Source organism: Oncorhynchus kisutch, linkage group LG23 (genome assembly GCF_002021735.2).
Source record: "Oncorhynchus kisutch isolate 150728-3 linkage group LG23, Okis_V2, whole genome shotgun sequence".
Taxonomy (NCBI): Eukaryota; Metazoa; Chordata; class Actinopteri; order Salmoniformes; family Salmonidae; genus Oncorhynchus; species Oncorhynchus kisutch.
In genome coordinates, this window is record NC_034196.2 from 30,570,271 (window position 1) to 30,714,449 (window position 144,179).

At 41.7% G+C, this 144,179-nt stretch overlaps 4 protein-coding genes and 1 long non-coding RNA gene across 12 annotated transcripts; 4 read left to right on the plus strand and 1 right to left on the minus strand.

Moving 5' to 3' along the window:
• Positions 1-506: 506 nt before the first annotated feature.
• On the plus strand, positions 507-7,340 carry LOC109868812 (uncharacterized). Of its 5 annotated transcripts, none has more exons than XR_004205019.1 (4): positions 507-624; positions 3,129-3,228; positions 3,661-3,815; positions 3,955-7,340. It is a non-coding gene; the product is annotated as an uncharacterized LOC109868812 (long non-coding RNA). The 5 variants fall into 5 exon arrangements; XR_004205020.1 differs by lacking the exon at positions 507-624 and adding an exon at positions 2,874-3,049; XR_004205018.1 differs by lacking the exon at positions 507-624 and adding an exon at positions 2,877-3,053.
• Positions 7,341-7,760: 420 nt separating this feature from the next.
• Positions 7,761-37,198, plus strand: LOC109868636 (allograft inflammatory factor 1-like). Its single transcript, XM_020458335.2, has 6 exons — positions 7,761-7,915; positions 8,143-8,204; positions 20,127-20,193; positions 23,124-23,165; positions 26,453-26,615; positions 36,599-37,198. Exons 1-6 carry the CDS (start codon positions 7,891-7,893, stop codon positions 36,684-36,686), a joined length of 447 nt encoding a protein of 148 aa, XP_020313924.1. The 5' UTR covers positions 7,761-7,890; the 3' UTR covers positions 36,687-37,198.
• Positions 37,199-48,287: 11,089 nt separating this feature from the next.
• LOC109868081 (5'-AMP-activated protein kinase catalytic subunit alpha-1-like) lies at positions 48,288-68,056 on the plus strand. The gene is made up of 9 exons (XM_020457500.2): positions 48,288-48,709; positions 51,914-52,055; positions 58,380-58,473; positions 60,325-60,469; positions 60,704-60,791; positions 61,779-62,003; positions 62,366-62,885; positions 65,215-65,341; positions 65,592-68,056. The coding sequence occupies exons 1-9, from the start codon at positions 48,613-48,615 to the stop codon at positions 65,918-65,920; spliced, it is 1,767 nt and encodes a 588-aa protein (XP_020313089.2). The 5' UTR covers positions 48,288-48,612; the 3' UTR covers positions 65,921-68,056.
• Positions 68,057-68,690: 634 nt separating this feature from the next.
• On the plus strand, positions 68,691-112,297 carry LOC109868711 (tetratricopeptide repeat protein 33). Of its 4 annotated transcripts, XM_020458433.2 has the most exons (5): positions 68,691-68,798; positions 69,197-69,415; positions 101,900-101,981; positions 105,351-105,482; positions 110,051-112,297. In XM_020458433.2, exons 2-5 carry the CDS (start codon positions 69,198-69,200, stop codon positions 110,423-110,425), a joined length of 807 nt encoding a protein of 268 aa, XP_020314022.1. In that variant the 5' UTR covers positions 68,691-68,798; position 69,197; the 3' UTR covers positions 110,426-112,297. The 4 variants fall into 4 exon arrangements, with proteins under 4 accessions (XP_020314022.1, XP_031658354.1, XP_020314023.1 ...); XM_031802494.1 differs by lacking the exon at positions 105,351-105,482; XM_020458432.2 differs by lacking the exon at positions 68,691-68,798 and having other exon boundaries at positions 68,824-69,415.
• A 1,055-nt stretch (positions 112,298-113,352) lies between these two features.
• Positions 113,353-120,596, minus strand: LOC109868710 (prostaglandin E2 receptor EP4 subtype-like). The gene is made up of 2 exons (XM_020458431.2): positions 119,237-120,596; positions 113,353-116,205 (listed from the first exon to the last, which is right to left on the minus strand). Exons 1-2 carry the CDS (start codon positions 120,017-120,019, stop codon positions 115,573-115,575), a joined length of 1,416 nt encoding a protein of 471 aa, XP_020314020.1. The 5' UTR covers positions 120,020-120,596; the 3' UTR covers positions 113,353-115,572.
• Positions 120,597-144,179: the final 23,583 nt, after the last annotated feature.

Sequence of the window (144,179 nt, forward strand, 5' to 3'; positions counted from 1 at the left end):
AGAATTGAATGGAACTTGAACTCATATTTTCTCATTACTTTGTTACTAGTACATGGATTGTGAAATAGAATAGGATAGAATAAAAAACTTTTTGTCAGTTGCTATCACACTTCTTTAACCATGTCAGTGGCCAACCTGCCTTGCCCCTGTCCATCCCCCACCCTAGACATGCAGAGAGAGTGGCCTCGAAGGCTGGTCCAGACCAAGGCTGCTCTGAAGAAGGAGACGCTGCTGAGGGAGAAGGTTTTAGAAGACATCAATAAGAAGGTGAACCAGACAGAGAGAGTCCTGAGGCCTGCCCTGGATAATGCTACCCTCTCCAACGCTACTGCAGGACAGGCAGAACACACTGCACACTCCCTGTCTAAAGTGTGGGTATGGCGGGGGGGGGGGGGGTTAAATTCCATTCACATAAGTCACATCACACCCCTATGAATCCTGTATCCTTCATATTCATTTGTCTGTGTTTTTCTCTGAACACAGGAGGCCAAGGCCACCCTGACCAAGGCCAAGCATGCAAGGACAGCGTCTGCCCAGCTCAGCTCCTCTGTGGACACAGCCATGCAGCAGCTGGCTGAGCTGGAGAACCACACTGCCCAGGCACAAGCTCAACTCAACGTAGAGGTAACCACAACACAACCAATAATTTACCAAACTGTCCAGGTACAAGCCCAACTCAACTCATATGTAACCACTACACAACCAATAATCAACCACACTGCCCAGGCACAAACCCAACTCAACTCATATGTAACCACTACACAACCAATAATCAACCACACTGCCCAGGCACAAACCCAACTCAACTCATAGGTAACACAACACAACCAATAATCTGGGACCTGAAAGAGTATTTAATACAATACTATATCCAATCACTTAGGGTTGAATCCTAGCTTGAGATTTGCATGGGCAAATTTTCACACAAATATACAACTGACATTGCTCCATGAATCCTTGAAAGTAAGCATTTCATGGTACCGTTACACCCTCTGTATTCTGTGCAAGTGACAAATACACTTTGATCTATAAGTTACGAAGAGTTACACATGCGGATCTGAAGGGGGATTCAGCCCCCACATTGTGTGCTATAATGTTGCCGTCTATCTATCTCTCTGTATGCAGTACCCTCCAAATATTTGGACACACCTACTCATTCTAGGGTTTTTCTTTATTTGTACTGTTTTCTACATTGTACAATAATAGTGAAAGACATCAAAACAATGAAATAACACATATGGAATCATATAGTGACCCCAAAATATTTCAGATTCTTCAAAGTAGCCACCCTTTGCCTTGATGACAGTTTTGCATACTCTTGGCATTCTCTCAACCAGTTTCACCTGGAATGCTTTTCCAACAGTCTTGGAGTTCCCACATATGCTGGGCACTTGTTGGCTGCTTTTCCTTCACCCTGGGGGTTCAACTCATCCTAAACTACCTCAATTGGATTGAGGTCGGGTGATTGTAGAGGCCAGGTCATCTTATGCAGCACTCCATCACTCTCCTTATTGGTCAAATAGCCCTTACACAGCCTGGAGGTGTGTTGGGTCATTGTCCTGTTGAAAAACTAATGATAGTCCCACTAAGCGCAAACCAGATGGGATGGCGTATCACTGCAGAATGCTGTGGTAGCCATGCTGGTTAAATGTGAATTCTAAACAAATCACTGACAGTGTCACCAGCAAAGCACCATCACACCTCCTCCTCCTCCATGCTTCATAGTGGGAACCACACATGCAGAGATCATCCGTTCACCTACTCTGCGTCTCACAAAGACACGGTGGTTGGAACCAAAAATCTCAAATTTGGACTCATCAGACCAAATGACAGATTTCCACCAGTCTAATGTCCATTGCTCGTGTTTCTTGGCCCAAGCAAGTCTCTTATTCTTATTTGTGTCCTTTAACAGTGGTTTATTTGCAGCAATTCGACCATGAAGGCCTGATTCACGCAGTCTCCTCTGAACAGTTGATGTTGAGATGTGTCTGTTACTTGAACACTGTAAAACATTTATTTGGCCTGCAATCTGAGGTGCAGTTAACTCTAATGAACTTATCCTCTGCAGCAGAGGAAACTCTGGGTTTTCCTTTACTGTGGCGGTCCTCATGAGAGCCAGTTTCATCATGGAGCTTGATGGTTTTTGCAACTGAACTTGAAGAAGTTCTTATAATCTTCCATATTGACTGACCTTCATGTCTTAAAGTAATGATAGACTGTCGTTTCTCTTTGCTTATTTGAGCTGTTCTTGCCATAATATGGACTTGGTCTTTTACCAAATAGGGCTGTCTTCTATATACCAACCATACCTTGTCAAAACACAACATATTGGCTCAAACGCATTAAGAAGGAAAGAAATTCCACAAATGAACTTTTAACAAGGCACACCTGTTAATTGAAATGCATTCCAGGTGACTACCTCATGAAACTGGTTGAGAGAATGCCAAGAGTGTGCAAAGCTGTCATCAAGGCAACGGGTGGCTACTTTGAAGAATCTCAAATACAAAATATATTTTGATTTGTTAAACACTTTTTTGGTTACTACATGATTCCATATGTGTTATTTCATAGTTTTGATGTCTTCTCTATTTTTATACAATGTAGAAATATTAAAAATAAAGAAAAACCCTGAAATGAGTAGGTGTATCCAAACTTTTAACTGCTCTGTATATGTACAGTACATATGTGTAAGGTTCTGTATTTATTTTCTTAGTCAACCTTGTGTTCTGTTTCGTTGTGTTCTTGAACGTAGCCCTGTTTCTTTGTGTTCTTGAACGTAGCCCTGTCTTTCATTTTTGTTCACTGATTTCACCTGTGTTAGTTACTCACCTGGTCTCGCCAGCTCCTTATTTAGCTCAGTTCATTCTGTTTGTGACTTTGTGAGGTATTGTTTGTTTTGACTCTACTAAGCCTTTTCCTCGCTCTTTTGTGAGAACCAGTTATAGCCTTCAGTTCTAGTTTTGATTCACCTGCCTGTTTGCCTACCTGTGTATTGCCTGCCTGTGACCACGATTCCTGCCTTCTACAAAATAAACACCTGCTGCGCTCTGTGCGTGAGTCTACACCTTTTTCTTCCTGAGCATTCATTACAATATGTCCCTGTATATTTGTCCCTATGTGATCTCCAGCCTGTACAGTCTCTGACCAGTGTGAAGGGGGACATCCAGGCAGCTAAGTTTCAACTGGAGGCCTATTCACTCACACTCACCCAGCTCATCCATAACATGGGTAAGTTCAAATCTGACGTTTACTGGGCTGTCCCAAATGACACCCTACCTCCTATATAGTGCACTACTTTTAGCTGGGGCACATGGGGAATAGGGTACAAATTTGGACACACACTAAATTTCATGCAGTAACAAATCCAACATGTCAGCTCAACCAGAAGCATCTAAGCCTACATGTTACTGCCCTCCTCACCACTGATCGCTCACACCTGACTTCCATCAGATCAGTGATGCTATGTCAGAATGGTCATAAGTAAAGGGGTCCAGATGGATTTCTCAGATGAAGGAAGAATGTTGTTGACGCACCTCTCTAGGAATTCAGATATCCTGTTTTACTAGTAGAATTAGAAAAACAGATACTGTTACAAATGTTTTATTGAAACAGTTGTTTTGATTAAATGCATAAACCAGGTGACTAAATGGTTTCCCACAGTTCCTGTGTCCCTGTTAATGAGTCAGTGGTGATGTGGGCACCATCCTGATGGAGAAACGTCCACTCATAACGCTGGCCAACCCCCATCGTTGGGTGGGCACAACAGGGTGGCACATAGACCTCAGTGACCACACAAGACAAGAACCTTGCTGATGGTAAGAGTTAAATACTAGACCTGTTCAACACTCCTAGCTCTAAAGTACAAATTCATCCCTCTGTCTACTTTTTCACAATAACTGTAATCCTGATAGACTGTACAATGTAGTATCTCAAATACTGTTTTCTGTCTTTCAGATGGGAGCATGGTGCTGGAGCAGTTTGACCATATCTTGAGTGAGACGGTGGTGCGGTTGGGTGTTCTGCGTGGCTGCGTGGAGAGCCTTGCCCTGAACGTGAAGATCCAGACCCTATGGTCAGCTGCCCAGGACCAGAAGAGCCAACTGACCCACCTGGAACAGGACCTGCAGGAGATAAGACAGGAGCGAGACAGTTTGAAGGACATCGCCCTGCACCTGCCCCAGACTTGCCCCCAGGCCTCGGGGATAGAAGGACACTAGGACTGTGCTCCAGGAGGACATTCATTTTACTCCCTCCCTGAAGTGCGCACACTCGTTCACTCAACCTCAATGATTTAATAGAGGGTCTACCATGTTTCTTACAGCAAGAAAATTGGAATTAGACATAACAATGCTGGGAGGACTCGAAGTTCAGATGGTGGGTAGGTCTCAGATATTTGAATGCTTTAGGGGAGATGTAGTCTGTCCCAAATGGCACCCTATAGTGCATTACTTTTGACTAGTGCCTGTAGAGCTTTGGTCAAAAGTAGTGCACTATGTAGGGAATGTGGTTCCATTTGGGACACATGCATAGAAGTGTAGGTGGCATCCTCAGTTTATTGGTGTTAGTGGACAATCCTGTGGTTGTGCATCCCCATCTACTGCAGTGCAGTCACACAGTTCTACCACTTTGTCTCTATACTTTTCAAACTCGCCACTATACTTTTCTGACCTGGCTGATACCACTTCAATACTACTGTCCAGTCATAGGTAGTTTTCCTTGCCCTCTTTGAACTTCTACCATCATCATGCTCTTTCTGTTAGTCCTACCCCCTCACTCCTTTTGGCTTTACTTATCTTTCCGGAGCTCATCCTGCTCGCGACTCCATATTACCCCTGTCGCCATAGCAGTGATCATTCTCATTTCATTTCCCCCTGTAATATTTCCAACCTCTGCAGTGTAATTAATCAGTGAATAATAAGTCCACTATAGCTGCCTGTTCAACAGCCCAGTGTGTCCTGTCAAGTTTAAAATAATGCTGATTGTCCACTTTGGGGGTAGGTGTGTCTGAACTGCAGTGCTTCTCCAATGTGACACCTTCAGTTACACTTGAGCAATTTTCATCAGCCTTCCATAATTAACAATTAGTCATTTTTCCCTCCATAGGGTTCAACTGCACGCACACAGTCATTCATTTTGGGATTCTACATGTGCCTCTTGCTTTCCCTCCGTCTCCTTTCTCTTTCTCTCTGAGCAAATGATCTGTCAAATGGAAAAGGACAAAAACAATCAACCTGTTGGCTTTCTCCATGTGGGTAACAATGGCTGGAATACCTACAGAATTATAGAAGGTATAGAAATCTGTCGCTAGAAATGGGACCTTTCTATTTCCGAGAATTTTGTTAGACCAGAAATAGGATATGATTGGTTTTAGATGATAGCCCGGGTAAACAAAGTAGAAAACAAGGCCTGAAAATGTAATGATATATTCCCCCTCTGCATGTGTGCTCGCACCCAAAATCATGTTATTTTGTTGATGGTGCTGTTGATTATTATTGGAGAAACTAGCACAGCTATTGATGGCAGCCATCAGACTATAAAGCACACTAAATATATACTGGATCAAATACTGATGATGAAAAGCAATGATAAAGTGTCTAATATCAATAAATTGTATTACGTTCATAACTTCAGTCTTATGGACTATATTTCTGTTAAATGTTGGATCCTTTGATATCAAACTGACAAACATCCCTGCAGTTCTTTAAATTACCACACGGTGGTAATCAAGAGTCACTAGCGTTCCTTACAAACCAGAGAACATCACTTGCTGTGAGTTAGTTGACCCACTATGGTGGAATCATAGGACTCTGGGACCTCTGCACTACTTTATATATCTGTACTGCACAAAGCACAACCCCCCCTGAAACGCACACAAATTGACACAAGCAGCCTAATTCTGATATTTTTCCACTAATTGGTCTTCTGACCAATCAGATCAACTCTTTTGCCAATAATTGGGCAATGATCAGAATTGGGCTGCCTGTATAACACAGCCTAAATTCTTGTTGAATAATCATGTTTGTTTAGGTAAGATACCTAAATGGCTGGGGGTGAGACTATGGCCTACTAATGCTGACTTTACTGTAAGCTACTTTATTGAGGGAATATGTACTTGCTAAGACTGTCATATGTGGTTGTCTCACCCAGCTATCTAAATTGAAAGGATGTAAGAGCATCTGCTAAATGACTCAAATGTAATGTGTATATATGTCACAAACCTAGATATAATAATGTACACTGATCAGATGGTCACAGGAGTCAGATTAATTAACCGTTTTTTTCCTTCTCCAGATTGTCACAGAGTTCCTGCATGCCTACACAAAACAACACATTCATGTCTGTCAGAGTCACTGCTTGAGGGTCGCCAGTGTAGTCACTCTACCACACCAAACATATAATTAATATGCTAGAGTCTAATGCTCTGAGAGCCCCTGGCACATATCTAGGGAGGCACAGGGGGTTTTAGATCATGCTGATCTTAATGACCTCCACACAGTTGATGGACACTATATAATGTGGGTACTGAGTCCTGAAAACCATCTATGCAGGAAATTCGCTTCCCAAATTAAATCAAATAACATTTTTGAAAAACGTATTAAAATGATGACCTGCCTTTTACAATTCAAGCTACAATATGGAATAGTTTTTTCAGCAGTACCACCACTTCAGTTAGATATGTGTTTCAGTATCACTAGGGAAATGTAGCCTTACTAATTTCATAGACAGAGCTCTAGATGCAAGGACTGACAATCTCTGATATGGACCTTTTCTTTTAACTAGGCAAGTCCGTTAAGAAAACATTCTTATTTGCAATGAGAGCCTAGGAACAGTGGGTTAACTGCCTGTAGAATGACAGATTTATACCTTGTCAGCTCAGGGAATTGATCTTGCAACTTTTAAATTACTAATCCAATGCTCTAACCACTAGGCTACCTGGCACCCCAAAGTTAAGCCAGGATTCAAGCTGATCAATGGTAGATCCACATTACAACACGTTTGACATTGAAATGTATTTTGGTATACAGCTGTGAAAGTGAAATGTAACTCTTCATAAAGTGAAATGTAACTCTTCATAAAGTGAAATGTAACTCTTCATAAAGTGAAATGTAACTCTTCATAAAGTGAAATGTAACTCTTCATAAAGTGAAATGTAACTCTTCATAAAGTGAAATGTAACTCTTCATAAATTCATAGACCGCGCTCTAGATGCAAGGACTGACAGTCCATGACATCTTGTCATGATAGTTATACTTGAAGCGATACTGTAGGCTACATTGTTTACATTCCTATTTGTAAACAATAATCAAATGTATTCATTAAAGCAAACGTAAGAACATGAAGTATTTATTTGTTATATTCTTCAAGAATCAAGGAATAACTATCAAGAATGGAAATGACCATTGAACAGACCGATTTCTTAGAAATTGTTCAAATGCAGTACTAACTTGAAGGGGTGTCCACATACCTTTATACATAGTGTATATAAAAGCACACCAGTAAATGTATACAGAGTCAAATAAAGACAATAAAGAGCAATATCATTTGTTTGAGAAAAACTGACTTGAAAACTTACACGTCCACAATGAGGCCTAGGTCTACCTTTTAAGAGATTTTGTTTCAAATCTTTTTTAAATATATTTTTTAAGAGATTGTGTACCTTGCACTTGCAGTTATTTAATGTACCACGCGAGGGTGACCAAGTGTCACTAGCATTCCTGGCGAACCAGAGTGCATCGCTTGCTGTGAAATGACCAATAGCTGTATGGAATTGACAGACCCACTGTGCTGGCAGCGTGCGTGCCACTGCCCGCGAAGGGAAGAAGACGAGCGAGGTGCTGTGTGCTGATTTCTCCTTCTCTATCTATCTCACCATATCAAACTCATCTCACAATGCCTGTAAATCATACATTTCAAGGTAATTACAAATATCCGAGTGGGATATTTCGGGGGGGCAGTCTAGATAAAGGGCTAACGCTCATAGTCGACTAGTTTTGTATTTTATTAGAATGGTAAACTAGTAGCCACTCTTTTCAATTGAGCTTGCAAGAGGGCTAGTTAGCTAGTAGTAGCTAGCTACTGTAGTAACGTTACTGATTACTAGCCACATTATGAAATTAGGCTAACGAGCTATTTTTCTTGCAGGAGGGAAAGCCTTTGGATTATTAAAAGCTCAACAAAGGGAGAGATGCGAGGAAATAAACAAGGTAAGTCGTGATCTTTCTAATGAAGACGTTTTGTGTATTTTGTCAATGTATTGTAAAGGTATTTAACAGAATTAAAATACATTTGGCTTTGAACCTGCTTTGAATTAGACGAGCTTGTTAGTGCATATGTTATAATTAAGGAATAAGGCCGAGGGGATGGGTGTGTTATGGCCAATTTACCAAGGCAAAGGGCTGTACTTTTGTACGACGCAACGCGGAGTGCCTGGATCCGATGCAGCCATTAGCCTTGGCCATGGTATATAGGCCATATACCACAAACCCCCGACCTGCCTTATTGCTATTATAAACTGGTTACCAACGTAATTAGGGTAGTAAAATAAATGTTTTGTCATACCATAGTATATGGTTTGCTATACCACGGCTGTCAGCCAATCAGCATTCAGGACAGTTTGTAATGTGGTTTTAGCCAGGTAGCTAACGTTAGTAGCTAGCAGCAGTCTTACTAGCCACGTTATGTGAACACTAGTTCCAACCACATGATGATCTGCCTGTACTGACATTTGCATGTGATAAAATCTGTCATTAATTTCGCACATCGTTATCGACCAAGCGACCTGTTATCTTGCTGGCGGTCATAAACCATGCTTGTGGCCACCCCTGTGTTGTGAGAGCGACAGACACTTGTTGCATGGCATGCCGGTCAGTCAGGGAGTATCCCTCTTGCTAGACCAGATCGATCGATCCTTGTCACCTTAAGTATTGCTTACTATTTATCCAATTCCCTATTCCCAACGTGATTCCTGACTCTGATCATAAAAGGGCAGGCCCTTTGATGCCCTGTGGCCCATCTCCCTTGGCATTTAGACGGGAAACAGGTGTCTGGGCAGTGGGCTGAATGAGCCCTTTGTGTGAGGTGCAACCGTCTGAAAGGGCTTGAACAGGCACATGACATTGAGTATCAGCCTCAACGGCTGTTCCCATATCTTTTCATCCAGCATACACTACATGGCCAAAAGTATGTGGACACCCATTAAAATTAGTGGTTTCGGCTATTTCAGCCACAGCCATTACTGATAGGTGTATACAATCAAGCACACATACAAGCAATCTCCGTAGACAAACAGGCTGTAGAATGACCCATACTGAACAGCTCAGTGACTTTCAACGTGGCACCGTCATATGATTCCACCTTTCCAGCAAGTCAGTTAGTCAAATTTCTACCATGCTAGAGCTTTCCCGGTCAGCAGTTGTAAATGAGAACTTGTTCTCAACTAGCTTACCTGTTATTTTAAAGTGGAAACGTCTATGTGGAACAACGACTCAGACGCGAAGTGCTAGGCGGCACAAGCTCACAGAACGGGACCACCGAGTGCTGAAGCGCATAGCGTGTAAAAATCGTCTGTCCTCGGTTGCAACACCCACTACCGAGTTCCAAACTGCCTCTGGAAGCAAGGTCAGCACAAGAACTGCTCGCTAGGAGCTTCATGAAATGGGTTTCCACACACAAGCCTAAGCTCACCATGCACGATGCCAAGCGTTGTCTGGAGTGGTGTAAAGCTCGCCGCCATTGGACTCTGGAGCAGTGGAAACACGCTCTCTGGCGTGATGAATCAGGCTTCACCATCTGTCGTCCGTCAGACTGTATCTGGGTTTGGCGGATGCCAGGAGAACCCTACCTGCCCCAATGCATAGTGCCAACTGTAACGTTTGGTGGAGGAGGAGGAATAATGGTCTGTGGCTGTTTTTCATGGTTTGGGCTAGGCCCCTTAGTACCAGTGAAGGGAGAGCTTAACGCTACAGCATACAATGACATTCTAGATGATTCTGTGCTTCCAACTTTGTGGCAACAGTTTGGGAAAGGCCTTTTCCTAATTTAGCATGACAATGCCTAATCGCCCAACATCAAATCAAATGTATTTATATAGCCCTTCGTACATCAGCTGATATCTCAAAGTGCTGTATAGAAACCCAGCCTAAAACCCCAAACAGCAAGCAATGCAGGTGTTGAAGCACGTTGAATAGGAAAAACTCCCTAGAAAGGCCAAAACCTAGGAAGAAACCTAGAGAGAAACCAGGCTATGAGGGGTGGCCAGTACTCTTCTGGCTGTGCCGGGTGGAGATTATAACAGAACATGGCCAAGATGTTCAAATGTTCATAAATGACCAGCATGGTCAAATAATAAGTCTGGGACAGGTAGCACGTCCGGTGAACAGGTCAGTATTCCATAGCCGCAGGCAGAAGCACGGCCGTGCAGCAGCATGGCCAGGTGGACTGGGGACAGCAAGGAGTCATCATGCCAAGTAGTCCTGAGGCATGGTCCTCCGAGAGAATTAGAGCGAGCATACTTAAATTCACACAGGACACCGGATAAGAAAGGAGAAGTACTCCAGATATAACAAACTGACCCTAGCCCCCCGACATATAAACTACTGCAGCATAAATACTGGAGGCTGAGACAGGAGGGGTCAGGAGACACTGTGGCCCCATCCGATGATACCCCCGGACAGGGCCAAACAGGAAGGATATAACCCCACACACTTTGCCAAAGCACAGCCCCCACACCACTAGAGGGATATCTTCAACCACCAACTTATCATCCTGAGACAAGGCCGAGTATAGCCCACAAAGATCTCCGCCACGGCACAACCCAAGGGGGGAGCCAACCCAACAACTCAACATCAGTGCCTGACCTCACTAATGCTCTTGTGGCTGAATGGTCCCAGCAGCAATGTTCCAACATCTAGTGGAAAGCCTTCCCAGAAGAGTTATAGCAGCAAAGGGTGACCAACTCCATATTAATGCCCGTGATTTTTTGGAATGGGATGTTCGACGAGCAGGTGTCTACATACTTTTAGCCATGTAGTGGATCTCTTTCTCAACTCTCTCTAAATATCTTGCTCTCTCTCTCTCAGGCTGGCAGCCTGTCGAGCGCTCTGGTCACATGTAAGCAAACCTAGACGTGAGGAGAGGGAATCAGGTCACAAAGAGAGGCCATCACTGATATTGTGGGCCATTTGACAAAATAATAATCCCCATTTCTGCAATATCATCAGTAAAAATGTAGACCCATATGGGCAAACTGATGACATTGGCCATACACACACAAGGATAAATGTTAACTATTGTAAACCGGGCATAAAATTGACTTTTTGGTCCACCAGCCACTAGCAGGTAGATTTAAAAATCTACCAGCCACTCAGTTTTTTTTACCAGATTAAATGTTGTTTTGATGCTAAAATTACCAGAACAAAACACAAACAGTTTCTAAAACAAATCTATTACTAGTACGAAGTAACTAATGTCGTATATTTTTTTATTTACATTTTTGTGACCCGAGTCTTTAAAATATCACAGGAGACAAACGTTCACCTGCCCCTTTAAGGACGAGAGGTTACCGTGGTAGCGTGACTCAAATCATGTTTATACCTGTGAATCTGACTAGTAGAAGCGTTGTCTTCTCTTCCCAAGCAGTTGAAAGGCATAGAAAACAACCTAGCTTGTGAACAAATCAATGTTAATAGCCAAGAAACACAAGAACAAAGTATCACTTTAGTAGACCTTCGTTTCAAGGCAATTGTGCATGTGCGTAGCGTTTCTAAAAATGTAAACTCAGCAAAAGAAGAAACGTCCTCACTGTCAACTGCGTTTATTTTCAGGCAACTTAACATGTATAAATATTTGTATGAACATAGCAAGATTCAACAACTGAGACATAAACTGAACAAGTTCCACAGACATGTGACTAACAGAAATGGAATAATGTGTCCCTGAACAAAGGGATGGTAAAAATCAAAAGTAACAGTCAGTATCTGGTGTGGCCACTAGCTGCATTAAGTACTGCAGTGCATCTCCTCCTCGCGGACTGCACCAGATTTGCCAGTTATTGCTGTGAGATGTTACCCCACTTTTCCACCAAGGCACCTGCAAGTTCCTGGACATTTCTGGGGGGAATGGCTCTAGCCCTCACCCTCCGAGCCAACAGGTCCCAGACGTGCTCAATGGGATTGAGATCCAGGCTCTTCGCTGGCCATGGCAGAACACTGACATTCCTGTCTTGCAGGAAATCACGCACAGAGCGAGCCTCCAAATCGATCCCACTCCAGAGAACAGGCCTCGGTGTAACCCTCGGTGAGATACTACCGCAACTCGTCAGTGAATAGCACTTTTTTCCAGTCCTGTCTGGTCCAGCGATGGTGGGTTTGTGCCCATAGGCGACATTGTTGACGGTGATGTCTGGTGAGGACCTGCCTTACAACAGGCCTATAAGCCCTCAGTCAAGCCTCTCTCAGCCTATTGCGGACAGTTTGAGCACTGATGGAGGGATTGTACGTTCCTGGTGTAACTCTGGCAGTTGTTGTTGCCATTCTGTACATGTCCTGCAGGTGTGATGTTCTGATGTAAGAATCCTGTGAAGGTGTTACACGTGTTCTGCCACTGCAAGGACGATCAGCTGTCCGTCCTGTCTCCCTGTAGTGCCGTCTTAGGCGTCTCACAATACGGACATCGCAATTTATTGCCCTGGCCACATCTGCAGCCCTCATGCCTCCTTGCAGCATGCCTAAGGCACGTTCACGCAGATGAGCAGGGACCCTGGGCATCTTTCTTTTGGTGTTTTTCAGTCAGTAGAAATGCCTCTTTAGTGTCCTACGTTTTCATAACTGACCTTAATTGCCTACCTTCTGTAAGCTGTTTGAGTCGTAACAACCTTTCCACAGGTGCATGTTCATTAATTGTTTATGGTTCATTGAACAAGCATGGGAAACAGTGTTTAAACCCTTTACAATGAAGATCTGTGAACTTATTTGGATTTTTACAAATTATCTTTGAAAGACAGGGTCCTGAAAAAGGGCTGTTTCTTTTTTTGCTGAGTTTATATTTCACACAGCCCTTCAGGTGCGCACAGCCTCCAGCCAGGCAGTGTTGCAGCGCGAAGTGTAATAGGTTTTCTAGGATTCGTAGTTCTCTTGACTTTGTGCTATTAATTTACCAGCATTGAAACATAACGGCGGAAATACATTGAAAACAGCTACTGCATATTTTTACCTATAAATGTTATCATTCTTGACTATTGGTATTCACAAATGTGATTGAATTGTTCTCACTGTGGCGTGCAGACCACCTGCCAATGTGGCTGGTGAAATATACGTGTTTACCCGCATTTGGCAGGTAGCGGGTGTTAATTTTAGGCTTTGATTGTGAATGAAAGTTGTGTTCGAATACTCCTACTAACCATACTTTTTGTGACGTGTGTGTGTGTATATAGTATGCTTATTGGTCATAGTATGGATATAGTATGTCAAAAGTTCCCCAATGATGTACTAAATTTGTCAAATTACGAAGTATACAAGCAGTGGCCACTTATTTCTGTGCTTTTAGGGCCCATAATGCAATGCTTTAGAGAATGGGTGTGACATCACAATGTTTTCAGATTTGAAGGAAATGGCGGAAAATATGCAGTCCAAGTCCGACGAGAGCGGATACAAATGAATTGCTTTAAAACCTGTTATGGCTGCGATCCCCGTACAGGGACCAACATCAGGGGAAATTTCAGAGTGACAACTAAAAATACAACATCATAACATTAAACATTCTTGAAAATGCAAGTGTCTTACACCCTTCAAAAGATTAGAATCTTGGTAATCAAACTACGTTTTCCAATTTAAAATAGCTATTACAGAGAACAAATCCCATGCTTTTGTTTGAGAAGAGCAATCAAGAACAGACAGTTTTTACACATTCACATCTGAAGGTAAAATTATGACTTACATTCTGATATCTTGCTCTTATTTCTCTTCCTGAGTGACCCATTGATCAAATGAAGTGCCGTTTTCTTTGATAAAATCCATTTTTATAGCCTAAATCAAAACATTTTGTAAACTGTTTGTGCCGTGAATTCCATCTCTATCAATTTTTTACAGAGCATTCGGCGTGATTCGCCCCTGTAAACAATCGTTTATCTAGTCGTGGTGGGTTTCAGTGCATTCCTCTGGATGTTTGCAACACAGCCAAATAACATTGGGTTTTATGCAGGTAGTATGAAGACAACGATAAATGACTACCTTACGCACCAATAATTTTAGCGAAGCTTCATTGATTGACTATTTCTGCCCAATGACCACTGATCTTGAAATCTAGCTGGGTAGATGGCCAATGAGCTGAGGTAAATGCCAGTATGTAATGGTTTGGGGTTGGACCACAATTCCTTGGTTGTAATCGCACGCGCAGGGAACTCCATTCTCACCTTGACGATCAGAGGCTTTTTACACGCTTTTTACGCGCAGCTGTATTTTGGAAAGTTGTAGTTTCAAGGATTTCATTGAAGATATCATGGCGGATAAATTATATAAAGCAAAGTCAAACTCTAAAGTGAAAGTGAAAGTGAGAGATTTTTTTGTTTGAGGAATCTTGGAGTGTTATGATTCAAATGAACTGAGGAGCTGTTTTTGCAAGGACAGGACGTACTTCTGGACGGGTAAGTGCTAATGCCGTTTTATGAAATATAAAAATAGATATTATATATAAAAAATATTTTGCTGTGAAATGTGTAGTTTGTTTGGGTGTGTGTGTGTGTGTGTGTGTGTGTATACACACACACATACACACACACACACCACACACAACAATGGTCGGAGTTGAATGGAACACCTTAGTGACTGTTCCATCTGCTCTATACAATCAATCTGTTTATTTTATGTGATGATAAAAGGCTCATACAATACAAATATTATTTTGCCACAGAAAGAGACTGCTATTGGACATGGCACAGGCAGCAAAATATTATGACGGGGACTTCCAAGGGGTGTACTGTTTAAAAAATATATATATATATTTATTTTCTCATATTTTTAAAAACATTTTTTTGTGTGTGTTAGAATTGCTTTTTGATATGTTGTGTATATAGTTATTTGCACTGCTGTATATAGTTATAGGTCATTTCACCAATTCGGCAACTTGTGTGGGACACCTGGGTGACTTCATGCTAAATGTCATGTAGCTCACCCATTCCTGAAGTTATCAGTCTGAAACTTTGCACACCTACAGTTGCCCTCTTGTGTTATCCATCAAAATGATCTCCATCCTATCTGACTGTGTAGCTATTCTAGTACATGTGAAAGATGATACTACAACAATAAAAATCAGAAAACGTATTCTTTCTTTCTCTTTTCTGCAAATCTGTGGATGCAACCAATACACTGATGTTTTCAGTGATACAGTATTTCAACTTAACCTCCATTTCCCCTGAAAAACAGAAGTGGGGACCCTGCTCAAGCGTCTGGTAAGTTAGGTTAGAGTGAGTGTGTGTCTAACGGAGGGAGGGAGGGAGAGAGAGAGTGTCTGAGTGGGAGAGAGACAGAGACAGATTGAGCAGGAGTGAAAGTTTGTGAGGAGTGGAATTTAAATTGCAGATGAATATGAGAATCAGCATTACAGCCAATCTCAACGACAGCGGCACGATTCAGTGGGTCTGACTCATCACTGCAACACGTACCACCCCCCAGGAGGGTATTACTAGCAATCAACGGTATTAACAGCCTATAAAAAGCAGGTCTCATCGTGGAGGTCAGACAAGGATTTATTATTATTATGGAAATGAAGTGGCTAAATCAAAGCGTTATTGTAATCTGCTGAACATCACTGCATTCATTGACGAGCAACACTGTGTTCGAAAACCAATACACTATACTACCCACTTAATACTACATACTATTAGTTCATTTTAGTACTGTAAACAAATGGTATCCTTTCAGTTGAGCATACTAATGCTTCGTCTGTCTACCGAAAGTTGTTGTTGCTATGCAACCTCTTGCTTGCTTGTTAGCATAACAAAAGACTAGCTAAACATTAAGATTTTGGGTTTGTTCGTAAATTTAATCTGGAGTGCCAGAGTGCGTACTGGGCGTTGGTAAAGCCAGAGAATTGTCAGATTGAATTTATGAACGGACAGAGCGGTTCGCTCTCAGTGTGCGTCACTGGACACTCTGTCCGTGGAGTAGGGTTGATCCGAGCATTCTGACCTCACAAAGGGTGTCAAGCAACCAAGCTAACTCGCTAGCTATTTCCAGACACAAATGAGAGAACACCTCACTTTGACCATTTTACTAGCCCTAGCAGAGCTGGTTAGGCCGTTTGGAGTGTGACTGTTTGAGGTTGTGGGCAGGTGTCTTTTTTATACTGATAACAAGTTCAAACAGGTGCCATTAATACAGGTGACGAGTGGAGGACAGAGGAGCCTCTTGGAGAAGAAGTTACAGGTCTGTGAGAGCCAGAAATCTTGCTTGTTTGTAGGTGACCAAATACTTATTTTCCACCATAATTTGCAAATAAATTCATAAAAAATCCTACAATGTGATTTTCTGGATTTTTTTCTTCTCATTTTGTCTGTCATAGTTGAAGTGTACCTATGATGAAAAATTGGTGGCTGAATACTTTTTTGCCCCACTGTACCTCTTGGGTCTGAGCCGTTGAATTGCGACTCTACTTTGTCTCAATACTGACTCTTAGCTTGTTTGATTTCCTTGCGGAGGGAATAGCTACACTGTTTGTTTGTATTCGATCATGTTTCCAGTCACCTTGCCCTGGTTAAAAGCAGTGGTTCGTGCTTTCAGTTTCGCGCGAATGCTGCCATCAAACCACTGTTTCTGGTTTGGGAATGTTTTAATAGTTGCTTAATAGGTAAGACATCGCTGATGCACTTGCTAATAAACTTGCTCACCGAATCAGCGTATTCGTCAATGTTGTTTGATGCAATGCGGAACATATCCCAATCCACGTGATCGAAGCAATCTTGAAGCGTGGAATCAGATTGGTCGGACCAGCGTTGAACAGACCTGAGCGCGGGAGCTTCCTGTTTTAGTCTCTGGGAGCAACAAAATGGAGTCTTGGTCAGCTTTTCCAAAAGGAGGGCGGGGGAGGGCCTTATATGTGTCGCTGAAGTTAGAATAACAATGATCCAACGTTTTACCAGCCCTGGTAGCACAATCAATATGCTGCTAGAATTTAGGGAGTCTTGTTTTCAGATTAGCCTTATTAAAATCCCCAGCTACAATGAATGCAGCCTCAGGATCTGTGGTTTCCAGTTTACATAGTCAAATAAAGTTAGTTCAGGGCCGTCTGTGTCTGTCTGGGGAGGAATTTATGCGGCTGTGATTTATAATCAAAGATAATTCTCTTGGTAGACAATGCGGTCAGGTGAACAGAGGGACTTGAGTTCCTGTATGTTGTTATTATCACACCACGTCTCGTTAATCATAAGTCATACCCCCCCGCCCCTCTTCTTGTTTCTGTCGGCGCGATGCGTGAAGAAACCAGCTGGCTCTACCGACTCCGATGGCGTGTCTCGAGTGAGCCATGTTTCCGTGAAGCAAAGAACGTTAGTCTCTTATGTCTCTCTGGAATGCTACCCTTGCTCGGATTTCATCAACCTTGTTGTCAAGAGACTGGTCATTGGCGAGTAGTATGCTCGGGAGCGGTGCGCGATGTGCCCGTCTCTGGAGGCTGACCAGAAGACCGCTTCGTCTGCCCCTTTTACAGCAACGTTGTTTTGGTTCACCGGCTGGGATCCGATCCATTGTCCTGGGTGGTGGGCAAAAAAAAGGATCCGCTTCAGGAAAGTCGTATTCCTGGTCGTAATGATGATGAGTTTACGTTTCTCTTATATACAGTAGTTCCTCCCGACTGTATGTAATACAACCTAAGATTACCTGGGGTACCAATGTAAGTAATAACACGTAAAAAAAACTAAATACTGAATAGTTTCCTAGGAACGCGAAGCGAGGCGACCATCTCTGTCTGCGCCTCGCTGTGAGTTAGGTTCACGTTAACCACTTTTATTTTACACACAGCGACTGTGTGTAAATCATGTAGATCATATTCTTTGTTTAATTCGTTAAAACCTGCATTTCCCCCTAGCAGGGATTTTTTGCATGTTTGTGCAAAACAAAGTCACCTTTTTGGACCCTCACTGGTTTGCATCCCTGATCCTTGATGTTTCTACAACTTGGAGTCCACCTGTGGTAAATTCAGTTGATTGGACATTATTTGGATAGGCACACACCAGTCTATATAAGGTCCCACAGTTGACAGTGCATGTCAGAGCAAAAACCAAGCCGTGACGTCGAGGGAATTATCCATAGAGCTCCGAGACAGGATTGTGTCAAGGCACAGATCTGGGGAAGGGTACCAAAAAATGTCTGCAGCATTGAAGATCCTCAAGAACAGAGTAGCCTCCATCATTCTTACATGGAAGACGTTTGAAACCCCAAAGACTCTTCCTAGAGCTGGCCGCCCAGCCAAACTGAGCAATCGGGGGAGAAGGGCCTTGGCCAGGGAGTTGATCAAGAACCCAATTGTCACTCTGACAGAGTTCCTCAGTGGAGATGGGAGAACCTTCCAGAAGGACAATCATCTCTGCAGCACTCTACCAAGCAGGCCTTTATGGTAGTGGCCACACAGAAGCCACTCCTCAGTAAAAAGGCACATGACAGCCTGCTTGGAGTTTGCCAAAAGGTACCTAAAGACTCTCAGACCATGTGAAACAAGATTCTCTGGTCTGATGAAACCATCCCTACTGTGAAGCATCTGTAGAGATGATTTTCAGCAGCAGGGACTGGGAGACTAGTCAGGATTGAGGCAAGATGAACGGAGCAAAGTACAGAGATCCTTGATGAAACCTGCTCCAGAGTAGAGGTCGACCGATTATGATTTTTCAAAGCCGATACCGATTATTGGAGGACCAAAAAGGCCGATACCGATTATTGGAGGACCAAAAAGGCCGATACCGGTTAATCGGGCGTTTTTGTTTTATTTTTTATTTGTTTAAAAAAAAAATGTAATAATGACAATTACAATAATACTGACTTAACACTTATTTTAACTTAATATAAAATCAATGTAGCCTCAAATAATGAAACATGTTCAATTTGGTTTAAATAATGCAAAAACAAAGTGTTGGAGAAGAAAGTAATGTGTGCCATGTAAAAAAGCTAACGTTTAGCAAGTTCCTTGCTCAGAACATGAGAACATATGAAAGTTGGTGGTTCCTTTTAACATGAGACTTCAATATTCCAAGGTAAGAGGTTTTAGGTTGTAGTTAATATAGTATTTATAGGACTATTTCGCTCTATACCATTTGTATTTCCTATACCTTTGACTATTGGATGTTCTTATAGGCACTATAGTATTGCCAGTGTAACAGTATAGCTTCCATCCCCCTCCTCCTCGTACATGTACTGTACTAACACACCTTCAGACATTAAAGGTATCTAAATCCCCTGACATCACCTGAACAGTCAGTCAGTCAGTCACAATAGTGGTCTACCTTTCTTTACTGACTCCGGTATCAGTCATTCATCCAACTTGTTTAATGAGCCCTATAGGAACACACTCTATGGGTGGCTGCTCCCTATTCCCTTTATAGTGCACTAAATTGGGAATATGGTTCCATTTGGGAAGCAGCCTGTGTCTTTACAGACCCTTTAGACTTGGCATGGGAAATCTGTCTTACACTACAGATTGCTCCATTAGTTTTTCATTAGCTGCCAGAAATGTCCAGAGATGTTCTCTCTTTCCTTCACCCTTGTGGGGTGTTCCATTTTACCAAGACAAAAGATTTCTGAGGAGGACATCTTTGAGGTCGAGATGTCGTTGTCCTGTGCTGTACTTAAACTAATTAGCTCACGTTTCTGACACATTGAAACCTCTTTCAGATACATTGAAACCTGAAGTGTACACCCGTTCACTTCTTCCCACCAATCGAAAAAGCATTTGATTGGTGGCGGCATGGAATATTTGGAGTTTCCACCATATTTCTTATCCCAGTCTTTTCCTTATAAGCCAGTGAAAGAAAGTGCACTTTGGGCAGAAGAGATAATTGGGAGGTAACATTTTGTGAATCTGATGCCATGTTAGACCTGATACTCAGCAAGGATATAAGATTTATTTCCTTCTTCTTCTCTCCTTAGGAATACATGGAAGACCAGAAATACCGGGATGAGGAGGACCTCCTGGAAAAACTGGATTCTTTTAAAAGTAAGGAATTCTACCAGGAAAGACCTACCCGACCTGGAATATCTGGTGTATCACTGTCCTATTTTAGCTCTTAATCAAAGAGGAGTGGGAGTGAGTTGCCTGTGGGGGTGTGTACCATATGTCAATGTGTTTGTTTGTGCTGCCATCTCATTACTGTTTAAGTGTCATTACGTGTGTTATTGCATGGTGCCAGGTCTACTTGGACAGGCAAACTAACAGCATGATAATGTAGTCGGTTATTGCTGATCTTTGTCTTTTGTGTCTGTTTTTTAGTGTGTGTGTGTTCTGTACTGATTTCTAAGTGGGTTGTGAAGCCCGACCTGTCCCCAGCAGTCCAGGCAGCAGGAATGTGGCTGCTCCACTCCTCTGGTTGTTGTTGTTGTTTTATCCAGGGCTCTGGGGAACATGTGGTTATAGGGAGTAGAATAACAGGACCAGATTAACTATCATACCACAGCTTTGAGACCGGGGCTTACCTCAAAGACTCCCAGGTTCCTGCCATATTACGGTCTACATTAACTCTGTGTCATCGTTCAAGGGACAGGTATGAGAGTTGCTAGTCAGTGTAGTATGTGTGTGGGGTAAGTCCTAAGATTATAAACATGGGAGACCAGACCTAGATAGAGCCCCAATGCTGTATGTCTTTCTCATACTCCACCGTGCAGTGCAGGAAATGGTCTATAAACATGCAGGGTCCCAGGGAGATCCTGAGAGGATGGCTCTCTCCATGCTACAATCTCGTTCTAGTTTCTATGGTATCTGACTGACCCCTGACTTCCTTACCTTTGCCCCCTCGGTTCCTCCTCCCTGCTGATTGCCGCTGTGCTTCAAAGCTTGTTTCCTGTCTCAGTTTAGATCTTATGCTTCTAGATCAGAGCTCTCTCTCAGCCTCTGAGATGTGATTAATAACACAGGAATAATATAGAGCTATCAAAAGCTGTTACAGCAATTGTTTGGAGGTATTGTTATTTTTTGATAGAATGAACAAAGAGCAAGGCAGCAGTCAAGAGCACAATACATCATTTAAAAAATAAAAATGACAGGAGGCTTTCCATGTAGCATCCTTCTGTCTCAGCTGAGCCTTCAAACCAACCGCTACCCACGCTCCAGGGTTTGATGTCTCTTTCACACAAATATATCTGTCAGAACAAACTCCTGACCATGGAGAGAAGAAAGGGAGGGAAAGAGGTGAGAAAGGGTTGGGGAAGAAAGCGAGACAATGTGTGATTGTCAGTTCTTGCCCTTAAGCACACAGCCAAGCCCGAAAAGGTGAATAGGTTGGAGCGGGAAGTCCTCAGAGAGGATAAGCTACTTCACTCACCTTTTGGAACATGAGAACATTGAGGAATGTAGGATTCCTCAATGTTCTCATGTTCCAAAAGGTGAGTGAAGTAGCTTATCCTCTCTGAGGACTTCCCGCTCCCCCTAAGAAGAATATACTTGTTTAGTTGAGACTATCCGTGTGTGGATGGATGATTTACAGAGGGCTTTAGGACGAGGCCCACTCGCAGCAGTGTTTAGGTGGGAGGCTGGAACTGGAGGGGCCCTCTCCTCAGAAGTTACGTACAGGGTCAGCATTGTCCCCCTACTACTTACTGATAAATTATCAGGCTACATTATGAAGGATCTGACCTACACTCACCAGACAGTTTATTAGGTACACCACCCCGTTCCCAAAAATGGATCGCTCCTACAGACAGTAAGTCACTTGGTTGTTGCTTGCTTTATAAAGCAGGCAGACGGGCATCAAGGTATTCAGTTACTGTTCGATTGAACGTTAGAATGGACAAAATCGACTGAACGTGGTAGGATTGTCGGTGCCAGGCGCACCAGATCCAGTATCTCAGAAACAGCCGCCCTCCAGGGCTTTTCACCTAGAGGCCTTCACAGCCCCAAAATTTGGACCCGTTCCAAAATGGACTTGGGGCTTTCCCATCTGGACCTGATTATTTATGTACTGTGTGTGTGTGTGTATGAATGATCAGTTCCGAACAGACCCGAGGACAACTCGACCCATTCTGTGTAGGCCTGGTCAGATGCAAACCCCTTCCGATCTGGGTGAGAAGCAGCAGAGAAGTCAATTTTTAAGCTACTTTATTAACCAGAGCTGATAAAGCGCGAGGGAAAGGAGGTAGAGCGGTGACCCTCTCTAGCAGGGGTCGTGCTGTCTGTAGGGAGGGAGAGACGGCAACCAACCAAGCTGACTCCCGCTATAGTAGACTAATCGCTGCCATACCTCGGGTTATTTATCATCCAATATGATTGTGTAGTACCTGTCTTGACTGCATTAAACCGGGATACTTCAGATTTTTGGCAATGAGGACCTTTGTCTACTTCCCCAGAGTCAGATTAACTATTGGATACCATTTGTATATCTCTGTCCAGTATGAATGAAGTTAGAGGTTGTTTTGCGAGCCAATGCTAACTAGTGTCAGAGCAATGACTGGAAGTCAATGGGTATCAGCTAGCATGTACCCATGGACTTCCAGTCATTGCGCTAATGCTAGTTAGCAATTACGCTAGCGCTATTTAGCAACTTCCTTCAAACTGCACGCAGAGACATAAAAATGGTATCTACAAGTTCATCTTACTCTGGGGAACTAGATAAAGGGCCTCATTGCCAATCCCCTTAGCATCCCTTTAAGCTAGCTAGCTAATTGAGGCTGCATGCACTTTCTCATCATTTTTAAATGTATTATATGTTTGTGCTTTGTCATGTGGGGTATTGTGTGAAAATACTATATTTAATACATTTTCTAGAATAAGGTGATAATGTGAAAAAGTGAAGGGGTCTGAATACTTTATGAATGCTGTGTGTGTTACTGTATATATGGTGTGTTTGAGAATGTTGTGGTGTGTGTCTCTGGAGGGTATGAGGGGGGTTGGTTCACCACACTCCTTATTTAGTCTGCTGTGTGTTTGTTTTGCAGACAAATATGCAGAGTTTGACCTGAATGACCAGGGAGAGATTGGTAAGTAGTGGAACCAGCAAGCAGCTCAGCAGTGATACACAACTTCAGTCATAATAAGGATAATTGACCTGTGTGAGATATTACTGAGCAGTAGTTAAGACAAATGTTCCCTCTAAGCTGTGCGCAGTAGCCCAGAGACTGCCCGCTTCTCCTGGACTGCAGTACAGAAATATCAACCCACAGAGAGAATTTATTTATATATTGTACCTTTATGTAACTAGGCAAGTCAGTTAAGAACAAATTCTTATTTTCAATGATGGCCTAGGACAGATTTGTACCTTGTCAGCTGGGGGATTTGAACTTGCAACCTTTCGGTTACTAGTCCAATGCTCTAACCACTAGGCTACCCTGACGCCCCATGAGATTGAACTTCACTCAACTTTCTAGAGTAGTGGTCACCGAGGCAGTCAGACTGTTAAACAGCCATCAATAACATAGAGAGACTGCTGCCAACATACAGACTACAATCACTGGCTACTTTTAATGAATTGATTTAATAAAGGTATCACTAGTCACTTTAAATTATGCCACTTTAATAATGTTTACATATCCTATATTACTCATCTCATATGTATATACGAGTATTTTATACCATCTACTGCATCTTGCCTATGCCGCATGGCCATCGTGCATCCATATGTTTATATGTACATATTCTGATTCCATCCCTTTACATTGTGTGTATAAGGCAGTCGTTGTGAATTTGTTAGATATTACTGCAATGTCGGAACTAGAAGCATAATAATTTCACTACACTCGCATTAACATCTGCTAACCATGTGTATGTGACCAATAAATTTTGATTTGATCGACCGTTCTTAGCCGGCGTTCTTAGTCAATCGCCAAATATTTCAGTAAAAAACCCAATGATAAAGCCTTGTTCTTATTTTGTATTTATTAGTTTCGGGCTGTTGGCAGTAGATGCACCTGATTTGATCCCAGGCTGTGTCACAACCAGACGTGACCGTGAGTCCCATAGGGCGGCGCATAATTGACCCAGCGTCGTCCGGGTTAGGGGAGAGTTTGACCGGGGGGGGGGGGCTTTACTAGGCTCATCGCACTCGAGCGACTCCTTGTGGCGTGTTAAGCAGACAGGTGTTAAGGATCATGTTTTGGAGGACACATGGCTCAACCTTCGCCTCTCCCGAGCCCGTTGGGTTGCTGCAGCGATGAGACAAGATTCACAATTGGATATCACGAAAAAGGTTAAAAAATAAATAAATAAAGCTACAGCAAAGTTGATACTTTGAGATTTCAAAAATGTTTAAAACCATTACTAGAGAGACTGTCAACAGATACAGTGAAGGGCAGCTGTTTTTATGAGTGCGTTAGTCTTTAAGTTCTTACTCCGCACTGTGAACTTTGTATTCAACACTTTTATAAGCCATAAAATGTGCCTTCTTCCTATTTCCACACAGTGCTACAACATGCAGTGCAGCAGTAAGGAATGAGTAGGAAAGTATATTTATAGGCCTGTGTTAGCAGCATGGGTCTTTTTTAATATCGTGATATATTTCACTTTCTCTGTTCATAGGAGTAACAACATGAATTTGTGCATGAGGCAGAAATAATGCGGTGCGACTCTATTTTTCCTATCAGCTGGAAGACGGTGTCCCTCTTTGGTCAGTGTCAGTGGATGAAAGGGAGAGCGGAGGGATGTTGAGGCTGACCCTTAGTCTAGATGCAGGCACCATCTGCCTAGTAAAATAAAAAGCAAATTATTTAAATGTATGCTCACTCAGCTGTGCCTCACAAATTATTCAACAACATATCTATTACCAGTGTGATCATATAGCCTTCCTCAAATTTTGAAATATAATTTAAGAAAATGTCCCGAACAGCAATGCATCGGCAGGGCAATTCAAGCAAAGCCAATATGCAGTGATAATGTATTGGGTTTACTGCACAAACCTCATTGCTACAGTACTGTTTTTAATTAATTAATGTTACATAATTTTACAGGGTTTTTTGTCATGTATCTGAGCGGTAAGTCTCTGCTTGCGTTTTGACTCCGTGATCTTGACAGCGACCACTTCTATAGTTTTCCCTGTTAACACTATCAACGTTTCCCTTTACTGTGGCAATTGTAATCAAATCAACGCAATATTAGCCACTTTCAATGCAACTTACCAAAACAAACTATGTAAGAGATTTTGTTGTAGGGAGAACGCATTGGAGTAGGATTCTATTGCATTGACACGTAATACTCAGCCCCTACTCTACACAGACTGGTGGGGCATAAACAATGAGCTACAGTAGACCTATATGTAAGTAGACCATTGCCATATATGTATCCAGGCCATTTACTTTGAACTGGACGGTTTACAGCATGAGCGGTAGTAAATAAATGTGCTTGTTTTGAGATCAAAGCGAGAGCTGCATGTACATGTACATGCACATGTTGTTCATATCCTTTGCTAGGTAGTGAGTTATTAGCCAGTTAAATCATTTATAGTCAGCAATAGGAGAGTGATTTCTTCCTACAAGAGCACTAAACGTGTGCATTTCTAGGCGTCTTTGAAAAGCGAGTCCGGTAAAGAGCTTTTTTTTGTCTTAAAGGGAGGTTTTGTATTTTGAGACTAGCTTTAATAAGTAGCCAATAGACAGAGGGTAGCATAATTTGTCTGATTTTCTAATAATGGGGAATAACAATGCTTTTTATTTTGTAAAGTGGTTTCAAACAACACATTTTCAGTCACCTCCTTGTCTGAAGGACAAGTGGATGAATGTATTAATGTCAAGTTTTTTTTATTTTTAAGTCTCATGGAATGTTGGCCTACATTGAACACCACACATTGGCTGCTACTGTAGGCTGAATGCTAGAACAGCTATTTCTATGTTAAAATATTATTGGATGCATTTTGATGGTAGGCCACTCTGGTAGGCCTACATTACGATAAAGTAGTCTACTTGGCCACTGTTAAAACTGTAACTTAAAGTGGTACAACCTCAGTGTTCACAGTATACGTGCACTGGAAGTTGCACAGAATTTCTACGACGTTCAAGTTTGCGCTCAACAGACCTGAAGTTTGCTCAGTGCAGGGAAAAAATATGAGGGAACATTGGTTAATACCTCAGTGTGTTGTCTGTATTGGATGAACTAGATGTCTGTAAGGGGTTTATTAGTCATGATTGTATCCCACTAGAAAGGTGATACTGTAGTTGACCTACTGGCCTTGAAAACAGGTGTCGGGCAAGCACATTTGGCTGCTTGCGTATGTGTGTTTGCCAGGTGTTGTGTGTGTCATTCTCGTTTGTGTTAACCATTCTCCTGTGTTTTCCTCCAGATATGATGGGTCTGAAGAGGATGATGGAGAAGCTGGGTGTTCCTAAGACCCACCTGGAGATGAAGAAGATGATCTCTGAGGTGACCGAAGGCATCAGCGACAGCATCAACTACAGAGACTTCGTCAAGATGATGCTGGGCAAGCGCTCGGCCGTTCTCAAACTGTGAGTGTTTGTGGTGTGTGTCTGTTGTGGTGTATTGGGTTGGTGTGTGTGCGGCACCTGTCGCCGACATATGTGCTTTGTATTGCGTCATGTTTCGTTGGCATCTGTTTTTCTTCCGTGTGGGTGTGTGAGTGACCACATGCATTGTTGCCTACAATATGTCTCGGTTGATGTTCTTTGTATTTCGGCGTGTGTGTTGTCACGATACCAGAACTTTGACTTCAATACCGAAACCATGTTTAGTATCACAATACTCGATACCATCACGATACTCGATACCAAAACGATACCACCAAATAAAAGAAGGCATATTAGCCCAAGTCACACAATGGCACTCGATCCAAAGAGAGAAACTCAGCTACTGCTCTGTTCAATCGTTGGGCATCGAGAGTTCAATATCATTACATTTAAACATTATGTGCTTTTAGAGACAGCCGTGTATGCATTAATGAATCAATCACAGTCAATTTGACTTTTTACCAATCTAACTACAAAAACGACAATGGCAATCATTTATTTGAACTGTAAATCTCTATTGATAAACTGGGTAAATCAAAATGTTGCCTAGGTCTATTCACAATACACGTGAATGTGTATTATTCAAAAGGAGTGTGTGCATGCATTTGAGTTATTGAGCTTGTTTTAGCTGATTTCATTGGTCAACAGATTACAAACAATCCCTTCTATTTAGGACTTATTTTATTGGCAGCTGCTAGGAGAACAGTTTACTGTACTGATCAACAACCTTTGCATAGAAGTGTGCTCTGTCTCTTTTAGCTCCTTAGACTCGTGTGAATTGGCTTTTATGGATAGGGCTAAATTGATATGTTTCTTACGGAATAAATATACCTTGAGCAAGGCACTTAAACCTAATTGCTCCTCTAAGTCGGTCTGGATAAGAGTGTCTGCTAAATGACTCAAATGTGAAATGAAAGCATATGCATAACCATGGTAGGAATTTAAAGGGAACAGTTTGGATATTATGGAAAAGTATTTGACTAAAGGTGAGGACGCAACAGTTCACCTAACACAAGACTGAATCCAAACATTACACTGTTGATTTTATGTGCATTATCATTTACTGTACTTTTCGCCACATTTGCTGACAACGTAATCTGAAAATATCTGAATGCATTCAGTAACATGATAAGATTGTTGGAAATGTGGGGTAGATGCAACATAAGACAAACTTACACGTGTTTGAGTGCGAGGTCTAACTGGTGTTTCCAAGTGACATATCTCTCCAAAGTGTACACAGTTCCTAAGTCATTTCAGTGCACTATTTATTTATTTATTTATTTAACCTTTTATTTAACCAGGAAGTTTGACTCAAAGTTTTCAACTATATGTGGCTTTTTTTTCTTTCTTTTTTTTTTCTTTCCTAGCTGTGCTGTTGAAGAACTAGAGCAAGCACATGTAGTTTTGTTTGGAACACAGCCCTCCATGTCTGCCTTTACACAATTACTTCTGTTTACACATTCCAAAAACGGGCCATTATATATCACAATCTGGGTCAGGTGGGCATAATTTGAAACCTTGTTCTATTGCCAACATGACTAGCTAAATTATTGAATACAATCTTAGTGTTAGGCTTTCACAAGGCATTTCAGAGAGACAGATTGTAATTTTGGTGTTCATAGAATAGAGTCATGAGTGCATTCAGATGCGTGGTCTGTGTCAAATTTTCTTCACAATACAACAAATTCAGTCAGTCAGGGTTTTTCTGCCATTGTAATCGATTAATATATTATGATAACATGTTTTCTACATTTTTGGGATGGAAAAACGCATGAAGTATAAACTTAAATGACTAAAACAGATATAAAGTAAGTAAAAAAAGAGTGGATCTATATTTGTTTATAATATAATCTTAGAGAACTAACAATCACCAAAATAAAAGCTAGACAGTCAGGGAGAATTTAACATTTAAAAAAAACAATGGATTTAGCAGATATCATTTTGTTATGTTTGAGCAAACGAACACAGCATTATCCATAACAGAATATGTAGAATTGCAGGATATTAGCTTTAAAACTGCAAAATGTTCTCTCTGCTCCTTGGAGAAATTTGTAGAATTGTAGGAAATTGCTTTAAAATGTAAAACTTTCTCTACAGTGCCAAGATGGGGGGCCTCCTAAAATGTAGTTGCGCCGACAGCCAACCGCACTCATTGCCATGCCATCTGCCACGTCCACCACCTACATTTACATAACTATTCAGAGCCTTTACTCAGTACTTTGTTGAAGCAGCTTTGGCAGGAATTACAGCCTACAAGCTTGGCACACCTGTATTTGGGAGTTTCTCCCATTCTTCTCTGCAGATCCTCTCAAGCACTGTTAGGTTGGATGGGGAGCTTCGATGCCCAGTTTTTTTCAGGTCTCTCCAGAGATGTTCGATCGGGTTGAAGTCCGGAATCTGGCTGGGCCACTCAAGGACATTCAGAGACTTGTCCCGAAGCCACCCCTGCATTGTCTTGGCTGTGTGCTTAGTGTCGTTGCCCTGTTGGAAGGTGAACCTTCGCCCCAGGTCCTGAGCGCTCTGGAGCAGGTTTTCATTAAGGATCTCTGTACTTTGCTCCGTTCATCTTTCCCTCGACTAGTCTCCCAGTCCTTACTGCTGAAAAACATTCCCACAGCATGATGCTGCCATCCATGCTTCACCGTAGGGATGGTATTGGCCAGGTGATAGGAGGTGCCTACTTTCCTCCAGACGTGCCGCTTGGCATTCAGGCCAAAGAGTTGAATCTTGGTTTCATCAGACCAGAGAATCTTGTTTCACATGGTCTGAGAGTCTTAGGTGCCTTTTGGCAAACTCCAAGCAGGCTGTAATGTGCCTTTTACTGAGAAGTGGCTTCTGTCTGGCCACTCTACCATAAAGGCCTGATTTGGTGGAGTGTTACAGAGATGGTTGTTCTTCTAGAAGGTGCTCCCATCTCCACAGAGGAACTCTGTTAGAGTGACCATTGGGTTCTTGGTCACCTCCCTGACCAAGACCCTTCTTCCCCGACTGCTCAGTGGCTGGGCAGCCAGTTCTAGGAAGAGGCTTTCAAACTTCTTCCATAGACAGGTGTGTGCCTTTTCCAAATCATGTCCAATCAATTGAATTTACCACAGGTGGAGGAGAGGGTGATGAAGAAGTTGATTTGTTTTTGGTAGCCTACAGTCAAAGCTGGAAGCTACTGTTATCGTCTTGTATTGTAAATGTGGTCTAGAATGTATGAATATTGTTTTGAAAATAGTCATGCATGCTGTGTTGCATTATTCAAGTGTGTTAACGTTTGTGCAGCATGAGTGGGGAGCTAACAATGCAGTCCAGACAGCTCTAGCAATGAATGAGGAAGTAGAGCAGGCACTTTGCGTTATAAAGGGTCTGCTCTGATAGGCAGACTTGATCTTCTCAATCACTTGAGACACATTTTGACAGAAGTGTAGAACTTAACAAAACTTCTAGTACCGAACCAGCGTTAAATCGCCATGGTGGGAGGAGCATGAAACAAACAATGTTGACTACATTCCAAAACATCGACCCTGTAAAAGTTACTTTTCCGTTTTGTCACCAAATCCCCATACACTACCCACCATTGCGACCTGTACGCTCTGGTTGGCCCTCGCTTCATACTCGTCGCCAAACCCACTGGCTACAGGTTATCTACAAGTCTCTACTAGGTAAAGCCCCGCCTTATCTCAGCTCACTGATCACCATAGCAGCACACACTCGTAGCACGCACTCCAGCAGGTATATCTCACTTGTCACCCCCAAAGCCAATTCCTCCTTTGGTCGTCTTTCCTTCCAGTTCTCTGCTGCCCATGACTGGAACGAATTGCAAAAATCTCTGAAGCTGGAGACTCACATCTCCCTCACTAGCTTTAAGCACCAGCTGTCAGAGCAGCTTACAGATCACTGCACCTGTACATAGCCCATCTGTAAACAGCCCATCTATGTACCTACCTCATCCCCATACTGGTATCTATTTATTTATTTATTTTGCTCCTTTGCACCCCAGTATCTCTACCTGCACATTCATCTTCTGCCGATCTACTGTTCCAGTGTTTAATTGCTATATTGTAATTATTTCCTTAACTTACCTCATTTGCACTCACTGTATATCGACTTTTTGTTTTGTTTTGTTCTACTGTATTATTGACTGTATGTTTTGTTTATTCCTTGTGTAACTCAGTTGTATGTGTCGAATTGCTACGCTTTATCTTGGCCAGGTCGCAGTTGCAAATGAGAACTTGTTCTCAACTAGCCTACCTGGTTAAATAAAGGTAAAATAAATACAAATAAATACATTTGTAGGGGTCCAGATTTTGCAGCTCTTTCAGAACATCAGCTGACTGGATTTGGGAGAAGGAGAAATGGGGAAGGCTTGGGCGAGTTGCTGTGGGGGGTGCAGTGCTGTTGACCGGGGTAGGGGTAGCCAGGTGGAAAGCATGGCCAGCCGTAGAAAAATGCTTATTGAAATTCTCAATTATAGTGGACTTATCGGTAGTGACAGTGTTTCCTATCCTCAGTGCAGTGGGCAGCTGGGAGGAGGTGTTCTTATTCTCCAAGGAATAAGTGTCCCAGAACTTTTGATTTTGTGTTGCAGGAAGCACATTTCTGCTTGAAAAAGCTAGCCTTGGCTTTTCTAACTGCCTGTGTTATTGGTTTCTAGCTTCCCTGAAAAGTTGCATATCACGGGGGCTGTTCGATGCTAATGCAGAACGCCATAGGATGCTTTTTGTTGGTTAAGGGCAGTCAGGTCTGGAGAGAACCAGGGGCTATACCTGTTCCTGGTTCTAAATTTCTTGAATGGGTCATGCTTATTTAAGATGGTGAGGAAGGCAATTAAAAAAAATAACCAGGCATCCTCTACTGACGGGATGAGGTCAATATCCTTCCAGGATACCCGGGCCAGGTCGATTAGAAAGGCCTGCTCGCTGAAGTGTTTCAGGGAGCGTTTGACAGTGATGAGTGGAGGTCGTTTGACCGCTGATCCATTACGGATGCAGGCAATGTGGCAGTGATCGCTGAGATCTTGGTTGAAAACAGCAGAGGTGTATTTAGAGGGCAAGTTGGTTATGATGATATCTATGAGGGTGCCCATGTTTATGGCTTTGGGGTGGTACCTGGTAGGTTCATTGATAATTTGTGCGAGATTGGGGGCATCAAGCTTAGATTGTAGGATGGCTGGGGTGTTAAGCATGTTCCAGTTTAGGTCGCCTATCAGCACGAGCTCTGAAGATAGATGGGGGGCAATCAGTTCACATATGGTGTCCAGAGCACAGCTGGGGGCAGAGGGTGGTCTATAGCAGGTGGCAACAGTGAGAGACTTGTTTTTAGAGAGGTGGATTTTTTAAAGTAGAAGTTCAAATTGTTTGGGTACAGACCTGGATAGTAGGACAGAACTCTGCAGTAGATTGCAACACTGCCACCTTTGGCCGATTTCAGAATTTTTGTTGGTCTTCCTAAGCCATATATTCAGACACGGCTAGAACATCCGGGTTGGCAGATTGTGCTAAAGCAGTGAATAAAACAAGCTTAGGGACGAGGCTTCTAATGTTAACATGCATGAAACCAAGGCTATTACGGTTACAGAAGTCATAAAAAGAGAGCGCCTTGGGAATAGGAGTGGAGCTAGGCACTGCAGGGCCTGGATTCAGCTCTATATCACCAGAGGAACAGAGGAGGAGTAGGATAAGGGTACAGCTAAAAGCTATGAGAATTGGTCGTTTAGAACATCCGGAACAGAGAGTAAAAGGAGGTTTCTGGGGGAGATAAAATAGCTTCCAGGTATAATGTACAGACAAAGGTATGGTAGGATGTGAATACAGTGGAGGTAAACCTAGGTATTGAGTGATGAGAGAGATATTGTCTCTAGAAACATCATTGAAACCTGGTGATGTCATCGTATGTGTGGGTGGTGGAACTGAAAGGTTGGATAAGGTATAATGAGCAGGGCTAGAGGCTCGACAGTGAAATAAGCCAATAAACACTAACCAGAACAGCAATGGACAAGGCATATTGACATTAAGGAGAGTGATCATAAGGGTCCAGTTAGTAGTGAGGTTGGTTGGGGTAACGGCGATTCAGGCAGCTAGCCGGGCCATCGGTAGCAAGCTAGTGTTGGACGGTGTTCTGTTTTTAGCCACTTCGTGCGTTTCCGTTAGTAGATTAGTGGGGTTCCGTGTGGTAGAGGGGATCAATCCAATTGGCAAAATAGATATAGTTATAGTGACCCAAGAAAAATGGTCAGAGAGACCTATTCAAATAGCAGCCGATAAGACAGCTAACGATTAGCGGGCCGCAGATGGCCGTTCAGGTAACGTCGCGACGGAGGAGCCAGTTGGATAACTCCCTCGTGCAGATAACGTCGGTAGTACAGTCGTGAAGGCCCTGTGGTGCTCCGCATAGGCAGTAAAACGGGTCCGGATAGGTGATTGTAGCCCAGGAGTGGTTGATGGAACTCTTCAGCTGGCTAGCTCAAGAATAATTTAAGTTTGCTCCGGGACCGACGTAAGCCAATCCTTCCGCAGTAGGAGTGAGGTCCCTGTCCTAATTGAACTAGATGGTGTAATTATCCATGTTCACCTCCTGATGAACATCTTGCCGGAAGGGAGGGGCGAGGACGGTTCAGAAAGTTATAGCCTAATAAGTTGGCCTATTTATTCTGACTGATATATTAGACATGTTTGAGTGTTTATTATATAGCGGGGAAGTCACTGAATTCCATACTATTGCGTTATTCAAGGGGACTAAACAGATGTTGACCTTGAATCTCGCTCTCTCTCATGTGATGTGCAGTTGTCCGCCTTCCTCTCCATTAAGAGTGAATTAGATAGGGCCTCATTCACTGCCCTAAGAGAGAAAGACAAATGTTGCTAAACTCTATTCTCCGAGTGATTTGAGAAAAGCACCCCACCCTTCTCAAAAACCTTTATCCCGCTCCAGCCTTTAATGCATGCATCTGATTGGACATTGTCCAAGTTAGCCACAGCGATCTACAACATCTCTTGTTTTATTATATTATGTAGTTTCTCCTGGGACTGAGAGAGAGATCAGAAAGCTGAGAGAGTGAGTGAGGGATCTGCAGGCAGAAAACAGGAGTTATTATATGGTTAGTAAATTGTTATTCACAGATTGTTTGTTTGTTTTTTTCCCCCAGGCCTATTTTCCAAGTCCAGTCCTATTGTTTCTTGGGTTGGCCGTTTGAGTGCCAGAGTAAACTAACCACACATTTGGCCGCACACGTACGGACACAGACACACAGCATATTATTTATATCCTGTAGTTAGTTACACAGACATTAACATAAATGTTTCTCACATTTTGGTTTACATTCCAAGTGTATTTCGACACCCAGGTGAGAAATAGCACAAGCGGTGAACTCCCTGTCCGGCCAAACCCTCCCCTAACCCGGACGACGCTGGGCCAATTGTGCACTGCCCCATGGGTCTCCCGGTCGCGGCCGGCTGCGACAGAGCCTGGAATCGAACCAGGATCTCTAGTGGCACAGCGATGGAACACTGCATCACTCGGCATGTAAAAAGTGTCATGCTTTGTAAGAAGAATGATTTCCTTAATAATCCTGTTTACATGGACACATCTGAAATCAAGCTACTGATGGGACTTTTGATAAATGCAGAAAATCACCAATTAGAATGAACGTTCTACCACCGTGACCATGGTATTTTTGCGAATACTATTTAATTCGGAGTTCGGACTTATAACATTTATGTGAACTATAAGATGTATATTTTCAGTTTTTCCAAACACACTTCACTGGCACTAAAGAGGGAGGCTCGCTGGGCTGGTGCTGACACATGCTCAGATCAAATACACTGCTGGAAACGCTGTTTAAGGTACACACGTGTCCTAATGATTGCTCAGAAAACCAGGTGTTTTAATTGACGTATGCTTACTTTGATTTTTAACTACACACCAATTAAGATAAGCAGAGTAAGGTGTTTACGAGACTTGCATAATCTGCCTATTGCCATAATCAGTTTAATATCGAATTTTTACTGCGCATGTAACATACTCATTGGTAGAGGAAGATACAGACAAGACTGGTGAAACATTCCTCTTCACAGCACCAGAGGACGGAATGATGTATCTATTCTGTTTACTTCTAACTTGAAGATCAAGGGATTATCTGAAGAATATTGATAGCGAGGTATTTGTCCATATCAGTTAACTAGTGATTATTACCATAGCATTGTGTAGTTATCCTAGTTATTATGGATAAAAGGTTAGATCTATAGAGTTTGATCATGGAGTAAGTAGTTGATCGGTAACTGTGTATGGTTCTGTGTTGTCCTCAGAGTGAATCTTAGTTCAGGTCAGTGTGATAGGCTTTCCAGGGTTATCGTGTGAACCACCACACAGTGAGATGAGGAATCCCTCTTTCCTCATGGAGCCCAGCCAGCCAATTAGATAATCCCGGCTATATTAGTGGAACCGGTGTGGCTGTGCCTGACAACTGAGGCTGCTTTGTCAGAAGGGAATTTAGAGGCATAGTGGGTGTTCGCGAGAGGGTCGGCCTGAGCAAGGCTTTGCAGAATGACTTATCTACAATACAAATCTTACATCCCAAATCACTACTCATTACATAATTTAAGATGAGCAATCCCCTCAAACACACTGATCCAGTAGCCACTGTCAGGCAGATACAGCTGGAGGTAGCTGATTGAGCCATCCACTGAAACCCTGGGTAACATAGTCAGGAAAAGAATGGGCTGTGGTTGCCAGGGAGCCGTGAACCAGCATTCAGGTTGCCGTGGCAGCGGTTTGGTCTCCATAGGGATCAGCGCACATTATGAGCTTATAGGAGCTTTGCTGAGGTTAACCAAAAAAGGAATGTAAAGATGCCTGCTCGCCCTGAATAGAACCTGTCAGCTCTCTCTCTCTCGTTTTCTGTGTGCATCTCTCCCTTGCTCTCTCCCTTCGTCCCTGGTTCCCTCCTTCATTCTCTCAATGCCTTTCATGGTCTCAATCTTTTTTGGGATTTGGACTCCTGCCTCTCATATTCCCCTATTATTTCTCTTTCTGTTTTGTGCCTCTTCCCTCTCTCTCTACTCTATTTAGATCAGTGTGTCAGGTTGGTGACATAAGCCCCTTGTTAAACTCAGCAGGGTGTCCTGTTCTGATCGCCTTCTCTGACCTGGCCGCTCGTTAGGGACTGTGTCGTTAGTGACTGGGGGTGTCCAAATACCCATACTACAGTGTACTACATACTTAAACTGAATACTAATTTCTGCGTTTGAGCTACCACTCATCTTTTCCGACTCAGGTGTTTGACAACAGCTGATAATCAGATAAATTGAAGCGCTGTACCAAAATGAACGAATGACGGGAGTCAACGCAATCGTGCATTAGATTACCTATTTGGAGTACAGATTTATAAATTTCACATACTATAAAACATATGCCACTAGTATGGGTATTCGGCCATGGCCACTGTCTTCGTTAGTGTGGGACACTGAGTGGACACTGCAAGGCAACCATCTTAAATCCTGCCCAGCTCTCAGCTCCCATGCACCGTGAAGAATAGAGGCAGTCTAGGCAGGGTTGCCAACCATGTTCCCCAAACCCCATCCCTCGGTGCATGGCCCAAATCCTGCTATAGCCTATATGCATACACAGGCATATGTTCATTTGCTCTCTCTCTCTTTCTCTCACTCACTCGTGCGTGCACACATGCACACTTTCCCAACGCCACATATCCAGTAACCCTTCAAGCTAACTGTAAACATGGATCTAAAAGTGCTTAGTGTGTTTGTCTGGGAATGTATGTTTCATGCTTGTGTGAGTGCTGCTTAAAAACACCCTCTACTCTCTGTTCTACAGCTGGACACCCCCATTGACAATGTTGTGCAATGTACTTTTAGAAAAGCACCTACCCTTAGCTCTGGGAGACTGAGTTTGTTTTGCAGTCTGCCACTGACCTCTCTCTCTCTCTCTCTCACCCTCTCTCTCACTCTCTCTCTTTTTTTCTGCAGGGTGATGATTTTCGAGGACAAGGCTAACGGGGCCATCTGTAAGCCTGATGGTCCTCCACCCAAACGGGACATAGCCAGCCTGCCATAGACCCAGGACATCCTGAGCCACTAGACTATATCACCATTCTAGGACCCTACCAAGGCCCCTGCCCTCAGCCAGGGACGTGTACATAGCCTTATCAACTCCCCACCTCAGGATGTGCACACGTCCCAGAAGGGGTGGGGGGTTCTTCTCCTCTGTTCAAAACATGTGGGGAGATAAAAGAGAAGGAAAATATATATATATATATATATATTTGCTGTGAAGACGAGGCAGATTAGCTTTTTTAAGACCAGTACATACATGTATATATCTTTATTGATGATGAGAAAATAAGTATTTTTAATTAGTGTGAGCACTTGAAACCCCTTGGCGATAACCGTGTAATTTGAGTCGTTTTGTGAATATGAGCAATGTGTTGTTTGCTGGGATCAAACTAACAGAGGTGACAATTTTGTGATATCCTCAGTATGTACAGTGGGACAAAAAAGTATTTAGTCAGCCACCAATTGTGCAAGTTCTCCCACTTAAAAGGATGAGGCCTGTAATTTTCATCGTAGGTACACTTCAACTATGACAGACAAAATGAGAAAAAAAATCCAGAAAATCACATTGTAGGATTTTTAATGAATTTATTTGCACATTATGGTGGAAAATAAGTATTTGGTCAATAACAAAAGTTGATGTCAATACTTTGTCATTGCCAACAAAGGGTATATAACAGAGGTCAAACGTTTTCTCTAAGTCTTCACAAGGTTTTCACAAACTGTTACTGGTATTTTGGCCCATTCCTCCATGCAGATCTCCTTTAGAGCAGTGATGTTTTGGGGCTGTTGCTGGGCAACACGGACTTTCAACTCCCTCCAAAGATTTTCTATTGGGTTGAGATCTGGAGACTGGCTAGGCCACTCCAGGACCTTCAAATGCTTCTTACGAAGCCACTCCTTCATTGCCCGGGCGGTGTGTTTGGGATCATTGTCATGCTGAAAGACCCAGCCACGTTTAATCTTCAATGCCCTTGCTGATGAAAGGAGGTTTTCACTCAAAATCTCACGATACATGGCCCCATTCATACTTTCCTTTACATGGATCAGTGGTCCTGGTCCCTTTGCAGAAAAACAGCCCCAAAGCACAATGTTTCCACCTCCATGCTTCACAGTAGGTATGGTGTTCTTTGGATGCAACTCAGCATTCTTTGTCCTCCAAACACGACGAGTTGAGTTTTTACCAAAAAGTTATATTTTGGTTTCATCTGACCATATGACATTCTCCCAATCTTCTTCAGGATCATCCAAATGCTCGCTAGCAAACTTCAAACGGGCCTGGACATGTACTGGCTTAAGCAGGGGGACACGTCTGGCACTGCAGGATTTGAGTCCCTGACGGCGTAGTGTGTTACTGATGGTAGGCTTTGTTACTTTGGTCCCAGCTCTCTGCAGGTCATTCACTAGGTCCCCCCGTGTGGTTCTGGGATTTTTGCTCACCGTTCTTGTGATCATTTTGACCCCACGGGGTGAGATCTTGCGTGGAGCCCCAGATCGAGGGAGATTATCAGGAGTCTTGTATGTCTTCCATTTCCTAATAATTGCTCCCACAGTTGATTTCTTCAAACCAAGCTCTTTACCTATTGCAGATTCAGTCTTCCCAGCCTGGTGCAAGTCTACAATTTTGTTTCTGGTGTCCTTTGACAGCTCTTTGGTCTTGGCCATAGTGGAGTTTGGAGTGTGACTGTTTGAGGTTGTGGACAGGTGTCTTTTATACTAATAACAAGTTCAAACAGGTGCCATTAATACAGGTAACGAGTGGAGAACAGAGGAGCTTCTTAAAGAAGAAGTTAGAGGTCTTTGAGAGCCAGAAATCTTGCTTGTTTGTAGGTGACCAAATACTTATTTTCCACCATAATTTGCAAATAAATTCATTAAAAATCCTACAATGTGATTATCTGGAATTTTTTTCTCTCATTTTGTCTGTCATAGTTGAAGTGTACCTATGATGAAAATTACAGGCCTCTCTCATATTTTTAATTGGGAGAACTTGCACAATTGGTGGCTGACTAAATACTTTTTTGCCCCACTGTATGTGCAAGTGTAATGTGTTGATGCAAAGATTGTGTGTCAACAACTCATCCGTTATGAAGAGGTCTGCGTGTCTGGATACTAGTGAATTTATCAGTGGTCCTGTTATATCATGATTTCAATATAGTATTAATTGTTTTACAGATGTAATCAATTCGGTATAGTTGTAGTCAGTGATGCAGTGTAGGGTAAACGCCATTTACACAACTTTTGAAAAAAAATTAAATAAAGGAATAGGAAGCGTTACTTTTTTCACTGTGACCGGCAATAAGTTTACACACCTATTTTTTTACTGGTTGTGTTTAGAGGGTTTGTAAGGGAAAATTGCTTGAACAGTTATTAGGGAAACTAACCCAAGTCATTCAGATATTATTTTACCTCTCCCTCATTTTACTCCCCCCACCAAATGATCTAGTTCCTCTTTTAGATTTGATATTTTTAATCGTGTGAAAGTACCATGCTGGTTATGAAGCACAAGGAATAAAAAGAGCACTGTTTTTGGAAAACCTTTTATATACAGTTGTCAAGATCATCCCACATGATGGGTTGTTGCCATGCTGCAGACTCTGCTTGGTCATTGTCTCACTATATGTCAGGGGTGACAGATTATGGCCCTACCCCATTCTTCCAGACTAGAGGTGGGTTACTGTAGTTGGGATTAGGATGGGGTCGGTGGGGCGATTAGTTTAAGAGTCAGAGTATGACTAGATCCGGTGTTGTAGATTGACACTGGCTTCCTCAACCTAAAGGAGCAGGATGGATGGGGTCGGTGGAGTCAAGTTTAGTAGCACTTCACGTGGATTTATGGAGGATTTGGTTTAAGGCACAGGCACACACTGAAGATTCTCAGCATGTTAGTATAAATGATGATGAAAACACATTCTTTCCAAGTGCCTAAAGTAATGTTGAGAGAAGAGTAAAGGAAGTTAGTTACGCTCTATTCTCCCTCCTGAGCTGTATTTGGGAAAATAGTTTTGAAGGTGTTTATTCATGTGTATGTTAGGGTTAGGTGTTCCTTTTTTGGTAATGTTCCCCTAGGTCTACGCTGTCTCAGGTACTGCTTTGAATGACTGGATCTCCGAATACATATACAGTACATCTATGAAGTGATGTTAGATATGCAGTTCAATCATTCCAGTTTCCCAAATGTCCCCGTTTGACTATCCTAGTCTTCATAGTGGTACTCTTCTCATTTCTATCTCGTCTGTAAAATGTTATGAACCTGTCCCATTTCAAATAGTGTTATCCCCGTCTTGCCATGTTTTACTATAATCTTATTTTCTCGTCTTTCATCTCATTCTGTTCTTCGTCATTCCCCCTATCAGTTTGGGTTAATTTGTTTGTCCCATAAATTCTCCAGTTTCTGTGCCTCACTGTTGCTCTTCAATTCTTAATTTTTTTCTCACGCTTAACATGGAATCTAATAGTAAGAGTAGTTTAATGTGTTAGCTTTACATGTTTTTGAATATGTCAGTTATGTACTTTTATTCCCAGTGTGTTGGGTGGTGGTCTTTTTAATGTTCTTTTCTTATGACCACCATTATGATGCACTTTTTTCTTATATTTTTGCCAAAACCAAAGCAATTAAAGTTATTTGTTACACTGGCATATTTGTTCTTGGGTAGTTTGTTGTATGAATAATTCCACTATTGTAGGAAATATTCTCATCAAACACTGAAACCAGCTTACCAGTTTTTCCTGTACTGTTTTTAGATTATACCCTTCAGAGGTTTGATGCTGTAACTTTGAGGAATAGACAGTGTCATGACGTTGGCCTCTGGGTATAGCAAGCCCCATCCCCGTCTCCCTGCCTCCCCCTTTCCTCCTTCAACTAGGTTGCTGTGGTCAGAGACGTCGTAAATTCCTGAGGATCTCCTCATGGACACAGTATAGAGAGAGTACATTTTCATAGAGGACAAAGGAAATCCTTCCACCTCACAGAACTTGAGGTACGAACAAATTTCATGTTCCGGAGAAAGTATAAAAGATCGGTGAAGAATCCAGCTACGAACTGGTCTGTTTGTCACAACTTGGGGAAGCTCATGGGAGACGGTGTGGCCACATTACAATAATGCTGTTTATATAATAGCCTCAGATATGAGGTTTACATCTAATTTGTTGTATAAGATGAATGAGTGAGTATGATACCGTTTGTATAATTGTGTAATATGATTTTGGACTGTTTAATGAATAAAAATACAATTCCCTTTTGATTTGAACTAAATCAGAGGACCGCCTCCTGGGACAGCCCTTTTTCGGCCCTTCCGAATAAAACCCCCACTCGGGTTTTCGATCAGCAGACCAAGCTTACCTCAATTATGAGATGGTTAAAGGTTGCAGACCATGATTCTCTCAATCAAGGGAGGACAAAAGGTTGCAGACCGTTGCTGAATCTTTTAACCATACCACGTGGTTAAACTCTTAGACTATCGATACCGACAGAATAAGAACAAGTCTTTGATATTAATTACTAGTCTGCAGCTAGGAATTCCGTATCATTGAACGGGAAGAACGACAACCCCCGAAACATCCACTCTATAACGAAATGAATGAATGTCGCTGAACTATCCACTATAACCACCAGAGAGGGAGAGAGACGGACAATTCTACAAAAGAAACAAACTTTTCACCAGCGATCAAGACGACACACTGAGCGTAAATATATATATTGATTGCAATTGTTCCTGAATGAGTGAGCGTTCATGTGCAAGGGATTAGCATTTCAATTGTTATAATTATCACTGTAGTGATATCTTAGTCGACCCCCACTTCCCCTTTTGTCTAACAAGCCGCCATACCGGTTTAGCCCACTGGGGCACATTCCCCTATCATTTCTTGAAACCACATTTACCTTGTTTGTTTATGCATTTCTGTGAATTACTTAGTTAGTAATAAATAAATGATTTAAGACAATTGATGTATGGATGACTCATAGTAAAGACTCGGTTTGTGCAGATAACCAACAATTTACGATGTTTGGAATGAGACTAACGTGAGGTAAAGTAAATAATTCAATAATTCGAAGACTAATTGATCAGATAAAATATCTGAAAAGTTATTTTAGGAAATGATAACTTTGTAATCTGAATATTTTTCCTTGGTGCTCTAACTTCCTAGTTAATTACATTTACATGATTCATCTGTTGATCGCGTAATACTAATTACAGAGAATCTTTGATGAAAACTATGTCTTCAGTTTAATGATAGTAAAGACACGACAACAGGATTCCCTTATGTTACAATGTGTTTAATTAACATAAACATAATGGACATGGATTTGGTTATTTTAAGATAAAAACATGTTTTAATGCATTTTTATTTAGTTGCTTCATTGACTATAAACCATAGCCTTAGTTTTAATCCTATTTATAGTTACTGTAGCCCCAGAGTATGACTCTAATGATCAGTTAGCCTTTTAAAATTATCATCTTGGATTAGCTGACACAACATGAGTGATGGTTGCTCATAATGAGCCTCTGTACGCCTATGTAGATATTCCATAACAAATCTGCAGTTTCCAGATACAATAGTCATTTACAACATTTACAATGTCTGCATTATATTTCTGATCAATTTGATGTTATTTTAATGGACAAAAAAATGTGCTTTCAAAAACAAGGACATTTCTAAGAGACCCCAAACTTTTGAAAGGTAGTCTATCATATATACATTTTTTTTTAGAATATACCTTTTATTATTCCCTGGAAACCCTACTACCCCTCCCCCAATTGGAGTAAACTAATAAACAATAACACTTAGGCTTCTACTTCCAGCTTCTAAACTTATACATACAATACACATTTTAGACACAATCTACTTTACAATAGTTATATTTTGTTTGTTTTTAGTCCTGGCCTTCCTCTATTTCTAATGTCAGAAATGATTTTTGTTAATGTAATTCATGAAGGCACGCTTAAGTATTATCAATCACTTAATCGACATATCAGCCATTATGCGAATGACCCTTCAGTGTGTGTCTGCCTGCCAGTGCGAGTGGGCCATTGTCCAAGGAAAGAGTGCAAAACATTTCAGCAGCAGGTATATATTAATGACAGACAACACTAACTAGGCAGCCAATTCAAAACGTGTAGCAGTTATCTCGAAAGTTAACCGTAGTTAACCAAGCATTAATGTCATTGTCCCCTTTCCATCGGCACTATAGCCTAAATAAATCTGCACTGTTGGAAAGCTGGGATTCCCCTCTAAACCGTAGAAATGTAATTGGGACAACAAACATATTCTAAGAATATCTTAATTGACAACTTGATGTGCATAGATCTCCCCTTTTAGGCTTATAAATAAACAGTTAGATACCTTGCTTTGAAGTTGTCCACCTTTTAACCATTTCTTCCCTGATTCATTGAATGAGGGAATCATTTTATGAAGACAATGATTTGGTTGTCCTCCAGGATAGTTACTGGGTATGCAGGCTTTTGTTCAAGCCCTGGTCTAACCCCATTGTAACCTTAACATCAGCTTGACCTTGAAAAGCAGACTTGGGTATTCCAGGGCTGGATCAAAAGACAAATCTGTACACCCTGGAGCTCTCCGGATGGCGGGTTGACAACGTGACTAACAGTGCAGTTCTACTTTGTGGGAGGTTTAGTGCCTTGATCAAGGGCACAGCGGCAGGAGCTGGAGGGCCTACATGCGATCAGACACTGCAGCCTTCCAGTGTCAATGATGGTTACTTTTTCATGTAGGCTATAATAGTCAGGGAAAATGTGTTTGAACCCTTACCAGTGAATATTCAGAGGTCTCTGAATCAAATTGTATTGGTCACATACACATTTAGCAGATGTTATTGCGGGTGTAGCGAAATGCTTGTGTTTCTAGATCCAACAGTGCAGTAATATCTAACAATTCACAACGATACACACAAACCTAAAAGTATAAGAATATATAAATATTAGGATGAGCAATGTTGGAGTGGCACAGACTAAAATACAGTAGAATATAATACAGTATAGACATATGAGATGAGTAAAGCAAAAATAAGTAAACATTATTAAAGTGGCCAGTGATTTCAAGTCTATGTATATAGGGCATCAGCCTCTAAGGTTCAGGGTTACGTAATTGGGGGGAAGCCGCCTAGTGATGGCTATTTAACAGTGGAAGCTGTTTTTCAGTCTCTCTGTGCCAACTTTGATGCACCTGTACTGACCTCGGCTTTTGAATGATAGCGGGGTGGACAGGCAGTGGCTCGGGTGGTTGTTGTTCTTGATTATCTATTTGTCCTTCCTGTGACATCAGGTGCTGGAGGGCAGGTAGCTGGCCCCCGGTGATGCGTTGGGCAGACTGCACCACCCTCTGGAGAGCCCTGCGGTTACGGGAGGTGCAGTTGCCATACCAGGCTGTGATAGAGCCCGTCAGGATGCTCTCAATTGTGCATCTGTAAAAGTTTGAGGGTTTTAGGTGCCAAGCCAAATGTTTTCATTCTCCTGAGGTTGAAGAGGCGCTATTGCGCCTTCTTTACTACACTGTCTGTGTGGGTGGACCCTTTCAGATTGTCAGTGATGTATACACAGAGGAACTTGAAGCTTTCCACCTTCTCGACTGCGGTCTCGTCTACTGTTTCCTTAAGTCCACGATCAGCTCCTTTGTTTTGTCGACATTGAGTGAGAGGTTACTTTCCTGGCACCACACATCCAGGGCCCTCACCACCTCCCTGTAGGCTGTCTCGTCATTGTTGCCAATCAGGCCTATAACTGTTGTGTCGTCATGGGTGAACAGGGAGTACAAGAGGGGGCTGAGCACCCACCCTTGTGGGGCTCCTATAGAGTAATGTAATTTGTGAATTTCGGTGAACAAAGTCTAATGGACCGACATGGAAAAAGATAGCTCCTGCACTTCTTTCTTTCCGAGTCAAGCGGTTCCACACACATGTATTTCTGAAAACACACAAAAACAGCTAAAAGTTGTCATTATAGTAGGCCTAGTAGTGCAGCCACTTAGTCAAATGAACAAGCACATCTCATCTTGACACGGGGATCTCACTTTCCTGTTCACTTTCCACATATGTTCACAAATGCATGGCTATTGACTTCTACTGTTCACTGGTTTGTAAACACACGGCACCCAGAAGCCATACTGCTTGCTTCTGGGGAATTATGTTAATCTTTCGGAGCAATTTGGATACAGAGGGAATACACTAACAAGCCCAGCACACTAACGAGGGAATCTGATGGGACGAAAAGCACCGTAAGCACTTGTGTAATTAAAATAATAATCAGTGCTCCATGTAAACACCTGCCAATGCTGCTCCACTACGCCATAGGCTGCCTTTAGCCCTGGTGCTCCACTACACCATAGGCTGCCTTTAGCCCTGGTGCTCCACTACACCATAGGCTGCCTTTAGCCCTGGTGCTCCACTACACCATAGGCTGCCTTTAGCCCTGGTGCTCCACTACACCATAGGCTGCCTTTAGCCCTGGTGCTCCACTACACCATAGGCTGCCTTTAGCCCTGGTGCTCCACTACGCCATAGGCTGCCTTTAGCCCTGCTGCTCTACTACGTCATAGGCTGCCTTTAGCCCTGGTGCTCTACTACGCCATGGGCTGCCTTTAGCCCTGGTGCTCCACTACGCCATAGGCTGCCTTTAGCCCTGGTGCTCTACTACGCCATAGGCTGCCTTTAGCCCTGGTGCTCTACTATGCCATAGGCTGCCTTTAGCCCTGTGCTCTACTACGCCATAGGCTGCCTTTAGCCCTGGTGCTCTACTATGCCATAGGCTACCTTTAGCCCTGGTGCTCTACTACGCCATAGGCTGCCTTTAGCCCTGGTGCTCTACTACGCCATAGGCTGCCTTTAGCCCTGGTGCTCTACTACGCCATAGGCTGCCTTTAGCCCAGGTGCTCTACTACGCCATAGGCTGCCTTTAGCCCTGGTGCTCTACTACGCCATAGGCTGCCTTTAGCCCTGGTGCTCTACTACGCCATAGGCTGCCTTTAGCCCTGGTGCTCTTGTTAAGTGCTTTGCTTTGTCACTGTTCCCTGTCTGATATTAAATTGGGAAAGTCAATAAAGTAGTATCTGTATCTATACTCCAATAGGCACATCTCCAACAGCTACATCTTATAGCTGCATCCTATAGGCCTGTGTGATAGTATCCTGATAAACATAGTACACATCTGTAAGTCTGTCTATTGCTACTGCTGCACTTTTCTCAGAGCTTGCGTCCGTCTAAAGCAGTGTTTCATCACAGGTTTTCCCCGACTGACAGTCTAGACCGACTAGAGAAACACTTCAAACACTTTAAAACATCAATGCTGTCTGTCTGGTTGCAGCCTGGTCTGGTCTGATTCCCTGTGGCAGGTACCCTGCTGTGTGGTGGAAATGCAATATCCAGGGCTCCCAACAACCTCCCCTCCCTCATCCTCAACCTCTATCTTTGCTCTCTTTCTATTAATTATTTCTATCGTTCCAGGCTTTCAAGAACACCCCTCCCTCAACCCCTCTTTCTCTTGTCTTGCTTTCTTTCTATGATCAATCTAGGCTTTCACCATTCCTTCCTCATCAACCTCTCTCTCTTTTTTCTTTCTCCTTTCTTTTCTCTCCCTGTCTCTCTCTAATCCAGGGTCAGTCCTACTGAGCTTCAAAGCACAACATTATTAGGCATGATTGAGAGAGCAAGGGATTAAAGGTCTTCCTCTCCTCCTCCGTACAGTGAAAAGCCTGTCAATCATACATTTCTGGCTTTAATTTCTCACTGTTGCACACTCCTTTGCTCTCGCATTTTATCTTTATCCATCCATCATTCAACTATTTATAATGTGACACCACCGGGTGGCACCCTACTCCCTAAGGGTTCTGGTCAAAAGTAGTGCACTATGTAGGGAATAGAGTGCCATTTGGGATGAAGTCCCTGTTTGGAAAGGAAATTATGCATGAAGCAATCACTATTAGTAGTCCTGCCTGAGGCTTATCTGTGTCTGGCTGTGACCTTTATTCTATGCTAAATAGTTCCACTCTCAGGCCTCCCTCTCCTCCCTGGAAATACACTGACATCTACTGGAGACACACAGCAATGGTTGAACAAATGCTGTTTCACGTTTCTAATCAACTCACTGTTTGAGTTTGACTGTCATCTTGTGGCTACAAAGTAGACATGTGCATGAGTCGGACTCATACCATATACAGTCATTGGTCAGACTGATTATTGATCAGTGATCATCACTTAGATGATAAGAGGGGGAATATGTTTTAAGGTTTTATTCAACAACATTTGTACAATAGTCTACATTGCAGGGGCCAGGGCACTTTAGCCCAGATTACTTGTTTATGCACAAACACCCACGTACATACACAGATACCTCAATAGAAAAGGATCAGAGGCATTTGGGATGACCAGGGATGTTCTCTTGATAAGTGTGTGAATTTGGCAATTTCCTCTCCTGCTAAAAATGTTAAAATGTAAGGAATACTTTGGGTGTCAGGGAAATGTATGGATTAAAAAGTAAAATATTTTCTTTAGGAATGTAGTGAAGTATAAGTAAAAGTTGTGAAAAATATAAATAGTAAATGATAGATACCCCATAAAACGACTCAAGTAGTACTTTAAAGTATTTTTACTTACAGTGCATTTGGAAAGTTTTCAGACCCCTTCCCTTTTCCACATTTTGTTACGTTACAGCCTTCATTCTAAAATTGATTCAATGATTTGTTTTACTCATCAAACTACACACAATACCCCATAATGACAATGCGAAAACAGGTTTGTATTTTTGCAAATGTATTACAAATCAAAAACAGATAGCTTATTTACATAAGTATTCAGACCCATTGCTATGAGACTGGAAATTCAGCTCAGGTACATCCTGGAAACAGATCTGGGGAAGGGTATCAAAACAATTCTGCAGCATTGAAAGTCCCCAAGAACACAGTGGCCTCCATCATTCTTAAATGGAAGAAGTTTGGTACCACAAAGACTCTTCCTAGAGCTGGCCGCCAGGCCAAACTGAGCAATCAAGGGAGAAGGGCCTTGGTCAGGGGGATGACCAAGAACCTGATGGTTACTCGGACAGATTTCTTCGGTGGAGATGGGAGAACCTTCCAAAAGGACAACCATCTCTGCAGCACTCCACCAATCAGGCCTTTATCGTAGAGTGGCCAGATGGAAGCCACTCCTTTCTGTAAAAGGCACATGACAGCCCTCTTGGAGTTTGCTAAAAAGGCACCTAAATGACTCTGACCATGAGAAACAATATTCTCTGGTCTGATGAAACGAAGATTGAACTCTTTGGCCTGAATGCCAAGCGTCACGTTTGGAGGAAACCTGGCACCATCCCTACGGGCATATTTCAGTTTATATTTTCTATACATTTGCAAAAATTTGTAAAAACCTGTTTTTGCTTTGTCATTATTGGGTATTGTGTGTAGATCCATGAAAAACTATTTCAATTTTAGAATAAGGCTGTAACAAAACAAAATGTGGAGAAAGTCTAGGAGTCTGAATACTTTCTGAATGCACTGTAAGGACTTTACACCACTGCAAACACACAGTTTGACAGTAATTTGCCTAGACTTTTATTTTGAAAATCCCACTTCAACTCGTCCCAATGATGACACGGAAGAGTTTTTTTTTCCACGACCCTTCGCAATCGCAGAGTTGTCTAGTTACCGCAGTCACAAAGTCACTTTAGCTATATCGCAAAAAGGTATGAAAACAGAAATGTGCTTTTTGGTCTTAATTTCAATTTAGGGTTTGGCATAGTAGTGTGGTTAAGGTTAAGTTTATAGGTTTTAAATCAGATATTTAGAAGATACATTGTAGAAATAGGCGGGGTTTATCCCTTTGTGGCTGTGGTATCTAGTGTCGATCCAGTCGCAGTTGCTTGCTCGCTTCTGCTCACAGCAGCATAAGCACAGAACAGCATCAAGGCTTGGTCACTGCGGGAAAGATGGCGACGGATAAACAGAAACATGAAGGCAGAGTAAAAATTGGACACTATATTCTCGGAGACACACTTGGGGTGGGGACGTTCGGGAAAGTTAAAGGTAAGGGTCTTGACTTTTCAAGTTTCGACCAGATACCTGCGAGACGATGGGATTTCTCGCACTTGTTGGCCGCTAAACTTAGCGAGCTAGGCTAAGGTTAGCTATTTGACTTTAGAGCCTGGCTGAGTTAGCCAGCCGGTGTACATTTTAATCTATAAAAAGATAGTGCTTTGTCATGTTCTAACTAGTAAGCTTGCTAGCCAGCTAGTTATGTAGTCGAATGACAGAACTTAAACTAACCAAGTTTACTTGATAGTTGGCCAACTAGCATAGTCTGCGCTCAAATTGCTAACCTATGCTAAGTTAAATTAGTGGTTTCTCAGTCAGGAAGCCTGCTTCAGCTAACTAGTTCAATCAAATCAAACTGACCAGCTAACGTTAGTCGTGATTTCCCCCCCCCCCCCCCGCCTCAAAATTCATGGAAGTGTCTTTGATGGAAGCCATACATACGTAACTATATTGGACCTGGCTGAATTATTAATGTGGACATATACCCTTCCACCCCTCAACACCACATCCCAGTACTATAGTAGTGTTGACATTAGCCATTGTTTATCCTCAACAGGGTGGAACATTGTCCCTGGGTTTTAAAAAAAACATTGTCTATGGGTTGCACACAATCTACACCATGTCAAAATAATTTCTAATGTCATATCACCTAAAATGATTAACGTTGACTAACATGTCTAAACTTTTAGAGGACCAAACTGACTTGTATAGCCTAGCTGCAAGGCAATCATCTGTTAGGCCCGTTTCAAACTAGAAAAAGGTAAATTTCCTTGGTATTTGAAAACAACTTTTATTATCAAGCCACTACCAACTAGGCTTATAGATAGACTGTTAATATCTTTACTACTTTCTCCCAGTGGTCAGAATTGAACACACTGCACATTGGGCTATTTACTCCGTGGTTATATTCTAGGTGACTAGGTTAATGCATCACCAGCATAACAGTTTAATCAATAGCAGCTATTTGTACACGCCCCCTTCCCTCACTCACTCATTTCCCTCTGTTCAGTCCTGTCTAATACATTTTCACTTGTTCTTCTGACCAGTTTTTAGGTCGGCCTATATTTGCTTACATTTGGCATTGAACCATTGTGTAGGCTACACAGTAATTTACATCCGTAAACTGATATAAACACAGGCCTATAAACCATGCGGAATAAGACGTTTCCTTCTGCTGTTAACCACAGTAGTTGCATTGCAAGTGTCATTCTGCTGTTAACCACAGTGTTGCATTGCATGTGTCATTGTGTAGCAGTTTGGTGCTGATAAGAAACCAGACATAAAAACAATCTTATTACAGTATTTCCTAACTCTTCCTCTCTCAATTCAATTCAAGGGGCTTTATTGGCATGGGAAACATGTTAACATTGCCAAAGCAAGTGAGGTAGATAATATACAAAAGTTAAATAAACAATAAAAGTTAACTGTAAACATTACACATACAGAAGTTTCAAAACAATAAAGACATTAAAAATGTCATATATATATATATATATATATACACACACTGTGTTGTAACAATGTACAATGTTAAAGTACACAAGGGAAAATAAATAAGCATAAATATGGGTTGTATTTACAATGGTGTTTGTTCTTCACTGGTTGCCCTTTTCTTGTGGCAACAGGTCACAAATCTTGCTGCTGTGATGGCACACTGTGGAATTTCACCCAGTAGATATGGGAGTTTATCAAAATTGGATTTGTTTTCGAATTCTTTGTGGATCTGTGTAATCTGAGGGAAATATGTATCTCTGATATGGTCATACGTTGGACAGGAGGTTAGGAAGTGCAGCTCAGTTTCCACCTCATTTTGTGGGCAGTGTGCACATAGCCTGTCTTCTCTTGAGAGCCAGGTCTGTCTACAGCGGCCTTTCTCAATAGCAAGGCTATGCTCACTAAGTCTGTACAGAGTCAAAGCTTTCCTTAAGTTTGGGTCAGTCACAGTGGACAGGTATTCTGCCACTTTGTACTCTCTGTTTAGGGCCAAATAGCATTCTAGTTTTTTTGTTAATTACTTGACACATTGGAAATAATTATCTTTTTGTTTTCTCATGATTTGGTTGGGTCTAATTGTGCTGCTGACCTGGGGCTCTGTGGGGTGTGTTTGTGTTTGTGAACAGAGCCCCAGAACCAGCTTGCTTAGGGGACTCTTCTCCAGGTTCATCTCTCTGTAGGTGATGGCTTTGTTATGCATGGTTTGGGAATCGCTTCCTTTTAGGTGGTTGTAGAATTTAACAGCTCTTTTCTGGATTTTGATAATAAGTGTGTATTAGTCTAATTCTGCTCTGCATGCATTATTTGGGGTTCTACGTTGTACACAGAGGATATTTTTGCAGAATTCTGCATGCAGAGTCTCAATTTGGTGTTTGTCCCATTTTGTGAAGTCTTGGTTGGTGAGCAGACCCCAGACCTCACAACCGTAAAGGGAAATGGGCTCTATGACTGATTCAAGTATTTGTAGCCAGATCCTAATTGGTATGTTGAATTTTATGTTCCTTTTGATGGCATAGAATGCCCTTCTTGCCTTGTCTCTCAGATCGTTCACAGCTTTGTGGAAGTTACCTGTGGCGCTGATGTTTAGGCCAAGGTATGTATAGTTTTTTGTGTGCTCTAGGGCAATGGTGTCTAGATGGAATTTTATTTGTGGTCCTGGCGACTGGACCTTTTTGGAACACCATTACTTTGGTCTTACTGAGATTTACTGTCAGGGCCCAGGTCTGACATATTCTGTGCAGAAGATCTAGGTGCTGCTGTAGGCCCTCCTTGGTTGGTGACAGAAGCACCAGATCATCAGCAAACAGTAGACATTTGACTTCGGATTCTAGTAGGGTGAGGCCGGGTGCTGCAGACTTTTCTAGTGCCCGCGCCAATTCGTTGATATATATATGTTGAAGAGGGTGGGGCTTAAGCTGCATCCCTGTCTCACCCCACGACCCTGTGTGAAATGTGTATTTTTTGCCAATTTTAACCGCACACTTGTGTGTACATGGATTTTATAATATCGTATGTTTTACCCCCAACACCACTTTCCATCAATTTGTATAACAGACCCTCATGCCAAATTTTTTGAAATCAACAAAGCATGAGAAGACTCTCTCCCTCTCTCCCATGCCCCCCCTCTCTCTCTCCCATGCCCTCCCTCTCTCTCTCCCATGCCCTCTGTCTCTCTCTCTTACCCGGTCCCCCCCTCTATAGTGGGGCAGCACGAGCTGACCAAACACCAGGTGGCTGTGAAGATCCTGAACAGACAGAAGATCCGCAGTTTGGATGTGGTGGGGAAGATCCGTAGAGAGATCCAGAACCTCAAGCTCTTCAGGCATCCACACATCATCAAGCTGTAAGTCTAGAATACATAGGGTTGAAAGGTGGGAACCTGGTTACCAGGATTTGTTGCCCAAAACCACTCCCTTTTCCCTGGATAACTAACTGTGCGAAACTGGTAAATTATAATAATTTATATTAACCTCTTGATTCTAGCCATCCGGGATCGTGAATACAGCCTCAAGCTCATTACCATAACGCAACGTTAACTATTCATGAAAATTGTAAATGAAATGAAATTAATATGCTAGCTCTCAAGCTTAGCCTTTTGTTAACAACACTGTCATCTCAGATTTTCAAAATATGCTTCTCAACCATAGCAAAACAAGCATTTGTGTAACAGCTAGCGTAGCATTTAGCGTTAGCATCAGCAGGCAACATTTTCACAAAAACCAGAAAAGCATTCAAATAAATCATTTACCTTTGAAGAACTTCGGATGTTTTCATTAAGGAGACTCCGTTAGATAGCAAATGCTCAGTTTTTCCTGAAAGATTATTTGTTTAGGAGAAATCGCTCCGTTTGGTGCGTCACGTTTGGCTACCAAAAAAAACAAAAATACTTTTTTCCAAATTAACTCCATAATATCGACTGAAACATGGTAAACGTTGTTTAGAATCAATCCTCAAGGTGTTTTTCACATATCTCTTCATGATATATCGTTCGTGGAAGTCTCCTCTCAATCACTGGATGACTGCGTGCAGCTTGTAGATTACGCACCAATTTAGACAAAGGACACCGGGTGGACCCCTGGTAAATGTAGTCTTATGGCCAATCTTCCAATGATATGCCTACAAATACGTCACAATGCTGCAGACACCTTGGAGAAACGACAGAAAGGGCAGGCTCAGTCCTGGCGCATTCACAGCCATATAAGGAGACAATGGAAAACAGAGTGTCAAAAATTCTGCTCATTTCCTGTTTGAAGTTTCATCTTGGTTTCGCCTGTAGCATGAGTTCTGTGGCACTCACAGATAATATCTTTGCAGTTTTGGAAACGTCAGTGTTTTCTTTCCAAAGCTGTCAATTATATGCATAGTCGAGCATCTTTTCGTGACAAAATATTGCGCTTAAAACGGGCACAATTTATGGATAAAAAAACAAGAGCGCCCCCTATATCCAAGTTAACAGCATGGCATGAAATGGAACTATATTAAATTATATTTGTGAAATGGAGCTTTTTAAAGTTATATGCTTCTCTATGGCCTCTGCATGATGAATCAACGCTCAGGGTGTCAACTTTTTTTGTGACAGCTAGGCCAACATTTACTGCAACATCCTATAATACAGTAATATAAAGACAGCATGTGCGTCTAATTTACCCATCTATATCTGGCTTTCGGGTCACTTTTTTGTCCTTTTTTCCCCAATTTATTTTGCAGCTAGAGTTTTAAAACGGCCTCAAATATTGTTGCTTTAAATCAGTACACACGTGAGCTCTCTCTCTTTCTCTCTCTCTCTCTCTCTCTCTCTCTCTCTCTCTCTCTCATTAACTCCATTCAAATTGCATACAAAATAGATCATACGTTTTAGATTGATTATATAGATGTCCTAGCCTACCTCTTTCAGGTCATAAATTCAATGCAGCATTATCCTTATATTTAGCCAATAATGATGGGTTATGCATAATACGCTTCTAACTTGTAGCCGGTATCTAGCTCTTGGAAGGCCCTGCAGGAAAAGCTAGACTAGAATAGCTTGTTGGACATTATTTTGAATTTGTTATACCTATAGTATAGGTATAGTCTTTCTTGATTAATGTTAAATCCAGCAGCCAATAGAACTCACGGGTGTTTTGAAAGAGTGAACGCGTGATGGCGGTAGGCTATGGCAGTTATTTATTCAGACCAATAACCATTCAATGTTCGTGAAGAGAAGCGAAAGCCTTCTGCATCTATTTCTAGTCCTATATTATTCAAGGATGTCATTAGAATGATGGACAACTAAACTTATTTAAACTGTTGAAAGCGAGGAAGGAATGAAGCAACAATAGAGCAGTAGGTAGGAAAATAACATTAAGGGAAATATTATAGAAGGTATAAAGCATCATGGATTGTCGTTTCTCTTTGCTTATTTCAGCTGTTCTGGCCATAATATGGACTGGGTCTTTTACCAATAGGGCTGTAATTCTGTTTACCAGCCCTACCTTTTCACAACTGATTGGCTGAAACGCATTAACCTTTCTGGCGCAGGCATTCCGCAAGCGACCCACCTCGACAACATCCAGTGAAATTGCAGAGCGCTGTGCATGACAGAAATATAAATATTTAACATTCATGAAAATACAAGTGTCATACATCAAAATAAAGCTTAAGAAGTTTTAGGTTGTAGTTATTGTAGGAATTATGAAGCGTTGACTATTTCTCTCTAAACCATTTGTATTTCATATACCTTTGACTATTGGATGTTCTAATAGGTACTTTGGTATTGCCAACCTGATCTCGGGAGTTGATAGGCTTGAAGTCATTAACAGCGCTGTGATTCAAGCATTGCTAAGAGCTGCTCGCAAACACAGTAAAGTGCTCTTTGAATGAATGCTTACGAGCCTGCTGCTGCCTAACACCACTCAGTCAGACTGCTCTATCAAATATCAAATCATAGACTTAATTATAATAAACACACAGAAATACAAGCCTTTGGTCATTAATATGGTCAAATCCTGAAACTATAATTTTGAAAACAAAACGTTTATTCTTTCAGTGAAATACACAGTTCGCAACGAGCCAGGTGGCTCAAACTGTTGCATATACCCTGACTCTGCTTACACAATTTCCCTTGTTAATATTGCCTGCTAACATGCATTTATTTTAACTAAATATGCAGGTTTTAAAAATATATACTTCTGTGTATTGATTTAAAAAAAGGCATTTGATGTGTATGGTAAGGTACATTTGTGCAACGAATGTGCTTTTTTCACGAATGTGCTTTTGCTAAATCATCACCCGTTTGGCAAAGTTGAAGTAGGCTGTGATTCGATGATAAATTAACAGGCACAGCATTGATTATATGCAACGCAGGACAAGCTAGTTAACCTAGTAATATCATCAACCATGTGTAGTTAACTAGCGATTATGAATATTTTTTTATGAGTTTAATGCTAGCTAGCAATTTACCTAAAACCTTACCTAAAAGGTCCTTTTGACACTGGACCTGCGTAATAGGTGGTCAGCCTGCCACGCAGTTTCCTCATGGATTGTAATGTAATCGTCCAAAAAGGCCGAATACCGATTTGTTATGAAACTTGAAATCGGCCACACTCTTTCTCACTTTTGATGGCACATTGTAGAACAGATGGCAGAAAGTGTACAATGTAATAATGTGCAGTGTAGCCCAAATACAGTGGGGCAAAAAAGTATTTAGTCAGCCACCAATCGTGCAAGTTCTCCCACTTAAAAAGATGAGGCCTGTAATTTTCATCATAGGTACACTTCAACTATGACAGACAAAATGAGAAGAAAAAAATCCAGAAAATCACGTTGTAGGATTTTAAATAATTGATCTGCAAATTATGGTGGAAAATAAGTATTTGGTCACCTACAAACAAGCAAGATTTCTGGCTCTCACAGACCTGTAACTTCTTTAAAAGACTCCTCTGTCCTCCACTCGTTACCTGTATTTAATGGCAACTGTTTGAACTTGTTATCAGTATAAAAGACACCTGTCTACAACCTCAAACAGTCACACTCCAAACTCCACTATGGCCAAGACCAAAGAGCTGTCAAAGGACACCAGAAACAAAATTGTAGACCTGCACCAGGCTGGGAAGACTGAATCTGCAATAGGTAAGCAGCTTGGTTTGAAGAAATCAACTGTGGGAGCAATTATTAGGAAATGGAAGACATACAAGACCACTGATAATCTCCCTCGATCTGGGGCTCCACGCAAGATCTCACCCCATGGGGTCAAAATGATCACAAGAACCACACGGGGGGACCTAGTGAATGACCTGCAGAGAGCTGGGACCAAAGTAACAAAGCCCACCATCAGTAACACACCACGCCGCCAGGGACTCAAATCCTGCAGTGCTAGACGTGTCCCCCTGCTTAAACCAGTACAGGCCCGTGTGAAGTTTGCTAGAGAGCATTTGGATGAATCAGTAGATTATTGGGAGAATGTCATATGTCAGATGAAACCAAAATATAACTTTTTGTTAACTCAACTCGTTGTGTTTGGAGGACAAAGAATACTGAGTTGCATCCAAAGAACACCATACCTACTGTGAAGCATGGGGGTGGAAACATCATGCTTTGGGGCTGTTTTTCTGCAAAGGGACTAGGACGACTGATCCATGTAAAGGAAAGAATGAATGGGGCCATGTATCATGAGATTTTGAGTGAAAACACCCTTCCATCAGCAAGGGCATTGAAGATGAAATGTGGCTGGATCTTTCAGCATGACAATGATCCCAAACACACCGCCCGGGCAACGAAGGAGTGGCTTGGTAAGAGCATTTCAAGGTCCTGGAGTGGCCTAGCCAGTCTCCAGATCTCAACCCCATAGAAAATCTTTGGAGGGAGTTGAAAGTCTGTGTTGCCCAGCAACAGCCCCAAAACATCACTGCTCTAGAGGAGATCTGCATGGAGGAATGGGCCAAAATACCAGCAACAGTGTGTGAAAACCTTGTGAAGACTTACAGAAAACGTTTGACCTCTGTCATTGCCAACAAAGGGTATATAACAAAGTATTGAGAAACTTTTGTTATTGACCAAATACTTATTTTCCACCATAATTTGCAAATAAATTCATTAAAAATCCTACAATGTGATTTTTCTGGATTTTTTTTCTCTAATTTTGTCTGTCATAGTTGAAGTGTACCTATGATGAAAATTACAGGCCTCTCATCTTGTTAAGTGGGAGAACTTGCACAATTGGTGGCTGACTAAATACTTTTTTGCCCCACTCTATATAACCTTTGTGTTGAACTTGACAGTAACACGTGTGAGGGGGATTATATAATTTTTTACTCGATAAACGTTATTTTTGCACACATGTAGCCTTGTGCTCTTGATCAATGTCTGCTATAGTGGCCACTATAATAGAGCAAAAATATAATGCCTGTTTGTTTCATTCTATTTCTACTTTAAGATGTTTTCGCCCCAAGTGCAATATTTCGATGTGTGTGGTCACAAGCGTTCTATTATAAAGGCTGTCATGGCAAACTGCAATATTAGAGTATTTTTTCTTGTGTGTCATTTGCAGTAAGTCTAGGCAACAAATAACATATTTCTTTCTTTAAATTTTTTGCTGTGATTTAAGGTTCACATTAACCACTTATTTTACACAGAGACTGATTCATATAGATCATATTCTTTGTTTAATCAGTCAAAATCTGCATTTTAGTGCAAAAAAAAGTGTCACCTTTTTTGGGTCCTCACCAGTTTGCATCCCTGAACATTACATTCTCTGGCAACGGCTCTGGTGGAATTCCTGCAGTCAGCATGCCAATTGCACGCTCCTTCAACTTGAGACGTGTGGCATTGTGTTGTGACTTAAGTGGTGGGTTTTATAGAGTAAGTCACACTTTCTCTTTCTCTGCATCTATGCTACTCTCCCTACCTCTTCAAAAAGCATCTTGATTAAATGCAGTGTTTCCATGATTTATCTCATTGGTTATGAAGGGTCAGCTTTCCCCTATGTTTCTGGCAGTTTTTTTAATGATATATAACTAGTCCTATTACTATTCACTAAATGAAAAATCCCCTTACATGAGTTGTCTTCATGACCTGGCAGTGAGCTCATTGTGTAGGCCTAGTTGGGGCATTTCTGGGGGCCTGCTCCCTTGTGACTAGACCAGAATTTTTCCACTTTAAAAGGTCACTCCCTGGAGTCAGGTTTTATACAACACTTGTGTTGATAACGTTACCAATATGTGGCACATGAGTGAAGAAATGTAGCGGTTTGCTCTAGTGAAGTAGGCCTATGTTTAACATGTTGAAGTGTTCCATGGCATGTGGCCAGTCTCCCTCACACCATCTAGTCATTGAATCCAATGGCCCACAAAGGAGTTTTACTGCCTCTAGGTTAAGAATCATTTATTGGCTTTTGAGAGGATTAATCTGTCCTTAAACACCTGCCTCTTATTCTCAGATGTTATATTGCAATTTCCTTCCATTTTATTGCTGTGGTAAAGCTGAAATATAGCTGTTTAAAAAATAGGGTTGTCAAAGTTAGGCGATCCTTAACTGTTTTTGTCTGGTGTTTGAGTAGGGCCCAGAGTACATTTTTTATTTTTTTATTTTTTATAAATCCTGATCAGATGGGCCGATTGGTCAGGGAAATCTCTTGGTACAATCATGACAAGCCTATTTTGTGTGTGTGACTGTTTTTCCTGTGGGGCTGTAGGTACCAGGTGATCAGCACCCCAACAGACATCTTTATGGTGATGGAGTATGTGTCTGGAGGAGAGCTCTTTGACTACATCTGCAAAAATGGAAAGGTAAGCCCCCCTCCCCCAAGGAAAACACACTCATGTATGCAGGCTTTGTGACAATTATGGACCCGTTTTTAGTTCAACAACAAAACAGACATTAGGGGTTATTCTACATTAAGCCTCATTAAACTTCTTACAGCTGAAAGTGCAGGGCGCCAAATTCAAACAGAAATCTCGTAATTAAAAGTCCTCAAACATATAAGTATTACACATAATTTTAAAGATAAACTTGTTAATCCCACCACAGTGTCCGATTTTCAAAAAGGCTTTACAGCGAAAGCACACCATATGATTGTTAGGTCAGCACCTAGTCACAGAAAAACAGCCATTTTTCTAGCCAAAGAGAGGCGTCACAAAAAGCAGAAATAGAGAGAAAATTAATCACTTACCTTTGCTGATCTTCATCAGATGACACTCATAGGACTTCATGTTACACAATACATGTATGTTTTGTTCGATAAAGTTGATATTTATATCCAAAAATCTGTTTATATTGGCGCGTTATGTTCAGTAATGTTTTGCTTCCAAAACATCCGGTGATTTTGCAAAGAGCCACATCAATTTACAGAAATACTCATCATACATGTTGATGAAAATACAAGTGTTATACATGGAATTCAAGATATACTTCTTCTTAATGCAACCGCTGTGTCAGATTTCAAAAAAGCTTTACGGAAAAAGCACACCATGCAATAATCTGAGTACAGCGCTCAGAGACCAAAACAAGCCATACAGATACCCGCCATGTTGTGGAGTCAACAGAAGTCAGAAATAGCATTATAAATATTCACTTACCTTTGATCTTCATCAGAATGCACTCCCAGGAATCCCAGTTCCACAATAAATGTTTGTTTTGTTGGATAAAGTCCATTTATGTCCAAATACCTCCTTTTTGTTCGCACGTTTAGTTCACAAATCCAAATTCATGAGGCGCAGACACTTAGTCCAGATGACAGTTCCATTACAGTTCGTAGAAACATGTCAAACGATCTATAGAATCAATCTTTAGGAAGTTTTTATCATAAATCTTCAATATTCCAACCGGACAATTCCTTTGTCTTTAGAAAGGAAAGGGAACGCAGCTAACTCTCACGGTGCGCGTGAGACTGAGCTCATGGCATTCTGCCAGACACTTGACTCAAACTGCTCTTATTCTCTCCCCCTTCACAGTAGAAGCCTGAAACAGGTTCTAAAGACTGTTGACATCTAGTGGAAGCCTTAGGAAGTGCAATCGGACCCAATTTTACACTGTGTGGATAGGCAAAGACTTGAAAACCTACAAACCACAGATTTCCCACTTCCTGGTTGGATTTTTTCTCTGGTTTTTGCCTGCCATATGAGTTTTGTTATACTCACAGACCTCATTCAAACAGTTTTAGAAACTTCAGTGTTTTCTGTCCAAATCTACTAATAATATATATCTTAGCTTCTGGGCCTGAGTAGCAGGCAGTTTACTCTGGGCACCTTATTCATCCAAGCTACTCAATACTGCCCCAACGCCATAATAAGTTAAACCTATCTGTTACAATTAACTGTTGTTTTGGATTGTGGGTAGTCTTTTGCTCACCTGAATATTAATGGCTTAGGTAATTAGCTATCTATTGTCAGGCTAGTATAATGGTCATGTTATAACCTGCCTCTTGTATGGACTACCCCCATCCTTCTGTATACAAACATATATCACAACTTTATCTCTACACTGCATTCTTTCTAAGCGGTTTTTGAGGACTACTAAATCATTCAAGCAAAGTCGCTGACCAAATATCCAGAGTGGTTACTTACAACACTGATATAGACACTGAATGGACATATCTCACCTCGTGTGTGTCTGCGTTTCGTGTGTGTGTGTGTCTCCAGTTGGATGAGAAGGAGAGCCGTCGTCTGTTCCAGCAGATCATCTCCGCAGTAGACTACTGCCACAGACACATGGTGGTGCACCGAGACCTGAAGCCTGAGAATGTCCTGCTGGACGCACAGATGAACGCCAAGATCGCTGACTTTGGTAAGTCACTGCCACCCTCAACCCTAACCCCACACGAACTAAGCAGCAGCTTTCTACACCTATACCTGATTTACACTTCAAAATCGAGCCACATCTAACTGTACTGGGTTGGCTTGGTTACACATCTGCCATAGTTACTGGAAAGGGTCTGAAATGACACCCCATTTCCTATATAGTGCTCTACCTTTGGACACAAACACATAATTATGTGAGGTTGTCTGGTGTTTTCTGTAGGTTTGTCAAACATGATGTCCGATGGAGAGTTCCTGAGGACAAGTTGCGGTTCTCCGAACTACGCTGCCCCTGAAGTCATCTCTGGAAGGTAGTCTTGTCCTCTCCTTTTCACACTAAAACTATGGTAGACATGATGGGGAATGTGCTAATGTATACAAAGACCGCTGTTACATTTCAATAAGGAACACCGTTCATGTTAAAAGGACTGATCAATTTCACGGTTCTGCTTTGGTGAAAGACCCTCCCGTTCTTGATAAGTCTCACTGAATATTCACCATTTGAAACGACTCTTGGTTCATGTCCATGTTTTATGCAGGTAGTTTTGTTCTCTATTCTTCTGTGTGCTCTTTGGAGTCTAGACTGTTACTCTAAACTACTTTGTGGCAACTGGTATCCCCTGGGCCACATGTTTTGTAGGCCCGTGGACCAATTTCACACACAACGTTTAATTTAAAATGATTTATATAAATTTTTTTAGGAACTGTCTGGGTCTCAACTTACTGTCGAGTTAGAATAATAGAATACACAAGGTGCAATAAAGACATTTTGTTGGTCATTCAATTAGCCCATGTCAGCTAAAATCTTTTAGATTGGTAAGTTAGACTAGCGGCCATCTAACTAAACTTGTAGTAAGCATGGTCGAATTACCGACCGGGTTGGAGCCCATTGATCATCAGTTTATCATAAAAAACTACAAACATGGGCCACCGAATGGCGCAGCATCGTGGTGCTAGAGGCTTCACTACAGACCCAGGTTCGATATCAGGCTGGCTGTCACTGGGAGACTCAAGAGGCGGTGCACAATTGGTCAGTGTCGTCCGGGTTAGGGGGGGGGGGGGGGGTGCGGCTGGCTTCCAGGTTAAGCGAGCAGTGCGGCTTGGCAGGGTCATCTTTCAGAGGATGCGTGGCTCTCGACCTTCGCCTCTCCCAAGTCCGTTGGGGAGTGGTGTTGGTACATAGATCCACTGCGGCCCCTCATGAGTTCAGTTTTTTTGTGGCTCCCCACCCCCATCAAAGTTGCCCGTACCTGATCTAAAGGGATTCATCAATGTTTGATTGACCTGTTTCCTCCCAGGTTATATGCAGGTCCTGAGGTGGACATCTGGAGCAGTGGGGTGATCCTGTATGCCCTGCTGTGTGGGACGCTGCCCTTCGATGACGACCATGTGCCAACGCTCTTCAAGAAGATCTGTGACGGGATCTTCTTCACTCCCCAGTACTTGAACCCTTCTGTCGCCGCCCTGCTCAAACACATGCTGCAGGTGGATCCCATGAAGAGAGCCACCATCAAAGAAATCCGGTAAGAAGTGTTCAACTTCGCCTAAATGCATTCCATTCAAATACAAAGTGTATTTAAACACCTGAATACACTCTGCAGTAGAATAATGTAAGGTAAAATACATTAACTCAAATTCAACTTGCTCCACATTAAACTGTAACTGAGGTTTCATGCTGTACTACCTATCATGGGTGGAAAACTCCTGTCCTGGGGAAGCTCCTGCCTTCTCTTTGCAGGCTTTAGTTCCAGCACTAACAAAGTGAACCCACCCCTTCTGGTCAACACATTATCTAGCTGCCCTGTTAAGAATTTTTTTTTTTCCTATGGGATAAAAGACTAGTTTGACCCTGACTTTAACCATGCGCTATCTTCCCTCGCCACAGAGAGGATGAATGGTTCAAAGTGGAGCTCCCCAAGTACTTGTTCCCAGAGGACCCGTCCTACAGCAACAACATGATTGATGACGAGGCCCTGAAGGAGGTGTGTGAGAAGTTTGAGTGCACTGAGGAAGAAATCCTGACTTGCTTGTACAGCCGCAACCACCATGACCCCCTGGCTGTGGCCTACCACCTCATCATCGACAACCGCCGTATCATGTCCGAGGCCAAAGACTTCTATCTGGCCTCCAGTCCCCCAGACTCCTTCTTGGACGATCAGCACCTGACCGCCTCTGCCGTGGCTGCCGCAGGCCTTAAGCCCCACCCCGAGCGCATGCAGCCATTCCTGGCAGTGGAGACCCTTCCCAGGCCGAGGCACACGCTGGATGAGCTGAACCCACAGAAATCGAAGCACCAGGGGGTGAGGCGGGCTAAGTGGCACCTGGGGATCAGGAGCCAGAGCAGGCCAAATGATATTATGTCTGAGGTGTGCCGGGCCATGAAGCAGCTGGACTATGAGTGGAAGGTGAGTGGAAAGGGAGGGAGAATCATAGAGAGTGGGGATGAGGATGGTGGGAAGGAAGAGTCTGAAGGAGTTGGTAAAGACGTCAGGTAGAAGTACACAGAAAACCATCAAGGGTTCCTCATGTCAAGGGGTAGTGGGGAAATAAGGTATATTGAAGAAAAATGTACGAAATCTGTTATGTTGGTTTCATGAGCTGAAGTAAAAGATCACAAATGTTCCATACGCACAAGAAACGTATTTCTCTAATTTTGTGCACAAATGTGTTTACATCCCTGTTAGTAAGCATTTCTCCTTTTCCAACATAATCCATCCAGGTGACAGGTGTGGCATATCAAGAAGTTGATTAAACAGCATTATCATTAAACAGGTGCACCATGTGCTGGGGACAATAAAAGGCCACTCTAAAATGTGCAGATTTGTCACACAACACAATGTAACAGATTTATCAAGTTTTGAGGGAGTGTGCAATGTCATGCTGACTGCAGGAATGTCCACCAAAGCTGTTACAAGATAATTTGTTAATTTCTCTACCGTAAGCTGTATCCAACATTGTTATAGAGTATTTGGCAGTACGTCCAACTGGCCTCCCAACCACAGACCATGTGTAACCACGCCAGCCCAGGACCTCCACATCTGGCTTCTTCACCTGCAGGATCGTCTGAGACCAGCCACCCGAACAGCTGATGAAACTGTGGGTTTGCACAACTGAAGAATTTCTGCAGTCAGAAACTGTCTCAGGAAAGCTCATCTGCGTGCATTCGTCCTCACCAGTGTCTTCACCTGACTACAGTTTGACGTCGTAACTGACTTCAGTGGGCAAATGCTCACCTTTTGATGACCACTGGCACGCTGGACAAGTGTGCCAATCCCGGTTTTAGCTGTACCATGCAGATAGCAGACAGCGTTTATGGAGTCGTGTGGGCGAGTGGTTTGCTCATGTCAATGTGCGTTGGGGTCATGGTTTGGGCAGGCATAAGCTACAGACGATGAATAAAATTGCATTTCATCAATAGCAATTTTAATTCACAGCGCTACCGTGACGAGATCCTGAGCCCATTGTTATGCCACTTATCCGCCACCATCACCTCATGTTTCATCATGATAATGCAAGACCCCATGTCACAGGGATCTGTAAAAAAAATCCTAGAAGCTGAAAATGTCCCAGTTCTTCCATGGCCTGCATACTCACCAGACCTGTCACCTAATTGAGCATTGGGATGCTCCGTTCGTGTACAACGGTGTGTTCCAGTTCCCGCCATTATCCAGCAACTTTCTAACAGCCATTGAAGAGGAATGGGACAGCATTCCATAGGCCACAATCAATAGCCTGATCAACTGTATGCAAAGGAGATGTCGCACTGCTTGAGGCAAATGGGGGTCACACCAGATACTGGCTGACTGGTTTTCTGATCCACACCCCTACCTTTTTTGTAACGGTATCTGTGACCAACAGATGAATATCTGTATTCCCAGTCATGTGAAATCATAGATTGGGACATAATGAACTGATTTCCTTTGTTTTTTTGTTAAAGTACTTGCCGTTATTAGTATTTTTCTGCTTGGTGTGCATTACTGGTTTTGTCAGGTTTAGTTCTACCTGACCTGGAATGGAATGCGGCTATTTCCTTCTTGGGTTCTATTTTAGTATGGCACAACTTTTACACTATCAGCTGACTGACTCAATTTAAAAGTGTATCTTGAGGAAAAATGAGAGCAATTTATGAAGGAAATGCTCAGTTTCCTGTTTATCCTTATCTTGCCCTGATAGATCGAAAGCAGCTATTTATGGTTTTATGTGTTTGGGTACACCGTAATAAAACATACTGAGCTTCATATACAGTCCCACAAGGTTAACCACTGTTCTGTCTAGACTCTAAAAGTTCTGATATGGTCATAGTGCTCTTGCAACATTGTTGCTTCCGTCCCTCTCATTGCCCCAACCTGGGACCCTCTGAACAAATGGACAATGTTCATCGTTACCTGTCGCACCCCAAAAGCCATGGACCTTGCAGAGCAAGGGAAAAAACGACTTCTAATAACCGATTTGAAACATACTTGTGCACACCGCTAACTAGCTAGCCCTTTCACAGCGGCTACACACTTCGTAATCATTTTTGCTGTTATACAAAAGTTAGCATTTTGATGACAAGATACAACATGTTCTAAACGGTCACTGAAGTCACTTAAATACAGATCACCACTGAAGCAGCTACAGGAGCCATATTTAAAAATGTAATGTTCTGTGCTGTATGTTATATCAAAAACATGTTATACCCAGCTTCTGACATCCAGTTGAATGCATCACTAATCTCCATATTCTCTTCCCCAGGTGGTGAATCCGTACTACCTGCGTGTAAAGAGGAAGAACCCAGTGACGGGCATGCAGACCAAGATGAGCCTTCAGCTCTACCAGGTGGACAGCAGGACCTACCTCCTGGACTTCCGTAGCATAGACAGTACGTCAATCTGGATTTAATGAGAACATGTTTAGAACTTGGAAGTGGTTTTCTACTCTGCTGACTATGCCATCACAGAAAATTGCCTATAAAATATGAGGCTGAGTGGAATGCAAATCGACTCGCCAGACTTCAAAATCAATCATATTTTTTGATCACCTTAGACATGTCACAGGTCTGTCTAGTGGCTTTTGGGTGTTTGGTTGTAACCACCTGTATGTTTTAACATTCTCTTCCCTTCTCTCTGTAGATGACATGTTGGAGGCTAAATCTGGGACTGCCACTCCTCACCGGTCTGGGTCAGTGGGAAACTACCGCACGGCCCTTAAGAACGACACTGCTGAAGAGGGGGGGTCCCAAACCGAGGAGGCTAAGGACGACGCTACCCTGACCCCTGCCACCTCCATCCCTCCCACCCCCACCAAGGCCTCGGAGAGCTCCCTGGCCTCCTCGCTCACCTCCTCTGTTGACTCAACAGGAGGTGACCTCGCTCCGACGATAGTCTACCCGCGGCCCGGCAGCCACACCATTGAGTTTTTTGAGATGTGCGCCAATCTCATCAAGCTACTTGCACGATAGCTCACAATCAAGTCAAAACATTCGCCTTTTTTTCTCTCCGAGTGTCCTTATAAGCAATAAGCATACAACCGATTCATGGCTCAATTCATCCCCACCTCGGGCGGTTGAGCTGGCTAGGGTTGTTCCATGGCACTGATGATGCAGATTTGGTTTGCACCTACCCTGACTCACGGGGGGGGGGGGGGGGGGTTGTTGTTGTCAGAGCAGAGGTGCAGGCGGGGTTTAGAGAATGTTGAATGACAATGACCAAGCCACTTTATTATATTCATGATGACAGAATACTATTTTAGAGATGGTTTTACATTTTCACGATCATTTTAGTTGGCAGACGATGATTTCTTCCTCCTTTTAGATCACATTCCACCCTTACATATATAGGCTAAGTCTGAATGATACACTGAATTTGCTTTACTGTACTCAGTGGGCTTTGCTGTCCTTTTTCCAGTAGAGAAAACAAAACCCCAAGTTCTTGTGTGCAGAAAAGAGAGCTATAGGGGGGGTAGGGTGGCTGAGGGGAAGGAGGCACTTTTGCTAAGTAGTTTTCTTATTTCTGTCCTGCTCTGTTTCTCTACAGTAGATGTCTGAGAACCTGTGCAGAAAGACAGGAAGCTGAACTGCAGGCCTTTCAGGGTTAGCTGCACTGACCATAACAAGGGTTGTCGTGCCAACGATGCCTGTTGACTCACTGAGGAAGTGCAATGACCCTGTATATTTCTTACTCGATCGCGTCAGGTGGAGGAGTTAGCACTTAATCCACATTTTTGTTTAATGTTTTTTGTTAATTGAATTAAGACGTCCATGTTTTTTCTCATTATTGTAAAAAAATTAATGTTTGGATTTGTTTGTCCTCTACATTTTATATATAAATAAAAAATACATTTGGATATATTTATCAGTGCTTTAAGTAGGAATTGTAGATTATATTGAGAAATGATTATGGAGTGAAATCTTTCTTGAATTTTTGCATTACGACTATTGCTGGGTGACATTTTATTCCTTTTACTGCTTTCTTAAAATCAATTTCACCGTTTTTAATCAGTTATTCTATACACAGTTTTTCCTCACTATCTCCAAGAGTTCTTTGCTGTTGGTCAAAATGAGACGTACACTATCCTATACTTAATTCAAAAGTACTTTACCAATTTATCTTTGAGGTTGAGGGCTATATACATTTATACATCTGAATGTCTCTTGACTGAGTGACATGCCTTTTAGCAGGATTTGATCAACATTCAGTTTGTACACATGCCTATTCATCGAGTTACACATTGAGAAATTGGGACCATTGAGTGGTTATTTGACGCAAGTACATGTGCATGGACGATGTAAATTGATAAAGGAAACAATCACAACAATCATTTCACTTTTCTTGGCCCACAATAGATAACTTTGGATGTAAGTTTACATATTTGCCCAAACCTTACATTTATTTAATGTGCTCCTGGAGAATGTGTTTTTTTTTATTTTTAGATTTTATCTTGAGTGTCAAGACGGAGATTGAATGGGAGTTATTGTCACTTCGATTGCATCGTTCTGTTGGCTGCCTTATCATTATCAGTACTGTTGATCAGTTTTATATCATTGAGTATAAAAACATCTATCTACTTCTATCCTCTTATGTGGGGCTAGTTTTGGTCTGAATGACGCGATTGGATTGTGACTGCAAGGTCTAATTTGTAGACCAAATTATCATTAAAACATTTGTAGGACTAAAAACAATTTTTTTTTTTAAATTTTCAAAGACCGTTGCAAGTTGTATTCCAAATAATGCATACGGTGAATTGTGGGGTTGTTTGAAATAAGTTAGTGTGAGACCATGCTCTTCTAACAGCTTACTGAGGAAGTGCAATTGCCCTGTGTCTTTCTCTTTCAACCATGTTCTAACGGCTTATGATCTAAGTTGCACATTTGGTGAGTAGTTTTTCTCCTTTTGAGTGGGAGTGTTAAGAGCTGACTATTTGCAGGAGAAATATCTTTCATTGTATTTGTATTAACTGCTTTAATTAAGAAATCTTGTTTTAATTTAATTTGGTGTGTAAAGGGACCTTACTACTATAATGACCGTGTATCAAATGGACAGTCTGTTTAAATCATTTGTACACACACCTGCCCAATAAACAGCAAAATTGCACAGGTTTTCATGTCTTCCCTTGTTTCTGTTGGCATTGGAAAATGTGTCAAATAAAAAGTTAACAATACTATGTTACATGGCTGCAAATATAAAACTGTTCCAGATTTAAAGAGTAGCAAAAGACCTGGATGCATGTAAAGAATGTAGCTATGTAAAAATAAAAAATTAATGTATTGGTCACATACACATTTAGCTAGTTATTGCAGGTGTAGCGAAATGTGTTTATAGCTCCAACAATGTAGTAGTATCTAACAATTCATCTAACAAAAATAAATAAAAGCTGAACTAAATCATTCTCTCTACTATTATTCTGACATTTAATTCTTAAAATAGTGGTGATCGTAACTGACCTAAAACAGGGAATTTTTACTAGGATTAAATGTCAGGAAATGTGAAAAACTGGGTATAAATGTATTTGGCTAAGGTATATGTAAACGTCCGACTTCAACTGTACATATGGGATGAGTATAGCAGTATGTAAACAAAGTGCCTAGTGTTCCATTATTAAAAAGTGGCCAGTGATTCCATGTCTACAACTGCAGATGTATATTTGAGAAGCAGAGCTGAGGAAGATTGCCAAAAATATATCTAGACCAGACTTTTCGAAATAGCTGTGCTGTTGCTATCATACACCTTACAAATGACTTCAAAATATCCGTACTGTCCCTTTACATTTGTGTTTACAATCACAAGAGCTTCCGGGTTAATTAGAAAGTTGAACGCGTAGCAATAGCCACAGCAGCATAGGTAATTGCGTTTTAACCAAATATATCCAGCCACGTGTTAAATCAAATGCATTTGGTCAACAATTAGTTAGTTATCCATGTTAACAAACGTTAGCGCTTGTACCTATTTGCTAGCCAGCGTATAGCTAGCTAACGTTAGCATGCTAGCTATGACACTCCTGACGTGCAAACCGATATTTAAAGTTATTTTCAGGATTTGTTCAAATTATTTAGGTCAGGGTTAATGGTTTTGGCTAGTTGGTTTGCACGTAAGAGTATCCGTATAGTCCTTCCCTTTCAACGTACATGCTTGCTAGCTACCTAATTCAACGTCAAGAAACCTGACTGTCATCCCAAACTTCAGGTTACATGCTGAGGTTTTCACAAGCCTACAGCTAATTTACTGTCATTTATGTACAGGATGGCTTCGTTCGGCTGGAAGAGGAAAGTGGGCGAGCGGGTGTGCAAGGCAGCGGTGCAGCAGTTTGAAGCCGCGGCGGAGAAGCCAGAGGAGGATGGAGTGGACGAGGTGGACTGGCTACATGCTATCAAGCGGCGCCGTGAAGCCCTCCTGGAGGACTGCGCTGCGAAGGGAAACAGGCTGAAGGAGGAGGGGACGGTGCTGGCACAAGAGGGCAGGTGAGGGTGACGGCTTTGTCCATGGTCCTGATGGTCTTGTTTCATTTTTGGCAAGAGTACCAACTCAAGATAGGTATAATGGCACATTTTGTGGACGTGTATTTTAATGTAAGCCATGGACTGCATCTCAACCTAACTGCAACTAAACCTAGAGAGGGACATCATAGGACACAGAAAGGGATGGACAAAAACTGTGTGTGTGTGAGGGATATTAATCGGTTAGCTACTGAAAATACATTTGTGACCAACCGGATCAAATCGGTCTTATGTAGCAAAATTGTATTTTTTACATTGGATAAAAGTAGAGACTTAGAGCTAGAAAATAGTATATCATACACTACAGCTGATGATTAATGGGAAAGTAATTCTGCTTTTCATTCACACCCTCTTAAGCCTGAGCCCCACCCATTTCTTTAAGGATTCACATGTGTGCCAAACAACCAAAGACTTCAAGACTATACATGTCAATAGACAGTTGTCGCAGTGACATCATGAACATTCTATTCTCGTCCGACATCAAACTTTTTATCGTTATGATAAAGTAATAACAGAAAAACTACAGGCTGCAAAACATCAGCAGCCTGGTGGTCAAAAATAGTAACACCAATAAACCCATCCATTTTAAAAATGAATTTAGCGTTTAACAATTTTTTTAAACTAGGCAAGTCAGTTTAGAAAATATTCTTATTTACATTGACGGCCAAACCCGGACAACGCTGGGCCAATTGTGCACCGACTCCAAATCACCGTCGGATGTGATACAGCCTGGATTCGAACCAGGGACTGTAGTGACGTGTCTTGCACAGAGATGCAGTGCCTTAGACCGCTGCATCGCTCTGGAGCATATGTCAATCTAGCAAACCCGGCAACTTTTTTGGTTCGTTTCTAGCTTGTTAGTTAGCTAGCTAGCTAACGTTAAGTTAGCGGGCTAGTCAGTTCAAATAACTTAAGCTAATTTGTGTTTATTATTCTAGGAAATAAACTCACAACAAGATCGTTATTTACAAGTTAATGGTGAGCTAATTACAGAAAATAACTTACGGTTGTGAGTGTGACGAAATAAAAGCAGGGCATTCTACCTGAGAATTTTAGAACTTGGACACTCTCGTTGGCCTAGTTTGAAGAGACAGGTGTTTTGTACAATGCCAGAATTATCTCCTTAGCTCTCATACTCGGCTTTCACAGGGCATTCCACTGATTTCAAAACACTGACCTCCAGAAAGAGGAGAGCAACACTTGTGCAGTTCTTTGTGATATATATATTTTTTTTAAGCTGCGTTAGAAAGAATTACCTACAAATACTGAGCAGCTCATGTTATAGACAGAAGCGGGCTACGTGGCAGACCAATCCGAACTCATCTCTCCATCCATTATCTCAGCCAATCATGGCTAGCGGGAAGGTTGCTCTCTTTTCGGGGCTAAACCAACTGCTCATAATTTTAAAATTGTATTCATATGTACAGATGGCATACAAGTTTGTTATTAAGGCACATGAAAGTTCACATGTTCCAGAAGGCATTTCTGCATGTTTACATTCAAATGCCTCGCCCGTGAAGTAGTGACGCGTGACATGCGCCTAGTTTCCTGTAACAAGTCACATTTGACCGGTCATGCTTATCAGTATATAGGTTAATTTGCATATTGTAGTGGAATTAAATTGGTGTGTGTATTTTCGCTGGTCATCATGTATCTTGCACTTGTGGATCAGAAAATCAGTCGGTATCTGGTGTGACCACCATTTGGCTCATGCAGCGTGACACATCTCCGTTGATCAGGCTGTTGGTTGTGGCTTGTGGAATTGTGTCCCACTCTTCAATGGGAAGTTGCTGGGTATGGGCTGGAACTGAAACACACTGTCATACATGTTGATCCAGGGCATCCCATACATGCTCAATAGGTGACATACATGTCTGCTGAGTATGCAGGCCATGGAAGAACTGGGACCTTTTCAGCTTCCAGGAATTGTGTACTGATCCTTGCAACATGGGGCTGTGCATTGTCATGCTGAAAAATGAGGGGATGGCGGTGGATGAATGGCATGACATGGGCCTCAGGATCTCATCACTGTATCTCTGTGCATTCATATTGCCATCGATAAAATGCAATTGTATTCGTTGTCCGTAGCTTATTCCTGCCCATACCATAATCCCACCAATACCATGTGGCACTCTGTTCACAACGATGACATCAGCAAATCACTCGCCCACATGATGGCATCTGCCCAGTACAGTTGAAACCTGGATTTATTCGGGTGAATCTGAACACTTCTCCAGCGTGCCAGTAGCCATCAAAGGTGAGCATTTGCCCACTGAAGTCGGTTACGACGCCGAACTGCCGTCAGGCCAAGTCCCTTGTGAGGACAATGAGCACACAGATGAACTTCCCGGAGACCGTTTCTGACCATTTGTGCAGAAATTCTTTGGTTCTACAAACCCACAGTTTCATCAGCTGTCAGACGATCCCGCAGGTGAAGAAGCAGCATGTGGAGGTGCTAGGCTGACGTGGTTACATGTGGTGTGCGATTGTGAGGCCAGTTGGACATCCTGCCAAATTCTCTAAAATGACGTTGGAAGAGATAGAGAAATGGTAGAGAAATTAACATTAAATTCTCTGGCAACCGCTCTGGTGGACATTCCTGCAGTCAGCATGCCATTTGCACGCTCCCTCAAAACTTGAGACATATGTGGCATTGTGTTGTGTGACAACTGCCCATTTTAGAGTTGCCTTTTATTGTTCCCAGCACAAGGTGCACCTGTGTAATGATCATGCTGTTTAATCAGCTTTTTGATATGCCACCTGTCGGATGGATGGATTATCTTGGCAAAGGAGAAATGCTCACTTACAAGGATGTAAACAAATTTGTGCACATATTTTGAGAGAAATAAGCTTTTTGTGCGTATGGCAATTATTTTATAAAGACCAGCATTTCTCTCCTATTATATTGATTTTCATATCAACTTTCTTTTTTTGCCCAGAAGCCAAAGTCCCAATCCTAGTCATTAACAACCCATCCTAGATGCTATTAGATTCACCTTCTTTCTAAGTTTCTAAAGGAGATTTTTTATCTCTGTCATATATATAGTGGGGCAAAAGAGTATTTAGTCAGCCACCAATTGTGCAAGTTCTCCCACTTAAAAAGATGAGAGGCCTGTAATTTTCATCATAGGTACACTTCAACTATAACAGACAAAATGACAAAAAAAATCCAGAAAATCACATTGTAGGATTTTTAATGAATTTATTTGCACATTATGGTGGAAAATAAGTATTTGGTCAATAACAAAAGTTTATCTCAATACTTTGTTATATACCCTTTGTTGGCAATGACAGAGGTCAAACGTTTTCTGTAAGTCCTCACAAGGTTTCCACACACTGTTGCTGGTATTTTGGCCCATTCCTCCATGCAGATCTCCTCTAGAGCAGTGATGTTTTGGGGCTGTTGCTGGGCAACACGGACTTTCAACTCCCTCCAAAGATTTTCTATGGGGTTGAGATCTGGAGACTGGCTAGGCCACTCCAGGACCTTGAAATGCTTCTTACCAAGCCACTCCTTCGTTGCCCGGGCGGTGTGTTTGGGATCATTGTCATGCTGAAAGACCCAGCCATGTTTCATCTTCAATGCCCTTGCTGATGGAAGGGTGTTTTCACTCAAAATCTCACGATACATGGCCCCATTCATTCTTTCCTTTACATGGATCAGTCGTCCTGGTCCCTTTGAAGAAAAACAGCCCCAAAGCATGATGTTTCCACCCCCATGCTTCACAGTAAGTATGGTGTTCTTTGGGTGCAACTCAGTATTCTTTGTCCTCCAAACACGACGAGTTGAGTTAACAAAAAGTTATATTTTGGTTTCATCTGACCATATGACATTCTCCCAATCTTCTACTGGATCATCCAAATGCTCTCTAGCAAACTTCACACGGGCCTGTACTGGCTTAAGCAGGGGGACACGTCTGGCACTGCAGGATTTGAGTCCTTGGCGGCGTAGTGTGTTACTGATGGTGGGCTTTGTTACTTTGGTCCCAGCTCTCTGCAGGTCATTCACTAGGTCCCCCCGTGTGGTTCTGGGATTTTTGCTCACCGTTCTTGTGATCATTTTGACCCCATGGGGTGAGATCTTGCGTGGAGCCCCAGATCGAGGGAGATTATCAGTGGTCTTGTATGTCTTCCATTTCCTAATAATTGCTCCCACAGTTGATTTCTTCAAACCAAGCTGCTTACCTATTGCAGACTCAGTCTTTCCAGCCTGGTGCAGGTCTACAATTTTGTTTCTGGTGTCCTTTGACAGCTCTTTGGTCTTGGCCATAGTGGAGTTTGGAGTGTGACTGTTTGAGGTTGTGGACAGGTGTCTTTTATACTGATAACAAATTCAAACAGGTGCCATTAATACAGGTAACGATTGGAGGACAGAGGAGCCTCTTAAAGAATAAGTTACAGGTCTGTGAGAGCCAGAAATCTTGCTTGTTTGTAGGTGACCAAATACTTATTTTCCACCATAATTTGCAAATAAATTCATTAAAAATCCTACAATGTGATTTTCTGGATTTTTTTCTTCTAATTTTGTCTGTCATAGTTGAAGTGTACCTATGATGATAATTACAGGCCTCTCATCTTTTTAAGTGGGAGAACTTGCACAATTGGTGGCTGACTAAAGGCTTTTTTGCCCCACTCTATATGGAACCGCTCGGAATAGGTAGTCTCATTAGAACTGTGTTTTCCCACATGGATTTTTGACTAATGTTTGAAAATGATGTTTAAGTAGCTGCTTCATTACTGGAGTTGCATGTTCAATAATAGGTTATAATGCTTTGACTGTAAGACGAAAGGCTTGCTATTGTTGCATGCTTTCATTAAAAGGTAGGAAAAATGATTATTTATTTTTTTACTACCAAACAACACTGTATGGTCAAAGACTCAGTAACTTAGTTGTAGTCACGATCTGGTTATCTTTAACCACAAACACAGTTGTGTTTTTACATATTTATTAACTTATTTCCCGGATATCTTTGGAACTACCCACAATGCACTATGTCTCGACTTCATATGGCGAATCGGTGCTATCTAGCTAGTTCCAGCTGGCTAACGTTGCCAACTACTTTAATGATTTTTTTAATTGGCGAGATTAGCACATTTCTGCATGACATGCCCACAACAAATTCTGAAACTACATATCCATGCATAACTGACAAAATTATGAAAGACAAGCATTGTCATGTTTTATTCCGTAAAGTGAGTGTGGAAGAGATGATAGACTATTTATTTATTTTTATAAAAAATGACAAGCCACCTGGGTCTGACAACTTGGATGGAAAATTACTGAGGATTATAGCTGAAGATATTGCCACTCCTATTTGCCATCTTTTCAATCTAAGCCTACAGGAAAGTGTGCCTGCTCTAGTGCTGAGGGATGAATAGTTTTTTAAACAACTAATTGACCGACATTGGTTCAATTATTTCAGTTCCATTTTGTTCAGTTATTTGAATTCAATTATTAAAATAAATAATAATAATTCTGCGGGCTTAATGCACACATTTTACTGCAGTTTCTCTAGATATAAATCAGATCCAGCTTGAACTGTGCAATGTACTAGGGAGTTGTCGTTTCCAGCAGGCCAATGTTCTACATAGTTTAGTGCAGAAACGGTGGTAATTAACAACAATGAGCATAATCCACTGCACAGTTACGAGTCCGGTATGTGTTTCTTTTATGCCTACTACATAAGAGACCAGAAGAATGCGCTGTCAACAAGGTATTTTACCAGAAAATACATGATCTTGGTGATTCAGAGACAGTTGGTATTCAGCAGTCATAAAAGTATGCCTTATTTACTTTGAAGAACTAGGCCTATTAAAATAGTGATTTTGTCGGACAGCATAAGCAGCAGCTCTATAGAGATGAGATGATGACTTGGAATGAAATAATAAAGTCATCAAATAAAACAAAACAAATTTAAAATAGACAACTGAAATATTTTATTAAAGTAATGTTAATAAGTGATAAGCATAATGGGCAGTAACTACCATCATGGGGACTTTAATTAAAACATTTATTCTGTGTTGTTACAGCATCCAACCCACATAATGTAGAGTGCATTTAATGTTTAAAATAATCAAAACTGAAATCAACAGACTTTCACCCACAAACAAACAGTGCAACCCAGGCTACCTAAGTATGATTCTCAATCAGAGACAACTAATGACACCTGCCTCTGATTGAGAACCATAATAGGCCGAAACATAGAAATCCCCAAATCATAGAAAATCAAACACAGACTGCCCACCCCAACTCACGCCCTGACCATACTAAATAATGAATACAAAACAAAGGAAATAAAGGTCAGAACGTGACATGTTGATAGTAACTGGCTGAATCTCGCTCTGCATACGTAAGGTTAGCAGGCTTGTAGAGCTAACATTAGCAGGCTGGTTGGCTAGCAACCTTGCAAGCTGATTTGTAAAATTTTCTTTATAAAGTAATTTTCTTGTAAGTTGGCAGAAAATGTTATTGTCATAAGTTCAAACGATTTGGTTAAATTTGAAGTCTTTCATTTGAAGTTATTACTGCTGATGTTTACTTTATAGGAAATAGGCTGGTTTGACGGGCCCTCCATATTACGTAACACCCTGCAAATGTTTTTTAGCATTCTTTGGATTTCTGAATAGTTTTATGGAATAACTGGAATAACACAAAAGTGAGGTAACTTTGCATTGGGAGTTTTGATGCGTGTTCTATTTGGTTAAGTTTATGCTTCCTACCCTTTAAGCTCTGAATGAGATATGTCCGTTACTTGTATGCATAGTATTTTCTGGTGGTCATGTATTTGACTGTTTGGGCATTTTTTTACCGTTTGTTGAGGTCGGTTAGTCAGTAGCAAAATTGACCAATATGTTCATCGCAAGTGTGTGTCCATGTCAAGGCAATGTTCCATGAGATCGGACATTCACTAATCAGATTGTTTGACAAGCTCAAGCCCAGATGCTGCAGAGTAATCCTCCATCAACATGCTGGCCAGACACACACACACACACACACACACAGTCACTCTGACTGCTCTGACATTCCCTTTGGCTGGGACCCATTTTGCATCTACCATTTTGGAACCGCTGCAGGAGTGCCTGTAAGTGACGCAGGCAGGGATTCGGGCTCCCAGCAGACTGGTGCCAGGGCCTGTGAGTGACGCAGACAGGGGTCTAGACTCTCAGCAGACTGGTGCTAGTGGTCGATGTTCCCAGCAGACTGGTGCCAGCGGTCGAGGCTCCCAGCAGACTGGTGCCAGGGCCTGTGAAGAATGGCTCTATAAAGGAAGAGCTCTCTGCCATGGATGGATCTCTCATTTAGTTAGACTGGATCTGCGCAAACATCTAAACCTGAGACCAATCCAGGAAATTTACTGTGATCCTCATCAATGCTCTTGTCCCTGTTCCCTGAAATGTCAGCGAGCAGCAGCTTCTGGAAGTAATCAATTCTGGCCTTATGAGTGTGGCCTTTTTTTTATTATCCTCTATTAGAATGTTATTTTCTTTTAACAGGGGTTACACAGACAACCAAACAAAGTGCACCACACAGACCAAGTACAATCAAATGAATAAGGATAGAGCAAAACATTATACAAAAAGGCAGTCATAAAAACAATATGCGAACTTCACAATTATAACATGGGGCATTTATGGGAGGTTTTCTACATAGGACCACAATGGAGACCAGCTTTTCCAAAATGTGTCAAACTTCTGGTGTAAATCAAAGGTATGTTTCTTTAGAGGTAGGATATCAGTAGCTTGAGAAAGCCACATTCTCGCAGATGGTACTTCAGGTTTGGAACATAATAACAATATGCATTTTTTGGCTAAGAAAACAAGGGTATCAAACAGATGTTCAGAGTCAAGATCTAACACAATGTTACAATCAAAGTAGAACAAATATACATTTGGTGAAAAAGCTAATTGTCTACTCAAGATCTTCTAGATGTGTAAATGAATATCATTCCAATAAGACTGGATTCTGCTACAATACCAAAAAACATGCATGAATCAAATCAAATAATTTTATTGGTCACATACACATGGTAAGCAGATGTTAATGCGAGTTTAGTGAAATGCTGGTGTAACACAGGTCCACTAATGTTGAATACTTATCATTACTAGTGAGATTCCAGTAACAATCATATTATACTATATTGCTATTGATATGTTTAAGTTCACAGCTATTACATATCAGCTGTCAGAATCTGCATGATGAGCAGCTTATTTTGAGCCAATCAAAACTCAATATTCTCTTAGTCCCTCTCCTAACCTCACGTTATACACCAGTCGGCGCCAATGTGCTGAAAAAGAGCTACCGCCATTCCATGAAAGAAAAACTTTGTTTCGAATTGTTGAAGTAGTATAAAACTGAACTAAAAAAAGAACTGGATATTAACACTCACTTATCTATATGAACGTGCTGTGAAGGGATTGAGGGAAAGATTGACGCCAGGATTTGGTTACGTTTTTTTAGTATGGATTCAGTTCCACCAAGGATGGTGAGCCACCCGAACCCAGGACATTGATAGGAAGATTTGCATGCAAGATTTATTTTCCTGAGATAACACTGAATTTGTACTACCATACTACGGTGTGGTAGGATTTCTTGCAAGACATCATTGCATCATACTTTGCAGTGGGATTGTTATAAGCACATGCTACACTTAAACACCTTACAGTGTTTGATAGGCAGTCACTCACATTTGATTCTAATTTAGAGTGGTTTATAAGTCAATATTTGTGAATTGTGTTGTTTTTCTGTGGATTCATGTTTATTGTATTGCTATTGAACTTTGAACATTGAAATCTTAGAGACCCTCAGATTAAGATAGAGTTGGGTGCACCCTAGTAAACTATAGGCAGGATATATGGCCCATATCTAAGTCTATTTTGCTATTGATGTATTTCATTCATATTGAGCTCATTGTACAAATATCACATATCAATATTTACTCAAGGTGATTCATTTTTTGTAAGTATTTTTATTTACAAAATACAAGCCTGCATTATTTTCCTAAATTATTCAGTTGTGTGGTTTTCATTTACCTAACTGGTCCAATAGAGTTTAAGCTTAAGCATACAATAGCCTATAGCATACAGTAGCCTAAAGATATTGTTACTTGTTACACTTGTGCTTCTAGTTCCGACAGTGCCGTAATATTTAACAAGTAATCTAACAATTCCCCAACAACTACCTAATACACACAAATCTAAAGGGGTGAATGAGAATATGTACATTTAAGTATATAAATGAGCAATGGCCGAGTGGCATAGGCAAGGTGCGATAGATGGTATAAAATACAGTATATGCAGTCGTGGCCAAAAGTTTTGAGAATGACATAAATATTAATTTCCACAAAGTCTGCTGTTCAGTGTATTTAGATTTTTTTGTCAGATGTTACTATGGAATACTGAAGTATAATTACAAGCATTTCATAAGTGTCAAAGGCTTTTATTGACAATTACATGAAGTTGATGCAAAGAGTCAATACTTGCAGTGTTGACCCTTCTTTTTCAAGACCTCTGCAATTCACCCTGGCATGCAGTCAATTAACTTCTGGGCCACATCCTGACTGATGGCAGCCCATTCTTGCATAATCCATGCTTGGAGTTTGTCAGAATTTGTGGGTTTTGTTTGTCCACCCACCTCTTGAGAATTGACCACAAGTTCTCAATGGGATTAAGGTCTGGGGAGTTTCCAAAATATTGATGTTTTGTTCTCCGAGCCACTTAGTTATCACTTTTCCGTTATGGCAAGGTGCTGGAAAAGGCATTGTTCATCACCAAACTGTTCCTTAATGGTTGGGAGAAGTTGCTCTCGGAGGATGTATTGGTACCATTCTTTATTCATGGCTGCGTTCTTAGGCAAAATTGTGAGTGAGCCCACTCCCTTGACTGAGAAGCAACCCCACACATGAATGGTCTCAGGATGCTTTACTGTTGGCATGACACAGGACTGATGGTAGCGCTCACCTTGTCTTTTCCGGACAAGATTTTTTCCGGATGCCCCAACAATCGGAAAGGGGATTCATCAGAGAAAATGACTTTATCCCAGTCCTAAGCAGTCCAATCCCTGTACCTTTTGCAGAATATCAGTCTGTCCCTGATGTTTTTCCTGAAGAGAATTGGCTTCTTTGCTGCCCTTCTTGACACCAGGCCATCCTCCAAAAGTCTTCGCCTCACTGTGTTTGCATATGCACTTGCCTGCTGCCATGCCTGAGCAAGCTCATTACTGGTGGTGCCCCGATCCCGCAGCTGAATCAACTTTAGGAGATGGTCCTGGCGCTTGCTGGACTTTCTTGGGCGCCCTGAAGCATTCTTCACAACAATTGAACCGCTCTCCTTGAAGTTCTTGATGATCCGATAAATGGTTGATTTAGGTGCAATCTTACTGGCAGCAATATCCTTGCCTGTGAAGCCCTTTTTGTGCAAAGCAATGATGATGGCACGTGCTTCCTTGCAGGTAACCATGTTGACAGAGGAAGAACAATGATTCCAAGCACCACCCTCCTTTTGAAGCTTCCAGTCTGTTATTCGAACTCAATCAGCATGACAGAGTGATCTCCAGCCTTGTCCTCATCAACACTCACACCTGTGTTAACGAGAGAATCACTGAAATTATGTCAGCTGGTCCTTTTGTGGCAGGGCTGAAATGCAGTGGAAATGTTTTTGGGGGATTCATTTGCATGGCAAAGAGGGACTTTGCAATTAATTGCAATTTGTCTGATCACTCTTCATAACATTCTGGAGTAAATGCAAATTGCCATCATATCATATATGTGATATGAGTAATGTAAGATATGTAAACATTATTTAAAGTGGCATTATTTAAAGTGGCATTGTTTAAAGTGGCATTACATTGAGACTAGTGAGCTGGTCTCAATGTAGGCAGCAGCTGCTCTGAGGTAGTGATTGCTTTTTAGCAGTCTGATGGCCTTGAGATAGAAGCTGTTTTTCAGTCTCTCTGTCCCAGCTTTGATGCACCTGCACCTCACCTTCTGGGTGGTAGTGGTGTAACAGGCAGTGGCTTGGGTGGTTGTTGTCCTTGATGATCTTTTTAGCCTTCCTGTGACATCAGGTGCTGTATGTTTCATTGAGGGCAGTTAGTTTGCCTCTGGTGATGCGTTGTGCAGACTACCCCACCCTCTGGAGAGCCTTGCGGTTGAGGGCGGTGCATTTGCCATACCAGGCTGGATGCTTTCAATTTTGCATCTGTAAAAGTTTGTCAGGGTTTTGGGTGACAAGCCAAATTTCTTCAGCCTCCTGAGAATGACGAGGCACTGTTGCGCCTTCTTCGCCACACTGTCTCTGTGGGTGGTCCATTTCAGTTTGTCCGTGATGTGTACGCTGAGGAACTTTTTTAAAACATTCCACCTTCTCCACTGCTGTCCCTTCGATGTGGATAAGGGGTGCTCCCTCTGCTGTTTCCGGAAGTCCATGATCAACTCCTTTTTGTTGATGTTGAGTGAGAGGTTGTTTTCCTGACACCACACCCCGAGTTCCCTCCTTCCTATAGGCTGTCTCGTCGTTGTTGGTAATCAAGCCCACTACTCTTGTGTCATCTGCAAACTTGATGATTGAGTTGGAGGTGGGTGGGTGAACAGGGAATACAGGAGGGGGCTGAGCACGCACCCTTGTGTGGCCCCAGTGTTGAAGGTCAGCGAAGTGGAGATGTTGTTTCCTACCTTCACCACCTGGGGGTGGCCTGTCAAAGTCCAGGACCCAGTTGCACACAGCGTTTTAGTTGGTGTTTAGTTTGTCTGGAAGTGTGACGTCTGTGTCCAGACCTCTTTCCATGGTTAAATACGGTGGTTTGTGCTTTCAGTTTTGCGCGAATGTCGCCATCCATCCACGGTTTCTGGTTAGGGTAGGTTTTAATAGTCACGGTGGGTACAACATCTCCAATGCATTTCTTTATAGACTCGCTCACCGAGTCGGCGTATAAGTCAATGTTGTTTTCTGAGGCTGACCGGAACATATTCCAATCCGCGTGATCAAAACAATCTTGAAGCGTTGCTTCCGATTGGTCAGACCAGCGTTGAATGGTTCTTGTCACTGGTACATCCTGTTTGAGTTTCTGCCAATTAGACGGTAGAAGCAAGATTGCGTCATGGTCGGATTTGCCGAATGGAGGGCGGGGGAGGGCTTTGTATGCATCGCAAAAGTTAGAGTAGCAGTGATTGAGTGTATTACCTCCTGCGTGTAGTGCAATCAATATGCTGATAGGGTTTAGGTAGCCTTGTTCTCAAATTTGCTTTGATGCAGCCTCAGGATATATGGTTTCCAGTTTACAAAGTCCAGTGACGTTCCTTGAGGGCCGTCTTGGTGTCCGCTTGAGGGGGAATGTACACAGCTGTGACTATAACTGACAATAATTATTTTGATACATAAAATGGCCGGCATTTGATTGTAAGGAATTCTAGATCGGGTCAGCAGAAGGACTTGAGTTCCTGTATGTTGTTATGGATTACACCATGAGTCGTTAATCATGGAGCATACACCCCCACCCTTCCTCTTCCCAGAGAGGTGTTTATTTCTGTCGGCGCTATGCATGGAGAGGCCCACTGGCTGAACCGATTCAAACAACATATCCTGAGAGAGCCATGTTTCCGTGAAACAGAATGTTACAATCTCTGATGTCTCTCTGGAAGGCAACCCTTGCTCGAATTTCGTCTACCTTGTTGTCAAGAGACTAGACATTGGCAAGTAGTGTACTCTGGAGCGGTGGGCGATGTGCACGTCTACGGAGCCTGACCAGGAGGCCGCTCTGTCTGCCCCTTCTGCAGCGCCGTTGTTTTGGGTCGGCTTCTGAAATTAGATCCATTGTCCTGGGTGGTGGTCCGAACAGAGGATCTGCTTTGGGAAAGCCGTATTCCTGGTCGTAATGTTGGTAAGTTGACATTGCTCTTATATCTAATAGTTCTACCCAGCTGTATGTAATACGACTTAAGATTTACTGGGGTAACAATGTAAGAAATAATTAATTTAATTTAAAAAAAAAGTTTAGTCTCCTAAGAACTCAAAGTGAGGTGACCATATCTGTCGGAACAATCTTATGTAAGTAGGATTCTCTCTTGAAGGTGCCAGTATCCTGTTCACATTTAAAACATAAATGTGATGCATTGGAAAACATTCTGTGAAAGCGGACAAGTGTATAGTAGGTTCTATGAAAACATTTGAAATGTAGTTATTGTATGCTTATGGAGGTGAATTTGGGGTTGACCCTTTCGCAGATAGAAGCCTATTCTTCCTCAACAAATGTATGTCCAAAGTCTCTCTCCCAAACTTCTCTCAACGCAAAATAGGATGAGGCACTTATGTTCAATGAAATAGAATATATGTCGGAGATTAAACCTCTCCGAACAGTAGGATTTTTTTTCTTCTTCAATTTCAGTAATTTGAAAACCTAGTTTATCGACTTTCTTCTGACCCTCTATGAAATGTCTAAGTTGTAGGTACTTAAAAAAAAAATGTTTGGGGTGTCAAACTCAGTTTTTATATGTTGGAATGATTTAACAATGTCCTGAGAAAATAAAGTCATAAGGTCAGCAATACCCTTCGTCTTCCAATCCAGAAGTCCAATACTCCTTATTTGTGGGTGGAAATCTGGATTAAGGGCAATCGGTGACCGGAGTGAGAGATGGTCTGGAATCTGCAAGTACCTCCTTGCATCTTTCCAAGCTAAGAGTGTATTATAAGACTGTAAAATTAAGGCCTGGATCTTTTCAAAGCTATTAATAAATGGTAAGGAAGCTAATGCTCTTGGATGACATGCTATTGATTTCATTCCAACCCAAAGTGAGTGGTGTCTTTCTAGGCACCAACTAATCATGTGCTTGATCAGCCATCTGTATGCGGTGCATGGACTTCCCAGCTAGGGCAAATAAAAGTTAATCTTGTTCATGTCCATACACTGACAATGTATACACCCTAATAACATAACTAGCAACCTTCACCGATCTGGGTTCTGTGCTGCTGTAGAGTGGATATTGTCCCGGTAGAAAGTGAGCACAGACTGGGGGTCGTCAAATGTGTGGCTAGCCCTCTAGAAAGCAAACCTCAGTTTAGCCGGTTGTATCAGGCCAAATCTGACTCCTGCCTTGTGAAGGTGGGCCTTCACATCTTTGTATGCAGCTCTGAGTCTTGCCAGGTCTGCCGAGTAATCCACTTGCAATTGTAGTTCAGTTGTCCTCTTTCATGGGATGTCCAAAGAATTTTCTCTTTGGTCTGGAAGTAATGTAGGCAGACCAGCATTGCTCTGGGAGGGCGACCAGGCTGTGGTTTTGCTGCTAGAGTGCGGCCCTCTGTCGATGACTGGGGGCCTGTCAGACATCTCTCCCCCGAAGACGTCTTGCAGGAAAGAGGCCATGAACTCAGTAGGATTGCGCCCTTCCATCCCTTCTGCGATTCCGACCACACGTATGTTCTTTCTCCGGGAACGGTTTACCTGTTCATCTAGACTAACCTTTAGCTTAACGTTCTCGGAGGTAAGCTCTTATTTTTGTTCTCCAATTCGGTAAGCCGTTCAGCGACGTTTCCATATCCTTTATTTTGGGGATTTGTGTCGCGATAGTTGTTTGTAGTGTTGCCATAGTTGACTGGACTTGAGTCATAATTTCAGCTCCTAGATTTGACACAGAGGAGCAAGGTTCGGTCATGAAATCAGAGCATAGTGTAGCCATTTCTGGGTAGATGGTAACTAGCATGTCCATAACTTTAGCATCCGCCATCTTGTTGCTGGTCTTTGTTGTCTTCTTGTTTACCGTTTTGTATCGTTTTCCCGGTTCCAGACCTATCCAATAATACCATACGAATGTGGCTAGAGTCAGTAGGTGTGGAAAATGTGTTCTTGTTTTGATAGTTAAAACATTAAAAGTATCATCCCTTTGTGGAGAGGCCTCGGAACACGTCTTTACGTAGCCATGTTGAAACCGCACCCGAGCGTGGCCTTTTTGAGGACCAACCAAAGTGCTGCGTTTCCATATATGTCCAGAAGAGGGAGCCATTCTACTGGGAAGGCTCTCAACTACTTTATAATGGAAAAGTTGGCAGAAATGAATATACAGCACATTTGGAAAGTATTCAGAACCCTTCACTTTTCCCACATTGTTACATTACAGCCTTATTCTAAAATGGATCCAAAAAAATTCTGTAAGCTACACACAATACCCCATAATTACGAACCAAAAAGCGTTTTTTAGAAATATTTGCAAATGTATGAAAATAAAAAACGTGTACCTTTTTATTTACATAAGTATTCAGACCCACTCGAAATTTAGCATAGGTGCATTCTGTTTCCATTGATCATCCTTGATGTTTCTACAACTTGGAGTCCACCTGTGGTAAAGACTCTTCCTAGAGCTGGACGCCCAGCCTTGGTCAGGTAGGTAACCAAGAACCTGATGGTCACTCTGACAGAGCTCTAGAGTTCCTCTGTTGAGATGGAAGAACCTTACCATTATGCAGTATTGTGTGTAGATTGATGAGTTAAAAAAAAAAAATAAGGGTGTAACGTAACAAAATGTGGAAAAAGTCGAGGGGTCTGAATACTTTACGAATGCACTGTATAACTCGTATTGAATGTGTCCCAGTGGCATCCTAAATCATACGCTTTTGACGTCAATAACATGTTTTTCATATTTGCTCCATTAACCTTTTTTTTTTTATCATTCTCCAAATAAATGGGGTAACCATACAGTAGGCTACCAACAGTTTGAATGGGATTTTAATCCTACCTAGGTTTACATGTCCAGGGACACTTAACAGTCTGTCAATAGCAGAAATGATGTCTTTTCTGACCCCCTTGGAGAAAGACATTTAAACCATTCATGTCAATAACGGAAATGTATAATTTCATTTTGTGTATTTGTTCTCTGACCTTACTGATGTTCCACTCTGAAGACATGTTTTAAATCAGCCAAAGCGTTCATCTACAATGTGACTTTTTGATATTGTATTGTATTTAGTCTCGACACACGGGGTTACAGTTTTTTTTTTTTTACACATTTCAAGGATCAAGTAATGTGAATACATTTTCAAATAGTCAGATCTTAAGTGTTTTTTTGTCAAATTATAGGCACTCTTTATTAAGATGAGCAAACAATACTATATAAAATAAATAATACAAATACTGTGTTGTATTGTATGTAATAAAATATATATATATATACATAAAAGGACAATTATGTTATTTGCTCAGTATCAATCAAAAAGATGGGGGCACCCATGTTTTCAATACTCCATCACCCTCCCATTGCGAGGATAATAAAACTGAGCCTTTTTCTCTTAATGTTTTATGAGATTGGAGAACACATTGGGAAGGATGTTAGACCATTCCTCCATACATAATCTTTCCAGATCCTTGATATCCTTACTCTGCACTTATGGACTGCCCTCTTAAATTCAAACCACAGGTTTTCAATGAGGTGAAAGTCCGGAGACTGAGATGGCTATTGCAAAATGTTGATTTTTGTGGTCAGATGACATGAAGATGGATCTCTTTGGCCACACACACCGGTAGTGGGGTTTGTGTCAAAAAACAGAAACACATGCAGAAAGTACCTCATAGATCCATATGATGGTGGATCTTTTGATGTTCTAGAGCTATTTTGCTTCCACTGGTCTTGGTCACCCTTGTTAAAGGGGCCATCTCCAGTTGCTACATGCAATTCAGTCCAAAAATGGAATTAATTATATGTACACATTGATGCTTGAATATATACTGAACAAAAATATATAAACACAACATGCAACAATTTCAAAGATTTTACTGGTGGTAAAATGGTCTAAGATCTCCAACTCGTAAAACATTTGAGAAAAAGGCTGTGTCGTTATTATTGGAAGAGGAGAGTGCTAGATGCTGAAAAAAGGTGACAATAATTTAGATTTTTATTACATGTGATTTAGTATTTTAATAAGCATGAGAAGGCACGCTCATCATTTCAAACAGGCAACATGTCATATTAAACAGCATATAAACAATCTAAATAGACAGGGAGCCTAAGAAGGAACGAAAAATGAATTATTTAGGCCTTTTATTATTGAAATTATTTTAAGGCTATAGCCTACAGCGCACTGATGTGTTTCAAAACCACGGACAGCTACCCTTATCCAACGCGAGAGAAAGCGCATTGCGCTGTTGAATTGCCTCTAGCACTGAGATGCAGTGCCGTCACTACAGACCCTGGTTCGATTCCAGGCAGTATCAATACCGGCCGTGATTGGGAGTCTCCTAGGGCAGCACACAATTGACCCCGCGTCGTCCGTGTTAGGTTCTGCATGGGGTAGGCAGCCATTGTTAAATCAAATAAATGTTGCTATGAGTATAATAACAAAGTTAACAAGCATATTGGTATTGGTGTTGGGTTAGGTAGGGTTGTGAGACGAGAAAACAGACCTTGCCGTAATTGTCTAAAAAATGTGAGGAGAGCGGAAACCCCAACTTAATTTGGTCTATAATCAATGGCCTAACTGTTAAATGTGCCTGGCTTTAGAAATCATCCATATATAACTACAGAAATAACACAGATCCTGCTTCTGTTGCCTGTTTGAGTGTTTGTTTAATAACCTACTGATTCCGTGAGCACCAAGCCGTACACAACAATTTAACTATTGGGCTGTTTTAATCTTTTCTATGATGTAATAAACTTTACACTTTGAAAATATATTTATAATAATAACCCTCCTTTTTCCTTGATCTTCTAATTGTTATTATTGTGATCATCATTATAATAATAAGTAATGTCATAGTCATTAGTAGGTTTAGTATAGCAGCCTTGTATAACCACCATCGAGCTGTAGGCCTAAGAGCGCATGCTGTTTAGTGTTAATACTGTAACGTACTTAGGCCTATATGTCAATATATAGGCTACTGTATCAATCATTCTTTCGTTCATGTCATCACACAGCATACAGGACATTCATGATGTGAAATGCAATCAAGTTTTTATTTTAAATTTAAATATCAAAGCCATCATTGAATAATTAGCATAAACAAAAATAGGACAGAATTCTTGCATTCTTTGCTGTAATAAAGGCTTTACAAAAAAATATATACATTGGGGAGAACAAGTATTTGATACACTGCCGATTTTGCAGGTTTTCCTACTTACAAAGCATGTAGAGGTCTGTAATTTTTTATCATAGGTACACTTCAACTGTGAGAGATGAAATCTAAAAAAGATCCAGAAAATCACATTGTATGATCTTTAAGTAATTAATTTGCATTTTATTGCATGACATAAGTATTTGATACATCAGAAAAGCAGAACTTAATATTTGGTACAGAAACCTTTGTTTGCACTTACAGAGATCATACATTTCCTGTAGTTCTTGACCAGGTTTGCACACACTGCAGCAGGGATTTTGACCCATTCCTCCATACAGACCTTCTCCAGATCCTTCAGGTTTCGGGCCTATCGCTGGGCAGTACGAACTTTCAGCTCCCTCCAAATATTTTCTATTGGGTTCAGGTCTGGAGACTGGCTAGGCCACTCCAGGACCTTGAGATGCTTCTTACGGAGCCACTCCTTAGTTGCCCTGGCTGTGTGTTTCGGGTCGTTGTCATCCCGGAAGACCCAGCCACGACCCATCTTCAATGCTCTTACTGAGGGAAGGAGGTTGTAGGCCAAGATCTCGCGATACATGGCCCCATCCATCCTCCCCTCAATAAGGTGCAGTCGTCCTGTCCCCTTTGCAGAAAAGCATCCCCAAAGAATGATGTTTACACCTCCGTGCTTCACAGTTGGGATGATGTTCTTGGGGTTGTACTCATCCTTCTTCTTCCTCCAAACACGGCGAGTGGAGTTTAGACCAAAAAGCTCTATTTTTGTCTCAATAGACCACATGTCCTTCTCCCATTCCTCCTGTGGATCATCCAGTTGGTCATTGGCACACTTCAGACGGGCCTGGACATGCGCTGGCTTGAGCAGGGGGACCTTGCGTGTGCTGCGGGATTTTAATCCATGACGGCGTAGTGTGTTACTAATGGTTTTCTTTGAGACTGTGGTCCCAGCTCTCTTCAGGTCATTGACCAGGTCCTGCCGTATAGTTCTGGGCTGATCCCTCACCTTCCCCATGATCATTGATGCCCCACGAGGTGAGATTTTGCATGGAGCCCCAGACCGAGGGTGATTGACCGTCATCTTGAACTTCTTCCATTTTCGAATAATTGCGCCAACAGTTGTTGCCTTCTCACCAAGCTGCTTGCCTATTGTCCTGTAGCCCATCCCAGCCTTGTGGAGGTCTACAATTTTATATCTGATGTCCTTACACAGCTCTCTGGTCTTGGCCATTGTGGAGAGGTTGGAGTCTGTTTGATTGAGTGTGTGGGTAGGTGTCTTTGTTTATTTAATTTTTTATTTCACCTTTATTTAACCAGGTAGGCTAGTTGAGAACAAGTTCTCATTTGCAACTGCGACCTGGCCAAGATAAAGCATAGCAGTGTGAACAGACAGCAACACAGAGTTACACACAGAGTAAACAATAAACAAGCCAATAACATAGTAGAAAAAAAATTATCTATATACAAATCACATTGTAAAACCACATTGCATCCTACAATGTGATTTGGTTAGACTGTAAACTCTCCTTCCAGACTCGCATTAAACCACTCCTATCCAAAATTAAATCTAGAATCGGCTTTGTATTTCGCAACAAAACATCCTTCACTCAAGCTGCCAAACATACCCTCGTAAAACTGACCATCCTACCGATCCTCAACTTCGGCGATGTCATTTGCAAAATAGTCTCCAACACTCTACTCAACAAATTCGATTCAGTCTATCACAGTGCCATCCGTTTTGTCACCAAAGCCCCATATACTACCCACCACTGCGACCTGTATGCACTCGTTGGATGGTCCTCGCTTCATACTCGTTGCCAATCCCACTGGCTCCAGGTCATCTACAAGTCTCTTCTAGGTAACGCTCCGCCTTATCTCAGCTCACTGGTCACCATAGCAACACTCGCTGTAGCACACGTTCCAGCATGTATATTTCACTGGTCATCCCCAAAGCCAACACCTATTTTGGCCGCCTTTCCTTCCAGTTGTCTGCTGCTAATGACTGGAACGTATTGCAAAAATCACTGATTATTTCCCTCGCTAACTTTAAGCGTCGGCTGTCAGAGCAGCTTACTGATCGCTGCAGCTGTACACAGCCCATCTGTAAATAGCCCAACCAACCAACTACATTCCTCATCCCCATATTTGTTTTTGTTTTTCTGCTCTTCTGCACACCAGTTTTTCTATCTGCACATATATCACTCCAGTGTAAATTGCTAAATTGTAGTTACTTTGCCACTATTGGCCTATTTATTGCCTTACATCCTTACTCCATTTGCACACACTGTATACAGATATTTATATTGTGTTATTGACTGTACAATTGTTTTAACTGTTGTTTTTGTCACACTGCTTTGCTTTATCTTGGCCAGATCGCAGTTGTAAGTGAGAACTTGTTCTCGACTGGCCTACCTGGTGAAATAAAGGTGAAATAAAAAAAATAATAGTAAAAAAAAAAATGTAGACATGGATTGTGTATGTGTGCTATTCAGAGGGTGAATGGGCAAGACAAAATATTGAAGTGCCTTTGAACGGGGTATGGTATTTGGGTGCCAGTCACACCCATTTGAGTGTGACATGAAACTAACGCTGCTGGGTTTTTCACACTCAACAGTTTCCTGTGTGTATCAAGTATGGTCCACCACCCAATGGACATCCAGCCAACTTGACAACTGTGGGAAGCACTGGAGTCAACATCGGCCAGCATCCCTGTGTAACGCTTGACACCTTGTAGAGTCCATCCCCCGACGAATTGAGGTGCAAAAGGCGGTGCAACTTAACAGTAGGAAGGTGTTCCTAATGTTTTGTACACTGTGTATTATTGCCTTGACTGACATATATAAAAACAATATCTAAAAATCCACACACATCCCTAGAGCACATGCAGTATAAGCTAATTCAATGGAGACTGAGTCATATTACAGTTTTTTCTCTGATCTTAAACATGTTAAGATATTGATCATTGTCTGGACCAATATATATATCTAAAGAAAACCACTCAAACTCACAATCACACACACTCCTAGAGTGTATTACGCAGTTTAATCAATAGAGAGTGAGGCATGCTACAGAATTCTCCCTCTTTCTCTCCCTCTCACAAGCACACGTGTGACATACCACAGACATACAGTACAAACATGCAGGTGAGCATGGATATGTCATAGTAGGGTGGTGTATGCAAAATGGGTAATCTTTGAGCCCTTTCTGACCCCTTCTACCATGGGCAAACATGCATGGAAGGTTTCAATCTAATCAAAAAGGGATTCAATTAATCGAGAACCCACACTTACTGATAATATACAGCTGGCTGGGTTTTCTATGCATCAGGCAGGACAGAACAGCTACACCTGGTAAGACGAGGGGTGGGGGTGTGTGTCTATTTGTCAATAACAGCTGGTGCGCGATGTCTAATATTAAAGAAGTCATATATATATATATATATATATATATATATCTCAATGGAGACTGGTCATTTCACAGCGTTTTTCCCTTTTCTCATATTAAACATGTTCAGATCTGAATAACTGTTGGTATACACACTGAATGTACAAAACATTAGGAAAACCTGCTCTTTCCATGACATATATATATATATATATATATATATACCAAACATTTTTAAGATCTGGGCCCGTATCCACAAAGTGTCTCAGAGTAGAAAATTGGTTGTAAGTGGTGAGAATATAGACATTTTACTCATACTCTTAAGGGTAAAAATAAAGGCTTTGCATGAAGCCTCTTTAGTCATAAGAGTCCCACCTAGTTGACAGATATTTAAGACACCTCATGAGATGTCCTAACCAGTTAAGAGTTACCAGCAGGTGTCTTGATAATTGAAAAATGTAGCGAATCCATGGTTCCTGCTCCGCATGCAATTGCTTTGGACTTGTTAAAATAATTGTATGATATTTCGATATGATCAATCCATAATTAATCTAGACCTGGGTAGTTGACATGACGCCCCTTTGTTTTTGTCCATGATGGCAAACAATACCTTAAATTGACAACTTAGGTGTCTATATTTCAACAGAAAAGTTAGGTAAGTTTATAAAATAGGGCCTTGTAAACAAAATGGGAGTAATGTATAGATCTACGGGTCTTTACCGAAGTCCAGCCAACCTTTTGATACAGGATGCAGTGATGAATATCAAAACTGTCACCTGTAACAAAACGAAGGGCACTATGGTAGATGGCATCCAAAGAGTAGTTGAAGCTGCACTTTAAAAAATGTCACCTTATTCAAGGACAGATAAAAATGTTAATTGACTAATCTGCTTCCCATTGTTTAGAGAAAGTCACAATCTGTTTCTGTAGAAAACGACAACTTTAAATCTTAGCTTCTTAACCAGCTCATCTCTATGTTTTCTAAACGTCAAATCCACATCAATCCAAATGCCAAAGTATTTATATGCAGGAACACATTATATTGGAGAATCATCTAATGAGTGAACATGTAGTTCATCTGAAACATTCTTACAAGAGTTTAAAATAAAAATGTATTTTGTTTTGCCTGTATTAAGCACACGTTTTAAATCAGCAAGGGATTCCTGTATAGGTATTACATCTTACTGTCATTTTGACACAGAACAACAGTCAGGGCAATAGGATACATAATAGTATCATCTGCATATAAATGAAGTTGACAATTTTTAACAGATTGGCCAATAGTGTTTATAGAAATAGTGAAGAGAACCGATCCTGAAATCATCCCCTGTTGTACACCTTTATCTACTTCAAGAAATTCAGACATAATCATGATGGCTTGAGTTCTGTCACTAAGATAATCGTGAAACCATGAGCAGGTGTCAGAGCTCAGGCTTATCAAGGACAACTTATTCAATAAAATAGCATGATCAACAGGTCCACAAACAAAGACGCACATTTAATTTGAGTGTCTAAAGCATTGACAGGATCATTAACAACTAAAGTTGTTGCTGTAATAGTACTATGCTCAGGCCTAAACCCAGATTGGTTTACATTCAAAAAATATTTCTCAGATAAATAAAGAGCAAAGTTATACATTTACCAAGGATTCGAGAATCTTCGCTAGAAAAGGAAGCCTTGAAATGGGGCGATGATGATTTAAGATCTCTACTGTCCCCGTCCTTATGAAGTGGCAGCACAAGATGATTTCCATACTTTTGGAATATTTCCTGATAAAGTTAAATAATAAATGTGGGTTTTGAACTAACAATGATGGGCGCTGCACACTTAAGCAGACCAGGATCCAATTGGTCGGCCCTTTGGGATTTCTTGTTGTCTATTGCTAGCAAAGCATCCAGGATGACTTTTTCTGTAAATAGCCTAAAAGAAAAGATTTGACTAATTTCTCTGATCATCTAGCAAGTTTCCCTTAACCAAAATGTAATAGTGAGACACTTGGTTATCATTATACATGGAAATTGTGTTTTTTTGTTTCTGGAAATTCCAGAATTTGATTACTGATTTAAGGACTGAAGTAACTAAACAATATGAATACAAATATTTGTTTAGTCTAATTGAGGATCATTCAACCTTTTTATAATAACATTAATTGTAATGTCACACCAGAATACAAATTCAAGGTACTATTTTATTTATTTCAAAGTACTATTTTAATTATGACAAATGTTAAGAAAATGTTGAGCAATGTAACAAAGTTATAACTTTTCAAATAATAAATTACTTTACGCGTTATGTTGGCTGACAATTTGTTAGCTACGCTGTCCTATTGCATAGCATTACAGCAGTATGTACCGTATGGTTAGTTGGCTACTCATACATTGAACTTGTTAACAAACTAACCAACGTTTATTTACTTGATTGTTCACGTCATTCTTAGCTAAGCGGTATAGTCGTTAAAACCACAAAGTTTTTATTTCGATTATTTAATTACCTAAATCATGTTATCAATTTGGAGCGCCGCAACATGTTAAAATATGTCTAAATTGGGCATGCCTATAAATTGGGCAACCTAGACATCTAGGGCTTATGTTAACTTTGATTGTGTTCGATAAAAATGATAGGCCTTTCAAACGTTTGAATGCGAAATTGTATGCAGAATTATCGGCATGTGACTTGATGCCTAGGGTGTAATTTTGCAACAAAAGAATGTTTACTCCAAACGGAAAAAGCAAACGAGAGTTTCTATTGGACAAATGCAGGTAGGTCTCTCCCCGTTTTGTTCAGGTAGATCGGTTTTTGTTGCAAAACATTTACCACTGCAATTTTTCATGTACAGTCACATTGACCGTGTTTGTCTGAAGCGTGTTACGTATATAATTCACAGATGGCGATGCCTCATTGCGATTGTTAACTCCCCATCATTTGCAACAATGGCAATGAGTATCATCACTATCTTTCCTTTGAAGTACCTCAAACTGTCGTGATTACCAGCTGAGATTACATTTTTATGAGTCATATTTGATTTGAGTTGATTTTACTCCTGGCTCAGAGTTCGTCTGGGCAGTGTCTTAAAACCTACTCTGAGCTGGGAGTTTTTTGTGTGTTAAAACTGGTCTCCGAGATGCTCTTTGGATGCGGACCCTGATCTGATTATTTGAATATGACTTGATTCTTGAAATGTACCCGTTGAGTCCAGAGACTAAATATAGTGCGGTACAGAAACGGCTGTAGTTCACAAATTACAATGAGTTGAATCATATATTTGGCATATTTGTGCTTAGAACAGGTCAAGTAGCAATACTATATCCTTTTAAACCATTTTTATTCTGAAATGTATTTCGAAATACATATGATGAATGATTTGAATGATTTATTTCACATTTTCTCAAAATCCCAAACTTGACACTGGAAGTATGATACACAATGACAATTGTAAAATTTCCATGTGGTTTGTGTGAACATTTTTGCACCAAATTTCATGTATTTACAGCAAACAGAATTTGTTCTATGGCACATTTTGATATTGTACAAAATATAGTTAGAGGATGTGAATGGGTTAAAGATGTACTCTGGAACCTTGGCAAATAGTATTTTTTCTTTTTTTTACCTCCTGCTTTGGGCTGGATTTGTGAATGTGTAGTTCATACATGCATAGTCTATGATCAGAATTGCTGTTTTACCTCAATTAGCCACATAATCCCTCGTTTCAAAGCGACTATTTACTGGAAGCTGTTCAGTGCCGTTTTCCCCCATGTGGGCCAGCCCCCTAGCAATTCGAATTCAAGCCAATGAGCTTCAGCCCCTTGCCATTTGAGTGACGGCTAGCAAGATGCACACACAGCATCATTCTTGTTTGAGTTTTTCAAGGCTTGTTTGGAGCCTAATCCGTAATATTATTTTATGATAATAGAAATACTGTATATATTTCTACGACTCATCATATCTACTATTCAGTCCTTTCCAAGACCCAGCTACTCTGTCATATCCAAACTCTCCAACCCACCCATCCTCTCTTTCTCGCTCTCTTTCTATCTCTCTCCCTATCTCTCCCTCCCTCCCTCTCTTCCCCCGAGTTCATCGTTCATCGTTCATCAGACTTTCAGCATCAGATATTCATAAGCTTTTTATCCATGCCAGAGAAATTAATATGATCAATCGTTCTTTGTCTTCAACCGCGTAAGTGTTTAGCTGGAGGGAGCTGACAGTCAACGGCTTTCTGAAATGGCACCCTTTTTACTAATGAGGGCCCATAGGGCTCTGGTCAAATGTAGTGTACTATATAGTGAATAGAGTGCCATTTGGGACGCATATACATAGTAATTACTAGACCGCTATGTCAGTGTATCATTCTGTTCTCTGCGCCATGGTTGTCCTTAAGTGGGATGATGATGATAGTAACAAATGCAGCTCTCAACACTGTTTTTCATCATTTAATTGTAATAAGATATTCAGAAGTTGGTGTACTCAATGCTAAGTCAGATGCTGAGCTATATTCAACCTCAATGCTTTTTGTCATCGTGTGTACATTGTGGTTATAAAGTAGACCGAATGCATACAGAATTACCCTGTAATGTAGTCATGCAGCCATTTGAACTGCATGTCTTTGCTCCTTTGCACCCCAGTATCTCTACTTGCACATTCATCTTTTGCACATCGATCACTCCAGTGTTTATTTGCGGAATTGTAATTATTTTGCCACTACGGCCTATTTATTGCCTTACCTCAATCTTACTTCTTTTGCACACGCTGTATATAGACTGTGTTGTTGACTGTACGTTTGTTTATTCCATGTGTAACTCTGTTGTTGTTTGTCACACTGCTTTGCTTTATCTTGGCCAGGTCGCAGTTGTAAATCAGAACTTGTTCTCAACTGGCCTACCTGGTTAAATAAAGGTGAAATAATAATAAATAAATAAAATATATATTTTTTGTCATTTTAAGGAGTTTTCAATGACATGATGAAGACAATCCAATTTGACTCGTTAGTCATTAGTCACTGAAATTGAATAATCAGTTGATTCTCAGTGCAAGAGGTGTCATTACAGTCCCTGGTTCGAATCCAGGCTGTATCACAATCCGGCCGTGATTGGGAGTCCCATAAGGCGGTGCACAATTGGCCCAGCGTCGTCGTTGTAAATAAGAATTTGTTCTTAACTGACTTGCCTAGTTAAATAAAGGATGGATATATATATATATTTATAGTTTTATTTGAGCTGGATATAATATTTAAAAAAATATCAGGCTTATAATGGGTTTCGAATTAGATTTGACTCACATGATCACACATATTATGCTAGATATGAAATATGTCTGCCATCGTGCTTGTACAGTATGTGACCTTTTGTATATAAAAATGTATCTTTCAGCCAATGAATGCCCATATATCTGACGTTAGTTGGTATTGCTCCTCTTACTTTAACAGACACATGTTGCCAGGGGTGACCAAGTGTAGAAAGATGGTTAGTCAGAAGTAACTGGATTCTGCTTAGGAAACGATGTCTCTTGATTTCTCTGGTTCAGTGTAGCTGGCCAGGGGTTTGGCGGTGCCATTCATTAGGGCATGCAAATCAAACTTTATTTATCACATGCGCCGAATTCAACACGTGTAGACCTTACCGTGAAATGCTTACTTACAAGCCCTTAACCAACAGTGCAATTCAAGAACAGTTAAGAAAATATTTACCAAATAAACTGAAGTAAAAAAATAGTCAAAAGTAACACAATAACATAACAATAACGAGGCTATATACAGGGGGTGCCGTTACTGAGTCAGTGTGCGGGGGTACAGGTTAGAGATCATTTGTATATGTAGGTAGGGGGAAGTGATAAAGTGATAGATTATAAACAGAGTAGCAGCAGTGTGCAAAACAAATTGGGGGGGGTCAATGTAATAGTCCGGTGGCCATTTGCAGGGAATCAGTTTTAAAATGTTTCGCAACAGATTTTTCCCCCACCTTTTATTTATACAGGTAAGTCAATTAAGAACAAATTATTATTTACAATGATGACCTCATTGGAACGGTAAGTCCACGTAGGCCTCTCCGTTTCAGTCCAATTTCTGGTTTGGTGCCTAATGAACTGGACCCTGAATCTGGCCGGGAACGGATATATAGTTTAGGGTTTTCCCCCACCTCTAAACACATTGACCCTGATGTCAGCCTCTCATTAATGAGGGTTAGATCCCCCTGATGTAATTGGACATCTCCCTGTTATTAGCTAACTACTTGTTTGTGAGTGGAGGCCTTTTGCAGTTTACACACTCGTGTGCGTGATTGTATGGCCATCTGGGTGAGTCAGCCAGAAGAAAATTGATCTGATTTCAATCCTGCACACAAATTCTATGAGCTTAACTTCTTCTTTTGCTGTTTTGGACTAAATCACTCACTCAGTCACACTGACTTTGGGTAAACAATAATAGAAAACATTTTCAGGTACATCATCTTCTGAGTTTACACTTTAACAAAGTACACCCTATTTGTTTTTCGCTGACGTCATGGGTACGTGTTTGTGTGTTGCAATAATAAGCACAGCAGGTATTAAGATCATCATTGGAATATGACATTTTCACATAATGGCCTAGTTGTTCAGCTTATTGCGTTCATCCTGAAGTACATATGGCTAGTTGGTGTGGTTTGATCCCATTTGATCATTACATCTTAGTCCATAACCTGAGTTACTCACGGCAGAGGTATGCTTATCGGTATTAGATGTAATCCTTTTGTTTGGATATGTCTGTATGGTATTATCTAGGGCTGGAAATTGCCAGGGACCTCACAATATATTATCACGATACTTAGGTGCCGATACGATATGTATTGCGATTCTCCCTGTTTTTTAGGTATTGAGATTCGATACTGTGATTTTATTGCAATTTGATATTCCAAACATGTTGCTCACTGCTGCAGAGAGAAGACCAAGAGCATGGGAAAACATTTTGATCAGTCAGGGAAATAACATGTTTTCAGCCCTTTTAAATCACAATCTAAAAATAATAGTTTTCTATATACTTCAAATATAATATTGATATGTCACTATCTATTGCCCCCTCCACCCCATCACTAGTGTTAACTAAATTATTATTAATATTGACATAGGTGAGACAGGGAGAGCTTATTAGCCTGACCTTACAAAACATTATGGTGTGTACTTTAGTCTGCAGCAAACAAACTCGGAGACCATTTTAATTTTTTTATTTTACCTTTTATTTAACTAGGCAAGTCAGTTAAGAACAAATTCTTATTTTCAATGACGGCCTAGGAACAGTGGGTTAACTGCCTGTTCAGGGGCAGAACGACAGATTTGTACCTTGTCAGCTCTGGGATTTGAACTTGCAACCTTTCGGTTACTAGTCCAACGCTCTAACCAACGCAATACCCTGCCGCCCAACCATAAGGTTGGCTTTTCTATTATACACTCCAATACCAATTACCAAACTGTAATAGATGCAACGTTTGAATTTTTATTTTTATTATTTCACCTTTATTTAACCAGGTAGGCTAGTTGAGAACACCTTTATTTAACCAGGTAGGCTAGTTGAGAACACCTTTATTTAACCAGGTAGGCTAGTTGAGAACACCTTTATTTAACCAGGTAGGCTAGTTGAGAACACCTTTATTTAACCAGGTAGGCTAGTTGAGAACACCTTTATTTAACCAGGTAGGCTAGTTGAGAACACCTTTATTTAACCAGGTAGGCTAGTTGAGAACACCTTTATTTAACCAGGTAGGCTAGTTGAGAACACCTTTATTTAACCAGGTAGGCTAGTTGAGAACACCTTTATTTAACCAGGTAGGCTAGTTGAGAACACCTTTATTTAACCAGGTAGGCTAGTTGAGAACACCTTTTATTTAACCAGGTAGGCTAGTTGAGAACAAGTTCTCATTTGCAACTGCGACCTGGCCAAGATAAAGCATAGCAGTGTGAGCAGACAACAAAGAGTTACACATGGAGTAAACAATTAACAAGTCAATAACACAGTAGAAAACAAAGGGGGAGTCTATATACAATGTGTGCAAAAGGCATGAGGTAGGCAAATAATTACAATTTTGCAGATTAACACTGGAGTGATGAATGATCAGATGGTCATGTACAGGTAGAGATATTGGTGTGCAAAAGAGCAGAAAAGTAAATAAATAAAAACAGTATGGGGATGAGGTAGGTGAGAAAGGGTGGGCTATTTACCAATAGACTATGTACAGCTGCAGCGATCGGTTAGCTGCTCAGATAGCTGATGTTTGAAGTTGGTGAGGGAGATAAAAGTCTCCAACTTCAGCGATTTTTGCAATTCGTTCCAGTCACAGGCAGCAGAGTACTGGAACGAAAGGCGGCCAAATGAGGTGTTGGCTTTAGGGATGATCAGTGAGATACACCTGCTGGAGCGCGTGCTACGGATGGGTGTTGCCATCGTGACCAGTGAGCTGAGATAAGGCGGAGCTTTACCTAGCATGGACTTGTAGATGACCTGGAGCCAGTGGGTCTGGCGACGAATATGTATTCGTCGCCAGACGAATTAATTATGTTTTTGCAGAATACTTTAGTAAAGCTGGTTATTGCTCCTGCTACTCAGATGGGACACAGAGACGTACAGATGTCCAGACAGACAGATGTCCTCACTCCTCAGGAAGGCCTAGGCCACTGAGGCCAGGTAGACTGTGCAGTCTGTGTGTACATCAAATCCAAATGAAATGTATTTATAAAGCCCTTCTTACATCAGCTGATATCTCAAAGTGCTGTACAGAAACCCAGCCTAAAACCCCAAACAGCAAGCAATGCAGGTGTAGAAGCACGGTGGCTAGGAAAAACTCCCTAAAAAGGCCAAAACCTAGAAAGAAACCTAGAGAGGAACCAGGCAATGAGGGGTGGCCAGTCCTCTTCTGGCTGTGCCGGGTGGAGATTATATAACAGAACATGGCCAAGATGTTCAAATGTTCATAAATTACCAGCATTGTCAAATAATAATAATCACAGTAGTTGTCAAGGGTGCAGCAAGTCAGCACCTCAGGAGTAAATGTCAGTTGGCTTTTCATAGCCGATCATTAAGAGTATCTCTACCGCTCCTGCTGTCTCTAGAGAGTTGAAAACAGCAGGTCTGGGACAGGTAGCACTTCCGGTGAACAGGTCATGGTTCCATAGTCGCAGGCAGAACAGTTGAAACTGGAGCAGCAGCACGGCCAGGTGGACTGGGGATAGCAAGGAGTCATCATGCCAGGTAGTCCTGAGTCATGGTCCTAGGGCTCAGGTCCTCCGAGAGAGAGAATTAGAGAGAGCATACTTAAATTCTCACAGGACACCGGATAAGACAGGAGAAGTACTCCAAATATAACAGACTGACCCTAGCCCCCCGACACAAACACTGGAGGCTGAGACAGGAGGGGTCAGGAGACACTGTGGCCCCATCTGATGATTCCCCCGGACAGGGCCAAACAGGCAGGATATAAATACATCCATTAGACCTGCTGTGGAGGGGGGGGGGGGGGGGTCATAGGCTTATTTTTCCTGTACACTACACTACCTCTGGGTATGTTTTCTGTGGCTAGAATAGAGAAGGGACTTGGGACATGTGCTGCTGGCTTGGATACATATGCACATCCAGTGTTTCTAAGCAGGTTCAAAAGATAACCTCGAAAAATGTATCAATCACAGTGGAAAAACTTGAATCACTTTGGAAAAACAGCCGATGGTAGTCATCTCGATTGCTAGAACCATTTCCTTTCAGAGTCCTAGTTCATTTTTTAAAATCTTTATTTAACCAGGCAAGTCGGTTAAGAACAAATTTGTATTTTCAACGACGGCCTAGGAACAGTGAGTTAACTGCCTTGTTCAGGGGCAGAACGACAGATTTTTACCTTGTCAGCTCGGGGATTCGATCTTGCAACCTTTCGGTTAGTAGTCCAATGCTCTAACCACGAGGCTACCTGCTGGTTACTAGTCCAATGCTCTAACCACTAGGCTACCTGCTGGTTACTAGTCTAATGCTCTAACCACTAGGCTACCTGCCACCCCACCTGACGGGTGACGAAGAAGACAGGTTGATTTGAATGTATTTTTTGATTTAACCTTTATTTAACTAGGCAAGTCGGTTAAGAAAAAAAACTGCCTACACCGGCCGAAACCGGACGACGCTGGGACAATTGTGCGCCGACCTATGGGACTCCCAATCACGGCCAGTTGTGATACATCATGGAAATGAACCAGGGTGTCTGTAGTGAGTGACGCCTCAAGCACTGAGATGTAGTGACTTAGACCGCTGTGCCACTCGGGATCCCACTTGATAGCCACATGGACACTACAGCAGACAATAAATATAGCTGAAGTAACTCATATTGATCCATAGATTACCACTGATATCATATGGTATTTAATAAGCTAACAATCCCTTCAATAATACATGTAATATTCCCAGATGAGGGACAACCACACAGGGAGTGTCTGATTCCATAACTTTATTGGATTTTCTATCAACCGTAAGCTGTTCATACAGTGTGTGCGTGTGTTTGCATTCCACAAAGAAGGTTAATAAAACCGAAGGCTATCTGTGGGCGTTGGTGTCGTGTTACAGCATCAGTCTGTTGGCTGATCCTCGTCTGTCTGTCCATCCGTCTGTCAGTAGTGGGTCATTCAGCCTCCCAGACAGACGTCAGACTATGGCCTTGCGTAATTTAACTCTTAACCAGAGGCGCTTAACAATAATTCTTATGAAAACTTTAAAACAACAGTGAGTCTGATGTTCTGCTTTTTGTCACGGCTCCATGTAGCTCCGTCTGCTCACACTGGTGGGGCATCAAACAGGTGAGGCACGTAGAGAGATCAACACCACTAAGCTAAACAGTGATTCTATGCTTTATGTGGTCTTTGTAATGTTCTCTTTTGTACTCCCTCGTCTTCTGTAAGCCTAGTATAGCCACAGTACAGTAGTTGAGATTTTCCCAGATTGCTTGTATGCAGCATGTTTGTGTGTGAGTACAGTTTGTAACCCTGATGGTGATAATGGAAGGCCGTTTTATGTGTGTTCTCCTCAGACACTGGGAGGCCATTAAGAGGTGGGATGAAGCCATCCAGCTGACTCCAGACAACCCTCTACTGTACGAGATGAAGTCCCAGGTACATTACAATACTACAGCTCTCAGCCACTTATCCTCCTCCTCCTGCTCTCCCTCCTCCTCTTGCCCTCCCTCCTCCTCTTGCCCCTTCTAAGCCTCTACTGTACGAGATGAAGTACATTACATGACGTACATTACAGTACTGCAGGTCTCAGACACTTAACCTGCTTTCCTTACTGCTCTCCAACTCTCCAGTCCTCAGACCACAGCCAGCATGTTAGGGCCAGGTACGTCCACTTGTGACCGGAAAAGTCCACTTGGGACCGGGTACGTCCACTTGGGACCGGGTACGGCCACTTGGGACCGGGTACGGCCACTTGGGACCGGGTACGGCCACTTGGGACCGGGTACGGCCACTTGGGACCGGTTACGGCCACTTGGGACCGGTTACGGCCACTTGGGACCGGGTACGGCCACTTGGGACCGGGTTCGGCCAGGTACAGCCAGATGGGGCCAGGTACAGCCAGATGGGGCCAGATACGGCCAGTTGGGGCCAGGTACAGCCAATTGGGGCCAGGTACAGCCAGATGGGGCCAGATGCAGCCAGTTGGGGCCAGATACAGCCAGTTGGGGCCAGATACAGCCAGTTGGGGCCAGATACAGCCAGTTGGGGCCAGATACAGCCAGTTGGGGCCAGGTACAGCCAGTTGGGGCCAGATACAGCTAGATGGGGCCAGATACAGCTAGATGGGGCCAGATACAGCCAGTTGGGGCCAGATACAGCCAGTTGGGGCCAGATACAGCCAGTTGGGGCCAGGTACAGCCAGTTGGGGCCAGGTACAGCCAGTTGGGGCCAGGTACAGCCAGTTGGGGCCAGGTACAGCCAGTTGGGGCCAGGTACAGCCAGTTGGGGCCAGGTACAGCCAGTTGGGGCCAGGTACAGCCAGTTGGGGCCAGGTACAGCCAGTTGGGGCCAGTTAGGGCCAGGTACAGCCAGATGGGGCCAGGTACAGCCAGATGGGGCCAGATGAGGCCAGATACAGTGTCTGCTACACACAGAACATTTTGTTTTGTATGATCCCTTTTTTCTCTTTCTTGTTCTCTGTGCTGGTACAGTACAAATATAGTGTGTCTTTCAAAGATTTCAAAGTGAATCTCTTCATACAAGGATAGTAAGTAGAGGATAGACATGGTTTGTTCTAGATGGTCAAAGATTGTGTGTGTCTCACTGTGTGTGCAGTGTGCATGTTGACGTGTTCATGATCCCATGTCATCAGGATGTTCTCACCTAACCCTCTCCCGGCTGCCACATTGGTATGCTTTAAAGTGAGAGCAGAGGACAATGGTTTGGTCGGCATGGTGTTGCCAATGTGGAAACCATCCAACCTGGGCTCCACTGGGACTATCAGTGTGGGAACCATCTCATTTTGTGGGCAGTGTGCACATAGCCTGTCTTCTCTTGAGAAGGCAGGCCTCTCTCAATAGCAAGGCCATGCTCACTGAGTCTGTACATTAGTCAAAGCTTTCCTTGTGTCAGTCACAGTGGCCAGGTATTCTGCCACTGTGTACTCTCTGTTCAGTTTTTTGGGTTAATTCTTTCCAATGTGTCAGGTAATTATCTTTTTGTTTTCTCATGATTTGGCTGGGTCTTTCTCCCTATCTTCCTTCTTCCCTCCCTCCCCTGACACTCAGGTGTCTATGAGATTAGGCTAGCTAGCCAACAGAGATGTGATTGGGGGGGAATCATAGAGCAGAGCAGTTGGCTGTCCTTGACTGTGATCTATAGTCACACCACGTGTCCCCACACTTCTCTAATGGTATCTGTACCACAATTAACTTTCTCCTTATATATATATATAGCCTTAACCTTTCCAAGCAGCATTTTCCCTCACCACTTTTAATGGCTGACATTATCAACCATGATATGAAATCTGAGAAGAATTGAATTACGTGTCCTCATTTAGCCAAGTTCTCAAATACTCTGCTGTATTTTGGGCTGCTATGTAACTTTATTGGTCATGTTTTAGAAGGGACACATAAAAAGGGGTCACAAACACGCAGAACTCTATGCTCTGTAGCAGGGAGACATTTCCCTCCCTCATTAACTATATTCTGATGTGTTTCATTACACAGTTTTAACACTGTCTGACCGGTGCAATAAAAATATCTGTCCCCATTAGTCCAGTCTCTGTCAGTTGGGCGTTCTCCACATGCTGCACGACGAGCTCCAGGAGTCTCTTATCAGACGTTAGACAGCTCTCTCAGCGCCAGAAGACTGAGACAGATACAACTCAGACACTTGCCATTGACTTTCTCTTATCACCTTCCTCCCTTTAACTCAATTAGCCTCTCTATGACACTGTCCTCTTTGTGTCTGTCCATCACACTCTCCTTTGAATGCCTAGTCCTTCTGTGTTCGTCACTTTCTCCTTTGAACGTTTTGATTGGCGTGAGATCCCAATGCAGCTCAGTCATCACTGATGTCTTTCTGTAAAGCTGCATGAGGCATGAATGTTGAGGCCTAACTTATTGTCCGTTGAATATAATGTTTACCCTAGAATAACAGTCAAAAACAGAATATGAGAGCGGGGGGGGGGGGGGGGGGGGGGTTCAAAGACTAGAACACGGTCTGTTATTTCCCCACACATTTCAACATATATCATCTCTGATAAACCACATTTATTATTCTCATGTCTTAAACAATCCCTTCTTGAGTCACCTTTCTCTCTTGGTTAAACAAAAGCAGTGTCTCAGTATGCTGATTCCGTCCTCTCTACCTCAGTACAGCGGTAGCTCCTGTGGTCTGCAGTCCAGAGACCGATGATTAGCAGTATATCACTAAAGGTCCCTGTGTATCATGGCCTTGAACCTTCCAGTACTCTATCCTCATTGTAATGTAATAGCAGGTTATTTACCAGGATCCTGCCCCTAGTTTGTCCGGCATTGCTAATTATAATACATAACGTAGACAATAAGACTGCACTATAACGTCACGACCAGCACATTTTCCACAGGCACGCCACTAAGGAATATCCGTCAGAGGATGACTTGCTTCACATGCATAGTGATCAGTCCTCTGGTGCCGGGTGCTGTGATCTAATTTCCTACTGACTGCTGAATTGACAAACAGGCCTCAGTTATCTCTGTCACTGATGCTGGGATGGTGGAGGAGTGCGACTGGCTTATAAGTGACGTTAACCATCCTCACCGTTTTGTGAGTTACTCTGTGTTGCCTGTGTCACCATATCTGTTTATTTATCTGTTGCTAAAGTTGAATAGAATGGTCCTTAGTTATATTTTTATTCAGGATGCAAATGTGACTTTTCCCCTAATCCCAGAGACGACACACATACAGTTTACTTCTGTGATGGTGCAAAATATGACAGCAGAGTCTGTTTGACCCTTGCCCTCTGACCCTTGACCTCTGCAGGTGCTGACCATTCTGCAGGAGGTGTTCCCAGCAGTGCAGGCAGCAGAGATGGCTGTGAAGCTCCGCCCCCTGTGGTGGGAGGGCTGGCAGACACTAGGCCGTGCCCAGCTCAGTCTGGGTGAGGTGGACCTGGTCAGTTTTACCACCTACACATTTTTCACACTGTCGTGCCAACCATAAACAAACTGTGCTGTCTCGGATATTTTCTTTTCACATGGTCCTGTTGAGCACAGTTCCAGCAACTTTGGAGGATGTGTAATCAGGCCAGCTTGGTACAGCTTGGTTGGCTCTGCTAGGATTGGCTCTGCGAGGTTTGGCTCTCTAGTGTGAAAAGCAGGTAACTTAACTTGTGATCCATGAACAGAAAAACTAAGATTGTAGTGCATAATGCACTTCTCCCTCTGACATCACTACAGGGTTAGCAGGTGGCAGAGTCGTACGTGTCTCACATGTTACTGTATGGAGGTGAGACTGTTAGGAACTGAGACTGTAGGGAAGGGGCCCTAGCTTGTCTGTCATCCCCACAGACACTAAAATGTCAGTCATTACCCTGAGCTCTTATTTTTAACTTTTCCCTGTCTCGCTGGGATAAAGTTGCTCTTCTTTTAAAGCACACCCAAGTGCCTGGGGCATGGAAGATCACTTAAGGTGTCCCACAGTGCACGCCTGAACCTGTATGAAACCTGGCTGGATCACAGTTGGACTGCTGCTCTGCCTCTTAGACAGGAGAGAAAAAATACCTAGCTGAACTGAGAACCCCTATGGCTAATGGCCCTGTGTGTACATCTCTACATCTCTAATGTCCCAGGGCAACTTAACTGTCAGAAGTTTACCCAAAACAACAATGGGAAGTGTTGAAAGTTACCTGAGCTACAGCCCGCCAAATATATATACACGCTTACATATATAATGGAGAGGAGAAAATGTCAGTCTATTTTTAGAGGGCCTTGTTCAGTCTCGTTTCAGGACGTTGTGTGCATCGACATGTTTGAGTAGCGCCCTGTTTGCACAAAGACGGGCGCAGTGATCTCTGGCTTCACATACACATGTCTCTCTCTCTCTCTCTCTCTCTCTCTCTCTCTTCCTCTCCCTCTCTCCTCTCTCTGTCCATTTCTCTCTCCTCTCCTCTCCTCTCTCTCTCTCTCTCTCTTTCTCTCTTTCTCTCTCTCTCTCTCTGTCCATTTCTCTCTCTCTCTCTCCCTCTCTCCTCTCTCTGTCCATTTCTCTCTCTGTCCATTTCTCTCTCTCTCTGTCCATTTCTCTCTCTCTCCCTCTCTCCTCTCTCTGTCCATTTCTCTCTCTCTGTCCATTTCTCTCTCTCTCTCTCCCTCTCTCCTCTCTCTGTCCATTTCTCTCTCTCTGTCCATTTCTCTCTCTCTCTCTCCCTCTCTCCTCTCTCTGTCCATTTCTCTCTCTCTGTCCATTTCTCTCTCTCTCTCTCCCTCTCTCCTCTCTGTCCATTTCTCTCTCTCTGTCCATTTCTCTCTCTCTCTCTCTCTCCCTCTCTCCTCTCTCTGTCCATTTCTCTCTCTCTGTCCATTTCTCTCTCTCTCTCTCTCCCTCTCTCCTCTCTCTGTCCATTTCTCTCTTGGTCACTTGTTTTTTTCTTGTTCACTGTTCTCTCTGTCCATTTCTCACTATTTTCAATCTCCTGTTTTCTCTTGTTCTGTTTCTCCCTCTCTCTGTACTTCCTCCTATGTACCTTTCTTTCTCTATGTATTTACCTAGTGCCCTGATTGACTCTGAATGGAATATGTGCTATTATAATAAAACATCACATTTTTATATGTAGTGTATGAGAAAAGTAGGCTATCAGATCTAAGGGGCGGTTTTGTCATTTGGTTGGGGGATCGTTGTTGAAATGAGAGAAAGAAGGAGCACAGAAGACTTAATTCCATCTTTGAAAGATCTGTGCTTTTGAAAGAACTGTGTGAATACAAACCATTTATCCTATGAGTCTTGACTTGCCAGAGTTCATTTGTCAAAACCTTTTTTTTTCTTGACAGTTTCGCTTGACTTAGCCTTTATAGTAGTTTTGTTTGCATACTTGTTCCAGTTGGGCACCAAACCAGTCCATTTCAGGAATGTTGGCCTAATAAGAGCTGAGGTCTCCTTTAAGACTGCTATTTGAGGAGATTAGAGAGACAGAAAGTTGTCTAAGTCCCATCTTTTTAACATAGAGATACAGGCCATAATAGTCCAGGTGTGATTGCCGAGTCCTGTAATGGTGGCTAGTAAAATCTTTTCACCATCCTGTCAATCATATCGTGTTCTCATTTGGACCCTGAGAAGAATAAGAGGAGGTAGAGAGAAAGCAGGAGAGGGAGAGACCAGGAGAAAGAGTGTGCAGGAGAGATGGCGATTGAGAGCGGCCAAGAGGATGCATCTTCACCACCCATGAGATAAGGAGTGTACAACTAAATAATCAGGGCCTGGAGTTTTCCCTGGTAGCTAGAAAAAGATCCTGGCACTACCCATAGTATTAGTAATAAATAATAATATATTGAATGTGTAATGTGCTTTTCGTTGAAGAATAATGTTGAAGCGCTACAGTTAGTGAGTTAAAATAATTAATAACAAGAGACATAAACAAATAAGGACTCAACTAGACCGGCCCATTGACACAAAGAACACTGCTGACGCTACAAGGCCAACAAGGAACACAGCAATAACTAACTAACAAGGCCTTCCCAAAGAGGATGTTTTTTAGGCCAATTTTAGGCCAATTTAAAGGAGCCCAGAGTCTGTGGTGCCTTCAGGTGGTCCGGGCGTGCGTCCCAGAGGGGGTGGAGCCCAATCCCCCCATGGAGCGGAGCTTGGTCTGGGCGTACGTCCCAGAGGGGGTGGAGCCCAATCCCCCCATGGAGTGGAGCTTGGTCCGGGCGTGCGTCCCAGAGGGGGGGTGGAGCCCAATCCCCCCATGGACCGGAGCTTGGTCCGGGCGTGCGTCCCAGAGGGGGTGGAGCGAGCCCAATCCCCCCCATGGACCGGAGCTTGGTCCGGGTGTGTGTCCCAGAGGGGGGGGTGGAGCCCAATCCCCCCATGGAGCGGCACATGGTCCGGGCGGACGTGGAGGAGCTGGCTATTGCTCGACCCAAGGTTGCGGGCAGGGTAAAGGGATAAGAGCAATTATCTGATTATGAGATTTATTATCTAACAATCTTATTTCCCAAGGGGATAAATAAAGTTGTATGTCTTATTAATCTACTGATGTGTAAACACTGATGCTGATCAGTGCCTTTAGGTTAGAATGAGGGGGATGAGGTTATTCTTGGTCATTACTGAACCTGCATCAGCCCCATTTTAGAATGAATCACCTAACAAAAGCTTGAGTCATTTGAGTTTGGTCTGTCTGAGATGCTTTGTTATTCATTTAAGCTCTGACAGAGATAGCTGGAAGCTTCTAATGGTATTTAACTGATTTCGGTCACAATCAGATGTAATTTGCGAACTCAACAATTATCATGAAAAGTACTTAGTGTGAGATTTAAAGATTAAATTCATAATTCCACCGGCAGGGCAATGGTTTGATTTATTAGCCCATTAGAATGTGAAGTATGATTTGCCCTCCTCCAGAGTTACACAATTATGTGTAAATCTATGTACTTATGACTGGTCAGGTGAATGATGGATGGAGGCTGTAGTAATGATGATCTCTCTATAAATTAAACTAATGTGACAGGAATGAGGTTTTGTTGTAGCTGACATTCTGAAGAGAGACAAGAGCTACGGCTTCACATTGTTACTAGTCTCACGCTTCCTCACATCAAATTAGAGGAATTATTATGCAGAAACGGCAGACCTGCATACGGATCCTTCTGAACGTATTTCTTCCGGAACATAGGGATCCTAGGAAACGTATCTATTACGACTTGAACTGTTCACCCTTTACAGATGGTGGGACTGAAAAGAGAGTGCTATAGATTCTTTGACGTCCTTTGGCTTTTAGATGTACAGCATTTTTGACATGATTACTGTAGACCGTCTAGTAGAGTGATCTTTGATTGTAATATGAACGAACCGTCAACATATGACTTTCTCTGTTGCGTTGGAGTTGTTTTCTGGTTCTTCTCAGCAGCCATATTGTGACCAACAACACCCACTACTTATTTTTGTTTCAGAGCAGATCTAAATCAACTGAATTGAATACATTTGTGTCTGATTTCAAAACAAAGCCCTGTATGTTTTCCGGATAATAGTATAAAAAAGCACAAACCACCCCGTTTGAAAACATAAATGTACATTAGAGACCTTCCCTTAACTTTGTTCATTTCCATGATTCCTATTTCAAGACAATTGCACCCCATTCCCATTAAAAGGGTCTGATTACCATACACTAGCAATGTACATAGAAACAGGACCCCTGGGGACAACCATAACACTACAGTTGTTTTTACTCATCAAGCTTCTCCAATGGTCATATCACGTCAAAGCTTTGGTATTTTATTAGGATCCCCACTAGGCTGTTGTGAAAGCAGCAGCTACTCTTCCTGGGTTCAACATAAAACATGCCATTGTACAGAACACCAATATGCAAGAACAGCTCAAGGACAGAACTACACAACATCTATACACCTTTCCTTTCAAATCTTCCCCAATAAATATTTGTCCTTAATACCAGTCATTTGTGTTCATCTTAAATCAATAAAAAGATGTTAACAGAAAGGAAAATAGCACAAAGGTCTTCGTCTTGTCAACAGGCGGTGAGGTCCTTCCAGGTAGCGGTCCACCTGTGTCCATCAGAGCGCCCCCTCTGGTCGGATGACCTGGCGTGGGCACGGCAGCTGCTGCAGCAGAGACGGACGGCCCAGAACCAGACCCAGCGGGAGGAGGAGGCCCAACGGGATGTCCTGAACCCTCCAGAGCTCCAGCAGGACTACGACTTTGAGTCAGACGAGGTGGTGGTGGCCTGCGCTGCCGTAGCCGAGAGACAGAGACGCTATGAGGAACTGAAGAGGACAGTCGTGGTTGTCGATGCTGAGGGGAATTCTAGGGAGGTACCTGTGGAGGAGGCGGGGTCAGGGGACATACCCTCTTCATCACAGGATCAGTTGGTCAAAGCACGGGGACTATGATCGGTCTCTAAGGACTTATGGGCTATGATGGATCTTATGGACTGAAATGGGTCTTTTTGTTTGTTTTTGTTGTTTTGAGTCTTATGCATGTCATTATGGTTTTCTGCTTTAGTCTACAACAGACTGTGGGTGATAGAGGTAGATTTAATCAAATAGATTTTTGTTTTAGTGTGTTATGTTTTCACTATTTATCAATGCTCTCATATTACTGCCATTTTAAAAGACTGAATTTGAGTGTAGCCAAAAATAATTATCATCATCATTTGGCACTCAAGAGGTCAATTGTCATTCATGTTGATTAATCCTCCTCCTGAAAAGAGGATCCTGTTGTGTTTTGGAATATGTCTGTCAGTCCCATTTCTTAGACACATTCATTTCCCCAGACACAGATTTAACCTAGTCCTGGACTGAAAAGCTTTTCACTGGAGACTCTCTATTGAGCTTGCTTTTCCATTCAGGACCAGGCTTACTCTGTGTCCGGGAAACTGCCCCTTAGTCTTTTGAAATGTCTATGAGAACATTCGGAACGTCTTTGTCAGATGACCGGAAAATATCTCCCTGGAAAACTCCTGTCACTTGATTCTATCAGTCAAGCTATTATTAAAAAAGTTTTCGAATTGCAGTTTCATGCAACATAAAGTCTCAGTTGGAAGTGCTATTTCATAATGACTAACGGACTGGTCTTATCGGTTGGGAAACTCTGTCTCCACGGTAACTCAGAGAAATAAACCCCACAGAGAAATAATATTGCATGAGTATTCCCAGAATTCCAGCTGAGTGTTAGGATTTGTGTGTCATATGACCCTCCATAGGGGACAGGTGAGCTGCTAAAACAATATATCCACCTTGGCCCTGAAATCTAGCAGCTGGATAGCGCTGAAAGCTCTGTGCAGTCAGCCTGGACTGGCCATTCTGAAAAGCCTAGAAGCTTGAACAGTCATTGAATTTGAATGGCATCTTCTAATAGCAAGATTGTTTTCATGGGACACTCAAGGGGTTTTGTAAGACTAAAACAGGCTATCAGATTTAGGGGTTTATTATTGGCGATATTAAAGAGAGGCGCTGTGAAAGAGGAGACAGGTTTTTGAGAGGATTCATGTATCCTCCTTGTCTTTATTAAAATCATATTAAGACCATTTCGTCATCGGTATCTCTCAAATATATTTCCTAGTAGTACAGTGTTAAAAGGAGTTTTCTGACAGAGGGAACTGGCCTCGTTCTAGAACATGAACGTCCGGGGATGCTTTAGGATTTAAATAGGGCATTACACGTCAGGAACATTTTGTCAATAGAAATCATTAGACAATTAATTGTTATTGGTAAAGAACTACAAACAGTGCCTATATCATTGTAACTGGTATTTGGTAGGTTATGTGTTTTGGTCATCATCACTACGATGGAAGTAGGCAAAAAAGCAGCAACTATGGGTAAAAGCAGACCTGGTTCTCTCAACAAGTCAACCACACTGAGGGTACGTGTTGTGTTTACAGTGCAAACATCTGGTGATGTTGCCAAAGCCATTCAAATCATTTAAACACCTGGCACAAAAATTCTCAAAACAAGTCTGGAGCATAAGATTGTGGTAGCGTCTCAAAATGGGGCCTGAATGTGTTTGTAACAATAATTCATTTTATAAGACTGAGTTCATTCACTGTTAATGTGGGGGACGATAGGAGCTGTAAACAAATAGTGGGAGAGGGAACAACTGTTTAGACCAGGAGAATGCTCATGTATAATGTGAGTTCTATTGATGTTTCTATAACTGACCCAGCTGATGTAGTAATACTTTGTTCTGTAAATAATGAGAAAATGGATCCGTTTTACCTGTAATGTGTCAATTGAAAATAAATCAATTGGTTACAAGTAACATTACAAATTGAATTGGCCTTTTATTTGCTATATGCTATATGTTCACTTGTATTCACTCCCCCAGCATAAGTCATGGAAAAGATTGAACAAAACTTGCTATGCTACAAATATTAACTAGTGGATGTACAGTACAAAAGCCTATGTTATACATTATTTAAAGTGTAAATAATTTGCAACCCTCACATGTTTTCTCATAAAGGTGCTGTAGTTGAGAAATTACATTTCTTTATTATTGATTAGAGGCATATTAACTGTAAAACATCTGAAAATGCTGCTTCCTTCTGAATAAAATGTAGCAAAGCATATGCAGCCAACCTAAACCAGTCTTTACGACTGACCTGATGAACCACATTAGGATGAAGGATGGTGACTGCTATTGATCAATGATCTGTAGCCTCCGTCAGATTAATCCTGTCATCAGTATTTATGTTTATTTTTAGTGCCATCAGTGGGCTGGACTGATTGATAACTTATTTGTTTAGAGGCTTTGATCAGGTAGTCAGGTTACCAGGTCAGTCGTAAAGACTGGGTCAGGTTGGCTGCATGTGTTTTCCTGTGGCCTGCTTACGACCTTCCTCATCGAGCTCTGCTTATGCAAATACTGCTTATTGATAATAATGTCAATCAACGTTGTTGTGAGTTTAGGTCATCAGTAAAAGGCTGGTTCGGGTTGATTGTATTTTGCACAGTCCAATATGACCCTCCTTCACCATCAAGCCCTGAGGGAGTTTCTCTACTTCAGAAGGAGTGTGGACAGGACTTGAAACATGGAGGTGTCGAGGGGCAGCCAGAGTTTCAATCTAGCGTACTTCTCATGGCCATATAGTAGCTTGATGCAATGTTTGGTTAGCCTAGTAGTAATGAGATGTCAGTCAAATTTGTCGTGAGGGGGTGCAATCATAGGAGTGCAATATCGTAATGTTGCTCGGTGTCTGAACAGATAGACTTGTATGAGCTGGTTCATTTTAAACTTTGAAATTTAATTTAATATTTTTAACTTAGAAACATACTGTATCTCTTTTCTTTAGCCACATTAAAAGCAAAGCATCCAAAGCACATTTCAGTTCACTGATATCATTTAATTGGGGGAAAGTAATGCCATACACCTATAAAGTGTCATTTGAACAAAAGACAACAGCAATGTAAATCCTCTTTGTTATTTCAACCATACAAGCTGTAGGATCTTAATTTGATCACTCTTTTGCGCTGCACGAAATGCATAGAATCTTTGTGATTTACATCAATTCACTGAACACGCACACTAACACATGGTTATATTAATAATATTCCACTTTTCATGTAGCCTCATTTTGACCAACTAATAGCCTAACCATCGATTAGGCAACATTATGGACTAAACGTCCAAATCCTGTTGCTGCAGGATTATTTTGCTGCGATTATTTTGCTACAGGTCAAATTAAAATCCTATCTGTACAAGATCAGTACAAGTAACAGTGAAATGCATGGAATTATATGCTCAATAGTCTTGCTGGATTTTTATACTTCATCTTCCCCACAACAATTATTGTCCTTCATTACCAGTCATTTGTGTTGATCTTAAATCAATAAAAAGATGTTAACAGAAAGGAAAATAGCACAAAGGTCTTCGTCTTGTCAACAGGCGGTGAGGTCCTTCCAGGTAGCGGTCCACCTGTGTCCGTCAGAGCGCCCCCTCTGGTCGGATGACCTGGCGTGGGTGCAGCAGCTGCTGCAGCAGAGATGGACAGCCCAGAACCAGACCCAGCGGGAGGAGGAGGCCCAACGGGATGTCCTGAACCCTCCAGAGCTCCAGCAGGACAACAACTTTTAGTCAAACGAGGTGGTGGCCTGCGCTGCCGTAGCCGAGAGACAGAGACGCTATGAGGAACTGAAGAGGACAGTTGTGGTTGTCGACGCTGAGGGGAATTCTAGAGAGGTAACTGTGGAGGAGGCGGGGTCAGGGGACATAGCCTCTTCATCACAGGATCAGTTGGTCAAAGCACGGGGACTATGATCTGTCTCTAAGGATTTATGTGCTAGAATGGATCTTATGGACTAGAATGGATCTTATGGGCTAGAATGGATCTTATGGACTAGAATGGATCTTATGGGCTAGAATGGATCTTATGGACTAGAATGGATCTTATGGACTAGAATGGATCTTATGGGCTAGAATGGATCTTATGGACTAGAATGGATCTTATGGACTAGAATGGATCTTATGGGCTAGAATGGATCTTATGGGCTAGAATGGATCTTATGGACTAGAATGGATCTTATGGACTAGAATGGATCTTATGGGCTAGAATGGATCTTATGGGCTAGAATGGATCTTATGGACTAGAATGGATCTTATGGGCTGAAATGGGTCTTTTGTTTGTTTTTGTTGTTTTGAGTCTTTTGCATGGGATTTATATGCTCAATAGTTTTGCTGTATTTTTATACTTCAGGCATTGTTTTGAAACTGCCAAGTCAACCAATATGATGCAAATGTTGAAATATAACATACAATTTCAATCCATTTTGTAGCAATTTGACATGGATACAAACTAGCTAGACCTTCTCACAGAGAAGAAACATGTATTTTTTCTTTCTGAAATAAATTGATGTTATGGGACACAATTCACATTGTAGCCTCAGGATTATACAGTGTATCACAACAATTGTATTGGTGGAGGCCAGTGGTAAGTAGTGGTCCTCGCTATCTGGGATTGTTGGGATGTCCCTACCCCTTTGTTGTTTAAAATGTTTAAAATGTTAAGGTCATGATTAGGTAAATGTTCTGGTTTAGTTAGGGTTTAGGGGGTGGGGACGTCCCAAGGATCTCAGATAGCACTATGATAGCATGGTAGCATTTAGTGCCTTTCAGTGGGTTTGAGTTTTTGAAAAGTTCAATGAAATCTCCTTATTGTCTTTATAAAGGTGAAATTACATTTTATGTTCATTACAGATGTGTGTGCTGGTATATGTATATTATATTGGTATTCTTGTAATAAGAATGTGACATATATAATAGATCCAATATATGATCTATGTAAATAGATCCAATCTCATACAATCCACATTGGCACCATGTAACATTTTGACCGAACCCTAAACAGGACATCATGCTTCAGCTAGGAGCTTATTTGCTTCATGTGGTTGTTTTTATAATAGTACAAACATGACACAGGGAAACATTTTCCTTATGAGTTTAACCCTTCAGAAGTCCCAACCTTTAAGGCTATTAGACGTCCTTTTTCCCCTCTGTGACTTTTCTGTGTTATCCGCCACTCTAGCTAAGTTTGTGTTTGTGTCCGTCAGATGCATTTCTCCTGTAAGTTCAGTGTCTCGTCTGTAAACGTCACATGTAGAGTCTTGTCTTTTCTGACCGATGGCACCCTGTTCAGAGGTGAAGGATCAACTGTCCCATCTGTCCTCATTGATATACTGGGGCCTAAAGTGCCCTTTTCGAAATCATTTTGCATCCCCTTCCCCCCTGGTGTCTGTTGGTCCTGTAGCAGGGAGCACTCCACAGCCGGGGGGCTGGGTCTTCCCTCTCCCCCTGTCCCTGTCCCTCTAGACCCCCCCCCGGTCCCCTCCGGCAAATAAAGAAACGTCTGTGAAGTACTGATGACCTCCCTCAGCTCGCGGGACACCAGCGACGGCGAATCCCGGGATACGATGGACGAATTCGGATGACCTTCACCTCCGCAGCGAAATTGACCCCTGACCCCTGAGCCCCGCCCCCGGCAGCCCATACGGCAGAACAGACACTTGATCTTCTCCACCAGCTTCAGCAGGACAGTCTTCCTCAGCAGGATGTAGATCCAGGGATCCAGGATAGGGTTGATGGAGGCAATGCGGATGGCGTGGAGATCTGGGTTCTTCTCCAGGGGAGTTGAATGGGCGTCGAACGCAACCATAGACAGCTGGTTCACAAACACCCGCAGCTGAGGGAGGAAAGAAGGGATAGGGACAGGGTTGGAGGGTTATTGGTTATTCAGTGTATTTTTGAGGATGGTGTACCTTTAAAGCTTCAATAGGTGTGTTCAATAGGATTCCCATATTGAATCCTGTTGTACTATCCTAATTGAATCCTATTGAAGTAGCTTTCCAACCTGCTTATATCTGCACACGTGAATATCATTAGCCTAAACCTACATAGCAGTTATTTGTTATAATTATTGTTGCGCAAGAAAAACCTACATAAATACATGACAAACTATCATGGTTGCTATGAAAGCAAAGCTATTTGACTATGGCGTTGTGCGTGTTGTCATAAGATGAGCATGGCATGGGCAGTAGAGCGTACTGTAGCTAGCAGCACTAGTATCTGCCCGGCAGACAGTGGCACAGAAGCCTGGGCAGAGAGCTAATGAAAACACAACCCCACCCCCAGGTTAATCATCAATCATATGAAAGTCTCTGGCTATTGGCTATCACCAAGGTCCAAACAACAACCTATCTCAGACAACGTCAAAGTAAGTGAAGTGAAATAACTGTCAGGCACATGGTTAGTTATGACTATATGATAAGATTATATGGGTGACTCCCTGGGGTTGTTCCTGGAAAGTACAGTGGGAGAGAGAACTCTGGTACACTGATTATAGAACAGCAGTCTTCTTCAAATATAAATGTCTGCCTTTCAGTTCATGTTTTTGAAGCTTGCAGGATGAACTGTCTAGTGACTCTGTCCTTAGCTCTCAGTCAAAGCATGGGGACGACATTTAGAACTCAATATCTCATTATAGACTACAGGTTCTTCTTCAGACCTTAAGCCCTCAGTTCATCTTTTCAGTGTTTTTGAAGCTTGCAGTGGGTATATCTTTACATGTAACTAACTCTCAAATGTGGCATGGAGACTGTTTATAGAACACTATATATCATTGATCATTTTCAGTGCCTTGCTGTTAATTTGTTCATTTTCTCTGTGGAGTGTTTTTGAGCTTGCAGTATGTACTGTCTCTAGTCACTGTCCTTACAGTATCCTCTTGTAACTACCATGCAGTGCATGGGAACAGGATGGCTTATAGGACTCTGTACAGAGGACCGAGCTCAGTGGAAATGTTTGAGCTCAGTGGAAATGTCCGTATGTCCAGTTGATCTTGTCTCCATGGGAGAGCTTTTAACTAATAAACTCCATATCTGTTTCCCTGTATAACAAGTATACACAGACAGAATAATCCACTGATGACATCTGGGGCCAGTTGAACCAGTTGGACGTGACAATCAGGGATATCGTTTAAGATTGATGTCGAAAGCTTGTTGGTATTTTTTTATCTTAAGGTTGGTCATAGCTACGTCTGACTTTGTGATCACAATTTACACCTGTTGCAAGTCATCCAACCATTATAATAAATGTAAAGCAATATAGGTGTGTGTGGTCAACTAGATGATCATTTTAGCACCATTTTCATTAGGGCAGTGCCATCGCGCAGCTTTGAGACCAACATGGGGACTCATCTGAATAAATACATCAGATTTTAGTTTTTACTAAATCTCTATCTACTACTATTTTCTATAAGTATCATGATGAAAATAGTCTCAATTTAACACCCTACAGTGGTATTCAAAGTCGGGGAACTGCACTGCCACATTTTTTGGAACCAAGAATTAAGAGAACAGATGATCGTATGGGACAATATACAAACGTTTTTAAGAATGGTAATTGGAAAAAAAAAGAACATTTTATTGAGCAAATGTATTTATTGGTTGTCTTAATTTTGATAAGAGCTATTCAAATGTTATGAATTGAATGTCATTTAACCAATTTTAAGGTTCCCACTTTTCACAGACATCAATTCAAGGTCTATTCCACATTGGTTCAACGTAATTTGTGGAAACCATGTTGATTCAACCATATGCCCAGTGGGTTGTGTCATTTCATTTTGGGTGGGTTCGCTAGAAATTCTAGAGAAAAAAAATGGTGTCCCCAGAAATTCTGGCCCCCAAAAAATGGGGTCCCTAGTTAAAATGTGGAATATCACCACTACCTTACGCACTTCCCACATAGAAGGGCTTACTCTATTTGCATTTCTCAAGGTGGTTAGAGGTGTGGTTATGCACGTACGCACACGTGGGTGCACTCACTCACGTACACGCACAAAAAGCATGTATTAGCCTGTCTTTCCTATATTTGTGCTAAATCAGCCCATAGCGGGCTGAAGTATTTGCATAGCCTACCTGTTATATATTCTCTAATATTAGATCTTATTAACCCAAGGGCTTCTCTTTCTTATAGTCAGTCCTTATCTTTTTGGTGACTGGCTTCTAAAGAGAAAAGCAACAACAACAAAAAATCTAATGGTGGAATGAGCTTCCCCCTGAGGCAGAGTCCCTGCCAATCTAAACAAAAAAAGCGCTGACTTTGCGGATAACTTCTTTATTGAGAGAAAATTTACCTTTGTGATATGTGGTTGTCTCACCTAGCTATCCGAATGCACTAACTGTAAGTCACTCTGGATAAGAGTGTCTGCTAAATGACTAAAATTGAAATGGAGAAGGTAGATGAATAGATAAATTATATTTATTTGTTCTTATTTTTCTCAAAGTAAGGAAATATTTAAAACGAGTTAATATTCTGAATAGGCCTAACAACACCTCAGCAGGCAACCGGCTGAACAATAACAGCAATAACACAATAATTAAGCCTATTCAATTCCTTTATTCGATTGGGAGGGCATTTAGGATCTCATTTTGGGCATATTCCCTCCAATTATCAACGCGTATGCTGATGCGTAAAGATGTTACAACAAATAATGACGTCACACAAACCAGAACGCACTGTGCTTTGCATTAACGTTTGCATTTATTAGACAACCCATACTTGTGTCGTGTCTTTTAATTGCACGGTACCAGGTTATCCATTCCTGCACAGTTCGCACACACAACGAGAGATACAAAAGTGAGACAAATGTTTGCGCAACTTCAAATCAATCAAAATATTGCAATAGTTATTCGGCAAGGCGTCAAATCACTTACCACTAAAGGTATGGAGCAGATGAGAACCACCACAGAGGTAGCGATGAGCAGAATGACCATCTGGATCTCTGCGCCCGCCATGCGTTGGAAGCTCCGTCTGCGCCTGAGGACAGCTATGCGACCTCCCTGTTCCGTACCCAGCGATGTCCTGCGGATGAACCGCTTGTGCATCATAATCAGCGCCCCGCACACCAGCACGTTGCATATGACCGTGGTGAGGATGAGGAAAGAGCTCACCCCGGCATACATATAGGAGAAGGCGGCGTGCGTGGAGTCGTTAGTCCGCCAGTCGATGAAGCACCAGGTCTCTGGGAACTGCTTTTTCACCTTACCGAGTCCCATGGCAGGCAGCGCGCAGAACAGCACGTTGGAGATGTAGATTCCCGCAAGCGTCAACGCAGCAAGTCTTTGGTCCACGTTATGGTTGTAGAAATATGCATGATTTATGGCCAAGTATCTCTCTATGGACATGGCACAGATAATGCTGAGGCCGACCAGAAAGAAGAAGAGAAGGATGAAGCCGGAGTACTGACACAGTGACTCTCCTCCCGGCCACTTCCCTTGCACACGGGTGGCGATGGTGACGGGGCTGGCCAGCAGCGTGCCCAAAAGGTCGGTCACTGCAAGCCCGCACACCAGCGTGTAGAAGGTGGTCTCCTTCTGTTCTTTCCGAGACTTTCGGAGCACCACGATGGCGATTACATTCCCCACCACTCCTAAAATAAACATAATCACCGGAATAGTAGGCTCTCGGGGCCCATCTTTTATCGTTCCGTTATTCATACCTGTCACAATTCTCTCACAATTTCTTTGTGGAATTAAATAGTCACTTCTTCACCAGTGTCCTCCTCTCCCAATCCGTTTGCATGTCGTTACCCTTTCCGTAGGTGCGCGCTCTCCAAGTCGTTCAATAACACGCAAAACCATACTTCCCCAATTTCCATTATTTTAACTAACCGTTACACACTTGAATAACAGCTCAAATGAATGTCTCCGTGTTTGACTGTACATGCTCCTCTCTTTAGTTAGTCACAAACTTTAGTTTATTTTTACAATCCGAAGTGTTTCTGTCCCAGACGTCCTGCACACCGCGAGGCCCACATAGACATTGACAAGGGAAGTTTTTGGTCGGAGCTTGTGTTCAACTCCTCCTTCGTCTTCGCTGCCCTCACTGTGCGTTTGAATTAGAAGCTTCACACTGTGGTGTAGCCTAGCACCCTATGCAATGCAGCAGAAGTCTCGACGTCAGAAATGTATTTGAAACCAGGAAACCACACCATGCGTATTTTTCCCCGTCTACAGGTGACTTCAAATAGGCATAATGACTAACTGTTAGCACTATTTCATTTAGGGGTTATTTTGTGACATTATTGCATACCAACCATTGATCTTGATTACACAGGAGCCCAGTCTTATACAATGGAGCAGTTTTATAAAATTGCTCTCGTTCCTCTTATTTGCATTGCGCACACCCATAATAAATCATGTTATAAATGCCTGCAACGTTTGCAGTTTCCATGTGAGTTATTAGAGGTAGGCTATAGAGTAAAAAAATAAACGTGTTTTAAGTTACCCTTGACATGCCACTCCTGAACTGTAAAAGGAGTAAGAATGTGAATGCATAAAGCGGGTCAGATAAAACCAAAAGTCATCCAATGGGATCTTAGTCTTCACTATCTGGTTACACATCTACCTGTTTATTAGCTTATTATTTTTAATATATAACATCAGCTATAAGGTGATGAACTGACTCTGACTTGGTACTTAATGTTGAAAGTTATGTCTGAAAACAAGAGTGGAAGAGTTCATGCGCAATAATTGTCCCATGACGAAAAACACGGTGTTTAATTGAGGTTCATGATTTCGATCGTCCATCACGGCCCGAGGAACCTCAGTTTTTATGATGGATGGTTAAAGGTGTGTGTATAACCTGTAACCGCTCCGTTCTATCACCTGCTCATGTAACAGTATAACTTTAGACCGTCCCCTCGCCCATACCCGGGCGCGAACCAGGGTATGCACACATCAACAACAGTCACCCACGAAGCATCGTTACCCATCGCTCCACAAAAGCCGCGGCCCTTGCAGAGCAAGTTAGCGCACCACCGCTAACTAAGCTAGCGTTTCACATCCGTTGCACTCATCACCTGCTCTATCAGCACCAGAGAGCAGAACACCCGGAAATCTGCTTCAAATGTACACCATTTTTTATCCGGCTAATTATTTGCAACACAGACTGTAACGGGAATTCTATAATCCTGTAAACGTTCAGATACTCGCTCTGTTGATTTTGTTAAAACGTTTCTGTCTGACAGGTTAAAGGGGAGTGAAGGGGGAGAGGGAGAGAGAAGCTTAATCCCAAATCACCCCCTTCGCTTCGCCCCTCCATTTGCGCGTTCACGAGCGCCTCCGCCATTTGTACAAGTGTCCAAAAGCAGAGGGAATATTTGTATTTTGATTTATTATGGATCGCCATTAGCTGCTGCCAAAGCAGCAGGAACTCTTCCTGGGGTGCAGCAAAAAAATTAAGTCAGTAATACACATTATAATAACATTATTAAACATTAAAATAGATTTCACAACAGATTTCATAATACATTAAGTGTGTGCCCTCCAGCCACTACTCTACTACTACACAAAATGCAGGTGTACATGTGTATAGTTTGTATGTTATGTGTGTTTGTATGTGTGTGTTTGTACCTGTGTGTGTGACTCTTCACAGTCCTCCCTGTTCCATAAGGCATATTTTTATCATTAAAAAAAATCGGATTTATTGCCTGCGTGAGTTACTTGATGTGGAATAGAGTTCCATGTAGCCATGGCTCTATGTAGTACTGTGCGCCTCCCATACTCTGTTCTGGACTTAGAGACTGTGAAGAGACCTCTGGTGACATGTTTTGGGGGGGGGTGCATAGGAGTCCGAGCTGTGTGCTAGTAGTTTAAACAGACAGCTTAGTGCATTCAACATGTCCATACTTCTCTACTTTGAGCCATGAGAGATCGACATGCATATAATGTTAGCTCTACGTGTACATTTAAGGGCCAGCCGTCCCTCTTTGTGGCACCTGTCCACATGACTGGGCCGTAGTCCAGGTGCGACAAAACTAGGGCCTGTAGGACCTGCCTTGTTGATATTGTTGTTAAGAAGGCAGAGTAGCGCATTATTATGGGCAGAGTTCTACCCATCTTAGCTACTGTTGCATCGTTATGTTTTGACCATGACAGTTTTACAATCCAGGGTTACTCCAAACTCCTCAACTTGCTCTATTTCCACATGATTTATTACAAGATTTAGTTGAGGTTTAGGGTTTAGTGAATAATTTGTCCCAAACACAATGCTTTTAGTTTTCTAAATATTTAGGACTAACTTATTTCTTGCTAACCATTCTGAAACGGACTGAAGCTCTTTGTTAAGTGTTGCAGTGATTTTTAAATGTAATTTTTTACCCTCTTTTTCTCCCCAATTTTGTGATATCCAATTGCGAGTTTGTCTCATTGCTGCAACTCTCCAATGGGCTCGGGAGAGGCGAAGGTCGAGTCATGCGTCCTCCCAAAACATGACCCGCCAGACCGCAACACCCGCCTGCTTAAGCCAGCTGCACCAATGTGTTGGAGGAAACACTGTTCAACTGACAACCGAAGTCAGGCTGCAGGCGCCCGGCCTGCCACAAGGAAGTTCTAGAGTGCGATGAGCCAAGTAAAGTCCCCTGGCCAAATCCTCCCCTAACCCGGACAGCGCTAGCCCAATTGTGCTCCACCCTATGGGTCTCCAGGTCACGACCGGTTGTGACACAGCCTGGGTTTGAACCTGGGAGAACCGGTGTTGCATTTATTTCACTCGCTGTAATAGCTGACGTGTATAGTGTTAAGTCATCAGCATACATAGACACACAGGCTTTACTCAGAACCAGTGGCAGGTCATTAGTAAAGATTTTTTTAAAGAAAGGGGCCTAGACAGCTGCCCTGGGGAATGCCTGATTCTACCTGGATTATGTTGGAGAGGCTACCATTAAGAAACACCCTCTGTGTTATGTTAGAATCTCAATCCACAACATAGCAGGCAGTGTAAAGCTATACTATTTTCCAGCAGCATGCAATGATCAAAAGATCAAAAGTCTAACAAAACCACTCCCACAATCTTTTTATTATAATTTTCTCTCTGCCAATCAACATTCATTTGTGTAAGTGCAGAGCATGTTGAACGTCTGTTGTTAATGTATTTCCTGTAAAATAGCATTGTATCTGGTTGTTACAGGAATTAAATAATTCTATGTTTTAACACCCAATTAAAATTAAACACTCTGTCAATTCATAAGGATTTGTAAGACCCTTATTTTATAGTAATGGACAGAGCCCAGTCTTAAAGTCAAACAGCAGATTTTATTCACGAGAGTACTGAACACGATACAGTTTACCACAGGTTATAAACTGAAAATTACGTCAATAGTTTTCGAACTGTCCCGTCTCTTCTCCCACCCTGGTACAAAGGCAGTATCTCAAGCCTTCCCACATCGTCTCCCTACCAATTTAATATAATTTATGACTGAGCCAAGGTCTTCCTGTGTAGATAAGCATTCTAGCCAGTCTGAATATATAGTTCATTCATTTCTACCAAGGAACAGAGGGTCATTGTTCTAATTCTTGATTATATTTACACACATTACATTCAAAACTAGGATTAAGAAAGAAAATTCATACATATACAGTAACATAATAGTATTCTGATTAGTACATATACAGTAACATAATAGCATTCTGATTAGTCAGTCCTGATTGAAATGTATACATAATTAGTCATTATTGATAAAAATTCCCTTAACACTGGTCAAACATTTTATTTTCAAAAGTTTACTAAGGGTTGGTAACAGGCTGATTGGTTGGCTATTTGAGCAAGTAAAGGGTGCTTTACTATTCTTGGGTAGATACTTTTGCTTCCCTCCAGACCTGAGGGCACACACTTTTAAAAAACTTAGATTGAAGAGATGGCAAAAAGAAGTGGCAACATCGTCCGCTATCATCCTCAGTATTTCCCATCCAAGTTGTCAGAACCAGGTGGCTTGTCATTGTTGATAGACAACAATACTTTTTTCACCTCTTCCACACTCACTACGGAATTCAAAATTACAATGCTTGTCTTTCATAATTTGGTCAGTTATACTTCTATGTGAAGGTTCGGTGTTTGTTGCTGGCATGTCATGCATAAGTTTGCTAATCTTGTCAATTTAAAAAATCATTAACCTCTAGTGACACCCCATCCCGTGAACGGGACCGTTGTCATCATCTGACACTAATTAGCATAATGCAACTGACATAAATCTTCCTAGAAAATCTTCCTATTCATGAAAATCACAAGTGAAATATATTGGAACACAGCTTAGCCTTTTGTTAATCACCCTGTCATCTCAGATTTTCAAAATATGCTTTACAGCCCAAGCTAGACAAGCATTTGTGTGAGTTTATCAATAGCCTAGCATAGCATTATGCCCTGCTAGCAGCAGGCAACCTTGTCACGAAAAGCAGAAAAGCAATCAAATTAAATCATTTACCTTTGATGAACTTCGGATGTTTTCACTCACGAGACTCCCAGGTAGATAGCCAAAGTTCATTTTTCCCCAAAATATTATTTTTGTAGGCGAAATAGCTCCGTTTGTTCTTCACGTTTGGCTGAGAAATCGACCGGAAATTGCGGTCACAATGCCCAAAAATATTCCAAATTAGCTCCATAATATCGACAGAAACATGGCAAACGTTGTTTAGAATCAATCCTCAAGGTGTTTTTCAAATATCTATTTGATAATATATCAACTGGGACAATTGGTTTCTCAGTAGAAGCGATTGGAATAATGGCTACCTCTGTAATTTACAGAGATTTTGTCCGGGAGCATCATGTGACCACTTGCGCAATGTATCCCCCTACGGCTATTCTTCAACATTAGTGCGTAAAACTACGTCACAATTTTGTAGACACCTTGGGGAATACGTAGAAAGCATATGCTGGTTGATGGCACATTCACAGCTCAATAGGGACTCATTGGAACACAGCGCTTTCAAAATATGGGGTACTTCCGGATTGGATTTTTCTCAGGCTTTCACCTGCCACATCAGTTCTGTTATACTCACAGACAATATCTTTACAGTTTTGGAAACGTTAGAGTGTTTTCTATCCAAAGCTGTCAATTCTATGCATATTCTAGCATCTTGTCCTGACAAAATATCCAGTTTAAAACGGGAACGTTTTTTTCCAAAAATGAAAATACTGCCCCTAGAGTCGCAACAGGTTTTAAAGTAGTTCGCAATATCCGTGGGTTTTGTGATGAATGAGCCATCTGATTCAATGAATGATGCAGCTGAGTTGACCTTTTTGCCCAAAATGCTATTTAAGGTGCTCCAAAGGTTTTTACTATCATTCTTTTGATCATTTATCTTTGTTTTATATGTATAGTTTCTTCTTCTTTTTGTTCTGTTTAGTCACATGGTTTCTCAATTTGCAGTAGGTTTGCCAATTGGTTGTGCAGTCAAACTTATTTGCCATTCCTTTTTTCCTCATCCCTCTCAACTTTAACATTTTTCAATTCCTTATCAATCCATGGGGATTCAACAGTTTTTACAGTCATTTTCTTAACGGGTGCATGTTTATTAGTAACTGGTTTAAACAATTTCATAAATGTGTCAAGCGCAGCGTCTGGTTGCTCCTCATTACACACCACAGACCTCAAATATTCTTTACATAGCCAATCACTACAAAACCTCTTGTAGGACCTCTAATACACTATATTGTCTAGCCTTTAGAACTTTGGTTTTCCTAGATACAGTGGGGCCCAAAAAAATTGTCAGCCACCAATTGTGCAAGTTCTCCCACTTAAAAAGATGAGAGAGGCCTGTAATTTTCATCATAGGTACACTTCAACTATGACAGACAAAATGAGAAAAAAAATCCAGAAAATCACATTGTAGGATTTTTAATGAATTTATTTGCAAATTATGGTGGAAAATAAGTATTTGGTCACCTACAAACAAGCAAGATTTCTGGCTCTCACAGACCTGTAACTTCTTCTTTAAGAGGCTCCTCTGTCCACCACTCGTGACCTGTATTAATGGCACCTGTTTGAACTTTTTATCATTCTAAAAGACCTGTCCACAACCTCAAACAGTCACACTCCAAACTCTACTATGGCCAAGACCAAAGAGCTGTCAAAGGTCACCAGAAACAAATTTGTAGACCTGCACCAGGCTGGGAAGACTGAATCTGCAATAGGTAAGCAGCTTGGTTTGAAGAAATCAACTGTGGGAGCAAATATTAGGAAATGGAAGACATACAAGAACACTGATATTCTCCCTCGATCTGGGGCTCCACGCAAGATCTCACCCCGTGGGGTCAAAATGATCACAAGAACGTGAGCAAAAATCGCAGAACCACACAGGGGGACCAAGTGAATGACCTGCAGAGAGCTGGGACCAAAGTAACAAAGCCTACCATCAGTAACACACTACGCCGCCAGGGACTCAAATCCTGCAGTGCCAGTGTCCCCCTGCTTAAAACTTGTTGAGGATAGGGGGCAGTAATTTCACTTTGGATGAATTGCGTGCCCATAGTGAACGGCATCCTACTCTGTCCTAGATTGCTAATATATGCATATTATTATTACTATTGGATAGAAAACACTCTGAAGTTTCTAAAACTGTTTGAATTATGTCTGTGAATATAACAGAACCCATAGGGCAGGCAATCTTCCAAACAAGAAGTGAAATTCTGAATGTGGGGCAACTTTGACGTCATCGCCTCTTCCTTTCCCAACAAGATATGGATCTGGTAGCACTTCCTACACCTTCCACTAGATGGAAGCTGCATTCAGTAGGACGTGGAATGCAGCTTTTGGTGTTAACTTTGACCGAATGGGAGGGGAAATAGTCACTGTCCCGACAGAATGCCATTTTCTTGTGGCGCATTTCTCTGTGGGTGCCACCGTCGTTCCATTTGGCTGCAGCTGAAAACGTATGATCCGGTTGGAATGTTATTGGATATATATGATAATAACATCCTGAAGATTGATTCTCTACTTAGTTTGACCAGTTTATTCGACCTGGAATATATCTTTTTGAAGATTTCGTGCGAGTTGTCCTGGACCAGCTTCAGCTTTTGGGCACATGAGCTGAAAGTGGTAGCAAATGCAGCTAATTGGACACTAGTATTGGACATTATAGAACAAAACAAAGATGTATTGTGGAACTAGGACTCCTTGCACTGCATTCTGATGAAAGATCATCAAAGGTAAGGGAATATTTATGATGGGAATATCTTATTTCTGGTGACTCCAACATGGCGGAGAAATACTTTTACGTCTGAGTGCTGTCTCAGATTATTGCATGGTAGGCATTTTCCGTAACGTTTTTTAAAATTCTGACACAGCGGTTGCATTAAGAACCAGTGTATCTTTAATTATATGTAGAACATGTATCTTTAGTCAACGTTTATGATGAGTATTTCTGTTATCTGGCGTAGCTTTTTATAATTCCTCCGGATATTTTGGAGGCATTTCTGAACATGGCGTCAATGTAAACCGAGATTTGTGGATATAAATATGCATATTTTCGAACAAACATAAATGTATTGTGTAACATGTCATATGAGTGTCATCTGATTAAGATTTTCAAAAGGTTAGTGATACATTTTTATCTCTAATCCTGCTTTTGTGACTCTATCTTTGGCTGGGAAAAAATGGCTGCGTTTATCCTTTGATTTGGTGGTGGTCTAACATAAATATATGTTGTGTTTTCGCTGTAAAACATTTTAAAAAATGGACATGATGGGTAGATGAACAAAATGTTTATCTTTCATTTGAGGAATTGGACTTGTTATTGTGTGAATGTAAATATTTCTAAAGAATATTTTTAAATTCCCTGCGCCACCTTTTCAGCTGAATGGGGGGGGTTCCCCTCGGGGTACGCCTTGCCATATTAAGCCAGTACATGTCCAGGCACGTCTTAAGTTTCCAGAAGAAGATTGGGAGAATGTCATATGGTCAGATGAAACCAAAATATAACTTTTTGGTAAAAACTCAACTCGTCGTGTTTGGAGGACAAAGAATGCTGAGTTGCATCCAAAGAACATCATACCTACTGTGAAGCATGGGGGTGGAAACATCATGCTTTGGGGCTGTTTTTCTGCAAAGGGACCAGGACGACTGATCCGTGTAAAGGAAAGAATGAATGGGCCCATGTATCGTGAGATTGAGTGAAAACCTCCTTCCATCAGCAAGGGCATTGAAGATGAAACGTGGCTGGGTCTTTCAGCATGACAATGATCCCAAACACACCGCCCGGTGTCATTCATTCCAACATAGATTTATGTGTATTGGGTATATGTTGTGCAATTTGTTAGATATTACTGCACTGTCGGAGCTAGAAGCACAAGCATTTAGCTACACCCGCAATAACATCTGTTAATTCACTGATGTGGTCATCCTGTCTGGGTTAGCGCCCCCCCTTGGGTTGTGCCATGGCGGAGATCTTTGTGGGCTATACTCGGCCCTGTCTCAGGATGGTAAGTTGGTGGTTGAAGATATCCCTCTAGTGGTATGGGGGCTGTGCTTTGGCAAAGTGGGTGGGGTTATATCCTTCCTGTTTGGCCCTGTCCGGGGTTGTCCTCGGATGGGTCCACAGTGTCTCCTGACCCCTCCTGTCTCAGCCTCCAGTATTTATGCTGCAGTAGTTTATGTGTCGGGGGGCTGGGGTCAATTTGTTATATCTGGAGTACTTCTCCTGTCCAATTCGGTGTCCTATGTGAATCTAAGTGTGCGTTCTCTAATTCTCTCCTTCTCTCTCTCGGAGGACCTGAGCCCTAGGACCATGCCCCAGGATTACCTGACATGATGACTCCTTGCTGTCCCCAGTCCACCTGGCTGTGCTGCTGCTCCAGACCTGAGCCCTAGGACCATGCCCCAGGACTACCTGACATGATGACTCCTTGCTGTCCCCAGTCCATCTGACTGTGCTGCTGCTCCAGTTTCAACTGTTCTGCCTTATTATTATATGACCATGCTGGTCATTTATGAAGATTTGAACATCTTGGCCATGTTCTGTTATAATCTCCACCCGGCACAGCCAGAAGAGGACTGGCCACCCCACATAGCCTGGTTCCTCTCTAGGTTTCTTTCTAGATTTTGGCCTTTCTAGGGAGTTTTTCCTAGCCACCGTGCTTCTACACCTGCATTGCTTGCTGTTTGGGGTTTTAGGCTGGGTTTCTGTACAGCACTTTGAGATATCAGCTGATGTACGAAGGGCTATATAAATACATTTGATTTGATTTGATATTATTTAATGTGTATGTGACCAATACAATTTGATTTGATTTGAATTAGTGGACTGAACTTGGGATCCACACACACACACAGTAGGTGTAGAATTCCCATTAGAGTTATTATTGTGAGCGGCATTAACCTTAATTAACTGTCCTGCAGCACCATTGTCTCTTTAGCTACATAGTAAATGTACCGTACAGATAGCAGCTCTTTTCCTCATTCTACACAGCATGCCTATTCAGCAACATTAGATACCTCTTACATGATTCACTATTATGAGCAATGAGTAAGGGTGCCATTAGAAATTATTTATAAATTCCCATATTCAAAGCATTTCCATCCAAGGGTTAGTGTATAGAGGTTTCATTATAATGGTTGTCGTTTGCCTTTTCTGAGTCACAATGTCAACCTTAGTTCAGCACTGTAGATTTTGATCATTGAGGAACATCTAAGACAACTGTTCATAAAATGTATACTTTTTGGTATGATGTTCAAGCTCATATTGTGGTATAGGAAGCTGTATAAAGATTACGGAAAGAGCACAGTCTAGATATGTTTCACAAAACATTGTGTTTACTCTATGTGTGGCAACAATGGAATGGTTTTTCTAAGGATTAGTGGGGAATGTTGACTGCAAATTTCTCAATATCATGACAAAGCAAGAAAAACTCAATCATAAGACCTGAGTCTGTATATTTAACTAGTGACTGTTGAACACACATTGAGGGCCAGATTTAAGTTTCAAAGATTGCATAGTTGTTTCCCAGTGGGGATACAATAACCAAAAATAAACCTTGAACATTACACTGTTTTCATTCAAACCTTACCTTACATAATCCTCCTCTTATCCTTTTTGTGAGCCTTTAGTAATCTGTTTAATTTCCTCTGGAAAAAACAAGTGCAAACTTTGCACCCAATTATTAGTCAATCTGACCCTACCTCATCTGACTTGACAGGATATGTCATCTGATGTAAAAGTGTCATATGAGAGTTTCCCAATTTTTTTTAAAGTGCACTAGCACTAAGATCATCTGTCCATTGGTAGGCAATGAACCAAACAATTAATATAATGCTAAATATCATCTTTAAGTTTCGAGGAATTAGTCACAGTTCAGTTAATTATTTGTGTTGTCTCAAAGAGCATACATAAACCTATTTACAGTGTGAATGGTAAGCATTCAAATATGTCCAGTTTTGGACGTCATTGTAACGTCATTGTAAATAAGATTATTTTTTTTTGACATATGACTACGTAGTTGAGGTGAATAAAACAAGCCATTTAATGTATTACACTATTGAAAACCCTGAAAAAATGTTCTAGATGAACCACTGAATGTACTTCACAAAACGGAATCGAAACCTGTGTGGTTTAAACTGAAGACTGGTTCAGTCTCAGTCTCAATTGTAGATATACAATAGATAGATGGGACATCCACGTCTAAAGCACTATTTGTCTGAAAATCTAACTGCCATTTTTTATTAGCAACTTTTTATTTTAAGCACAATTAGCATAGCGTCCGTCAAAATAGAAGCTATATCATACTGTGATAAAATACAAAATATAGACGTGTGTTTCTGGATGCTATATATCTATAATGTCAAAGAGCGAACCGCAGCAGCACGCAGTGTCAACGGGAAGTTCACTGGGGTGGTAAACATCTCGACTTGTGTCCCAAATGGCACCCTATTCCCTTTATATTACTTTTCACCAGGGCCCATAGTGAATAGGGTGTTAGTTGGGATGCTACCCATAAGCTGGGTTTTACCACATAAAGCACAAATACTTTTATAGAGTGTTGCAACCTTTCCTGTACTGTATGACACTGTTTCTACATGATTTCCTGTATGTCACTACTGAATGTGTACTGTATTTCTTTGTTTATTTATACACATAACAGGTGTTTGATGCTTTGCATGGTGTTTTACTGCAAACAGAAGAACACCATGGTTATAGGCCTACTGTCACGCCCTGACCTTTATTATTTTTGGTTAGTTCAGGGTGTGACGTGGGTGTGACGTTTAGTTTTGTATTGTCTAGGGGTTTTCGTATGTCTAGGGGTTTTTGTATGTCTAGGGGTTTTTGTAAGTCTAGGTGTTTATATGTTTATGGTTGCCTAGATTGGTTCTCAATCAGAGGCAGCTGTTTATCGTTGTCTCTGATTGGGGACCATATTTAGGTAGCGATATTCCTTGGGTAGTTTGTGGGTTCTTATTCTATGTTTAGTTGCCTGTCTGCACTAGCCATATTAGCTTCACGGTTCGTTTTGTTGTTTTGTATAGTTTGTTCACTGTTCTTTCTTTATTAAAGAAGTATGTACGCTTACCACGCTGCACCTTGGTCTCCTCCATATGATGACCGTGACACCTACTGACGAAGCACCTTCTCTCTTACAAAAACATCTGTCTTTCTGAGTGGAAACAAGGGTGTGATTTGTAAAATGCAATTCTCTGTGGTGCGTTTGAATTGAAAGGAACGTTGTTTTCCTCAATATAACATATAGCTGATATCTAATGGGAACCATGTTATTGGAAATAATCATCTGTTTCATTGTCTTCACTCTCCGTTTCAATCTGTAGGCCTATAACACTGTGTGAACTTTATGCTCAAAGGATGTTAGTCACTGTGCAAGTATGGTACACTCTGTTTGAATCAAATAAAGTTCCATTTTGTTTTTAACAAAAAACAGCTGCAAGAGGGACAATATTTAGATGTTTGTTTCAGCCTTGGTCAGGATGTTGACAGTGCGTTGGTAAGGAACAAATAAAACAAACATACTAATATCCTATTCGGGCAAGTTTATTTATTTAAGATTATTGGTATTTTAGGGTGGATGTGAAGGTAAATTGGCATAGAGATGTAACCAAAACTATCACACGCAGAGAAGGCAATGAGTAAGTAATGAGAATTATTACAATATGTGAAGGAAAATGCAGTACATTATAATAACTTCCTCTCCAACACGCTCAGTGACCTGTCCTCTTCCTCTTTTTCTCATGTAAGACATCCTGTCACTGAAGTTAATGGCTAGAGACGAAATCAATGAACAGTGTCAAGTGTTAGCTAAGTGATTGATGGTGGTCCTCTGTAGCTCAGTTGGTAGAGCTTGGCACTTGCAACACCAACATAGTGGGGCGGCAGGTAGCCTTGTGGTTAGAGTGTTGGGCCAGTAACCGATCGAATCCCTGAGCTGACAAGGTGAAAATCTGTCATTCGGCCCCAGAACAAGGCTGTTAACCCACTGTTCCTAGGCCGTCATTGTAAATAAGAATTTGTTCTTAACCTCTCCTCTCTGACTTGCCTAGTTAAATAAAGGTTAAATAACAAATAATAAATAAATAGTGGGTTCAATTCCCGGGACCAACCATACATAAAGAAAATTCACTTTGAAGAAAAGTGTCTGCTAAATGGTATATTATAATGTCAAATAGTGTACATCCATTACAACACAACATCTTCTCAGTGTTACTATTTATGAACAAGCTACAGTAAAATGGCAATTACTAATTTATGAATGACCAGCCAATGTAATTAGAGGCTTCTTACTCATCAAACTCGTGTATAGCCAAGGTCTTATTATAATAATCTCATCAGTGACAGAAGCTTTCGATATAAAAATCAACCATAATGTGTCGTAATCTACAGTTACAGTTGAAATACTTTGGGGGCTATTCTATTCCTCATGACTAGCAGACACTAACTGTCCATTAAACTTTGAAATGGGTTTTAAAGAATCTTACCAGCTTGAGAGGGATGGAATGGTCCAAGCTAAGGCCACATGAGTCATCGCAACACAGTGGTGTAGAACCAACCCAACCACACTCCCAATCACTCACAAAGCATGGCATCCTACTTGACTGTTGCAGCATTCTTCCGCTCAAAGTATGTTTGTGTATTCCCTGATGCAGAATTAGAAGATAATCCAATAATTAGGGATGTTTTAAGGATGTCACAAGAGTTCTTAAACATGCTATGAGTTAGTTTGAACTGTGTCCATTTAGTTAGGGAGCGATCCAAAGCATTTGGGAGCTGTTATGTCCAACATTTCCTCATGGTTTAAAAGTGATATTCTATTTATTGGTGTTTTCAATTTGTATATAGTTGTTAGAAGTGAAAGAGTTGTGTTACAATACCTCTATCATCACAGCACAGCATAAAAACCATGGAATGGAATGTGACATGTGACATGTATGAAGTTCCCCTGATTAGGTTTCCAGGGCACACATTATGCAGATCCAAGACAAACGTGACTTGAGTGATCGAACACGGAAGATTGAATTAGTGAAGAAATGCTGTTAGACTATAAAATAAGAAAATGCTTCAGAACGCCCCAATCCGAGCCTGGGAAAGTCTGAGAAATTGTTTAAATCCCCAGGGAGCTTTCCACAGTAATCCCCCTCTCGGTTCTCCACACCGGTTGGTCCCGTTGGTGTCACCCAGGTCATGTGACAAAGGCACTGACCTCAGTTTCTCTGAGCTGGTCTGACCCGCCTCCAGATAGAATCTTATTGGTTGTTGAAGGACACACACCTTTCCTGTATTGACTGTCCTCAGACTGTTCAGATTTGTCCCTTCCCTGGTAGATAGATTACTTGTATTAGGGGAACCCCAAGGGCCACTAACACAAAGTAAAAAAATGCCTGTCTATACTCAATTTTCCATTTGTGTATGTGTGCGTCTGTAAATGTGTACAGGCTTGTGCTTGTGTGTGTGAGTGTGTGTGAGTGTGCATTTGTATGTATGTGTGCGTGTGCATGCTTGTGCATGTGTGTGTGCATGCCTGTGGGTACGTTGATGTGTATGTTTTTGCGTATTGTGTGTGAATGAATCTCTATGTGGTTTTTAGCTGTATAAGTGTGTATTTCTGTTTTTGTTTGGATGTGTTTAAGGTTTGTGAGTGTGCATGTTTTATTGTGACAGTTTGAGTGGGGCTATCTTCCCTGCCAAGTCTTTGAAGTGGATGTAAAACCATAAAGACCCTCTTGTTCTCAGTCTCTTCAAAGATGGAAGGGAGTACTCAGAGAAGAACAGATTTGTACACTATTTACTTTTAAATGTCTGCATTCCTTCAGTCACTGAAATTAATGAATCCATAAAACACAGCTCAGTGTTCACTGCAAGTTGATGAAACTGTAACAAATGTGAGAGTGAGATATCAGATACGCCTGAATAGGATGAAATAGTGGGTAAGCCTGAATAGGATCATATACTGTGTAAACCTGAATAGGATCATATACTGTGTAAACCTGAATAGGATAAAATAGTGGGTAAGCCTGAATAGGATCATATATTGTGTAAACCTGAATAGGATAAAATAGTGGGTAAGCCTGAATAGGATCATATACTGTGTAAACCTGAATAGGATAAAATAGTGGGTAAGCCTGAATAGGATCATATACTGTGTAAACCTGAATAGGATAAAATAGTGGGTAAGCCTGAATAGGATCATATACTGTGTAAACCTGAATAGGATAAAATTCTATAACATTAATAACTAAATAAATTTTCATTCTTAAGTTCCTGTTAATCACCTTTAAGGGGGAAAGGGGAAAGTTGATTCTCTCTTCTTCATTTATAGTAATAACTACTCTGATGAAGTAGTGATCATTCCTTTTTATTTTGTAAAAACATATTTTGTAAAAAGTGTCTTGTCACCCATTTCTTCCATCAATTCAACACTTGAACTTGTTTGTGTTATGTGTCACATGCTTCGTAAACAACAGGTGTAGACTAACAGTGAAATGCTTACTGACATTCCCTTCTCAACAATACAGAGAGAAAAATAATAACGCAAGGAATAAATACACAGTGTGTAAGGATAACTTGGCTATATGCACAGGGTACCAGTACCGAGTCCATGTGCAGAGGTACAAGGTAATTGAGGTAGATATGTACATATAGGTAGGGGTAAAGTGACTGTTAACAGGATAGATAATAAAACAGTAGCAGCAGCATATGTGATGAGTCAAAAGAGTTAGTGCAAAAAGGGTCAATGCAGATAGCTATTTGGTTAACTATTTAGCAGTCTCATGGCTTGGGGGTAGAAGCTGTTTAGAGTCCTGTTGCTTCCATACTTCTGGTACCGATGCAGTACAGACTGCATCGGTACTGTTTGTCGTGTGGTAGCAGAGAGAACAGTCTATTCCTCAGGTAGCTGGAGTCTTAGAAACATTTTAGGGCCTTCCCCTGACACCGCCTGGTATTGTAGTCCTCATTGGCAGGGAGCTCGGTCCAAGTGATGGACTGGGCAATTCACACTACACTCTGTAGCGCCTTGCGGTCAGAAGCCAAGCAGTTGCCATACCAAGTGATGATGCAGCCAGTCAAGATGCACTCAATGGTGCAGCTGTATAACATTTTGAGGATCTGAGGGCCCATGATAAATTATTTCAGTCTCCTGGCGGGGAAAGGCTTTGTCACGCCTTCTTCACGATTGTGTGTGTGAACCATGTTAATTCCTTAGTGATGTGAACAGCGAGGAACTTGAAGCTCTCGACCCGCTCCACTAAAGCCCTGTTGATGTGAATGGGGGCATGATCGGCCCTCTGTTTCCTGTAGTCCACGATCAGCTACATTGTCTTGCTGATGTTGAGGGAGAGGTTGTTGTCCTGTCACCACACTGCCAGGCCACTGACTTTCTCCCTATAAACTGTCTCATCGTCATCTGTGATCAGGCCTACCACAGTAGTGTAAAAATATTCCATGGTCTTTGTCAGGCCTACATTGGGTAGACATCAATAGAAAAATAGGAAATTACTATAGAAAAAAACAATATTTCAGTTGTGTATATTACTTAGCTTTTATTTTATGACTTAATCATTTTTAAATCCTTAAAGTCACCATCTCATCTCTGCTTAGGCAGACTCATGGTGTATTCATAACAACATACAGGAACTCAAGTCCTTCTGTTCACCTGACTTAGAATTTCTTACAATCAAATGCCAACCATATTATCTCCCCCCTCAAGCAGATTCCACGACGGCCCTCAAGGAACATCACTGGGCTCAATGTAAACCCGGAAACCAAATATCCTGAGGCTGCATTTATTGTAGCTGGGGATTTTAGCCAAGCAAATTTGAGAACAAGGCCACCTAAATTCTATCAACATATCTATTGCAGCACTCGCACTGGCAATACACTGGAACACTGCTACTCTAGCTTCCGCGAGTCGTTAATCATGAAGCATACACCCCCGCCCTTATTCTTCACAGAGAGATGTTTATTTCTGTCAGCGCAACGCATGAAGAAACCCGGTGGCTGTACTGACTCTGACAACATATCCCGAGAGAGCCATGTTTCCGTGAAACCGTGAGACAATCTCTGATGTCTCTCTGGAAGGTAACCCTTACCCTAATTTTGTCCGCCTTGTTGTCTAGAGACTGGACATTGACGAGTAATATACTCGAAAGCGGTGGATGGTGTGCACGCCTTCGAAGTCTGACAAGGAGGCCACTCTGTCTACCTCTTCTTCGGCAACGTTGTTTTGGGTCGGTCTCTGGGATTAGATCCAATGTGGTGGTGGTCCAAACAAAGGATCCGCTTCGGGAAAGATGTATTCCTGGTCGTAATGTTGGTAAGTTGACGTCGCTCTTAGATCCAATAGTTCTTCCAGGCGAATTTGGACTCATCAGACCAAAGGACAGATTTTTACCGGTGTAATGTCCATTGCTCTTGTTTCTTGGCCCAAGCAAGTCTCTTCTTCTTATTGGTGTCCTTTAGTAGTATTTTCTTTGCAGCAAGCCAACCATGAAGGCCTGATTCACACAGTCTCCTCTGAACAGTTGATGTTGAGATGTCTGTTACTGGAACTCTGTGAAGCACTTATTTGGGCTGCAATCCGAAGTGCAGTTAACTCTAATGAACTTATCCTCTGCAGCAGAGGTAACTCTGGGTCTTCCTTTCCTGTGGCAGTCCTCATGAGAGGAAATTTCATCATTGCGCTTGATGGTTTGTCTGACTGCACTTGAAAAACTTTAAAATAACTTGTAACGTTCTACATCGACTGACCTTCATGTCTTTGCTTATTTGATCTGTCCTTCCATAATATGGACTTGGTCTTTTGCCAAACAGGACTATCTTCTGTATACCAACCATACCTTGTCACGACAAAACTGATTGGCTCAAATGCATTAAGAAGGAACAACAAGGCACCTGTTAATTGAAGTACATTCCAGGTGACTACCTCATCAAGCTGCTTGAGACAATGCCAAGCGTGTGCAAAGGGTGGCTATTTTGAAGAATTTGTTAACACTTTTTGGGTTACTACATGATTCCATATGTGTTATTTCATAGTTTAAGTCATAGTTTTTTTTGTTCATAGTTTTTGTCTTCATTATTATTCTACAATGTAGAAAATAGTAAAGAAAAATCTTGGAATGAGTAGGTGTGTCCAAAACTTGGACTGGTACTGTATATAAAAAAAGAAACAGCCATGTAATAGAAACATATCTTTAAAAGAAGTAGGAACGGTAGCAGGAATACAATGATCTCCAAAAGTAATGGTACAGTGACACTTTGGATTTGAATTGAAACAATGACTATGAGGTTAAAGTGCAGAGTGTCCTCTATAATTTGAGGGTATTTTCATCCATATCAGGTAAACCGTTTAGAAATAACAGCCCTTTTTGTATTTAGTCCTCCGATTTTAGGGGACCAAAGGTATTGTTACAAATTCTCTTGTATTTGGTCCCATATTCATAGCATGCAATGATTACATCAAGCTTGTGACTCTACAAACTTGTTTGATGCCTTTTATGTTTGTTTTGGTTTTATTTCAGATTATTTTGTGCCAAATAGACATGAATAGTAAATAACATACAGTTGAAGTCGAAAGTGTACATACAATTAGGTTGGAGTCATTAAAACTTGTTTTTCAACCACTCCACAAATTTCTTGTTCAACAAAGTATCGTTTTGGCAAGTCGGTTAGGACATATACTTTGTGCATGACACAAGTCATTTTCCGAGCAATTGTTTACAGACAGATTATTTCACTTATAATTCACTGTATCACAATTCCAGTGGGTCATACGTTTACATACACTAAGTTGACTGTGCCTTTAAACAGCTTGGAAAATTCCAGAAAATGTTGTCATGGCTTTAGAAGCTTCTGATAGGCTAATTGACATCATTTGAGTCAATTGGAGGTGTACCTGTGGATGTTTTTCAAGGACTACCTTCAAACTCAGTGCCTCTTTGCTTGACATCATGGGAAAATCAAAGAAATCAGCTAAGACCTCAGAAAAATCATTGTAGACCTCCACAAGTCTGGTTCATCCTTGGGAGCAATTTCCAAATGCCTGAAGGTACCACGTTCATCTGTACAAACAATAGTATGCTAGTATAAACAACATGGGACCACGCAGCCATCATACCGCTCAGGAAGGTGATCCGTTCTGTTTCCTAGAGATTAATGTACTTTGGTGCGAAAGGTACAAATCAATCCCAGAACAACAGCGAAGGACCTTGTGAAGATGCTGGAGGAAACAGGTACAAAAGTTTCTATATCCACAGTAAAACGAGTCCTATATTGACATAACCTGAAAGGCTGCTCAGCAAGGAAGAAGCCACTGCTCCAAAACCGCCATAAAAAAAGCCAGACTATGGTTTGCAACTGCACCTGGGGGACAAAGATCGTACTTTTTGGAGAAATGTCCTCTGGTCTGATGAAACAAAAATAGAACTGTTTGGCCATAATGACCATCATTATGTTTGGAGGGAAAAGGGGGAGGCTTGCAAGCCGAAGAACATCATCCCAACCGTTAAGCACGGGGGTGGCAGCATCATGTTGTGGGGGTGCTTTGCTGCAGGAGGGACTGGTGCACTTCACAAAATAGATAGCATCATGAGGAGAGAAAATTATTATTGTTATTATTTTATTTAAACCTTTATTTAATCCGGTAAACCAGTTGAGAACAAGTTCTCATGTACAACTGCGACCTTGCCAAGATAAAGAAAAGCAGTGCGACACATACAACAACACAGAGTTACACGTGGAATAAACAAGCGTACAGTCAATAACACAATTGAAAAAAAGAAAGTCTATATACAGTGTCTGCAAATGGCGTGAGGTAAGGCAATAAATAGGCCATAGTAGTGAAGTAATAACAATTTAGCAAATGAACACTGGAGTGATAGATGAGCAGATGGTGATGTGCAAGTAGAAATACTGGTGTTCAAAAGAGCAGAAAAGTAAATAAGGTAGGTAGATTGGATGGGCTATTTACAGATGGGCTATGTACAGCTGCAGCAATCGGTTAGCTGCTCAGATAGCTGATGTTTTAAAGTTAGTGAGGGAAATATAAGTCTCCAGCTTCAGTGATTTTTGCAATTCGTTCCAGTCATTGGCAGCAGAGAACTTGAAGGGAAGGTGGCCAAAGTAGGTGTTTACTTTGGGGATGACCAGTGAGATTTTCCTGCTGGAGCACATGCTACGGGTGGGTGTTGTTTTCGTGATTATGTGGATATATTGAAGCAACATCTCAAGACATCAGTCAGGATGTTAAAGCTTGGTCTTCCAAATGGACAATGACCCCAAGCATACTTCCAATGGCTTAAGGACAACAAAGTCAAGGTATTGGAGAGGCCATCACAAAGCCCTGACCTCAATCCTATAGAAAATCTGCGGGCAGAACTGAAAAAGCGTGTGCGAGCAAGGAGGCCTACAAACCTGACTCAGTTACACCAGCTCTGTCAGGAGGAATGGGCCAAAATTCACCCAACTTATTGTGGCAAGCTTGTGGAGGGCTACCCGAAACGTTTGAACCAAGTTAAACAATTTAAAGGCAATGCTACCAAATACTAATCGAATGTATGTAAACTTCTGACCCACTTGGAATGTGATGAAAGAAATAAAGGCTGAAATAAATTATTCTATCTACTATTACTCTGACATTTCACGTTCCTAAAATAAAGTGGTGATCCTAACTGACCTAAAACAGGGAATTTTTACTAAATTAAATGTCAGAAATTGTGTTAAACTGAGTTTAAATGTATTTGGCTGAGGTGTATGTAAACTTTGTCAATATATTTCTACACACCTCTACATTAATGTAGATGCTACCATGATTACGCATAGTTCTGAATGAATCATGACTAATGATAAGTGAGAAATTACAGATACACAAATATCACACCCCCAATAATCTTTTTGTGCCCTTTTTTTGGGGTCTCACTAACTTTTTCGGGCACCACCTTATTTTTTTTTAAAGATCCATGATCTTCCGTTCTGACTGAGTGACTGACAGAGAGTCAGAGAGGGTCTCACTCTCTTCGATGGTGCGCGTTTGACTTCGAATGTGAATTTGCGCCACCTCAGTTCAGAAAACTGGGCCGGCACCTCTTGGTAAGGGGGCCTGCCGTTGCCCATTGATCAGCCAAAAACTCAATATAGATTATTATGACAACAGAGATGAAGTAAAAGCTGTCCATGTTAGTTTTTTATTTATTTTAAAATAATGATTAAAAAAACCTTTTTTTGTCTATTTTGACCAGCTCACCCCAATAAAAGATGGTCCTTCTGGCATTTGCCAGAATTGCCAAATGGACAATCTGCCCATGGCTATAGCCTTTAGCTCAATGTGGATGTTGCCTGTAATCCATGGCTCCTAGTTGGGATATGTACGTACTATCAGTATGGGGACGACGTCGTCGATGTACTTATTAATGAATCCGGTGACTGATGTGGTAAACTCCTCAATGCCATCGGATGAATCCCAGAACATATTCCAGTCTGTGCTAGCAAAACAGTCCTGTAGTTTAGTATCTGCTTTATCGGACCAGTTCCGTATTGAGCTCATCACTGGTGGAGTGAAGGAGACCTAGAGTTTTGTATGCGTCTCTGTGTGTGGAGTGAAGGAGACCTAGAGTTTTGTATGCGTCTCTGTGTGTGGAGTGAAGGAGACCTAGAGTTTTGTATGCGTCTCTGTGTGTGGAGTGAAGGAGACCTAGAGTTTTGTATGCATCTCCGTGTGTGGAGTGAAGGAGACCTAGAGTTTTGTATGCATCTCTGTGTGTGGAGTGAAGGAGACCTAGAGTTTTGTATGCGTCTCTGTGTGTGGAGTGAGGGTGCCCTAGAGTTTTGTATGCATCTCCGTGTGTGGAGTGAGGGTGCCCTAGAGTTTTGTATGCATCTCTGTGTGTGGAGTGAGGGTGCCCTAGAGTTTTGTATGCGTCTCTGTGTGTGGAGTGAGGGTGCCCTAGAGTTTTGTATGCATCTCTGTGTGTGGAGTGAGGGTGCCCTAGAGTTTTGTATGCATCTCCGTGTGTGGAGTGAAGCTACCCTAGAGTTTTGTATGCGTCTCTGTGTGTGGAGTGAGGGTGCCCTAGAGTTTTGTATGCGTCTCTGTGTGTGGAGTGAAGCTACCCTAGAGTTTTGTATGCGTCTCTGTGTGTGGAGTGAAGCTACCCTAGAGTTTTGTATGCGTCTCTGTGTGTGGAGTGAAGCTACCCTAGAGTTTTGTATGCGTCTCTGTGTGTGGAGTGAAGCTACCCTAGAGTTTTGTTGCTTATAGTGGCACAGGTGACATGCTGGTAAAAAATGAGGTAAAATGGATTTCAGTTTCCCAGCATTAAAATCACCGGCCACAAGAAGCGCCGCCTCTGGATGTGCATTTTCTTGTTTGCTTATGGCCTTATACATCTCGTTAAGTGCGGTCTTAGTGCCAGCATCGGATTGTGATGGTAAATTGACAGCTATGAAAAATATAGATGAATACTCTCTTGGTAAATATTAGGCGAGCAAAAACTTGATAATTTCTTAACATTAGAGGTCACTGACCAGCTGTTGTTAACAAAGAGACACACCTCTCCTACCCAAGGCTGCAGTCCGGGCTTGATGATGCATGGAAAAACCAGCAAGATGTATATCATAGGAAATTATGGCGGAGACATTATGAACAAAACACTGTAAAAAAAACACACAAAATAACGGGTAACTGCTATACACTGCAGCGCCATCTCACCATCTCGTCTGGTGATTGTGCAAATTCAACATGTGCAAATCATCATTTGAGCTAAGCTCTCTGATTCGTATCGAGGAATTTCCGCTACCAACCGTTGAGATTTTATAGTTGAGTATTTACCGATAATGGTGAACTTTTTCAATGAAGTGACGACAGAGGATGTGTATATTCAGGTTTCTTCTCAATGATAAGTAAACACAATTGAAGGTTGAAAGGATGATGAGGCACAGAAGGCCAATTCAGACCCTCCCTCATTCTCCCCAAAGTGCGCTCTCTTTCATTCCCCTCATGTATTTAAAAAGCATTGGATTGTTCTAATAATATATCCCATTAAGCAGACATTTTTAAACAAAGCAACTTACAGTCATGTGTGCATGCATGTTTTGCAAATGGGTGGTCCCTGGAATCAAACCTACTCTCCTGGTGTTGCAAGCACCATGCTCTACCAATTGAGCTATAGAGGTCTAGACTGAGTATCGAGCATAGAGTACACCAATCCAATTTCTCTAAATCCTTGGGTGGTGAAAGAGTGTACACTTTGGAGAGGAGGAGAATCGGAAACCAGGCAAAATGTTTCAGTTTAAAGAGAACAGACTGGTCCCTAGGCCAGAGCCACTTCCCTCTCTGTTCCCTAAGGGGACAACTGTCATTACAACCTCTGGAACAGGTGTCTAGGGGTCTCTGAGCACACCAGGGAGTGTGACCACAGCAGGCCTGTGTGTGTGTGTGTGTGTGTGCATGTGCGTGCATGTGCGCGTGTGAGTATACGTGCATGCATGCTTGTGTGTGTGTGTGCATGTGCGTGCATGTGCATGTGCGTGTGTGCGTATACGTGCATGCATGCTTGTGCGTGTTTGTGTGTGTGTGTGTGTGTGCATGCGTGTGTTTTTGTGTCTACCCACAGACTCCCACAGACAAATATTTCCCATGTTGTCTGATCTGGGAGTGATTCCTCTTGAGGTCATGTCCAGATGGAGTTCTAGAACTGTGTCAGTGTTCCGGGAACACTGGGGTGGGAGGTGATTCTGCTTTCAGACCCTATAAAAATTCCATAAGATTCATATCAGCAATGGGATCACTGAGAAAAAGATAAACATTCTAACATCAATGTCAACAAAAAAGTACATGTGAACTGCAGCGATTGCTATTTTGAAAACTCTATCTGAGGGTACCATGCTCTTCGGTCAAGTCATGTAACATCTAAAAAGGCACAAAAAAGGCTGTTCTATTTTAGTCCTATGACCTGACATACGGATGTTATTACCGCTGAGACCCAAGCTATATAGCTTGTTACGACATGTTATAAAAGAACAGTGATAGATCTCTCAGATTAACAAAGACCTTGCATTGTTTAGTAAGTCAGACACTATTGATTACCAACACCCTAGTTACAGCTCTGATATAGAAGTTACAGAAACAGAAACATGTTTGAATCATAATCGCGCAAATTTTAAACATCAAACATGTGAAACGATCAATCAAACAATTATCTTCAGACCTCAGACAGTAAGGTATGGAACGTCATGTAATGCTTTACGAATCTGTGTAAATAGCCTAGGAATTGCCTAATATACTGTGTGTAAACTGTGAGTACTGTGGAATCTCCCCAACAGCATGTGCTTTAAAAACTAGGACAGGCATCATTTATCTCATCAATTTGTGTGGGGAAATGAGGGAAAAACAATG

Coding starts and splice junctions, on each gene's coding strand:
- LOC109868081 (XM_020457500.2), top strand. CDS start 48,613: ATGGCGACGGATAAACAGAAACATGAAGGCAGAGTAAAAATTGGACAC. Junction 52,056..58,379: donor CATCCACACATCATCAAGCT/GTAAGTCTAGAA, acceptor GTGGGGCTGTAG/GTACCAGGTGATCAGCACCC. Junction 65,342..65,591: donor GGACTTCCGTAGCATAGACA/GTACGTCAATCT, acceptor TTCTCTCTGTAG/ATGACATGTTGGAGGCTAAA.
- LOC109868711 (XM_020458432.2), top strand. CDS start 69,189: ATGTACAGGATGGCTTCGTTCGGCTGGAAGAGGAAAGTGGGCGAGCGG. Junction 69,416..101,899: donor GTGCTGGCACAAGAGGGCAG/GTGAGGGTGACG, acceptor TGTTCTCCTCAG/ACACTGGGAGGCCATTAAGA. Junction 105,483..110,050: donor GTCTGGGTGAGGTGGACCTG/GTCAGTTTTACC, acceptor TCTTGTCAACAG/GCGGTGAGGTCCTTCCAGGT.
- LOC109868636 (XM_020458335.2), top strand. CDS start 7,891: ATGCCTGTAAATCATACATTTCAAG. Junction 7,916..8,142: donor TGTAAATCATACATTTCAAG/GTAATTACAAAT, acceptor TTTTTCTTGCAG/GAGGGAAAGCCTTTGGATTA. Junction 26,616..36,598: donor CGCTCGGCCGTTCTCAAACT/GTGAGTGTTTGT, acceptor TTTTTTCTGCAG/GGTGATGATTTTCGAGGACA.
- LOC109868710 (XM_020458431.2), bottom strand. CDS start 120,019: ATGAATAACGGAACGATAAAAGATGGGCCCCGAGAGCCTACTATTCCG. Junction 116,206..119,236: donor TCTGCTCCATACCTTTAGTG/GTAAGTGATTTG, acceptor TTCCTCCCTCAG/CTGCGGGTGTTTGTGAACCA.